General features: G+C 39.2%; 5 long non-coding RNA genes across 8 annotated transcripts, besides 2 other annotated features; 2 read left to right on the forward strand and 3 right to left on the reverse strand.

Moving 5' to 3' along the window:
• The first annotated feature begins 32,788 nt into the window (after positions 1-32,788).
• On the forward strand, positions 32,789-65,806 carry LOC105369928 (uncharacterized). The gene is made up of 3 exons (XR_945250.4): positions 32,789-33,066; positions 34,422-34,493; positions 59,928-65,806. It is a non-coding gene; the product is annotated as an uncharacterized LOC105369928 (long non-coding RNA).
• On the reverse strand, positions 41,742-77,619 carry LOC105369927 (uncharacterized). The gene is made up of 3 exons (XR_945249.3): positions 76,054-77,619; positions 42,403-42,465; positions 41,742-41,830 (listed from the first exon to the last, which is right to left on the reverse strand). It is a non-coding gene; the product is annotated as an uncharacterized LOC105369927 (long non-coding RNA).
• Positions 77,620-77,918: 299 nt separating this feature from the next.
• LOC101928912 (uncharacterized) lies at positions 77,919-105,121 on the reverse strand. Of its 4 annotated transcripts, none has more exons than XR_945252.3 (4): positions 104,997-105,121; positions 100,477-100,574; positions 88,650-88,771; positions 77,919-78,150 (listed from the first exon to the last, which is right to left on the reverse strand). It is a non-coding gene; the product is annotated as an uncharacterized LOC101928912 (long non-coding RNA). The 4 variants fall into 4 exon arrangements; XR_945251.3 differs by lacking the exon at positions 88,650-88,771 and adding an exon at positions 91,332-91,431; XR_246024.4 differs by lacking the exon at positions 88,650-88,771.
• Positions 82,797-83,298: an enhancer, noted in NCBI's record as "NANOG hESC enhancer chr12:97628866-97629367 (GRCh37/hg19 assembly coordinates)". NCBI's record gives its function as "activates a minimal SCP1, AML or CMV promoter by ChIP-STARR-seq in naive H9 embryonic stem cells {active_cell/tissue: H9 hESC(naive)}" and the evidence as "EXISTENCE:reporter gene assay evidence [ECO:0000049][PMID:30033119]".
• Positions 105,122-109,872: 4,751 nt separating the features above from the next.
• Positions 109,873-123,033, reverse strand: LINC02409 (long intergenic non-protein coding RNA 2409). The gene is made up of 6 exons (NR_183610.1): positions 122,787-123,033; positions 122,172-122,422; positions 120,401-120,506; positions 117,911-117,989; positions 115,678-115,823; positions 109,873-111,430 (listed from the first exon to the last, which is right to left on the reverse strand). It is a non-coding gene; the product is annotated as a long intergenic non-protein coding RNA 2409 (long non-coding RNA).
• On the forward strand, positions 117,510-119,265 carry LOC105369930 (uncharacterized). Its single transcript, XR_945255.3, has 3 exons — positions 117,510-117,814; positions 118,445-118,673; positions 119,159-119,265. It is a non-coding gene; the product is annotated as an uncharacterized LOC105369930 (long non-coding RNA).
• Positions 122,656-123,451: an enhancer, noted in NCBI's record as "H3K4me1 hESC enhancer chr12:97668725-97669520 (GRCh37/hg19 assembly coordinates)". NCBI's record gives its function as "activates a minimal SCP1, AML or CMV promoter by ChIP-STARR-seq in primed H9 embryonic stem cells {active_cell/tissue: H9 hESC(primed)}" and the evidence as "EXISTENCE:reporter gene assay evidence [ECO:0000049][PMID:30033119]".

A 144,179-nucleotide genomic window follows, 5' to 3' on the forward strand; every position in this document is an offset into this window, starting at 1 on the left:
TTTACAATTACTCTATTATAAGCTCATTTTCTGGTTCTTAAAGGGATGTAGGGCAGGTTCTTAAAGGGATTTTGGGATATGGGTAACAGAAGAAAAGACACTTGGAGGCAAAAAGAAAAGGTGCTCACTCTAAAGGTAGAGTCATCTAATCAAAAGAGGGTGGGTAGTTGAGATGTGCAGATGAACAGTCCCCTTTAAGATGCATAAGAACCAAAATAAAGAATAGAAGCTTGACATGCCTTGGGAATGTACAGTGACAATGGTGGTTATGCAAGTCATTCTGGTGCATTGGTTGCTTATTAGATTCACTTAAATCTTAGTGGCCTTTTAATCTAGAGCTAATAGAAACACTTACATTTTTATTTTTAAGATGCTTTTTAAAATTAACTTCTTAATTTTTTTGTGTAGACTTTGCTTTTCTTTTATCCCAAATCACATATCTTTATAGAAAACTTGGAAAATGCCATAACATTAAGAAAAATGAATGAAAATCACTAAAACTCATCACCTAAAAATTTTCACTATTAGCATCTTGGCTTATTTCCTTTCTTCTATTGTTTTATTTTGCATCAAAAATTATAAGACAGATTTAGAAGGATTAATGAAATAGTAGCAGCTCCAGGCTAGATGCTTGGAATCTAGACATAAAGATTCAGATATAAAATGTTCTGAGGGCATTTAATGTATGAAAGCAAACCTCGGAAGACAACTGCATTTTCTTATGTTGCATTCTGTCCTGCAAGCAAGACATTATTCTTTCTCAGGATCTGAAAGGTTATTTGAGTGATATTGGCTTAAATCAGAGTCGGGTCAATCTGTCATATGTCCCTGAGTTTTTCCAATCAACAGGTTTTACAATATTATTAATCACATTTTTATGTCATTTTATCAGCTGTAGAGGTCCCGAATAGGGTGCCTATGAGAATATACAGTGTGTCATACATTTTTAATACACTTGATATTAGGCCTTCCACCAAGCTCTTTTCCATTCATATTGGTGTATTCTTATATTAAATCATTTTTAGAATAAGATGAAAGTAAAGCAAAGCAGAATGCTGCTTTTACTTCTCTCCCTCCTGTGCATGTGAACACCATATTTGATTAAATGTTGCCTAAGAGCAGGTCTCCCAGTTATGTTAGCCTTGGACACTCATGGCCCAGTTTCTCAGGGACGTGTGAAGGCCCTGGCTCCCCTTATTTAATGAACAAGATACAGCTCTCATGTTCTTTTCACACGATCTTATACTAATGGAGCTGGGCATGGTGGCATGCACCTGTAATCTCAGCTACTCAAGAGGCTGAGATGGGAGGATCACATGAGCCCAGGAGTTCAAGACCGGGTGGGCAACCTAGAGAGATCCCAACTCAAGAAAAAAAAAGAAAAACATAAAAATAAAAATAATTTTAAAAAATCAGTTCTATACTAATGACCTGTGGTTCCTTTCAGTTTTGAATCACGATTCTTAGGTTCAGTGACCACTTAAATGGAAGATATATATCATAAATATTCAAATTCGGCTGGGTGTGGTGGCTCATGCCTGTAGTCCCAGCACTTTGGGAGGCTGAAGCAGGAGGATCACTTGAGGTCAGGAGTTCAAGACCAGCCTGGCCAACATGGTGAAACCCCGTTTCTACTAAAAATACAAAAATTAGCTTGGGGTGATGGTGTGCATCTGCAGTCCCAGCTACTCGGTAGGCTGAGGCACAGGAATTGTTGAACCCAGGAGGCAGAGGTTACAGTGAACCGAGATTGTGCCACTGCACTCCCGCCTGGGTGACAGGGCGAGACTCTGTCTCAAATAAATAAATAAAAATAAAAAAGTAAATATTCAAATTCAACTACAATAAATTTCTCTGGATGCTAGTGGTGCCTTGAATATCTCAACCTCATTTGTGCCACTTGAATTTTAATGGTCACCTACTCAAATGCTATTCCACTCCCCTTTGTTCTTCGAGGCTCCAATAATTTATCCCTAGTACTACAAAATGTTAAGTTGGAAGTATCCTCAAAGGACGTCGAATCAGAATTCTTAAGCTGTTAGCCTTTACTTTCTTTTCTCTGCAAATTTCTCAGTATATGGCTTCACCCTCATCCACTTGGCCAATCTATAAAGTTCAAAGCCACCTTAGACTTCTTTTCTTCTGTCAGCCCTCTAATGGGCCAGTGGGTGTAAAGTTCTGTCAATCCCATGGCTATAGTGTTTTTAAATCCCTGCCCCCTTTTGTTTTTCAGTCTCACAGCTAGTAACAGTACTTTCTGTTCTAGTGGGAATGAGACCACTCTCAGTCTACATCCGTGTGGCTCAAAAGGGGAGGACCCACCTCACCTCCCACTTTTTAGGTCAAGTCATCCTCAGTCCATGGACTTTGCAGGACCCATGGTAAAGAGTCATTCCTCCTCCACTGAGGGTGCCAAACTGAAGCTGCTTTTAACCACTTTGCCAGCACCTGATTAGAGAATGCCTGAAAGCAGAGCTTAGCATGGCAAGAGGGGATTTCTATAGACATGGTGGGGTGCCTGGATTCTGCTGTACCAGCCTCTAACATGACGGAGTCATTCCAGTTCCTTCGGTCCATTTGAATGAGGTTTCTGTCATTGTAAGCCAGAGTCCTGACCAATACAGAGCCTACTGCATTAGATATGTTCAATTATAGTAGAATTCCTTCCTTGATCCTGTCTCTCCCTCAGCTGCTGTCCTTTCTCTCCTGGCTCTCCTCCTATAGCTCTGGCCCACCATTTTTAGTCTCCTTTTTGTGCATTTGCAAAGTCTGGGATCCTCAGGACTCTCTGCCAGATCTACTTTTTTTTTTTTTTTTCACTCTATACATTTGCCCTGAGTGATCTTATCTGCTTCTATGGCTTTAATCACCATCTAAATATGGACGGTGTTATATTAGTCAATACTCTTTGGGTTTCAACAGACAGAAATCCAACATAAAGAGTCTTAGGTTTAAAAAAAGATAATCTTTTGGTGTGCAGACTGGAGAAGTACAGTGCTTTACTTCCATCAGGTCTCAGTGTGCATCCTTGTACCCAAACATCAGCATCTGGGGTCCACTTCTTCTCGTCATCTCTAGGGCAAAGTCTCTTCAAGTCCACTTAGCAATCCTAGTGAAGAATGAGAGTTTTTTTTCCCCCTCATTCCCTGGAAGAATTCTGATTGGTTCATCCCTGAACCAATCCTTGTGGCTAGAGTGGTTAAGTGTTCTGATTGGCCAGGTCTAGGTCAGATGTTCATTCCTGTGGTAGCAGGAGAAAGGGGATGATGTCAGCTCTATTTGAACTGTATAAAATACATTCTCTTTAGGAAAGAGAGTTAGCTCTGTTATTCAAATACAGACAAGGAAATATTGGGTTGGTAAAGCCTTCAGTGTTCAAAACAACTCCCAAGCTTACGATTTCAGCTTAGATCTCTTTTCCAGGCCAGATTTCTGCCTAACCAATGGCCTCCTTGATACCTCTTCTTGGATGTCTCAGGCTCAGTTTAACTCACCCTTCTTCACAAATCTGCTCTTCCTCCCATGGCCCTTATCTCTGGAAATTTCTCCACTTCCACGAAGTTCTCCAGGTCAGAGATGTGTACCATGCCTGCTTCTTGCTCTCCTTTCCCCCATATCTAAAACCAATTCCTGTCTATCAGGCATCATAAATACTTCATGTGACCACAAAAGAGAGGCCTAGAAAATCACAGGAGCATCAACCTTGTCATGTTGGAACCACTACATGAACACCAGCAGCTGCTTATGTCCTGATTTCTAATTCTATGAGAAAAATAACTATTTGTTTAAGCCATCATCAGACTTTCTCTTACTTGCAGCTAAAAACATTCCTAATTGACATGGTGCCCTTGCTATGTTCTCTAATTTGAACATTATCATTTCATATAATGATATAATAATGTATATCATTTATATATTATTATAATTTATTATGTAATTATCTATCTCCTTAGCTTTTATTGTAAACATTAGTACGTATCTATCTTGATTGCCACTATATCTCCAAAATCGAGCAGAATGCCAAGAACCCAGTAGTAAATGATCAACAAATATCTGTTGAAAGAATGTGTGACTTGTACTAGGCCACATCTTCTCAGTAACCACAGCTCCTTAGCATACTAGAATCAACTTAAGGGAGGAAAGTACAAGTTGACTTATAGAAATTTTGATGAATCTGGAGTTACTATATCAAGCAATGACAGAAACCTATATAAAACTAGCTTCTATTCATGGTTTTGCTCTCAGTTCAAATGGCACCTTCTCAGGAAGGTCTACCCTAAACTTCTCCTTTCTTTGGGATTGGACATTTAATTGCAAAGCAGGTAACATAGATGAGCATGGTGAAATGATATAAGCAAATGAGCATCTTAAGCTATTCTTCCAACACAGACAATGTATTTGTACTGAAACCATGGGACAGTTCATGTTTCTGAATGAAACATGCTCTCTCCTATTTTTCTTGAAATGAGATGCTCTGTTATCTATCTCTAACTTTTTCACTTTTTCTAATTACATAGGTACAAAGACAGTGTTCTCTACTGTAAGAATAAGCAGTGGAAGTACACTGACTGTGGTCATTTACACTTGGCTTCAACATCAGTGACAAACTAGAAATGATGGAGACTATGAAAATTGTTACTAATGCCTCTCATTCAGGGGTTCATTCAATAATCTACTTTGGCTGAAAATGTAGGACCAGTTTTGCCAGATCTAATTTTTCAGTGAAAGGGAACATTTAGGTTTCTATGGGAAATCTCTTCATTTTAAACTTTGGATCTAATTAAAACAAACAATCAAATAAAATACAGCTGTGCTAAACATAGCAGAAGTTTAGCTCTGTCCAAGGCTCATGAGTTTGCAGCCTCCATCCTAAAGGATGAAACACCAGCTGCCATTATTTAATCCTCCACAGAGTGTATGGATGGGCATATGGATGGATGAAATATAAGTTCTTCTGATTTCTTCTCCCTTTAATCTGTCTTCTACATAGTTGCTGGAATGATCTTTATAAAATGCAAATTATATCATGTTGTTTCTAAAAACACCAGCACTTGATTTTTCATTCATTACCTTTAAGTACAAACCTGCTAGCATGGCCTCACCTGACTCTTCATCCTCCATATAACTCACGCTCCATGCGCATTTGCCTAGTCACCACTCCCTTGGATAGATGAGTCTGTTTTAATTTTGTTCTTATAATTCCCTCAGGCTAGAATGCTGTTCTCCTCATCCCTGCCATATTAAATCATGCTTATCCAGCAAGTTCCATATTAGTTGTAACTCCTCTATGAAGCCTTCATGGACGTGTGAGACAGAATTAGTGGCTCCCTCTTCTGTTCCCCAGATCACTTTTTTATATTGCTGGTATAGCATGGGCTCCATTCTAATATAGATCTGTTTTTAACTGTCTTGTTTCTCTAACTATGTTATGAGCCACTTCGATGTAGGGCCTGGGTTTGATTCTCTTCTTAAGTAATCTCCTGTGTCTTATTGCTATTTTGCTTTTTTAAACTTAATTTTTCATGGGCCTGTAAATGCCTTAGCCTCTCAATTAAATTAGAAACTCATTAAGGTAGAGACTGTATGGCTCATAAGACATCATACTCTGCTGTACCTAGAGTACATGTTTAATAAATATCTTTTTAAAATGTCTGAATGATTGCATCAAAGTCAACACCTTTTGGCAAAGAAAATAAAGATATTATGTAAGACCAGCAATGTGCTCTATACTCTCTTTAAATTAATTCTAAGGATCATTAAACTGGGCTTATTGTTCTCAATCAAGGGGAAGTCTAGTCCAATTTTTTTAAGTATAAAATCAGAATTATAGGCTTTGTAAAGAAATTCTATGTCACATTCAAGTACATGAAGTGAAAGTGCTTTTTGAATCAATCCGTCCACCCTACACAGAATTGTTTTATGAGTATATGAAAGTTTGCTGGCTTTCATGCTAAAGCAGAGCAAATTTTACCTTTGTTTGCATTATTCATTTGCTTTACAATGAATACTTTGTCCTGTCTTCTGAGGCAAATATCACTGGGGTATGATTACTTTACTGCAATGATTACTATTACACTGGAGACTTTTAGAAATATCTGTGGAACCCCTGTTGAACCATTCTATGACAGATTCTTGTGTGGATTCATCTTTTTAAAAAGTTGTATATCACGCCTGTAATCCCAGCACTTTGGGAGACCGAGGCAGGCGGATCATGAGGTCAGGAGATCGAGACCATCATGGCCAAAATGGTGAAACCCCATCTCTATTAAAAAAAAAAAAAATTAGCTGGGCATGGTGGCCTGTGCCTGTAGTCCTAGCTACTCAGGAGGCTAGGCAGGAGAATCACTTGAACTAGGGAGTTGGAGGTTGCAGTGAGCCGAAGTAGCGCCACTGCACTCCAGCCTGGTGACAGAGTGAGACTTCGTCTCAAAAAAAAAGTTGTATAGAATACCTATTATTTTCGTTTCTTTGGTTGCAAGTAGCAGAAACAAACTCTGCTCAATTTTTATTAGGTTGCCAGGCAGCTCAGAACCACTAGGCTTAGTAGGGAGTGGGGGTGCATGCCTTTAGTATCCCAACTACTTGGAAGACTGAGGTGGGAAGATTGCTTGATCCCAGGAGATCAAGGCTGCTGTGAGCTATGATTGTGCCACTTTACTCCAGCCTGGGTGACAGAGCAAGACCCCATAGGCTTGATTTTTCCTAGTTCTGGCAAGTTCTGATTATAGGTTATTTTTATGGTTTTTTTTCCCTTTAAAGAAGTGATTTCATGAGACAGTTTTGCCTTAATATCCAGCCTAGCAGGATATCTCATAGTTTCCTTATTTTGAGCATGGTAACCCTGTCTACTTCAGCCCTAACTTTATTCCTTTCCATTTTGTTCTCTATGAGAACAATTAAGTAATATCAGGAAAGAGGACATCTCTACTCTTTTAATAGGCACGATTGCATTCCAGACTGTAAATGAACTTCCATTCAAGATGAGTGGAAGGTCAAATTCAGAGTATTAATGAGAATCATATTTTTTCTTCCTTGGTGACTATTAAAATGACAGATGCCAGTGAAGTGAGCTAGAGGAAACCCACGCAAGACCTTGAATGTTATCATCCATCATTAAATCTCACACATACACGTGTCATCATACATGAGCGTGGTGCAGCCACACTAAGGCCGTGGCTGCTTTTCTGTCCTGTCTGTCACTAGGCTGTCAAATCCCAAGCAAACAAAGAAGGTTCTCTTATTATTGATTCAGTGAGGAACAGCAAGGGAAAGCTGGAGCCAGGTCTTGGTGGATGCATTCCTGAGTTGGGTTCAAGCCAGGTCAAAGGGCAGAAGTCAGGCAGCAAAACAAATTATCCTATGCAGAACATTGGCCTGAAAGGCGATCTGCAGAGGCAGAGCCTGTTTACCCAGATGGTCTTGATCTCTAAATCTTACCTTTCTGTCAACCGTTCTTATGTTTTGTGACAGTTTTAAGGGCTGCTGTTTTACGAGACAGCAGTCAGATCTAGTATTTGAAATTAGAGTGGGAGAAGAAAGGAAATGTGTATTGGGAAAGGCCAAATGAAAGAGTGGAGAGAAAAGAAGAAGAAGGATGGCTGGTTAACATGCCATCGATCCCTTGTCTCAGTTCATTTGTTCATTCATTTAGTCACCCAATTGACCTTTATTGCACACTTGTGTGCCAGATACCATGCTAAATGCTGGGTGGGTTGGTGATCCCCAGGGCTCCCCTCAGATTGGATGATTCACCAGAAGGACTCGAATTCAGAATTCAGAAAAGCTGTTACATGTATGTTAAGGGCTTACTACAGCAGAAGAATACAGATGAAAATCAGCAAATGAAAAAGACACATAGGACAGAGTCCAGGAGAGACCAGCTCAAGCTTCCAGTTGTCCTTTCTCAGTGGAATCACACAGACAGGGCTTAATTCTCCCGGCAATGGTGTGTGACAACATGTGTGAAGTATTACCAATGAGGGAGGCTCACCCAAGCCTTGGTGTCCAGGGATTTTATCGGGGATCAGTTCTGTAGGTGTGGAGAGCCCATATAGCTGACCGTAGATACTCAGTCTCTATCCCTCACATCCTCAGAGGACAAATTAATGCAGAGTGGCCTGGAGCTCAGGACAGCAAAAACAGGCATTCACAAATAGCATTGTTAGCATACACTGTCTGGTAGGGTCTGAGGCCTGGGGTACACAAAGCCACACTTATCAAGCAGGACATGCTAAGAGCTTCTCTCCCAGGCACTGGTTAAGGGCCAGGTCTTCCTCTGGAATGTTTAGGGTTTAAACACTCCAAGCCTGCTGAATGAACACTTTATTACACACTAGGGACAGGGCTCTTTCTCCCAAAGCCTGAAACTCTGACTGTGCAAACAAATACATGTAATGCAACACAACCAGTACTGTATCCTGGTACCTCGACTTGGCTTTATTTCTTCTTCTTCAACAACTTGAGTGTCTACTATGTGCCCATGCCTATTCTAGGTACTGGGGAGAAAGCAGTGTTTCAACCAATTTTTCTGCCCTCAGGGAGCTTCCACTCTAGCTGGGGGAGGTAGATAATAAACATAAATGTTAATAAATATATTATACATCAAATGTTAGGAGGCAAAATAAAGCAAGTAGGGAGGCAGAGAGAGATGGGGACAAGGAGCTTGGTGTTTTTTTTTTTTTTTTTTTTTTTTTTTTTTTTTTTTGAGACGGAGTCTCGCTCTGTCGCCCAGGCTGGAGTGCAGTGGCGGGATCTCGGCTCACTGCAAGCTCCGCCTCCCGGGTTCACGCCATTCTCCTGCCTCAGCCTCCCAAGTAGCTGGGACCACAGGCGCCCGCCACTACGCCCGGCTAATTTTTTGTATTTTTTAGTAGAGACGGGGTTTCACCGTTTTAGCCGGGATGGTCTCGATCTCCTGACCTCGTGATCCGCCCGCCTCGGCCTCCCAAAGTGCTGGGATTACAGGCGTGAGCCACCGCGCCCGGCCGAGCTTGGTGTTTTAAATGAGATAATGAGGGCAGGTCCCACTGATAAGGTGATATTTGAGCAGAGACTAGAGGGAATGAGGGAGGAAATCAAATGGATGTCTTGAGAAAGCATTCCATTCACAGAAACAGTGGGTATAAAGGCCAGAAGCGGGGAGCTTGTCTGGTGCTCAAGGAAGAACAAGAACCCAGTAGGGCTGAAGCAGGGTGAGGAGGGGAGTGAGGAGGGTGTGAGATCATGGAAGGAGTGGGGCTAGATGGTTACTCCAGGACACATGGGGAAGACTTTGGAGGGTCTTGAGGAGTAATATGATCCAAGTTATGTTTTCGAAGGATTTTTCTGGTTTCTGTGAGGAAAATAGACTTTATAGGGCAAGGAGATGAGATGGGAGGCTATTGTAATAATCCTACTCAACTATGTTGGTGGCTCAGACTGGGATTCTGGTGATGGCCGTGGAGTGGTTAGGAGGGGTCACAATCTATATCAATCTCAAAGGTGGAACTGCAGGATTTCCAGATGGAATGGATATGGAATGTGAAGGGAGAAAGAAAGGAGTGTTAAAGCAAACTAAATATGGCCTGAGAAGGACTCCTTGTGGATGAACCGTAATCTAGTTTAACAGGCAGACAAGGTTGGAAACCTAACTTAGGAGTATGTGCCTGTAACAGTAGCTGAGTCTTGGCCAATCCCAGCAGCCATAACTTCAACCACTCATACACTCCTGAGTGTTCAAACAGTGTTCAATTAAGGCAAACGCCAACCTGTAACTAATCTAGCTGCTTCTGTACCTCACTTCTGATTTCTGTACATCATTTCCTTTTTTTTGTCTATAAATTTGTTCTGACCATGAAGCATCCCTGGAATCTCTCTGAATCTGCTGTGATTCTGGGGGCTTGCTGATTCATGAATCGTTTATTGTGCAATTAAACTCCCTTACATTTAATTTGGCTGAAGTTTTTCTTTTAACAGGAGTAATTGATGACTTCACTAAGATAAACCATAGCTTCTCAGTCTCAGTTGCCACACCAAATAGTGTATGCTAACCATGTGATTTATGGCACAGACCTATTTTTGCTGACCTGAGCCCTGGGCCATATTTCATCAATTTGTCCTCTGAGGATGTAGTGGCTGGAGACTGAGTATCTAAGGTTGGTCACATGGGTGCTCCACACATACAGAACTGACCCCCAGAAAAAACCCTGGACACCAAAGCTTGGGTGAGCCTCTCTGATTGGTAATACTTCACACATGTTGTCATACATCATTGCTGGGATATTAAATTAAATATTTTAATTTCTAAGATATTTACCTGGTGCTTCAGGATAAAGCGCTCAAGGATAAAATGTTGTGAATGAACAGATATGTTGTGTTTTATGAATAATAGAATTTCATTTAATTGTTAAAATACTACATGGTGTATGAATTAAATTCCCATGTTATAGATGTCAAATCATGCAGAAGTCAAGGTCTAAGTATGTGAAATTTAGCAGGCATGATTGGTTCAAACCTATGTCTTACTTTTCATGTGTGACATCTTTGTTCTATCAACGCCTATATCTTTAGAATGCTTTTGGCTGCAAGTAACAGAAACCTGACTCAAACTAGCATATGCATTAAAGACATTTCTTACATTATAGAACTACTGCTCCACAGATGGGGCTATGCTGTGGTCTGGATGGTTTTTTTCCCAAAAAATTCGTACACTGAAATCCTCACCCCTAAGGTGATGACATTAGGAGTTGGGACCTTTGTGACGTGATTAGGTCATGGGGCAAAGCCCTCATGAATGGTGTTAGTGTCCTTAAAAAGGAGGATCAGCTGGGGTGGCCCATGCCTGTAATCCCAGTAATTTGGGAGGCCGAGGCAGGCGGAATATGAGGTCAGAAGATTGAGACCATCTTGGCCAACATGGTGAAACCCTGTCTTTACTAAAACACAAAAAATTAGCCAGGTATGGTGGTACATGCTTGTAGCCCCAGCTACTCGGGAGGCTGAGGCAGAGGAATCACTTGAACCCAGGAGTCTGAGATTGCAATGAGCCGAGATGATGTCACTGCACTCCAGCCTGGTGACAGAGTGAGACTCTGTCTCGAAATAAAAAAAGGAGGATCAGGAGAGACCTCTTTCCCCTTTCACCATACGAGGGTACAGCTAAAAGGTGCCACCTATGAACAGGAAGCAGGCCCTTACACGGCAAATTTTCCAGGAACTTGATCTTGGATTCCCCAGCCTCCAGGACTGAAATACGTGTCTGATGTTTATAAGCCACTCCCTATATGGGATTTTGTTATAGCAGCATAGATGAACTAAGACAGGCTTGTTCCAGTCATAGTATGATCAGGGCTCAGAGATAATATTGAAAACCTTGTTCTGTCTGTCCAATCTGGGGTCCTTGCAACTGGCTTCCTAGGAAGGAATTGGCTTCCTCTTTGTGGTTGCAAGGTTGCTGCCAGTGGCAATCTGAGCTTAATTGTTCAAGTAAGAGAGAAACTCATCCTTGAAGTGTGGAACAAAAATCCTTCCCTTCAGTCTGACTGGAGCAGTTTACCTCGCTAGGTAAACTGTCACCAGGCAAAGTAGCATTATCTGATTGGTTTATATTAGTCAGGATCTACCCCTGCATTTGAGGATAAAGTCATTGTCTTCTGATTCAGGCATGGGATAGAGAGTGGGAATAAAGTGGGGGTCTCAAAAAACATGCCTGTAACTTTCTAGAAATGACAAGAAAACCAGTGAGGCTGGAGGGAAATAAATTCGGAGGTAAATATTAGGAGGTGAGGTTAGAGAGTAACAGGGGTTAGATCGTGTAGGATCCTACCATTTGAACAAAATAGGAAGGTCTTGCAGGGCTTTGAGCAGAGGAATGCCATGATCTGCCTTATATTTGAAAAAGATCCCTCTGTTGTGGTGCAAACAAACTGTAGGGGAGTGAGGGGGCTATTAAGAGGCTAACACAGCTATCCAGGTGAGAGGTACTGGGGCTTTCATAAGGGTGATAACAGTGGAGATTGTGAGAAGTGGTTTGATTCTGGACGTATTTTCAATGTAGAGACTACAGAATTTCTGAAAAGATTGGATGTGGAGTGTGAAAGAAAAGCAGGGTTAAAGGTGTCTCTAAGGATGAAATTTGCATGAACTGTAATGGACAAGACTAGAACAAGTTTTGTGGGCCTGGGAGAAGTTCAGTTTTGTTTAGATACACTGAGTTTGACATGTGATTTAGATGCCAAGGTGGAGCATTGAATGGGCAGTCTTGTTCAGGGGAGTTAAGGCTGGCGATATCAATGGGAGAGGTATCAGCATATACATGATTTTTAAATTTTTATTACTTTTAAAGATGGGGTCTTGCTCTATTTCCCAGGCTGAAGTGCAGTGGTGCAATCACAGCTCACTGCAGCCTTAAACTCCTGGGCCCAAGGGATCCTCTTGCCTCAGCCTCCCAAGCAGTGTAGCTGGAACTATGTGTGCACAACACCATGCCCAGCTAATTTTTATTTATTTATTTATTTATTTATTTTTTTGGTAGAGATGGGGTCTTGCCATGTTGCCCAACCTGATCTCAAACTCCTGGGCTCAAGCGATCCTCCTTTCTCAGCCTGCTGAAGTGCTGGGATTATAGGCATGAGCCACTGCACCCAGCCATACATGATGTTTAAATCCATGAGACTGGATGAGATTCCTGGAGAAGTGAGATAGATGAAGAAGAGGGCCAAGGATTGAGCCCTGTGGCACTGTAAATTTTTAAAGATAGGGAAGAGATGAGAAATCAACTGAGATGTGGCCACTGACATAAAAGGGAAGTGAGCAGGATGTGGTATGCTGGAGCCAAGAGCAGAAAGGGCAGTATGGAGCGGGGCATGGTGATCGTGCCACATGCTGCCACGTGGTGGGCTCTGGTCACCTTGAATTGACAAGGTGGAGGAGAGGGGCAAAGGCCTGGTTAGAGTGGTTTACTTTTATTATAGGTATTTTGCTCATATTAACAACCTTTCTTAATTTCAGTACTCTTCTTTAGATATTCAGGTCTCTGAATGTTGCTAACTGCTTATAGCTCTCAACCTCGAAATAATCAGGAAGGATAATTCTACAGACCATTTTTCCCTTTTGTTGGAAGATTTTTCTTTTGGTGACAAATCCTGTATATATATTTTTGTGGTCAATATGGTCTTTGTTATTCAAAATAGCAACAAAGATGATAGATAAATAAAAGGTTGCTAATATTGAGGGCTAAAATATATTGAGAAGTTTGATAAACACATGAACTATATTCCTTTAATACTCATAACTTATGAAGTAGATACAACTATTGTCACCACTTTTGAGATGACGTAACTGGGATTAGAGAGGTCATGTTTCCTACCAAAGTTTTCACAGCTATAGATGGTAAGCTGGCAGAGCTGTGATTTTCATCAGGTCTGTCTTATTTTTATAATTAGTTCTCCTAATATTACAAACTATGGCTTCAATTACAACATTCGGTTTGTATAAAATGTAAAGTGCCTTATACAATTGTGAGCCCTTCAAAAATCCTGGTTGAATTTTATCGAATTGAGTTACATTATTAAGCATATTGAGATACCCAAGCCATGGCTGGCTTGCGGTCCTTTGGCCAGCTACCGATTTTTTCAGCTGATATTCCCCCACCCCACCCCACCCCACCCCACCCCACCCCATCCTTTTTCCCTGCTACACCAGGCAGACACGATTTCAGGTTGCCTGGTTTAAAAGCAATTATACCTCTAGAGAATCTTGTTGCCTCTGATTTCTAAGTGCTGGTTGTTTATAGAATTTCTGCTCAGATCCCTTTAGTTCAAAATGAACATGCCAATGAAACTGAAATGAGAATCTGCACTTCTAAATTGGATTATCTGCTTCCCTGGTGTACCAGTTTGCACCATTCTTCCCTCAGCAAAGTTGCCAGTGATTCTCAGCAGTTCAGTTTTATGGCTTATGCTGGATGGTTGGGACTAGGTGCATCTAGTTAACTTATTAGTTTTGCTGTGTCTTGGGGATGACTGTTGCCACAGTAACAGACCAATAGACTTTCCCTATCTGTTTAAATTGGTTCTACATCTTTTTTTTGAAAGCTGTATTGAGAGCAGGGTAAGATCCAACCATCAGTTCTAAATTGGTATGCTCCAAGGCAAAAATTAAAAAAAAAAAAAAAAAAAAAACCCTAAACTAGGGATGAATCCCTTGCTTCTTTCTCTCTCGCTTTCTTCTTGGGAAACCCTTTTCTGCCTTTCTTAGTAAAATGGAGTTGAAATCAATATGGCTATTTTGATATAATAGCAATTCATAAAACATGTTTCCACTGCTAACTATATTTGGCACTAGCATAATTGACTAATGTCAACAGCACTGGCGGATGAATTAGTATTTATCAGTTAACCGCTACTGCAGAGCTGTGCAGAGGACGTAACAAAACGCAGTATTTTCTTGTTTATTTCTTTTTTCTTTTGTTTTTGTCTTGTTTTGTTTTGTTTTTTGAGGCAGAGTCTCGCTCTCGTTGCCCAGACTGGAGTGCAATGGCGCGATCTCAGCTCACCGCAACCTCCGCCTCCCAGGTTCCAGCGTTTCTCCAGCCTCAGCCTCCTGAGTAGCTGGGATTACAGGCGCCTGCCACCACGCCCCGCTAATTTTTTGTATTTTTAGTAGAGACAGGGTTTCACCATGTTGGCCAGGCTGGTCTCAAACACCTGACCTCAGGTGATCCACCTGCCTTGGCCTCCCAAAGTGCTGGGATTACAGGCGTGAGCCACCGTGCCTGACCAATGCAGTATTTTCATGAACTTGATGAAAAGAGTGGGTGGGTGGCTTAATTTGCCCCTAAATGGAGGATTGGAAGAATTAACAGACTTTCTGGAACACAATGTAACTTTCAGGTAAGTCAGTTAAGACAGGTTTGAGTCTAAATTTAGTCAAGTCACCTTTTAATTTCTAGAAAAATATTTGACTAAAACATTTGTTGAAGAAGCATTTAAAAAGTACAGTTCCAATGAAGAACTACGCATTTATCATTATAGAGTATGAAACAAAGCTTTGCATTCCCAGGATTTTGAAAAAAAATTTAATTGTGAAAAGACAGGGCAGCCTGATGTCAAAGTTGAAGAAACCAAATGTGGGGATAGATATGTGACCCAGGAGCGGAACTGCTGGACCCCCTGGGGGACAAAAAGAAGGACACTGAGGGCCCACGTGCTGTCTTTGTCATCCTCTTGATTGTAACATCCTCTTTAGGGAACAATTTGCCTTCTCTGCCAAGGGAAATAAAAATATGGCAACACATTGGCAGCTGTTAATGAGAATGAAGGGGCCAAATGGGTAAAGTGGAATGCATTATATTTATTTAGCTGGTTTTGGACATTTTTAAAAGATACCATGTACCAAATGCCGCTCATCCTCCCAGACAGAGTAGAAAATGTTTTCACTCCTTAAGGGATTCTTTAAAAATAGGAACTAAGTCTTTCCGCTCACCAGAAAGCTTAGTCTTAACCATGACTCACCCACCTCTGCTTGCTAGCCTATCTCCACCTACACACATGATGAAGCTCTGGGCTCAACCTCAACTGCACATTAGAATCGCCTGGGTAGCTTTTGAAAATCTTGAAGCCCAGTCTGTACAACAGATCAATTAAGCAGAGGCTCCTGCCTTATTTGTTTTTAAATGCCCCAGGTGATTCGTATCAAGGTTTAACATCTCCACAGTGTGGAGACTATGAACCCCTGGTTGCCCAGAAGTGGAGGTCTCTGAAAGCATATTTTATGATGAAAGAAACAAGAAGACAATATTTCCCATGATGATTATGTACAATTTTTATAATCAGGAAAAATATTTTTAACTGAATTAAATGCTGAGTAGAAGAGGTAACCCTGACAAGTCCCAGTTATTAGCACCTAACATTGTGCAAGAGACATGATCGATACTTTTATGTGATATTTATTTAATCTTCATAGCAATTCTATGTGGTAGCTGGATTTATCCACTTGACAGATGAAGAAACAGAGGTTCTGGGATAAATAAATGAGATCACACAGCTGGTGGAGCGAGAGCTATACTTGGAGCTGAGAGGTTCCAAAGCTGTTTCTATCATATTCACTGCTCTTCCCCAAGTCGAACTTTAGAGAAACTTCTGAGCTCTAGGCTTCCTCTATGCATAGTCGTCTGTCAGAGTTGTAAGCAAGGGTGCTATTCCATATTATTTGAAATTGCCTCCATTTCCCTCCTTGTTAGTCCCTCTTCTCTTCTATTTTAGTTTCCTCTCTTATTACCTTCCCACTCTTTGCTTTCCATGCTAAGGCCAATGTCAGAATGTTTAAGTTGTTCATTGCAATAGCTATTTTCTGGTATAATGAATACTTTTTTCAGTCATCGTTTGCATACATTAACTCATAACACAAATTTTACTAAACAGATGGGGAAACTGAGGGAAATCAACCTCATTGTTTTTCTAAAACTTGAAATATTTTCTCCAAGGTAAGATTTTGACCACACATCTCCCATACTGTAAAACTACCGTTACCAAAAGGTGCCTCACTATCAAGGAAAGTGAAAAAGTGAAAGAAAAAAAACAAAACTAGGCATATGCTCTTGATTTCTATCGTTGGCAATTTGTGGGCCCTGGATAAGTGTTTGCTATTTGCATGTGTCTGGGGAAGCACCCTAGGATACTAAGGTAAGACCTAAAATGGCGATTTGAAGAATGATGTGAGATTGAGGTGGATACTTGTGTAAGTGGTGATGAGTAATGTCTTTGTCTGCAAATAGATGATTAGCTGCAACTGAGATTCCTGTTTTCAATATAGCTCATGAGAAGGCCTATTAAAATATCAATAGACTGGTTCCATTTATATAGCATTGTGGCAAATATAATTGGTGAGTTTCTCATGTTGCCACGTTCCTCCTCCCCGTGACTTATTTATGAGTGTTACATAGTAATGAAAAAGATAGGCTGTAATGAACTACTGCTAGGCAGAACATTTTCCAATGTTGCTAAGAGTTTCTTTTCTTTCCAACAAAATTGTTTCTTTTTCTCTCCCCATAATCATTAGTCTGTGTTTTGATGATAAAACAGAATTAGAAAGTTGGCTATTCATAATTAATACCTGTTTACTATACGAAATGGTATTTTTGCTAGAGAAAATAATGGTAGGAAACAGTACAAGGAGCGCTTCGGTTCTGTGACTCTCAATTAGCAAAGCCACATTAGTTACCTGCGGTAGGAGTGTGGTATCTTAAATAGCTGTAATGCGATATGGGACACCATGACAGAGTGTATCTGAATGACATTTCCCGAGATACTCCACACATTGACTGCTTTTCTTGTTTTTTACTTTTTGAAATAAATAAAAGATGGAAACAAAATTGTAATAAATTTTCTGAAACAATAATTATACTAGCTGCAAATTTGTAAAGCCAAACCAAACAAACAGTACAGTTGTCCAATTTGGCAATCCCCAATCCAAAAAAGGACTGATATTATCATTTTGGAACATTGACTATTCATGGTTTCTACCTTGAAAGGAGTCCAAATATTTTTGATGAAAATCAGAGATAATATGTGGCTTGTCTCAAGAATGATAGGTTTGTATCTGTTCCTAGAAATCATTAAGCGTCATCTTCTCTCTGCTATATAACCCCATGTTGTGCTGGAGCCATAGAATTTTCTTCCTGCTACTTTTTATTTGTGGTATTTATGTGTTTTATTGATTATGTGACATAATAAAACATAGCAAGTTGGAGCCGTATGTGCTATATATTTTGTTCAACAGCGATGCAGAATGTTAGGGCTCCACTCTCCACTCGAAACATCTTGCTGGGATATAAATAGATTTATAATGACTACTAGGCTCTGTGCCTGCAAAATACCCTGGTAAGTAGCTCATTATAGAGCTAACATCATTAATAAAATAGCTGAAAAATTTCACAAGTACAGGAATATCTTTTACATCAGTAGCTGTAAGGAAAATACCTAGCGTATGCATAATTTGAGACTCATTTTAAAGCTATAATTTATCATCATTATCTACATATTATAATGGCAAAACAGGTTTAATTGCTTTTGACTGGACTGGCATCATGATGAGGAGAAAAGTTAGTAGCAGATGGCCCCACTGTCAAAACTGCAGTCTCTTAGCCCAAAATAAAGTAACAGACTGAAGAGAACGTTTCTGGTTTCTAGCTCTATCTTATCTTGATAAGTATGAATTAGCATTTTCTGGTATTATAATTGTCTAGAGAAAAGTGGAAATAGTAATTATTTACAGAAGACTAAAATAGCTGTGAAATTCAACTTTAGCAGGTTTAAATTGTCTAACATTTTTGGATTAACAGAAATATTTACTTTTGGTATGACTTAGTGAGTTAAAAAAATATTTCCATTTTAGCTTTACAATATTAAATTGCTGGCATGTGAACACTTTGAATACATCTGTTTTGGAGTTGCATAATATTTGGTTTTTGCTCCTCCTACAAAGTTTTCTGCTCTTTTAGTAATGTCAAAGACAAAAATTATTTTATTTGGAATAACCTGCCTGTATATGAACAAATAATTTGTCCAGAGCTCTTAAAGATGCACAGGACTTATATCTCACTGTGTTCGAAATTTCAGTATTGCTGCCTCAGTTACAACATGGTCTGACCTCCTATATGAAACACAACACAGATGGATAATGTGATTTGCTTTAAAAAAAAAAAATTATACCCCATCCAGTCATAGAGTTCCTCAGCAAATCAAAGAATTTAAAATCAAATAATATAATAAGAATTCAAACTATGAAACTGCAAAAAGTAAGTCTTCTTGTTCATCTTTTAAGTCTTTGGTGGCCCAAGAAGAACACAACTATCAGGTGGTAGATTACACTGTGGCTGGTCAATGCAAGTAAATTAACTGCTTCAGCTGATAGAAAAGAAATGCCAACTATAGCAACTTAAATGAAGGTGACATGCTATCTGCAAAATAATGTGAATTTGAAAGTGCAGTTTAACCCCAAAGTAAAGGAAAGAAAAAAAGAAGAATGAAGCAATCTGCCAGACTAAAATAATGTGCGACAGAGAAATTATTCGGAAATGGAACTGGTTATAGAGATACAGATTTATTATTTGGTTGCTGTCATGATAAATTTGCCTCAGCTATGCCCATACATGTTACAGTATTCATGTCTGAGATGAGTGGAGATGTTGCAAAAGGTTTTGCACAATTGAAAATTCATTCTGAAAATATAATTGGGTAAATATTCTTTCCTAAGAGTGTGTGTGTATATATATATATATATAACCTTTAAATATATATAAATATAGAGAATTTTAAAATCAACATATATATCACACACATACAAATACACATATATTCATATTTTAAAAGAAAATGATCTGTTAGTGAATTGAGGTATCCACATACCATAAGGGATTTCAGACTACAAAATGAATTTCTTATTATCACCTATTGATATAAATGGTTTAGAAAACCATTTCAATGACTATAAAATAGATATTCTGATCTAATACAAAATAGTGACTTTAAGGGCTAGACAGTGTACAGATTGATGTTATTAATGAGTATTGTTCATTGAATTTTATAACACATTTAAGCTAAATAATTCAGTTTAATCTCACCAATGCTTTTGTCTTCACATATAGCAATTTTTGCAATCATATGAAATATTCATCATAAAGTAGGACTTAGCCAAATATTATGAGAAGCAGAAGATCTAGAGGACATGCAAATACTTTTGGTATAGGAGAGGAGTGTAATTTCTCACTTGGGATTCATGAAGCCTCTCAAAGCTTGGAAAGCTATATATTTTTTTGGCATGTTTGGTATGAAGATTCACAGTTTGTTTGGTAGACTTCCATTAACAAATTAAACTACAATCCTTCTTTCTACCAGTCGGTTTTCTCCAAGAAATATTAATGCAGATGGCTCTAGTTTGGACAGCTCCAATGATAGAAGGCTAGTCACTACTCTTTGAAATTCTCTGTTGAATGATTATTGTCATTCAATAGCCAAGTTCGACTTCTAGTCATTTTTAATATTAGAAATTTTTCTGGGGCTGTCTGAGACATCTTTGGCTTCACCATTGTCTCATCTCCTCATGTCTTCCTTCCAATTAGAAAAGTCTCCGAACTCCACTTTCTGCAGCTGACTTCTGTCTCTAACACTGATGCATTTTATATTCCTCCCACCTAAAACACTATATGTTTTCATAAAGCAATATAATGACAAAATATATTTTACATGTGTATGTGCTCTGGCTTCTAGTCACTGGTAGATTCAAACATAGTATTTTTGTGGTGCAAAATACTTGGTTTCTATGTCATTATTATTACTTTCTTCATCACTTCATCCTTATCACGTAAGCTTATTGACAGCTTAATGTGCAGGCGCTATGTCAATGCGCATGATGATATTTGACAGAGCAGCTCAGTGAGGTAGATACTTTTATGATTCCCCACTTTACACATCGGGAAACCAAAGCTTAAAGGGTTAAAGTATCCAAGGCTATGCAATTAATGAAAGTGACTTGAGATTGCAACCCAGATCTCTTACATTTCAGAATTTATGCTTTTAATCACTAAGTTTGTTGTTGTCTCAAGATTTCAGAATTTGTATTTTTTATAAAATAATCATGTATTGTTGGTCCATAAATGGTTTTCAGTGTCATCACTCTGAAGCAATACTTTTATTTTGTTCCTTTTATTTGCAAAATACATGCACATAAAGAATCAGTTCATTTTTACATAGATTCGGTATTTACAAAATGTTAAATGACAGATTTTTCTCCCAAATAGTATCTTTTATATTTAAACTTATCTTAAAAAGATAGAATTGTTTAGATTCCTTGAAATGGCTGGTGTTTGAAAGATGACTGAAAAAGTTAGAAATGTAAAATAAGGCCAATGAAAAGTAAGAATAGTAAGTAACATCCTTTTGTTTTATTAAAATGGGATTGTTTAATGTTTTGAACAAATTAGAAACAATAAAATTAGTATAAAGTAGAAGCTATCAGGGGCAAGGGGAGAAAGTTTTACTATAATATAATCTATATCATCTAATTCCTGTGTGATGATTTATAATATTCTCTTCTAGAAAAGTAAAAAAGAAAAGAAAACACTTGGAACTATGCTGTTGGAAGTGCACATTTCACTACTGCAATGTATCATTATAGCCTATGATAGCAGCTTGCATTATCCTTTAAATATTTATTCTCTTGAATAATTAGATTTAGGATATTTGAATTCATTTGGTGAATACGCTATTAACTTTTTATATATTTTGATAGTATATCAATCGTTCACTTGTCTAGCATCAAGTAAATGAAACTAAATAGTGTAGAAGTTTACAGCAAAATTATTCATTTTTCTGGATCCTGTTGTATACTTACATCTAAAACTGAATACCTATTACAAACTGGGAAAATACAGTTACTGACTTACTTCTGGTGGCTAAAAATTAATTCTATTGTAGCCTTCTATTTTACTTCTCTTTGTAGTTGAAAGTAATGGTTAAAAATAAATGAAGACAATATTACATCAAAACCATTCCAGAGCTCAAAGAGGTTTGGAGGCTGTTACCATGGTGCCCACTGTGGCGGCTCACCAGCCGGGTTTGGCATAGCTGCCTCAACAAAATGGGCCTAACTTTTGTTTTCTACAGAAACAGTGAGACTCCAAAGGCCTGTGTTGACAGGTAATGAGATTTAATTCATAAGAGGGGGGAAAAAAAGGAGAGAAAATATCCATATTCATTGCTTAATCAAATAAAATTCTTTCAGAGGATTCTGGGAATTCTCCCCAGTTGCTTCCAAAGCCTCCCTTTGATAGCTGTAAACAAATTACCTTAAGAATAACTTCTTAATCAGGGAAGAGAAGCGCTGTTCAATACTTGATCTCTCCCTTTGGGTGGTCCCAGCCAGAGAGCAGCCGTCTTCCTCCTGATAGTTTGGCTTCTGAAAAGCCATATAGCATTATGCTGACAGCTGTAGACCCCTTTTTTTGTTAGGATAACAAACACCCTGTGTTGAGGACAGCATCAAGCCAGCTTGCAGTATGCCCAATTAGAGAAGCTAAAATCTCATTTGTTGCACCATGGGAGCCCCCTGAAAGCACACCGTTTTGGCCTCATTACAGTATTTTTAACTTTACAAAAACAATTTCATTATGGAAATTAAAGAAGCTCATTTGGCCCTAGCATGTATGCTGAAGTTAATAAATTCCAGAAGTATTTCAACTACCGCAGCATGTAGTTTTGTCTTCACTTAATCACAGCCAATGTGTAGTTGCTTTTTTAAAAATATAGCGGGTCCATAGAAAATTATCATTTTCATTTGCTGTTTACTGTGTTTTGATTAAAAAGCAAACAAACCTGCAAGAAAAATATTAACTTCAACTGTGTTGGGAGATAATAAATTCCTGAAATTGGTGTCTTTGTGGGTATGTTGATTGCCTGAATGCATAAGTTCTGCATGCTCTGTTTATGTGTAACTCTTCGGAAGGTAACGACAACCCGAAGAATAAAATTGAAATAACATCCTCTATGCACTCAATGCCCATGGAATTCATGTTCAATGTTGAAGACAGTGCTAAAAATTTCCATATTTACTATTATTTGAAAAGGGAGGAATTTTCCTGTTTTGAAGTATGGTCTATGCGTTGCTTAACAATGGCAATACATTATGAGAAATGTGTTGTTAGGTGATTTTGTCGTGGTGCAGACACCATAGGGTATACTTACATGAACCTAGATGGTATAGCCTATTATGCACCTAGGCTATATGATATAGCCTACTGCTCCCAGGCTGCAAACTTGTACAGGATGTTAGTCTACTGAATACCATAGGCAATTGTAACACAGTGGTGAGTATTTGTGTGTCTAAACATATGTAAACATAGAAATGGTACAGTAAAAATACAGTACTATAATATTCTGGGACCACCATTGTATATGTGGTCCGTTAACTGAAATGTCATTACGCAGCACATGCCTGTAATTGGCTTTTGTCTTACCAACGACAAGGAAAAATAATACAGCAGGTAATTAAATGGTGATGGGAGTGTTGGATTTGAAACTCCACACAGCTTTATATAAGCTAATATCCCTGTAACTGCCTGAGTGATGGATATGCTGTGCTGGTCCCCAGCTGCCATAACAGGGGATCCTGAGCTGGGCTATGTGGAACTCAGTTGCTTTCTAAGAGAAGCTGTAGGCCAAAGCACAGCACATCTGTTTTTCCTTTTCTTCTTCAAATGTCAGCATTCTAAAGCAATCTCATCCAGATCAAGTTATAATTAACAAATTGATGACATTAGAAAGATGATCTCCAAAGTTACAATATTGAGACTCAGTAGATCATTAACTAAGATGTGAATACATACTTTTCTTTTCTCCATCCAAAATAAATGATGCATTAAGTTTTAAAAATTTGGGGTGAGTAGAGGGAGAAAACAAGGATCTATTTATAAGCTAGAGAAAACAATTGTCAGAAAACATTGCAATAGTTTGGTTTGGCAAAGAGAACATAATGAGCAATAATTCCACCTTTCTGGCACATGGAACTTAATGTGTTTGTGTGTGTTTTCCTTTACTATTTCTCTCTGTAGTTCATCCAACTCCCTTCCCTCATTCCGTCCCCTTTTTCTTCTTTCCTTCTTCCCTTTCATCTCTCTGTCTTTGTCTGTCTGTCTTCTATCTATCCATATCTGTCTGTCTCTTATCTATCCATCTACCTCTTCTGTCGGTCTATCATCTATCTATCTTCCATATTTATCTTTATTTGTTTATTTATCTTTATCTATTTGTCTATGTGTAACTCAGGACTTGTTAGGACTTCTTCTATATCTATCTGTCTGTCTATGTTCATCTATCTATCTCTATTATCTATCTGTCTGTCTATCTATCTATCTATCCATCTATCTATCTATCTATCTATCTATCTATCTATCTATCTATCTATCTACTCTATCTGGAGAGTAGTTGAGCAGTTACAGATAATGCTTTTTGTAACACAATATCAATCTTGCTGTATTTTATCAGTAATTGCTGTTCATTTAATGCCTCTTCCACAGGGATGTAGAAGAACTCATAGAAGCAACTATGAATCCAGGTAGGATTAGTGTTACTGTTGGATGGTATCTATCTTCCATGAAGATAACTTTGTTGCCTCATGGTGGAAAGTTCTATCTGTGTCTCCAAAAACATTATCAGCAGTTTAAGCTAAATATTCAGGACCATTCTCTCGTCCTCAAAAATAATGAGCAGTAATTTGATATTGTAGAAAAATTACTGGACTTGGAACAAGAAGACCAGAGTTCTGGTCTAGCTATATTGGTTAACTGTTGCTGTATAACATATTAACATATCATACCAAAACTTAGTGGCTTAAAACAATAATAAACATCTATTATCTTACACAGTCTCTGTGGTCAGGAATTCGGGAATGGTTTGTCTGGATGGCTCTGCCTTGAATTAGTTTGCTAGGGCTGCTATAAGAAAGCATAGCAAATGGGGTGGCTAAAACAACAAAAATGTATTGTCTCATAGTTCTTGAAGCTAGATGTTCAAATTTAAGGTGTTAGTAGGGCCGAGATCACTCTAAAACCTATAGGGGAGAGCTTTCTTGCCTCTTTGAACTTCTAGTGGTTGCTGAAAATTTATGGCATTCCAAAGATGCATCACTCTAATCTCTGCCTCCGTTGTCACATGGCATCTTCTCCCTGTGTATCTCTTCCATGTCTTCCCTATAGATGTCTGCTTCTCTGTCCAAATTTCCCCTCTTTATAAAGATAACAGTCATTTTGGATTGGGGCCCACACTAATGACCTCATCTTAACCTAATCACGTCTGTAAAGATGGTATTTTTTTTTTTTTTTTTTTTTTTTTGAGACAGAGTCTCGCTCTGTCACCGAGGCTGCAGTGCAGTGGTGCAATCTCGGCTCACTGCAAGCTCCGCCTCCCAGGTTCAAGCCATTCTCCTGCCTCAGCCTCCTGAGTAGCTGGGACTACAGGTGCCTGCCACCATGCCTGGCTAATTTTTTTTATTTTTAGTAGAGACAGGGTTTCACCATGTTAGCCAGGATGGTCTCAATCTCCTGATCATGAGATCTCATGATCCGCCTGCCTCGGCCTCCCAAAGTGCTGGGATTACAGGCGTGAGCCACCGTGCCCACCCAAAGATGCTATTTCTAAATGAAGTCACATTCACAGGTACCGAGTGTTAGGACTTCAATGTATCACTCAGGGGGTGGGACACAACTTGACCTCTAACAGGACTCTTTCATGAAGTTGCAGTCAAGACGTTGGCTTGACTTCAGTCATCTGAAGCCTTGACTAGGACTAGAAAATCTGCTTTCTTGGTGGCTGATTCACATGACTGGTATGCTGACGCAGATTGTGGCAGGAGGCCTCAGTTATTCCCCATGTGGGCCTCCCTACTGTGACACGTACCATAACTATTATTTATGGCAATGACCTCTGGTGCTTTGATTCTGTACAGGAAGAAAGGTTTCTTTTTTCACCCATCACTAGGTTCATCTCTGAGTCCACAACAAAGGACAGATCAACAAGAGAAAAGCATATAAGTATATTTAATATAGATTTTCTATGACACAGGATCCTTCAGAAAGATCCAAAGAAACAGGGAATCTTGTGTATTTTTTAGGCAAAGTTTGAAGAAGTGGGTAGTTGTGGAGAAGTGTGTTTTTAAAAGGGGGGTGTGATCTAATGGTAGTAAACTGGGGGGAACTTAGCAAGACTTATTTGTTAAGATTCTTCTCTGTGTTCTTGTGTCTTCAGAGATAATATGGTTTGGCTCTGTGTCCCCACCCAAATCTCATCTCAAATTGTAATTTCCACGTGTTGAGGGAGGGAAGTGATTGGATTATGCGGGCAGTTTCCCTCATGCTGTTCTCTTGATAGTGAGTGAATTCTCATGAGATCTGATGGTTTTGTAAATGGTAGTTTTTCCTGTGCTATCACGTGCTCTCTCACCTGCCGCCATGTAAGACATGGCTGCTTCCCCTTCCACTATGACTATAAGTTTCCTGAGGCCTCCCCAGCCATAGGGAACTGCGAATCAATTAAACCTCTTTTTTTAATAAATTAGCCAGTCTCGGGCAGTTTTTTATAGCAGTGTGAGAACAGACTAACACAAGAGATAAGAATGTTCCTTTCCTCTAGATGTAGAAAGGGCACCTTCCAAATGAGGTTTTATGATCTGCTTCAGGGGAGAAGGGCAAAAAGAAGGTGAGAGAGACTTTTCTGCTTCTGCTTCTGCAGCGTTTTCAAATGCCAGGGTGCCATTTTGGGGATTAGCTTCCCCTGAACCCCATCACTTCCACTATCATGACCCCGATTCCTTCTGGAGGATGTTTACATCCTTTCAGTGGTTGTTAGTGATTATGGGCCCCGACTTCCCACTCACTAACTAGGTTGCAAAATCTTTGAAGGCAAAGACCCTGATATTGTCACCACAGCACCTCCAGTTCTAACTGAGCGTTCTACTTATTTGAAAGTTTAATACACATTTGATGAATAAATGTAGGATTGAGAGTTGCTAGTGACTCTCCAGGCACCTCGGTGTCTTCTTGTTGGTGAGGACAGGGGCTGCAAAGCATTTCTAAGGAACAGAGATTTCCTCACTAGCAGGACCAATGCAGACGTAATTCTGCAGAGTAGTCCTGGGGAGGGCTGTGCAATGAAGAAACCAATTTTCAGCTCTCTCTTCTCAGAATGGCGTGACAATCAACTATCTGGGTCAATTTGGTTGAAGAGTTCTCTTATGGAGTGCCATTATCCCATACTTACAAATTTCACATGGCCCTGGATTGGTTTTTAACTGGCTCTTGATATCTTTTTTAATGGCATAACCTATTTACCTGTTTTTCTTTAAACTTATGCATCCTTTTCACAGAGTCTTTCTATGTATCAAAAGATCCTTTGAAGGAGACAAGGATAGTCATCCAGTCCAACTTTGTGACCCAGTGTTTCACTGTGAACATCATTAATTGCAATAATGTTATAAAAGTAACCTTTCTGCAAATAAATCCTCCTCAGGAGTATGTGCTTGGAGTGGTCAACAACCTAATTAATGATATTCCAATTTTTACTTCAAGTAAAGACCTTCTTCATCCTTGCTTTACTTCTAGACCCTGTGCCATTTTGCATTTGTGACTTTAGCAACCCAAAGAAAATGTGTTTCTGACTTCAAATGTGCCTGTTTTCTTGCTTCTCCCTTATTTAATGTATGCTGTTGTTGAAAGGGCAAAATAAGAATTCTAAAATTAATTCTGAAATGCACGCAATTTACACTTTAGATCGTATCAAAATAATTTTTCCCATTTATGCCACATGAATCAGATCTGTTTTATTTTTCTCTCCTACTTACTTGAAGCTTAGGTATTTGCACTGGTGGAGTTGAGGAGTAGCAGTCTGGCCTATGTTTTTGTGGCTGTATGTGTATGGGGGCATGGGGGAATGTGTGCACCCATGTAGAGGGGACTGCCCAAGAGTCATTTCTTATGAGCTGCATTTAAGTAGCAAGCATACTCCTTTAATTTAGATTGTCTCTTCTGTTTCTGGATTTCCAAGGACAGCTGGTGGAGATTTTGGAAGAAGTTATTCAATGCCCCTCCAAGCCATGTCATAGTGTATCCATTAGGAATTAGACTTCCCGCCCCCAGAAAAGCCATGCTCTTGGCGGGAAGAACTGGTCTTTGCAACTCTCATATTGATAACAATGTAAATATTATAATCTTAGAGTATTAGAGGTACACTAGACTTTAAGAGAATTTCCAGTTTTATTGTTTCATTTTATAAATGGGAAAACTGAGGTTGAAAGAGGTTAAGGGATTTATGATAGAAAAATAAAAAATATGGTTGGGAGAGTTGACCTATTTTTTGGACACCGAGGCTAGGCCAGTGTACTTTCTATTATAGCTCTATTTACTTCACTGTTAAAAGACAAAGTCTTTCACTGTCTTTTATTGCAACTCGGCAGTGGAAAAATTAACTCAAAAGGCCCAAGATATACTAAACATCAATAGTCTTGGCCCTGTGAATAGTTCTATTAACTCATTTAGGAGAGGCAGGCTATTGATAAGTGATTTGGCTTCTGCAGCAAGTGTAAATAGCTCCTTCATTGTCTTAGAAGTCAACGTTTCTTTTTAAACATTAGATGTGCCTCCTGAGAGATACAATTATCACTCTTAGATGTTACTGAATAATTTGAAGCTTTGAAGTAAGTTTAAATAAAAATCAAAAGGAGGAACTAATATTGTGCAGTAGACAGTCCACCTGGTATGCCATCTGATTCCCAATAGGAACATTGTTTTATAGATCAAGGGTTTTGTGTTCATTCCATATACACCAATAATCTGAAAAGTGAAGGTTTTTTTTTCCTCTAAACCGAGACTGATTTTTTTTTTTTTTCTTTTGAGATGGAGTTTTGCTCTTGTTGCCCAGGCTGGAGTGCAATGGTGCTATCTCGGCTCACTGCAACCTCCGCCTCCCAGGTTCAAGAGATTCTCCTGCCTCAGCCTCCCAAGTAGCTGGGATTACAGGCATCCGCCACCATGCCCAGCTAATTTTTGTATTTTAGTAGAGGCAGAGTTTCACCATGTTGGCCAGGCTGGTCTTGAATCCTGACCACAGGTGATCCACCTTTCAGCCTCCCAAGTGCTGGGATTACAGGCATGAGCCACCGTACCCAGCCAAGACTGATTCTTAAATAGGGACATTCTCATGATTCTAGATATTTTGAACAAAGTTGTACAAAATATCATACAAAGTGATCATCAGCCAAATGTGGGATTTTGACAAGTCATTTCACTTCCCTAATCTTCCATTTCCACATTTGTAAAACTAGAGTTCTTATCGCCTCTAAAGGAGAGGGAATAAATGTGACTTATTCATTCAGTCATTCCATCAACAAATAACTGAGGCTCTAGGATGCCTTTTATTTCTTGTTCTATATCTCACAAAATTCTCATTGTGTATTGTCTGTTTTCTGCCTGAACCTTACCAACTACCACCAGACTATAAGTTCCCTGAGGGCACGTTCTTTGTCATTCTTATTCACTGATGAATTCTGAATGCCCAAGAGGCTTCCTGTCACATAGTAGAGACTTAATGAATAGCAACCATGTGTGGAAACATGTCTGTAATGAACCTTCAGTGACCCAGCAGAGACAGAAAATCATAGAGATGACATTAATGGCTTTTGGTATGGGCTGTAAAAGGAATATAGTTTGAGGAGGCATAAAGGGGAGGCATTGACTCTAGCTTGGTGGAATTAGGGAAAGGTTCATGGAGAAAGTACTAAGTCTTCGCAAAAACTGGGATAAGTGCTATTCTATTCATTTGTATAAATGAGAAAAGTGAAGCTCCAGATACTTTTAAGACTCAAAGATCTTGGTCAGAAAGTACAGCGGTCCGTTGGTATGCACGGGGTATTGGTATGCACGGGGTATTTGTTCCAGGACCCACTGCAGATACTAAATTCCACAGATGCTCAAGTTCTGAAGTCGGCCTTGCGGAACTCGCAGATACATTAAGTCAGTCCCTCTGGTGTCCACAGGTTCTGCATCCTGCAAATATTGAATTTTCAATCTGTGGTTGGTTGAATCTGTGGATGTGGAATCTGTGGATATGGAGGGTCAGTTGAACTGAATCTGGGCCTTGTATCCAGGAATCTGCATCAAAACCTTTCCCCCCACAGCCCCTGACTTTGCTCTGTCTCTTCTCCAGAAAGTTCACAGGTCAGTCTTTCCTAAGGAAGTGGCCATGAGTTCTGTAAGCTTATGAATCATCTAGACGGAAGAGATTTTACCATGTGGTGTCTCAGCTGATAGAATAGTTCCAAGCTTATTCTCCTTTGTTCTCAGATGGTTTTCCTGAAGGCAGAGTCTGATAGGCACAGTGTTCTTCTATTTCTATTCAAAATTTTCCACGTAATGGCCAATACTATTTCAATTTTTTTTTTCTAAGACAGGATCTCACTCTATAACCCAAGCCGGAGTGCAGTGACATGATCACAGCCCACTGCAGCCTCAACCTACTGAATTCAAGCGATCCTCCCATGTTAGCCTCCCAAGTAGCTGGGACTACAAGAGCTTGCCACCATAACCAGATAATTTTCATACTTTTTGTAGAAACAGGGGTCTCATTATGTTGCCCAGGCTGGTCTTGTACTCCTGAACTCAAGCAATCCTCCTATCTTGGCCTCCCAAAGTGCTGGGATTACAGGCATCAGCCATTGCACCCAGCCTTACTATTTCAGTTTTTTACCTTCAGGTGTATATTGATTGATGGATCCATAAAGTACTCTGTACTTTTTGTCCTCATTTTATGATTACAAAATAAAAGTGTTTAAATTCCGAAAACAAGACAAGTGTTCTCACCCTCCTTCTTTTCAGTTGTACCTTCTGTTTTGATCCCTCATGCTCCAAACATCCTATCAGTGGTTTCAAAAGGTAACTTCAATACCATTGGTTACCAATTTAATGATGGCTTTGCAGTTTTCTACCCACTGGATCAAAATGTTAACCGACCTTTGTCTCTGCCATAAATCCCATCAAAGTGTTTACATCTACCCCAAAATCTCTTTTAAATGCAAATAAACGAGTTCAGCAGAGACACAAATACCACGTGGATCGTTAACTGCAGCCTGCAGACTGTTCTAATCATTAGCTGCAGCTTGCAGAGATTCTTGACAAAAGAGAAAAAAAAAAAAAAAAGAAGAAGAAGGAGAAGAAGAAAAGAAACAAGAAAAAAAGTGTGGAGGGTCTCTTTAATGAGGCTTTCCTTCTCATTTATCAAAGATGGTGTAGCTTTGCCAGCTGGCCTGGTTTGAACATTGGAAAACAGCTAAATCTGAATCACATACAAGCCCTCTCTACCAGGTGAAGTACATGCATTAAGGTGCATGTTTCTTTAATTTATTTATTTTTAAACCATGCTCTTAGGCATCAGCTTAAGGTCTATGACAGAGATGATTAAAGAACACAAAAAAATCTGGCCATTTGAGTAATTACTGAGCAGGCAATATTTTTCTTTCTGATTATTTCTCAAATATTCTCTCAGTCAAGGTTGCTGGGCAAGTATTAGACTGGAATTATAGAGCTGGAAGACCCTTAGAAATCCTCCAATTCAGACCCCTTATTTCATAGGTGGGAATCCTCAGGTACCCATACTGACCTAGTGACTTGACCACTTTCTCACAGATAGTTAAGGGCACTTGTGCAATCAAAAGCAGGCCTTCCTATTCCTGATCAGAATCTTTCTCTACTACTTTTCAATAGTAAGTTAGGCATGGGAAGAATTATGGTATGCTACAGACTGAATGATTGTGTTACCCCAATACTCATATGCTGAAACCCTAACCCCCAGTGTGATGGTACCAAGAGGTGATTAGGTTATAAGGGCAGAGTCCTGATGAATGGGATTAGTATTCTTGTAAAAGAGAGCTGAAAGACCCCTTAACCCTTTCAACATGTAAGGACACAGCTAGAAGGTGCTGTTTATGAGAAAGTGGGCCCTTACCAGATACTTTCTGCCAGTGCCTTGATCTTGGACTTACCAGCCTCTAGAATTATCAGAAATAATTTTGTTGTTTAAAAACTACCCAGTCAGTGGTATTTTGTTATAGTAGCCTGAACACAGACTAAGACATGGTATTTCCTTCTTTGGAAGGTGAAATATACAATACAGTTTTGAATTTCTTTGGGACAGTCTATTCAGGTAGGGATGCACAAAAAGCCCATTCAAATGGACGTAAGTGAGAAAATAGAACTCAGTGGCTCATGTAACTGCAAAATCTATGGCTTAATGTAGACCTGGTTCTCTTTTAATTTTTGGACTCTGATTTTCTCCATTGTGGTTTCATTGATGGCTGCATACAACACCAGGGCAAAATATTTCCACATTCAAATTCAGGGCAAAAAAGAATTCCTCTTTTCCTGAGCAATTTGAATTAGCACTTATTGGCTCAGTTGCGTCACATGTTCATTTGCAAACTTATCATCATAGCTCAGGGAAATGCGATGCTTTCCTTGGTTGGGCCTGAATCACATGCTCTCCCTTGGAGCCAAGAACATGATCAAGTCTAACAAAGGCACTGAGAGTGGGGGAGAAGGTGGTTCACTAGAGGAAGACTGGGGTATATTTACCTGACAAAAGTTGAGTGGATGTGGACAGTACAAGCAACAAATAAAAATTACAAATGGCATTTTATGACAGCCTTCTCAGAAGTCAACATCTTCCTTTCCTTTGTTCATTTGTAAATTTCTTTCAGCTTTAGCCCAACAGAATCATAAATATGCAAAGAATAGTTAAAGTCCTGTGGGAAAGAATATGCTTGAATATGATAATGATCCTTTCATTAAAATGTAAGTCCTTATATTTTAGAAAAAAAATGGAGTGCAATTTAAAGGAATAACCCAAGTTGACTACCGATAGGCTAGAAAACTTGGGGCACCTAGGCAGAGGCCTCTGGAAGACAGGGATTTCTCCAAGCTTGGCTGAGTCTCTCTTTCCTACAGCTCACCCACTGTGTTCCTCAATGAATATTGCCTCAGTGTAGCAGGCTTCTTAGCATTCAATTGCTGCAGAATTTCCTTCTCATTATTCTAATATTCCTACCGCACATAAAAAACAAATCACCACTTACTGATTGAGAAATTTTCAGTCTCTCCTTTCTTTTCTCTCTGGTTGGATAGTTAAAAAGAATTTAAATTTAGTTTGACCTCAGAGAAATTGAGCGGGCTTGACGGGAGTCTTCTTAAGTTTTCAAATCCCTCTTTTGTAGTGTCTTTCAGATTTCCAAGTCTCTTCTGGTGTGCTGAGGTATATTTCAATGTCTTCTCTCCGCTGAGGATGACAGGGAGGACTCACGTAGCCACATTGGCAATGTTCTTTCAGAAGCACTATTTGGGAACCTTGGAGCCTCTGGAAGATGAACACCATACCATCCACAATGTCAGGATGAAAGTAGCTTCACTTCCCTGGGGTTCACGCCGTGGACAGTGCAACCTTCAGATGCAAGGCTGAGCATGATTCATTTAAATCCCACCTGGAACTATTCAAACAGGTGTGTGTCTATGCTGATTAGTTCTCATTTCCACACTTAGAGAGCCCTCTAGAATTGGAATGGGTATAATAGTGGTATTCAGCCCATTCAAATGTCGATTAATTAGCAAGTATTCTGTGCACTTATACTACTATATTCTCGTGTGTTAAGTAAGCTTGTATACACATAATAACCTCCAGCAAAATTGACCTGTGAAGGAGAGGTTGGTTAGAAACTGAATTCCACAGTAGCCACATGTGTCCAAAGTATCCCTTTTTCTGTAAAATCCCTCATTTGGGCACAGCATGAATATATACTTTTACTATTCAGCCAAAAGTGGGAGATTTGCTTGAAGCCTTTGATTAATGCAAATAATTGCTACACTAAAGCAGCTCTGATGCTTGGGAGGCCATTAGCGGTGCACAGCTGCCATCAACTAGGAACAACCTGCGCATACAAAGATGATTCATGGCCCAATTCGGTAGCTTGAGCATACTGAGTGTCCTAGAATTTAGTCCATATAACTCTTAGAGTTGAATAGTGTGTATGTGGGGGAAGGGGAATGCAGGCGTCTGGGAGAAAGTGCCAGCAGAGGTGGTAGAGCAGAATGGGTAAATAAAAGAAGATATCCTCTACAGGGTTGGAAAGGTGTGATACCTTTCTTCACCCACCATAAGGGTTACGACTGACACTCCTATAAAAAAAAAAACACAGGTAATAACAGAAAAGCATAACCACTTTATTTAAACACAGTTTTACATGACACAAAAGGCTTTAGAAATAAAGACCCAAATACCCAGGAAAACTGTCCATTTTTATGCTTAGTTTCAATGTGGAATGCAGCTATGTAGAAATGTGAATGAACAAAAAAAGTATCACCTAATGATAATACACTGGCCAGGACACCAAGCAAGTTCTGCCTGTTCAGATTCTTCTTGGTCTCTCTGTGGCATCCCTTCCTCCCATGCATAGGGCAGGGCCCCTTCTGAAATGAAGGTCATATGCCCTACTATCAGACAGTGTAGGTCACAGAATGTCTTTGTGGCCAGCTCCTACACAGAAAGGTAGGGGAATGTTAGAGTAATGTCTCTAGGGTTTATGTCTGGGTTTTGGAGAGAGGGGTTCTAGCTTCTATGGCTGACATTGGGGAAAAGGAACTCTAGTTTCTATGACCTGCCTTGGTGGAGAAAGGGGAGCAGGAGAAAGGAGGATAGGAGAAGGGCAGAAAGATACTTTCCTTCTGAGGCCTTTTAAATGTCCTTCGATTCAAAGTACTCAGCATGCCCAAACACCACACTTATGTATTGTTTTCTGAGCCCCAACACCTCAATAACAGTTTCTGCTATTTCTCTGGCACTGGGAATTCACTGGAATAGCAAAGGACAACCCAGACCCCTGAGAGGAGAAGGTGATCAAGCAGCACCGGTGACAGCATTCAGCTGATAAATGTGAGTAAAGCCCCAGTACATGGGAGAGGCAGTCTTCCTCTGGGACTCATCTTTTTACTAGGGATTTCTGTACCCCAGAACATGGGCAAGCACCCTGTTTCAAGCCCTACAGCTAACTTGGGAGAAACTGAAAGATGGAGAGAGGGAAAGACACTGGGAAAAGCTACAGGCACTTTTCCCAGCCCTGGCACTGAGAGGAGAACATCATTTTAAATCTGGGCTCATGCAAAGTCAGACAGTGCTTGGTGACCTGGCAGCCACTGCCACAGCAGGCATTTTAGTCTCAGGTCAGAATTTAAAGTGCTTGCTCTGGAATGGGGAAAGGGTTCCCACAGCCAGAATGAAGTATTGAGTGTGGAGAGTGCCCCAGCAGTTGGTGCTAGAATTAGGCTCTCTCCCATCACAGGGTTGGTATTCCTGAGAGAGGAGAAGAGAAAGTAAGCAAACTGGAAAACATATTTGAGGATATAATTTAGGAAAATTTCCTTCATCTTGCTGGAGAGGTCAACATACAGATAAAAAAAAAAATCCAGAGAACTTCTACAAGATGCTATACAAGATGACCATTCCCAACACAATAGTCATCAGACTATCCAAGGTCGACTTGAATGAAAAAATCCTAAAGGTAGCTAGGAATACATCTAACCAGTGAAGTGAAAGGGCTCTGTAAGGAGAAGTACAAAACACTGCTGAAAGAAATCATAGACAATGCAAACAAATGGAAAAGCATTCCATGCTCATGGATTGGAAGAATCAATATCATTAAAATGTCCATACTGCCTACAGAAATCTACAGATTCAATGCTATTCTTATTAAATTATCAACATCATTTTCCACGGAATTAGAAAAAACTATTTTAACATTCATATGGAACTGAAAAAAGAGCCTGAATAGCCAAAGCAATCTTAAGCAAAAAGAACAAAGCCAGAGGCATCACATTACCTGACTTCCAACTACACTACAAGCCTACAGTAACCAAAACAGCATGGTACCATTTCAAAAATAGATACATAGACCAATGGAACAGAATAGCGACTACTGAAATAAAGCCACACACCTGCAATCAACTGATCTTCAATAAAGTCAACAAAAATAAACAATAGGGGAAAGACTCTATTCAATAAATGGTGCTGGGAAAACTGGCTAGCCATATGCAGAAGAATGAAGATGGACTCCTATCTCTGACGATATACAAAAATTAACTCAAGATGGATTAAAGACTTAAATGTAAGACCTCAAACTATAAAAATCCTGGAACAAAACTTGGGAAATACTCTTCTAGACATTGGCCTAGGCAAAAAATTTATGACCAAGTCCTCAAAAGCAGATGTAACCAAAACAAAAATTGACAATTGGGACCTGATTAGACTAGAGAGCTTCTATGCAGCAAAAGAAATGATCAACAGAGTAAACAGACAACCTACAGAATGGGAGAAAATATTTGCAAACTCTGCATCTGACAAAAGACTCATATCCAAAAGCTGTAAGGAACTTAAATAAATAAACTAGAATAAAACAAATAACCCCATTAAAAAGTGGGCAAGGATATGAACAGACATATCTCAAAAGAAGACATACAAGTAGCCAACACACACATGTGAAAAAATGCTCAACATTCTAATCACTAGAGAGATGCATATTGAGACCACCATGAGATACCATCTCACACCACTCAGAATGGCTATTATTAAAAAGTCAAAAAATAATAGTTGTTGGTGAGGTTGCAGAGAAAAGGGAATGCCTATACACTGTTGGTGGGAATGCAAATTAGTTCAGCACCTATGAAAAGCAGATTGGAGACTTCTCAAAGAACTAAAAATAGAATTACCATTGGACCCAGCAATCCTATTACTTGGTAAATACCCAAAGGAAAATAAATCATTCTACCAAAAAGACACCTGTACTTTTATGTTTATCACAGCACTATTCACAATAGTAAAGACACAGAATCAACCCAGGCACCCATCAATGGTAGATTCAATAAATAAAATGTACATGTAATCGTGGAATACTACACAGCTCTAAAATAGAATGAAATATATCCTTTGCAACAACATGATGCAGCTGGAGGCCTTTATCCTATGTGAATTAATGCAGAAATAGTAAACCAAGCACTGCATGTTCTCACTTATAAGTGTGAGCTAAACATTGGGTATACACGGACACAAAGATAGAAACAATAGACACTGGGGATTTCAAAAGTCGGGAGGTAGGGGGCCAGAGGTTGAAAAACTGCCCACTGGGAACTATGTTGACTATTTGGGCAATGGGATCATTAAAAGTCCAAACCTCAGCATCATGCAATATGCCTTTGTAACAAACCTGTATGTATACCTCCTGCATCTAAAATAGGTAAATAAAAATAAATAAAAATTTAAAAATAAAATGTGATGACTAAAAATAAAATAAAGGATTTACTCTGTTTTTAGAACTATAGTTCATCCCTTACTGTTGAGAAAAACCTCTTTTTTACCAAAACATCAGCAACAACCAAAGCAAACACTGTCGCTATACCACACACAGACAGACAAATGTAGAAAAATGATGGCATTAGAAAATCATCATTCTGCAGCCTCCAGTGAAATCCTTGATTTAAACAAGGATCATAAATGGATATGAAAACCATTGAGTGAAAAGTTGTTGGTGTATGGGATATTCAAGTGTTGCCAAAGGATCAAGCCACAGGTTAATTGCTTATTGCAAAGGGAGGACATACTTTTATAATCAGGAGCTGTGGCAAGGGTAATAAACACATATCCTGACTATTGGAACAACCTAACCTTATGTGTCTTCATGGTGATGCAATATGAAGATCCAACATACCCTATAAGTATTCTTGACCCAAATATTTAACCTTAACCTAATCAAGCATTTAGAACTAACTTCCAGTTTACAAGCTCTTCTGTTAGATTTTATTTAGTTAGGTATAAATAGCATTAATGACACCAATGATAGTGCAGATTTCTGGATTTTTATGTCTCTATTACAAGATTTGTTTCTATGCCTTTAGTTTCTGGGTAGGATGAGCTGTGGGGGAATATGTTCTTTAGTAACACTGGTCTGTGTTTTGTTATTCTGTTCGACTGTCATCTTTGAATCCTAAAGAAAGCCTGTTTAGCCTTCACTTTACACTGATCAAGTTTGAAAGAATGTCATAGCTCTTCTCTGAGACCTATTTGAATAAGTATATTTCATATGAAAGAAAGCTTGTTTGTAAAACTAATGCTACATTTGAGCTATTATGCTCCATTTTGAGGTTTGAGTAAGTGCACCGCCTCCTTTTTTTAGTGGGTTTATTACTAAAGTGATTTGGTTTAGGGATCCAATGAGAGGGAAAATATCTTTGACAATATATCCCAGAAAGAAGGCAGACTAGGATTTAGTTTCATATTGTCTCATGGGCCTTGGTGCAAATCTGACACTAAGTTTCTGCCCTAGCAAATATTTGTGAGCACCATGCATTAATTAATTTCTTGCATGTGATCTGTGTGTGTGTGTACTTGTGTGTGTATCCATATGTATCCTCTTCCAAATGCTTCTCCTTACCACTCTCCCACCCCATTTCAGAACTTTCTCCCTCTGTCTCCACAACCCCCCTTCCTCTCTGTGCAGCTTCCCTTCACACAGCTGGACTCCCACTGTCAGTCATTAAATGCTCAAGCATTTGAGAATCTGAGCTCCTGTCTTGGCATGGCTTTTCTGTCACTCAGCTTAGCTAGGGGCTGGACTTCTTGGAGAAAATTGAATCTACTGACAATCCAGAGGAGCATGTTTAGCCCTGTTATAGCTGCCCCGCTGCTTTGATCCCCCCAGCAAAGGAAAAACGATTTAGAGAGGTAGAACCTCTGGGGCAGATGCGCAGAAGTTTTCAAGTGAAACCTAACAGTACCTACAAAAGGAGCACTATGAGGAGGAATCAAGAGGTAATTTTCACTTTAAGAAAACCCCAAACCAAAAAATAAAGACCAGGTTGTTGATATAATTTTATTTAATTACAAGTAGTTATTTGCTTATATTTGCAAAAAAGAAACACTAAAAGATAAACCAAAAACCCCCATCTCTCATTTAACAATTTTGTTTCTGAAAACTCTGTTGCTAAATGAACAGTTATTAAATAAAACATATTTTCCTATTAATATTATCTGGAAAAAAAATTGTGATGCATTCCACCTAACCCAAAATGTCCAAACAATATTTACAGGTAAAAAAAATTATCAATTGAGCAATATATATAGACAAGTTCCTGTAATTAAAAAACAAGTTGAAATAAATACCATTTATATATAAAATATGTAATGTAATGAAGCAAGAGAAGAAAGGTGGATGGGGAGAGGGAGAGGGTCTTTTGAAGGTGGTAGAGAGTCAGGTGGTCAGTTTCTAGGCAAACAACCTTCTGCGACTGCAGTGTATCTTGCTTTCAAGCTGCATGTACAAATGAAGTAAAGGCACATAAAAACCTTTAGGGCAAAATCAAGCCTGAACATGAAAGAGTTTAACACATAGAGATCATACACAACATAATGGAAAGTCATAGAAGATGGAGTCTCTTCACAACTTTGTATGAATGCAAAGAAAAGTGTTTGGGGTTTATTCAAATGAAATGGGCCCAATAGTCCCATAGACAGTTGTGTTTTGGATAAACATAGAAATTGACCCTTCTGGTCTTAAAAAGCTTGAAACCTGTATTTGTTTTATCTGACTTCCTTCCTCAGGAAATGACCTTTAGGCCTCTCACATAAAGTATCAGAGACCTAAAACCAGATTGTGGCACCAAATGCCAGACCCCTCATTCACCATGATTGCTTCCTTGCCCCTCCCAAGTTCCTGCTTTCTTACACATTGTTACATTTCCTGCCTGTTATATAAATCTCTGGTTTTAGTCAGCCAGGGAGATGGATTTGAGACTGAGCTCCCATCTCCTTGGCTGCAGCACCCAATTAAAGCCTTCTTCTTTGGCAATACTTGTTGTCTCAGTGATTGGCTTTCTGTGCAGTGAGCAGAAGGACCTAGACCAAACCCCTGGTGTTTTGGTAACACAAACATTGCACGTAATATAAATTCACTCTACTTAATATACTTTGATTAGAAAGTACTATATTGTGTAAATTAGTGGCTGTGTCTTTGCCTGGAACCATAGTGTCAAGATAGCCTTGAGTTGTTCAAAGGTGGTATAGTATTTCATGATCCTTCATAAAGAAACTCCTTAACTCAATGGCTAGAATGTAGATGTATTCTCACATAACACATAATGACATTTTGATTAAAGACTGGATATAGAATGGTGGTTCCATAAGATGATAATGGAGCTGAAAAATTCTATTGTCTAATGACACCTAGATAATCCTGACCTTGTGTAGACCTAGGCTAATGTGTTTGTGTGTCTTAGTTTTTATCAAAAAAGTTGAAAAGTTAAAAAATTTAAAAACAGAAAAAAGCTTATAGAATAAGGATATAAAGAAAGAAAATAATTTTGAACAGCTATACGGTGTGTTTGTATTTTAAGGTGTCAAAAAGTCAAAAAGTTAATAAAATTGAAACATTTATAAAGTTAAAAAGTTACAATAAGCTAAGGTTAATTTATTATTGAAGAAAGAAAATATTTTAAATAAATATTTTAAATAAATATAGTGTAGCCTAAGTGTACAATGTTTATAGTCTGTAGCAGCATACAGTAATGTTCTAGGCCTTTATGTCCACTCAACACTCACTCACTGACTCACCCAGAACAACTTCCAATCCTGCAAGCTTCATTCATGGAAAGTGCCCTGTACAGGTATACCATTTTTTTTTATCTTTTATACCTTGTTGTGTTTTTACTCTACCTTTTCTATGTTTGGATACACAAATACTTAACATTGTGTTATGATTGCCTATTCAGTGCAGTAACATGTAATACAGGTCTGTAGCCTAGGAGCAATAGGTTATACCATATAGCCTAGGTATGTAGTAAGTAGGCTATAAAATTTAGGTTTGTGTAAGTACATTCTGATGTTCACACAATGACAACATCACCTAATGATGCATTTCTCAGAACATATCCCTGTCGTTAATTGACATGTGACTGTGTGTGTGTGTGTGTCACTCCTGGTAAGAGTATGTTTCTTAGAGTTTGTTCAACCCAAAATTTTTTTTTTTTTTTTTTTTTTTTTTTTTTGAGATGGAGTCTCGCTCTGTCACCCAGGCTGGAGTGCAGTGGTGCGATCTTGGCTCACTGCAAGCTCCGCCTCCCAGGTTCATGCCATTCTCCTGCCTCAGCCTCCCGAGTAGCTGAGACTACAGGCGCCCGCCACCATGCCCGGCTAATTTTTTTGTATTTTCAGTAGAGACAGGGTTTCACTGTGTTAGCCAGGATGGTCTCGATCTCCTGACCTCGTGATCTGCCCGCCTCAGCCTTCCAAAGTGCTGGGATTACAGGCGTGAGCCACCGCGCCCGGCCTGTTCAACCCACTTTTTAATTAACTCTGTAACAGAGAGGAAAAATAATTTTCTCTCTGCCCTCCTAAATTCTTAGTTGAGGCTCTCTGATACAAAAGGCAGATTAACAAGAGGAAAATAAAGGGAAGTTTAATAACATGTATACCCTATATACATGGGAGATACATAGGAAAATCTCAAAGAATAAATTCTCCAAGAGTAACTATAAAGAGTAGATCTCGAAGAGTTGTATTACTTTTCAGGCTTAAATATGATCATCCCTTGAAACAAAGTAAGAAGAGTTTGGGGGAAAGTCCCAGTTATAGGTAGGTGGCCAGGAAAAAACACTGTAAACAAGAGTAAGATTTGTTATGGAGATTTAAACTGATGCTTTTTCCATTGATGGGTTTTTCTAGTGATTTAGTCATCCTTCTCTTCCTGATGGAGAGAGGGAAACACCCTTATAAATGGAGATTTCCTTTATAGTTGTAAATTTCTCTTACAATAGGGTAACTTCTACTCTTCATTTCAGAGTTTTTTTGTGTGTGTCTGCAGTTTCTCTAAATAACCAGCTCAAAATAGTCCTCATTCCAAAGAGGCATATTTTGAGTAGTATAACAGTAAAAGGTTTGTTGCTTGATGCACGTGGCAAGTCAATATGCTGAGATACCAGGCTGCGGCAGAGAAACAGGTTTAATTGCAGAGCCATTGAATGAGGAGATGGGAGGAAACCTCAAATCTGTCTCCCTGGGGAGTTTGGGCTTAGAATTTTTAAGGGTTTTGGAGAGGGCCAAAGTGGGGAGATGGTTATTGGTCAGAGAGAACAAGGTGAAATCATGGGGTAGGGAGATGAAGAAACTGAATTCTCATGCAGTTTGGTTCTTCTTTTGGGGGTCTTCAAACTGGTTGTCATCAGCTGAAACTTAGAATTTGAAAAATATGTTAAGGAATTTTTAAACAAAAGCATATCAGAAATCCTGTCTACAGAAACAATGGGGATGCAAGTGGTCAGCATCTAGTGCTCCATGACTTTTGGTTACAAGGAAGCAGGCCAAAGTGCAGCCTGATAAATGCTTAATTATAACCATATTTCTGTCCAGAATCCTTGTTAACCCTGTGAGGACAGCTTTAGTAGCATATTCTGGTCTCCTAGTCATGTTTTAAAATGGCATTTCTCAACCTTATGCATTCAGAGGATGATCATTTATCATTTCTCTTCATAAGATTAAAATTATATATTCAGAAATATCTCTATCCAGAAATTTATCTCAACCAGAAGGCCCAAGTTTCCTTTACGTTGGTGCACATCAACATGAAGGAAACCAAGAGAGTCCCGTGACCAGACTGTTAAGTTCCCAGGGCAGAGAGTGGATATCAATCATCTGGGCTTCTTCACTGGTTACCTGTGTGCCAAAGATACAGCAGCACTTCCTCCTCCTCTCAGCTTCGTGAATGAATGAATGGGGATAGGCCACGGCTCTTGCACATACTTACACATACTCACATGCCTGGTCTTCTCAGCTTCTTTCATTGCCCTTCACCACCTGGGCCTCCTGTCTGGTGGTGACATAATAAGAAATATATGTTTAGTCTCCCGTTGGAATTTCCTGAGTGATGGGGTGAGAGGAGCATTCTTAGTTATTCATAATAAGTGCTTTCCAACCACACGTGAGTTGATGTTAACACTTGGAGGATGGGAACCAGGTGTCAGAGGAACCAACTGTGTGATTAGGGGTTGAAACTTTCAGCCCCATTTTCCAACCTCCAGGGAGGGGGAAAAAACCTGAAGATTGAGGTCAATAATTTAATCAACTACGTAAAGGACCCTCCATAAAAACCCTAAGCAGTGGGGCTTGGACAGCTTCCAGGTCAGTGAACACAGTGAGGTGCTGGGAGAGTGGCATGCCTAGAGAAGGTGTGGAAACTCTGCACCCCTCCCCCATATGTTGCCTTGTGTATTCTTTCCACTTAGCTGTTCACCTGTATCCTTTGCAATATCCTTTATGTTGTTAAAGTAAGTTTAGCCTAAAGCTGCCTCACATATTTTAAGTTCAGCCTAAAGCTTTCTCTGTACATAGTAAACTGTAACCTAACTGGATGTGTAAACTAACTGTACCACACTCTTGTGCCAATCACTGAGTTTTGGCAAATCAGAGGTGGCCAACTGTTCAAACCAGGTTCAAATAATGCAAACACTGAGCTCTAGCCCATCTGGCTGTTTCTGTAACTCACTTCTATTTTCTATATGTCACTTTCCTTTTTCTGTCTATAAATCTGCTCCATTACATGATGCTGCTAGAGCCTCTCTGAACCTTTTCTGGTTTGGGGGCTGCCCAATTCATGAATAGTTCTTTGCTCAATTAAACTGTGTTAAATTTAATTTGTCTAAGGTTTTTATTTTAACAATAATATATCAGTAAACGTAAGTAAATATTTCCCTGATGCTTGTGAGCAGTTATAGCAAGGTATTGAACATGAGGAAGGGTTATAGGAATCCCTGATTTATAGCCAGTTGGTCAGAAGTACAGGTGACAACCTGGGACTTGTAATTGATTTCTCAAGTGGGGGACAGTCTTTTGGGACTGAGCCTTTAATCTGTGAAGTCTGTACCAACCACAGGTAATTAGTGTCAGAATTGAGTTAAATTGTAGGGCACTTAGTTGGTGTCATTAGAAAATTGGAGAATTGCTTGGTGTGGAAAGCCCACACATTTGGGGTCTGAAGTGTTGTGAGTATAGAAAAACAGTTTTTCCTTTACTGGTGCTATGAGTGGCTTTGCTACTTTCTGCAACTCAGAGCTGGCTGCAGGGAGCAAGAGTAGCTTTGTTTGGAGTTTCTGCTGCATAGAGAAGATTCTGGAAAAAGAAACAAAAATCAGCACTTCCCATTGTCTTTCTAAAACATGAATATCCAACAGACAACTTTTAGATCCAGCCAAATTTCCATCAGACATTTCCAACTCAGCATATCAAAATCTGAATCCATCATCTTCTCCCTTTCTTTCCTATTCTACCATGTTCCCTATCTGGGCAAATGTCATTATCACGTACCTGGCTGCCTTAGCCAGAAACCTGGGAATCATTCTTCCCGAATACTTCCTATCTTCTTAATCTCACTATAATTCAATTTCTGTTGATTCTACATCCTAAGTATCTCTGGTACCCATTTCCAATTTTCTTCCTCCATGTCTATTGTCCTTGTTTAAGGCTACCTCAGAATTACAATAGCCTCTTAAAAGGTCTCCCTGCAGCCTCCTTTATTCTATCTTTCCTTAGTTCATCCATTTACTCATTTATTCAAAAATATTTATCGAGGATCTACTATGTGTAGAAATTATTCCAGCCATGGGGCTTGTAGAATTGAACAAAGACAAAAATTCTTGTCCTCATGGATCTTATTTTCTAGTAGGAGGAGATGATAAAATACATAAATAAGTAATATAGTATATTAGAAAGTGAGGCTGGGCATGGTGGCTCATGCCTAAAATCCCAGCACTTTGGGAGGCTGAAGCAGGAGGATCCATTGAGCCCAAGAGGTCAAGACCAGATTGAGCAACATAGGGAGACCCTGTCTCTATAAAAAAAAAAAGAAAAAAAAAGAAAATGATACATATTCATAAAATAGACAAAACAAGGGAGGAAATACGAGTGCTGGGGGAGGGAGATGAAGTTTTAGATAGGGTGGTTTCACTGCAAATGTGGCATTTTGGCAGGGTGTTGATGAAACCACCTTTGCAAAGATTATGACAGCAAGAGGAGTGTAGCATACCTGACTTCATCTTGCTTCTAGCCTCACAGTCTGGCTGTCTTTGTTCGTTCCTCATTGTAGGCCAAGCTAACCATGGAAGGAATTTAGGTTATACTTTAAAGCAAGAATGATAGTAGTCCCCCCATAAAACTGATCCCTCCTTGTTTGGCAACTGAAACTACCTTTGTAAGGCTGATAAAAGACCACAAGATTAGAGTTAAGGGAGTGGCCTGAACTTGCAAAGATATAGATGTAGCTAAATGATAACCAGCCATTGTCCCCTATTTTGTTTTTCTATAATCCCTTACTGCTCAGGAGTCATATGGCCAGAGATCCTAAGATTTGTGACTTTCCCAATTGCTCATATAGATAACATCACCATTACATTAGGTTGGTGCACAAGTAATTGCAGTTTTTGTCATTAGAAGTAATGGCATCTACCTAATAGAACCTAAGATTGGTCTTTGGAGATGCTTTTCAGACTTTTGCATTCTAACAACTGACTGACTCCACCTGGACCCATTACTGTGGCCCCACTCAAAGGCAGGTCAGCACAAGAGGACTGTTTTCCACACCCCTGTGATTTCATCCCCAACCAATCAACAGCACCCATTCCCTAGACCCATGCCCACCAAATTATTCATAAAAACCTTAGCCTCTGAATTTATTAGGGAGGCTGATTTGAGTAATACCAAACTCCTGTCCTTTTGCTTGGCTGGTCTTGTGTTTACTCTGTTTCTTCACTGCAATACTGCCATGAATTGGCCCTATCTGTGCAGTAGGCAAGATGAACTCACTGGGTGATAACATTTAGAGGACTAAGTAGTGAAACATGCGGGATCTGAGTGACAGGTGTTACAAGAAGGAAGAGCAGGCACAAAGTTCTGGAGGTGGAACTGTGCCTTGCATTTTCTGGTGGTTGGAGAGAAGTGGAACAGGCAAAAGGGGGACAGCAGAACCAGAAGAGGTAAGGGCGTGACTGGGAACCAGATCATGGAGAACTTTGCAATCATAGCAAGTACCTAGGCCTCTGTTTCTCTGATATGTGAAGCCTTTAGAGGTTTTGAGCAGATGTCATTATCTAGGTTACATTTTAACAAGATAAGTCTGGCTGCTATGCTGAGACCGGACTGTAGGAGGATAAAGTCAGAAGAAACAAATGGTTAGGAGGCTGTTACCATAATGTCATCCTCCGACGCAAAATTCTCCAATGATTTCCCAACACAGATAGAATAAAATGAAAACCCTTTTGAATAGCTTTTAAGGTTAGTCATGATTTGGTGCCTTCTGCCATTTTGGCCTCATTTCTTGCTCCTACTGCCACTCGCCTCCCCATCATTCTCTTGTCTGATTGATAGCCTGGGGAATGCTTATTGAGTTTTCAAGTCATGGTTCAATTGCTTCCTCCTCCATGAAGATGTCCCTGTTTTCTCCTATGCTCCCATCTCATATGGAGATGTGAACACTTGTTTCTTTCAATGTTATGTTTTTGGCTCTCTCCCCACTAGAACATGCACTTCCTAAGGTTAAGGACTCTGCTTTGCATCCTGCTACATAGAAATGACAAAAAGAAAAAAGGTTAAATTGATTACTTTACCATGGAATATGTGTTGGCTTTTTTTTTCTGTGCAGTACTGGTTTGGGGGGCAGTGATGGAGGGGAACTATTCAACTTTGACACCATGTGAATTCTTAGAGTCTTTTCCACCTTCCTCTGAAAAAAAATCTAGAAGTCACTGAAGTTCTTTTTTTGGGATGGCAGGGGAAAGAAGGCAAGGTGCAAGGCTTTATTAATGCTGCCTGTATCTGCTAATGTCATCTCCTTTAGTAAACAAAACCAAGAACCAGTTAAACCTGCTGGGTACAGTGGCTCATGCCTGTAATCTCAGCACTTTGGAAGACTGAGGCAGGAAAATCTCTTGAGGCCAGGAGTTCTAGACCAGCCTGGAAACATAGCATGAACTTGCCTCTAAGAAAAATTTTTTTTTTTAAATTAGCCGGACATGGTGGTGAACCTGTAGACCCAGCTACTCAGGAGGCTGAGGTGGAAGGATCACTTGAGCTTGGGAGTTTGAGGTTACAGTGAGCTATGATCACACCACTGCACTCCAGCCTGGGTGACAGAGTTAGACCCTGTTTCTAAAATAAAATTAATTAGTTAACTAAATCCCTTTCTATTGTTCTTTGTAGCAATCCTATACCAGAGTTCTGCCACAAACATGCCAAAAGAAAGAGCAAAAGTGGTTGGGCGTGGTGGCTCACACCTGTAATCCCAGCACTTTTGGAGGCTGAAGCAGGTGGATCATGAGGTCAGGAGTTCAAGACCAGCCTGGCCAAGATGGTGAAACCCTGTCTCTACTAAAAATACAAAAAAATTAGCCAGGCTTGGTGGTGGGTGCCTGTAATCCCAGCTACTTGGGAGGCTGAGGCAGAGAATTGCTTGAACCTGGGAGGTGGAGGTTGCAGTGAGCTGAAATCATGCCACTGTACTCCAGCCTAGGCAACAGAGCAAGACTCCATCAAAAAAAAAAAAAAAGAGCAAAAGTGGAAAAGGTAAAAAGTGACTTTTATCTAGTTGCTACTCTATAATGCCCTGTGGTTATTTACTTATATATTTGCTTTGTTGGGGGAAGGAATTGCCCTGGGCATATAGGTTAGGCATAACCTTAATTTCATGGTTGCCATAAATGTTTATTTTATTCAAATCTCCAAGAATGCTATTTTATAAGGCTTAAGAAATGCATTTCCTCAAAATCTTGCAAAGCATTTTCCCCCAAATATCAGTGCCTAAGCTGTTTCTTCCCAGTTGTTTCTGCATATTTATTTTCTCACTGCAAACCTCTCGGTTGAGACTGGAGTTCGCAGCATCTCTCCACAGTTTCTTCAATAACATTCATTAAGATACTCTTTTGTCTCATAGTGTAGATCATTACTGAAGCTGTTAACTAACACTAGAGTTTCATTGATTCCTGGGGCAGGGCTATGAGACACCTCTGTAATGTGATACATCGCATCTATCCTTTGTTTCGATGTCACCAGCCCTCAGCTTTCAGCCTGTACAGAATGCTAGAGTCCAAATCTAATTCAATTTGAATTCATTTTGCAAGTAAGACTTTATTAGATACTGTATTAAGTGCTTTACCAAAATTGGGTTATGTTACATCTTCGTTTTCTCTCTCTCCTTTATTAACATGCAATTCTCACTCCCTTTTTAAAAAGAAAAAAAAAAAGGCAATTAGGTTTTCCCAGCTTGGTTCAATCTCAAAATCCAGGCTGCTTATTGCCCCTGGTTCCATTATAATCTAAATGCTTACAGATGCTGTCAGCCTCCCTGTCTCGCTTCTCTATGAAATCAGTGCCACATCAGTTTCTATCAAAACTTTACACCTCCTTAGTCCTCAGTTATTTTAGGCTGAAAGTTCCAACTGATTAATGATGCTTGGAGCCGGAAGTTTCCCCAGAGGCGCTGAATAATGTGATTTTCAAAGTGCTTTTCATGAAGTCCTATTTTCCCCAAAGATGCCTTAGGGACCACAAGGGAATGATAAGGTGGACGTCCAAAGAACAAGGTTCCTCATCCCTGTTTTAACAGAGCAATAAATATCGTTTTCATCTGATTTATGTATTAGAGCTCCATGAGGGGCCACTGCTAGTCCACATGGAGCCCTTTGTGCAAGCCAGAAAAAGTCACTCTTCCTCAGGGCAGACAGTCCTTCAACAGGGTTGCTATCGTTTTATGTAACATTTGATTTTGAGAAAGGGACTCTGATAATAAAAATTAAGTTGGAGAACCTCTATCCAAGGCCGGCCTCTTATGTTACCCAAGAAAAAAAGCCAAAATCAGTTAAGATTGACTTTTCACCATTCTACAGTTGAATATTCATATTCAACGTCTTCCACTTGGGTATGTAAATGTTTTTGTTATTTTTAGTGGACAGACACTCCTGACTTGACCATGCATTCATGCTCAAAGATAAATGAGTTCATTCAAAATATTTATTAAGTACTCACAAGTCCACACTCTCATGGAGCCTATATTCTCGAGGAAGAAGATAAGTGATAAAAAGATAACACTGCACATAAATGAAATGCCAGATAGTGGAAAATGCTACAAAGGAAAACAAAGCAGGAAGAGAGCACAAAGAATAAAGGAAGAAGAATTCTATTTTAGATATTCCACACAATAGCAATCTCTGAGAGCGTTAGTCTTCTTGTTGTGATGTTTTCTGTTACAAAGTAAACAAACCAACCAACAAACATAGACCCTCTCCACGTTTAGTATTTACAATACACTTAATAAGTCAATAAATAAATCAAACATACAACAATGTTTTATTCATTTAATAAATTTTACTGAATAGACACTAAGAGGAATACATGTAAACAAATAAAATATGTAATAAAACATATTTCCTGCCTTCAAGGGACTTGAAGTCTAGTGAGAGAATAGGATATACATTAATCTCATGATAATATATTTCATAAATAATTATTCACAGGTCTTTCAGAGCATAATGGCGATAAGAGGCTGGTGGGAAGGGGCAGATAACATTCAACAAACAGTTGTGTGTTTGTATTTGATGAGTGAAGGTGGGTCAGAGATGAGAAGGATTTCAGGAGGAGGCCAGGGAGAGATGGAACAAGCAGAGACATGAAAGCTGGTCTGAAACACAGAGTAGCCTGATGAGACAGAAATGTGGCAGTGTGTGGAAGATAAGACCTTGAATTTCATGCTAAGGAGTTTTGGATTTATTCCATAGGTGATAGGGAAAAGTGGAAGAATGCGATGAGAAAAGTGCGTGGCGATAAAGATTTGCATTGGTTTTGTAGCATATTAGGATTCTCCAGAGAAACAGAATCAATAGGAGATTAGATAGAGACAGAGAGATGGATAGATGATAGATAGATATAGATAGGCAGATATAAATATGTGATATTATATATGAGAGAGAGACAGAGACAGGGAGAGATTTATTTTAAGGCATCGTCTCACACATTGTGGAGGCTGGCAAGTCCAACATATGCAGGGTAGGGCAGAAGGCTGGAGACGCAGGGAAGTGTCCATGTTGCAGCTCGACTCCACAGGCTGTCTGCTGGCACAATTTCCTCTTCCTCAGGAGAGGTCAGTCGTTATTCTCTTAATATACTTCAGTGGATGGAATAAGACCCACCCACATCATGGAAGGAAGATAATCTCCTTTACTCAAAATCTACTGACTTAAATGTTAATCTCAACTAAAAAAAATCTTCATATCAACATCTAGATTAGTGTTTGACCAAATATCTGGATGATGTGGCCTAGCTAAACTGACACATGAAATTAACCATTACAGACATCTTCCCACTATCTTGTCTGTGGCCCTCAATAGATGCTCAGTAAATGATTCCACCACTGGCCTCCTCAGTGGCAGGTTTGTGCAGTGTAAGTTGTGTCCTTAGCCAAGCCATGGGAATGGAGGAGGGCTCTGTTGTATTGCAAGAGAAGGCACAGTGCTGGAGCTTAGTGCTTTCCCCATACTCACATGCTTAGGAATCACGTGGACAGCTTGTTAAAATGCAGATTCCTGTTTGGTAGATCTAAAGTGAGGCCCAAGATGGACATTTTTAACAACCATCCAGGAATGTCAATGCTGCTAGTCCATGGTCCACACTCTGAGCCGAAAGGCAGTAGAATTTCTGAAGCTCTGGTTTCAGCAAGATGGGTGGGAGGTAACTGTATCTCTGTAGAGTGAGAGGTGACCTGAGGGGTAGCCAAAATGGCCTCTAGTGTGTACTTGAAAGCAGTGGACTCCAAAGCTTTTTTGTTCCTTACAGTCACCTAGAGAGCTTCTAAACCACAGATGCTCCACCTCTGGGGAGTGGGACTGAGGGAATTCAAGGCTCAAGACTCCATGTTACTCTTCAGAGTTACAATACTCCCAGGTAATTTTGATGCAGACCTGAGACAACTCTTTGAGAAACACTGGTTTAAATTTTTAAGGCTTAGAAAAACTGCAAGTATGTTTTCTGGAAAAAGTTCTTAAGGCACCTGCAACCACATTTTCTTGGGGGACTAAAATGCTGGAAGGGTAGAAGGCAAATTTTGTTTCATTTAGAGTTTTACTGAGGCTGAGAGGTTACATAGACCTAGGGAATGGTAAGTCTATTACACAGGGAATAATTATATATGGAAAAAGTATTTTTAAATTCCTAATCAAACAAGACATGAATGCCTCTTCTGCTCCATGTTTACCCAGGGGAAGAACAAAGAATGGGCCATATGACCTGTGCATAGATGTAGAAAATCTCTTACTGTATGGCTGTGATATTTAGGATTGGTTGAGCTGTTATATCAAAAATTCCTGGAAGACTATACTTTCAGGGATCATTTCCATAGTTTACTAGAGAAGTTTATCTGAACATGTAGAGCACCAGCTCTCTGGGTCCCCTAGGAAGCCATTTCTGCCTTGTCTCTCAGAGGTCCTTGGGGAGGGCTGCCAGAAGTACTGGGAAAAGGCCACAGGGAGAAGGAAACCTTCAGCTGAATTTTGTAACAATTCCAACCAAACAAGAAGTCTCCTGGCCAGAATTCGGGGGAGGGCATGAAGCCAGTGGGCAGACCCCACAGGTGGGGAAGCATGAAAGCCCTACTTGTTTTTGTAGCTGGGAATCTGGTAGCCTGGGGCAAGTTCTCAGCCCTGCTTGCCCCCTGCCTGGAAACAGACTCAATGCTGCCGTGGGAGGAAGCATGGTAGGAGTGAGATTGGCCTTTCGGGTTGCATGGGAGCTGAGTGAGGCCTGTGATTGCCAGTTTTCCCCCACTTCCCTGACAACCTGCATGACACAGCAGAGGCAGCCATAATCTTCCTAGGAACATAACTCCATTGACCTGGGAACCATACCCCCATCCTCCACAGCAACCACAGCAAGACCCACCCAAGGAGATTCTGAGCTCAGACATGACTAGCCCTGCTCCCACCTGATGGCCCTTCCCTACCCACCCTGGTAGCTGAAGACCAAGGGCACATGCTCTTGGGAGTTCTATGGCTGCACCCACCACGTGATCCCATACTGTCACAGCTGATGCTCTCTTGAAAGCACCACCTCCCAGCAGGCGGCCAACCAGCACAAAAATAGTGTATTAAACAATCAAAATTAAGGACTCTCACACAGTCCATTTCACTCCTCTGCCACCTCCACCAGAGGAGGTGCTGGTACCCACGGCTGAGAGACCCACAGATGATTCACATCACAGGGCTCTGTGGAGACAACCAGCAGTGCCAGCCTGGAGCCTGGTAGACCTGCTAGGTGGCTAGATCAAGAAGAGAGGTAACAATCACTATAGCTCAGCTGTCAGGAAGCCACATCCATAGGAAAAGGGGGAGAATACTACATCAAGGGAACATTCCAGGTGACAAAAGAATCTGAACCACAGCCTTAAGCCCGAGACCTTCTTTCTGACAGAGACTACCCGAATGAGAAGGAACCAGAAAACCAACTTTGGTAATACGAGAAAACAAAGTTTTTTAACACCCCTCAAAAATCACACTAGCTCACCAGCAATGGATCCAAACCAAGAAGAAATCCCTAATTTACCTGAAAAAGAATTCAGAAGGTCAGTTATTAAGCTAATCAAGGAGGCACCAGAGAAAGGTGAAGCCCAATTTAAGGAAATAAAAAAAAATGATACAAGAAATGAGGGGAGAAATCTTCAGCGAAATAGCATAAATAAAAAACAATAAAAACGTCAGGAAACAATGGAGACATTTATAGAAATGCAAAATGCTCTGGAAAGTCTCAGCAATAGACTTGAACGAGCAGAAGAAAGAAATTTAGAGCTTGAAGACAAGGTTTTACAATTAACCCAATACAACAAAGACAAAGAAAAAAGAATAAGAAAATATGAACAAAGCCTCTAAGAAGTCTGGGATTATGTTAAATGACCAAACCTAAGAGTAATCTGCATTCCTGAGGAAGAAGAGAAACAAAAAAGTTTGGAAAACATATTTGGAGGAATAACTGAGGAAAATTTCCTGGACCTTGCTAGAGACCTAGACATCCAACTACAAGAAGCTCAAAGAACATTTTGGAAATTCATTGCAAAAAGAGCACCACCTAGGTACATTGTCATCAGGCTATCTAAAGTTAAGATGAAGAAAAAAAATCAAGAGCTGTGAGGCAAAAGCATCATGTAACCTGTAAAGGAAACCTATCAGATTAACAGCAGATTTCTCAGCACAAACACTACAAGCTAGAAAGGATTGGCGCCCTGTCTTCAGCCTCCTTAAACAAAACAATTATCAGCCAAGAATTTTGTATCCAATGAAACTAAGCTTCATAAATGAAGGAAAGATACAGTCTTTTTCTGACAAACAAATGCTGAGAGAATTTGCCACTACAAAGCCAAGCACTACAAGAACTGCTAAAAGGAGCTCTAAATCTTGAAACAAATCCTGGAAACACATCAAAACAGAACCTCTTTAAAGCATAAATTTCATAGAAGCTATAAAACAAAGTACAAAAAAAAAAGGTATACAGGCAACAAATAGCATGATGAATGAAATAGTACCTCATATCTCATACTAACATTGAATGTAAATGGCCTAAATACTCCACTTAAAAGATACAGAATTGCAAAATGGAGAAGAATTCACCAACAACTATCTGCTGCTTTCAAGAGACTCCCCTAACTTATAAGAACTCACATAAACTTAAGGTAAAGGGATGGAAAAAGACATTCCATGCAAATGGACACCAAAAGCGAGCAGAAGTAGCTATTCTTATATCAGGCAAAACAAACTTTAAAGCAATAGCAGTTAAAAAAAGACAGAGACATTATATAATGATAAAAGGCCCTGTCCAACAGGAAAATATCACAATCCTAAATATATATGCACCAAACACTGGAGCTTCCAAATGTATACAACAATTACTACTAGACCTAAGAAATGCGATAGACAGCAATACAATAATAATAGTGGGGGAGCTCAATATTCCACTGACAGCACTAGACAGGTCATCAAGACAGAGAGTCAACAAAGAAACACTGGATTTAAACTCTACCCTGGAACAAATGGACTTAACAGATATTTACAGAACATTCTACCCAACAATTGCAGAACATATATTCTATTCATCAGCGCATATAACTTTCTCCAAGATACAGCAGATGATAGACCACAAAACGAGCCTCAATAAATTTAAGAAAGTTGAAATTATATCAAGCACTCACTCAGACCACAGTGGAATAAAACTGGAAATCAACTCCAAAAGGAACCTTCAGAACCATGCAAATACATGAAAATTAAATAACCTTCTCCTGAATGATCATTAGGTTAAAGATGAAATCAAGATGGAAATTTAAAAAATTCCTTGAACTAAATGACAATAGTGACACAACCTATCAAAACCTCTGGGATACAGCAAAAGTGGTGCTAAGAGGAATGTTCATAGCCATAAATGCCTACATCAAAAAGTCTGAAAGAGCACAAATAGACAATCAAAGGTCACACCTCAAGGAACTGGAGAAACAAGAACTAACCAAACCCAAACCCAGCAGAAGAAAGGAAATAACCAAGATCAGACCAGAACTAAATTAAATTGAAACAAACAAAGAAACAAACAAAACATATGTAAAAGATAAACAAAAAGCTCGTTCTTTGAAAAGATAAATAAAATTGATAGACCATTAGCAAGATTAATCAAGAAAAGAAGAGAGAAAATCCAAAGAAGCTCAATAAGAAATGAAACGGGAGATATTACAATGGACACCACAGAAATACAAAAACTCATTCAAGGACACTATGAACACCTTTATGTGCATTAACTAGAAAACTTAGAAGAGATGGATAAATTCCTGGAAATATAAAACCCTCCTAGCTTAAATCAGGAATAAGTGGATACCCTGAACAGACCAATAACCAGCAGTGAGATTGAAATGATAATAAAAAAAATTGCCAAAACAAAAAAAAACTCTAGGACTCTGGCTTAATTCTACTGGACATTCAAAAAACAATTGGTACCAATCCTATTGACACTATATTCTACAAGATAGAGAAAGAGGGAATCCTCCCTAAATCATTCTATGAAGCCGGTATCACCCTAATACTAAAACAAGGAAAGGATATAACCAAAAAACAAACAAACAGACAAAAAACTACAGACCAATATCCCTGATGAACACAGATGCAAAAATCCTTAACAAAATACTAGCTAACCAAATTCAACAACATATTAAAAAGAGAATCCACCATGATCAAGTGGATCTCATACCAGGGATGCAGAGATGATTTAACATAAGCAAGTCAATAAATGTGATATATCACATAAAGAAAATTAAAAACAAAAAAACACATGATTATCTCAATAGATGCAGAAAAAGCATTCAACAAAATCTGGCATTCCTTTATGATTAAAAATCTCAGCAAAATTGGCATACAAGGAACATGCCTCAAGGTATTAAAAGCCACCTATGACAAACCCATAGCCAACATAATGCTGAATGGGGAAAAGTTGAAAGCATTCCTTCTGAGAACTGAAATAAGACAAGGATGCCCATCTTACCACCCTCTTCAACGTAGTATTGGAAGTCCTAGCCAGAGCAATCAGACAAAGAAATAAAAGCCATCCAAACTGGCAAAGTGGAAGTCAAATCATACTGTTTGCTGATGATTTGACTGTATACCTAGAAAACCCTAAAGTCTCATCCAAAAGCTCCTAGAACTGATAAAAGAATTCAGCAGTTTCAGGATACAAAATTAATGTACACAAATCAGTAGCTCTCCTATATACCAACAGTGACCAAGCTGAGAATCAAATCAAGACCTCCACCCCTTTTATAGTAGCTACAGAAAAAAAATTAAAATACTTAGTAATATACCTAACCAAGGAGATGAAGAGGAAAACTACACAATACTGCTGAAAGAAATTATAAATGACACAAACAAATGGAAACACTCCCATGCTCATGGATGGGTAGAATCAATATTGTGAAAATGACCATACTGCCAAAAGCAATTTACATATTTAACGCAATTCCTGCCAAAATGCCACCATAATTCTTCACAGAAATAGAAAAAACAATTCTAAAATTCATATGAAAAGAAAAAAGCCCACATAGCAAAATAAGGCTAAGCAAAAAGAACAAATCTGGAGGCATCACATTGCCTGATTTCAAACTATACTATAAGGCCACAGTCACCAAAACAGCATGGTACTGGTATAAAAAGAGGCACATAGACCAATGGAATGGAATAGGGAACCCAGAAATAAACTCAAATACTTACAGCCAACTGATCTTTGAAAAATCAAACAAGAAATAAAATGGGGAAAGGACACCCTACTCAACAAATGGAGCTGGGATAATTGGCAAGCCACATGTAGGAGAATGAAACTGGATCTTCATCTCTCACCTTATACAAAAATCATCTCAAGATGGATCAGGGACTTAAATCTAAGACCTGAACCTATAAAAATTCTAGAAGATAACATTGGAAAAACCCTGGTAGACATTGTCTTAGGCAAGGATTTCATGACCAAGAACCCAAAAGCAAATGCAATAATAACAAAATTAAATAGCTGGGACTTAACTAAAGAGCCTTGCACAGCAAAAGGAAGAGTCAGCAGAGTAAACAGACAACTCAGAGAGTGGGGAAAAATTTTCACACTCTATATATCTGACAAAGAACTAATATCCAGAATCTACAATGAACTCAAACAGACCAACAAGAAAAAAAAACAATCCCATCAAAAAGTGGGCTAAGGACATGAATAGACAATTCTCAAAAGAAGATATACAAATAGCCAACAAACATATGAAAAAATACTCAACATCATTAATGATCAGAGAAATGCAAATCAAAACCACCATGTGATACCACCTTACTCCTGCAAGAATGTCTATAATCAAAAATCAAAAATAGTAGATGTTGGCATGGATGCGGTGAACAGGGAACATTTCTACACTGCTGGTGGGAATGTAAACTAGTACAACCACTATGGAAAACAGTGTGGAGATTCCTTAAAGAACTAGAAGTAGAAGTACCATTTGATCCAGCAATCTCACTACTGGATATCTATCCAGAAGAAAAGAAGTCATTATACGAAAAAGATACTTTCATACACATGTTTATAGCAGCACAATTGGCAATTGTAAAAATGTGGAACCAACACAAATGCCCATCAATCAATGACTGGATAAAGAAACTGTGATATGTGTGTATATATATATATATATGTACACAAACACATACACACACACACACACACACACACACACACACAATGGAATACTACTCAGCCATAAAAAGGAATGAATGAATAGCATTCACAGCAACCTGGATGAGATTGGAGACTATTATTCTAAGTGAAGTAACTCAGGAATGGAAAACCAAACATTACATGTTCTTACTCGTAAGTGGGTGCTAAGCTATGAGGATGCAAAGGCATAAGAATGACACAGTGGACTTTGGGGACTCAGGGAAAAAGGGTGAGAAGGGGTTGAGGAATAAAAGACTACAAACAGAATGCCGTCTATACTGCTCTGGTGATGGGTACAGCAAAATCTCACAAATCACCACTAAAGAATGTATTCATGTAACCAAACACCACCTGTTCCCCAATAACCTACCGAAATAATTTTTTTTTAAAGTGACTGAAATAACAGTCTCTTTACTGAGACCTATTTTCTTCTCTTTCATGTAAAAGAAACCTGCAAGTAAGTCATGGTGTGGTGTAGGTAGTGTAGTGGTTCCAGAAAACTGTTAGCAGTACAGACTTCTTCTGTCCTTAGCATATGTCTCCTTGGTCCAAGATGACTGCTGGAGAACCAGCCATCACTTCCACATCTTTAGTAGCAAGAGGGAGGGAGGATTCAGAAAGGGCATATGTTTTTCCTTTTAAGAAAACTTCCTAGAAGTTGCATGTAGCATTTACTTTTATATTTTAATGTTTATAATTTATTCAAATGGCCAGTTTAGCTGGAGTATGAGAAATGTTTCTTCAAGCCCACCCTGTATCAGAATTCTCAGCTAAAATTCTTGTTCTTTTATGAGAAAAAAGGGAAGACTGAACATTGGGGCCAGACAAAACTCTCTGCCAGAGGAGGTGCTGTGGGTTGATCAGTCCACAGAGGTGCCAGGCTGGTGGGTAGGGGCAAGTAAAGATTGTTAATAGAATGACCTAGGATGGAACAATATAAAAAAGGGAGAGGTTCCACAGTTAATTTTGCAATCATGCTGGCCTTTATTCATGTATTCAAAAAATGCTGGTGGAATTCCTTCTGTGTGCCAAGCTCTGCACTGTTCAGTGATACAACCATGAATGAGATATACTCATGAATGAGATACACTCCTGTCGTTTAGAAAGTTAATTTCTATGGAGAGTTAGTGATCATTTACAGGCTATTACAATGTTTCAATTGCTACATTAGTGCTAAACATAGATGCAGAGATGGCTCATAGGAATGCCATCCAATCTAGTCTTCAGAATCAAGAAAGAGGTCCCAGGAGAGATGAAGGGTGCACTGAGAACTGAAGAGTAGGGCCGAATTATTAGAAGTGTGTGTGTGTATGTCTCTCTGTGTGTGTATCTTTGCCCAAGTGCACATACTGGGGCAGGGTGTGGGGTTGGGGGGGAGTATTTCAGATGCAGAGAAATCTCTTGCACTAGAAAAAGATGCGAAAGGGATCCAATATGGCAAGCTGAAGAGAAAGTTAGCTAGATCCTCAACCGCAGTATACAGGCACATCCAAGCCAAAAGCTAAGCCGGTGAGTGTGTGCACCGACATGCTTGTGTGCTCACTGTGTTTTTTATTGAAAGGCGAGGTTTTGCTAGGAGTCAGGGGAAGAGAAGCAGTTATTTGCAATACCATGTAGCCAATCATATTTTCAACATTCTCTACACAAAATAAAATATTTTGCTGATGATTTTTTTCCACATATAAGGGGTCATGATAGTATGATCGTGACAGTACCATAAGGAATTGGGGAGATAGAGCAAAAACCAAACCTTTAACCCTGTACAGGTTTTCTGCATATGTGCAGAAAGACTGGAGTTATTCTCCTAGGGTTATTTGTTTGAAAAGAGAATTTCACGTTCTAAAGGGCAGAAAGAGCCATTGAAACCAAGGATTCTTTTTCTTTCTTTCTTTCTTTCTTTTTTTTTTGGTAAAGATACCAAATTTGAAAATTTGGCAAAAAGTGCTTAGATGATTGAGGTCTCTCCGATCCACTAGAGTGGCTCTATCACAAATCCTGGGAAACCAGGATGGAACTTTAACATGCTGATAAAACTTATCCACAACCCCAAATATGCTGTCATAATTAAGAAGTTTTTGTTTCTCCTAATGGAGTTTGATGGTCTTAGTTTATCAGCAACCTTTGAATTGAATTAACAACACGAAACTAATTAATCCTGGTATACCCCAGCAATCCACTTAGAAGCGGCATGCAAAACTCAATTAAATCCTCTTGCCTTTTTATGAAGCATGCACACTCAAGTAGCTTGGGTTTACAGCTGAGAATTAGGTAACAAAAAGAAAGAGCTTGTCATGTTTTTCAAACCCAACTTTTGAAATTAGACAATGGGTTTTAGAATTCTCCCCTGATTGGGAAAGTTGGAATCTAAAAGGACAGAACAAAACCTTCCCTGAGCTAATCAACTCTTTCCTCTCTCACCCTTCTTAGATCAGAACAGAAAGATGGTGGTATGCACCTCTGTCTCACTGGCCCTGGTTGGTCACCCGAACCTTATAGTGTGGGCTTGATTTTTGAATGCTTTTTTTTTTTTTTTTTGGCAAACTCTCCTTTTCCTGGCTTCTGGCATGCTCTGTGCTGTCAGTCTTATTGATTAAAACCCTTGGTGGATTTCAAGACCTTCTTGCCCTGTATTGTCACAGATCTACTTAAAATGGATTTTTTCTTTTTGCCAGACCTGCATTCTCAGCCAGTCCAGCAGATGCAAAGCAGGTGGTACTGAGATTTCAAATAGAAGCTGTTTCTAGTTATTGGGGGATAAATGGTGGCATTATAACTTCTTTATTTTTTGTCTCTTTACACTTCTTTTATCTAAAAAAAAATCTTTATACCTCTGAATGTATACAGTTAATTCAAACAAGTAGCATTTATTGACATTACTAAAAGAGTATTTGGCAGGGGTAATAATCTGAGGCTTGGGATATCTGAAACACAATGTGAAAAAAATGTGACAATGCACTACAAAGAAAGAAGTGTGTTGTCGTGTGTACTGCTAGCTGCTTGTCTCACAATTATTTCCCTCTTTCCCCTTCTCAACAGCTCTTGACCCTGGAAAAAATTCATGGAACTTGGTAAATTTGTTTCAACTTTTCTCTCTTCATGTTGGGAACCCATGACATAGGATGTGTCAGTCAAAGCATTTCTTCCCCTGGCTACATTGATTAGTTCATAAGCACACCAGGCTCTAAGAAGGAATGAATCTCAGGACTCTTGCTTGGAGTGCTGGGATAAAGGCCCTCCCTCTTTTTCAAGATGAAATATGCAAAGTGAAGTATGCAGATAGCAGGACCAGAACTTCTGCAGCCATTTTGGCACCAAGAGGGTGGCTTTGTCCCAGGACAAAGCTGACACATGAAAGAGTCCAAAGGCCAGAGGCATGCTGAGAAATTTGTAGAGATATTCATGTTGAACATTGAACCTCTGGGTACAGCTGTAGCTAAAGCTGAAACTATTGCTGGCCTTTTCACTTTGGTGGAACCATACATTTTAAAAATGGTTATGACAGTTAGGGTTGGGTTTTATGTTAACTTAAAATTGAAAATATTGTGACTCTATGAGCTAGCTTTTATTGCATAATAAAGCAATCCCAAACTCAATGGCTTATTAAAAAATAAATAAAATACTTCATTCACATAGTGTGACTGCCTTTGGGTTGGTTGGGGTCAGCTGATCTAGGCTCAGCTTTGCGAGTTGCTCTGCTGATCTTGTCCAGGCTTGTTTATGAGCCCACTGGGGGTCAGCTGGTTTGTTCAGCTGGCTGAGGATAAACTGGGGCTGTGCTTGAGTCTGAGCTGGGTCAAGGGAGCTTATCTGGGGCAGATGAGTCGTACATGTCTCTCATTCCCTGAGGACCAGCAGGTGAACATAGGTATGACTGTTTTCATGACAGGGTAGAGGCACAAGAGGGTTAGCATGGACATGCATGGCCTCTGGGGGCCTGTGCTTGTTCCTGGCACAACATCATTTCTCCTTCATTCTATTGACCGAAGCAAAGCACATGGCCAAACCCAACATCAGGAGGTCAGGAAATATACGTAACCTCTTTGGGGAGGAAGTGAAAAGTCACACGGTAAAGAGCAGGAAAAGAGGGAGGGATGAAAACATGGGACGGATAATATAATCTGCCACACTAACTGATAATGTAATCAAATTCAAGCGCAAACACTTGTTATCTACATAGCTCAATATCGTTAGAACACTGGGTTGTGAAACTATATAGAAAGTTGTTATGCCAGATGTGGCAGCCATTTGAAACCTAGCTTTGGTGAGCTAATCTATATTCACGTTTATGTTTTTTTTTTAAGTGAAGAAGCAAAATTTAACTTTGAATTATGCTTTGGTTTCTGTAAAGCTGATCTCTGTTTAGACATGAATTAATCAGACTCTACATTTAAAATATTTCTCCTCCTTGCATATACTATTGAGTTGATAATTCTAAAAAAACCAACCATTTCTTTGTAAAAATTACGCTTGTGTGTATGTATGGAGCTAACAGTTCCCCTTTATGTATGAACATATTTTACTTATTTCACTGGGAAAAGGTACAGGTATTGAAAGCCTGAAACTTTTCACTTTCCTCATTTGATTTAGGCTTGGATATTCTCTTGAGATTATGAGTAATAACGATAATGGCTAATGCATATGTAGCGCTTAGTATGGGCCAGGCACTGTTCTAAAGTACTCTACATAAACGACTTCATTTAGTCTCACGACAACCTTACTACACATTATTATCATCCTCATTATACAGACAGGGAAACTGAGGTACAGAGTCAGATACCTGGTAAATTTCAGTTCTGGGATTCAGACACAGGCTGGTTTCAGATTTCATGATCTTATATGCTAATATATGTCAAAACTGCCATTTTACTATACCACCCTATGATATTTTTTATTAATATTATTATCTTCCTGGGCTGTGAATTCCTAGAGGCTATTTAGATATGGTTTTATTAATTTTTGTTTCCCCAGTGCGTAGCACAGTGTTGCGTACAAGGTACATAGTCAGTGAAGGTTATTGATACACATTGGGTCCAGAAATACATTTTGCACTATGAAAATAAGTAATTTTTCTAATCTCCAGTTCATTTTTGTTCTTGTTTGCCATGCTACCCTGATATGTGCTTAATCTTGACTCATACATTCTGTGCTATTTTTGAGGGTAAATGCGTTCTTTTCCTTCCTTAAAATCACAGTCCTAAATACCTCAGTGGTGTTAGTCTGCTATTGACACTGACAGTCAACAAAGCTTCAGGATGCAGATTAGAATGAGAAGTTGCTTAAGTGTGGAGTTTCTTTTCTGTTTTATGTAAGGAAATATAGACATCTGTCTAGAAATGAGAATTATTTCATCTAATTAATGAATCATTTCTTGAAAAGAAATTAAGCATCAAATCTCTAACTGTGATTAACTCTTCTAAAACATGTGGTATCAACAGCAGGATGTTCCTTCCTCCAAGAAGACATTCTGGTTTCTAGCAATTAAGTATGATCTCTCCTTTGAACCTCTGTAATGTTTTATTCCTTGACTTTAATTTTGATTATTTGTGCTTTTACAGCATCTCCATTATTGTTTTGGACAAGAACCTAAGTTGTAGCCCATACACATTCCGTACCATGCTATACTAGCAGTCTCAAACATTCACAGAGCTGGGAGGGAACCTAGAAATGGCTCATAGTAAACAGGTCATATGTTTTCGTCTCCTTTAAGTTCAGTAATTAACACAAATATAACACAATAGAGTTGGCTTCATTTCGTTGATACTATATTTGCATGAATGTTGATGGATTAGACCTTGAACCACACAACACTATTAGATTATAAGTTTCTTGAAGGTAAAGTTTATTTCTTACTTATTGACATACCGCCAGAGCCTAATATGGTGGCTGGTGCCTAATAGTTAGCAGTAAAGAGATGGGTGATGGATGGATGGACGGATGGATGGGTGGAAAATTATCAAGGAAGTAAGAGTATAATTTTTATAAGGTATATATTAGTACCCTCTGATCTCAAGGAGATATTTTTTACTCTATATGCTTATGGCAGCTGAAACTCTACTGTTCTCACCCAAATTAGTAACAACAGTCATAACACTGATTATTGAAAATACAAAGCAAAGCAAAAAAAAATTGTTTTCAACCATCCGAACCATAAATTATACTTCCAATTGAATGCAAGAGAAGGCAGGTTCCTTATTTAATCTGACTTTGCTGCCTTTGGTCACAATATTTTTGCAATTTTCTTGAAGGAGATATCACTCTTTTAGCCGTATATTCCAGTGTGCATGTTAAAAGTCATTCCCATTATAGTTACATGCTCACATTTCATTAACGTAAAAATATGACATCTAGATAAACAACAGGTGACAGAGGTAAAAAGAAAAAAAAATTACATTTATTGAACTAATGAGATAATATGGTGATCAGCTGGGCAATTTGATGGCAAAACAAGTGTTTCAAAATATTCTTAGAGTCCTTTGCCACTGAATAATGATGAAATATGTCAATTATAAGACCAGGCCTCCTCTGCATTTAGCTGTCAAAGACTGCATTTTAAAGGGACTGATTTCTAGCTGTTGCTTCCCTTGATTTATGTTCCACAACATTTAAGTAGGTGGTTAGATGAAAGAGTTGGAAGTGTGCCTCGAGCACCTGACTATCATTTTACAGCCTCTTGCATGAACTGTTTTTAAAAACAAGTATCATTATCCTGTGTACCTTCCTGACAAGGACATTTTGACATTTTCCTGATAAATTATTGATAAGTTCATTGAGAGAAGGAAAGAGCTATGCAACTGCTGTTACCTAACTTTAAGCATCCTGTAGATCATTTTTTATGCCAACTATTATTGTATTTCTTTAGATCACTTAAACTGTGAAAATTCTGTCTTTATTATAATTTATATCTAAGGGGATCTTTGATCTTTGTAGGCTTCTGTGGAAAGTATTGATTACCAAGGAGGAATCCAGGGTTTTTAAATCTATGTGAAATTTTTATTTTTCCTTTCATGACTATTTTAGAGAACCCCTGCTCCTCATCCTAGGATAACGATATCAGAGACCTAAAAATGTAATTTTCCTTTTTGATTGCTGAAATCCTGAGATCATTGTTATTCTGTTATTTATATCACAGTTACACATATCATAGTTATAACTGTGACTCTTGCTAGCAACTTCCCTTCTAGGGCCTTCTTTTTTCTCTTGAGCACATTTCAGAATATTTTGGCCGAACTATCCCCATCTCCTTGTAGGAAACCATGTTCTATTCTACATTTTAAATGCGCCCCATGCAGCCTCTATTTCGCTGTGGTAAACTGTAACGTTCCAGATTATTAAGACTGAAGTCACAGATTTGTGTATTTGTTTGTGTATTCCAATTTCCTTGTTTTACTTCCAGGAAGCCGTTGCCTAAACTTGTCCAATATTGTATTTCTAGATCTTTTATTACTGATCTACCTTTTCTTACTTACAAAGATATTCCTTTCTTTTTCTACCAAGATCTTAAGAATTCTAAAAAGATGTGGGAAAAACATAACAAAACCTTCTGGGGATTCAGTGTAGACAGGAATTTGATTTAACAAATAAATGCAACTTTAAACATGATGAATAATGTGGGAAAATAAAAAAAAGATTATTTTCTATGATAAAATTTTGTCCCCCTCCCCTGCCATGTATATGGAAGTGTTATAATAAAACAGAGAAAGTAATCATTTTTTTCTAAATACTGTCATCTTGTTATTGCCATTTTAAGTTGTGGGCTTGTCTGTAACACTGGCAAATAGTCATAAAATATGTTGGATTAGAAAGAGAGTGACAAGAGCCAGTGAAAAGACCTTGGACGCATCAAGGAGAGAAGCTTCTAAAAGCTCTGCTGTTTGCAAAAATAGGCTTTTGTTAAAATGGAAATCTCCAGTCATCTCTAACATAATTGATTGGCAAATACAATGAGTGACCTAGCTGAACCAGAAAGAATTTATACAGTACCAACAACAAAATCCTAGCCTTTTAGCCAAATATGTTTTCTTTTCATTGAAATATGATTGACTCATAATAATGCTAATTATGCCTAATTATCATCTCAATTATTTTACCCTAGCAAGAACATTTCGTCATTGTGGTGCTTATTTGTTATCTAATAATAATTTATATTGTTTCCACTTTTTTCAAAAGAAAAGTTTCACTCATTTAAACATACTACTATGGTTTGGTGAGATAGATAATTATTATTATACTGTATTGGCTTTTATTTGATTGTTGACCTTTGATGAATTAGAATAAACTTCTCTAACCTCTTCTATAATAAGTTCTACCAGGAGACTACTTTAAGTGGCATAATTATAACTGGACCTCTGTGGGAAGGTCACTTGTGGCTTTACTGATTAATTGGGGGAATTGAATTACATTATCTTTTTGTGGGGCGAATGCGGCCAAGGACTTAATACAGAAGCAATAAGAAAAAGTTTAGACTACTACTATAGCCTCAGAGTTGTTTAAAAACAAAACAAAAAACTAAAATTTACAGACCATTAAATGGGAGAATTCCCTTTTAACATTGCAATCATGTCTTCAGCTTGTCAGCCTTTGAACATACCCAGATTTGACGAAGTCAGTTCACCAAACAGCCCGCCTCTTCCATCTGTGGACAGTCCTTCTCCACTTTGAACAGAAATGCTGTAGCTCTTAGTTCTGCCTCTACCTCTTGGGGCCACACAGAATGCATCCAAAACCTCTTCTGCATGACAGGCCTTCAATTTTAATAACGATGCCTTGCATTTGTAGAGAATTTGCTAGTACATTATCACTTTTAATCCTGTCAATTGCCCTGTGAAATAGGCATCGTTATCCTCCATTTCACAGAACATTTTCCTCACAGCCTGTACCTTTCTCCAAACCTGTCTTGCTCAACCTTCCCATCTTGAAATACCCTCCTGTTCTAGCTGCTCTCCTCTGAATTCTTTCTCTTTTTTCTGTTTTTCTTTGGCCTAAAAATGTAGCTCTGAGAACTGGATGGGCTACTTCAGGCCTGATGGTCACCAACAGTGGTTTAAACTATTGTAAAGACATTCTTGTCAGGAGATAAGAGATTACATTCCTGTTTTTGGCAATGCCATCCTATGGTAAATTAACCTGGACTTGTCCTCAACTTTAATGAGTTTTAATCATGCAGATGCTAAATCATCTTCCTAAGTCGCTTTTTCCCATCTCATACTTGTGAAGGTTTTAAAATGTATGTATCATGTGTTTGTAGTGTGTTTTCTATTATTAATTGTTTCTCAAGGGCAGGTGCTTTGTCTGTTTTCTTTACCAATGAATCTGCAGAGTAAAGAGCTTGACACATGGGAGCAGGAAGGAAACACGTATTGGATGAATGAGTGGGTGATCAATCTAGGCTGGCTTAGATGTGATTGATGGTGCATTTCCTGGCTTTTGCTCAGAACTGGGTAGAATGGCTTTGTCTCCAGAGGCCCTGGTCTATACAGGTGGTGAGGTTGTGTTCCACTGAAGGTACCAGGTGTGGAGCACTGGCTTCCAAAGTGGACGATCACCCGGGGTCTGCATGAGATCATTTGACAGTCTCCTGGACCATCCCCTTGACCCTTGGGGGACTCAGATGTCCTTGACCAGCCTGATTATAGGAATGCCGGCTGTTCCCACCTCTGGTGTCTTTCCTTACCCTGCATCATAGAAGGGTCCAGCCAGTCTTCCACCTTGTGAAGGTTTTACTTTTAGAATAGCACCAATTTACTCCTGTGAGATCTGGGGACAATGGTACTGACTACTAGGCAAGGGCGCATGTAACCTGAGTTCAAATTCCTGCTGTACCACTAATTCATTGTCTTTGCATCTCAGTAAGTGGCAACCCCATCCTTCCAGTGGTTCAGCGCAGAACCTTGAAGTCAGCCCTGACTCCTCTCTTTAAATCCCTGCCAGTTTCACCTTCAACCCCTCTAGAAGTTGATCATTTCTCCCCACCTCCATCATCACTTCTAAGGTTCAAGCACCATCAACTCTTGCATGGACTGTTGCCATGGCCCCCTCCTGAGTCTCTTCACTTCTGCTTGTGCCCCACTATGGCCCATTCTCAATACGCCAGCCAGAGAGATCCTTTAAAATCATGTTAGAACATGTTTTTCCTTTGCTTAAAATTTTCCAGCATCTTCTTGTTTAACTCAGTGCAAAAGGTAAAATACTTAACAATGCCTACGGGGCTCCATACAATCCCTTTCTCCCCTCCCCCTCCCATGATTCTCCCCTTGTCTCCCACTATTTCCCCGTGGTTCATTCCATTCTGGCCACCCTGGACATCTTGTGCTCCTCAGACTAAGTAACCTCCCTTTTTAGGTCCTAGCCACTAACTGCCTCCACATGAAACCCTCTTCTACTAGATTTCTGTCTGCCCCATTTCCTCAGTGTTATCAGGTTTCTGGCCAAATGTTCCCTCCTCAGAAGTCCCTTACCTTACCTAGTTATGGAAAATAGCATGCTCAGTTCTCTTTAGCCTACTGCCTTTTCCTCCGTAACACTTGCCACCGCCTGCCGTGTCACTTATTCATTTGGTTTCTTTACTTATTGTGTCTCCCTTTATTAGAACAGAAGCTCCTTATGGCCAAGTCTGATTTGTTTACTGCAGAATCCCAACATCTAGAATAATGCCTGGCACATGGTAGGGACACAACAAAGACTTGTCAAATAAAAGAATTTTTGGAAAACTGCCACATTTCTGACTTTGGTTCCTTGTTTGTGAAGAAAAAAAAAAGTATTTGTATTAGTTTTCTAGAAATTAGTCTCCTAGTAAAGTAACAAAGTGTCACAAACTTGGTAACTTACAACAACAGAAATGTATTCTCTCAGAATGAGTACAAAGTCAAGATGTTGGCAAGGTTGGCTCCTTCAGGAGGCTCCCAGGGAGAATATGGTCCACATCTTTCCTTGCTTCTCAGACTTCTGCCAACACCTCATGTTCCTTGGCTTGTCAATAGATCACTCCAGTCTCTGTCTCATAGGAACTTTACCTTCTCCTCTGTGTCTTATCTCCTTCACTTGTCTTACAGAAACTCCTTTTTTTTTTGAGACAGAGTCTCACTCTGTCACCCAGGCTGGAGTGCAGTGGTGTGATCTTGGCTCACTGCAACCTCCACCTCCTGGGTTCAAGCAATTCTCCTGCCTCAGCCTCCACAGTAGCTGGGATTACAGATGTGTGCCACCATGCCTGGCTAATTTTTGTATTTTTGGTAGAGATGGGGTTTCACCATATTGGCTAGGCTGGTCTCGAATTCCTGACCTCAAGTGATCCGCCTGCCTCAGCCTCCCAAAGTGCTGGGATTACAGGTGTGAGCTACCATGCGTGGCCTTATAGAAACTCTTGTCATTGGATTTAGGGCCCCCTTCATCCAGGATGATCTCATTTTGAGATCCAAAACTTAATGACATCTGCAAAGACCTTTTTTTCTAAATAAAATCACATTCACAGGTTCTGGGTGAACATATCTTTTGGGGGGCACCATTCAACCCACTGTAGTGCTATTGTGAGGACTACACAAAATAAGGTTTGCAGAAGCGTTTCATATAATTTAATGTAGTATTCAGATATGAGCCATTATGCTAAAACACTTCGTCCTCGCCAATCTGGTCGACTGTTTTAACCTATTGAAATATGTTTAAATACAATTTCTAATTTACAGTGTATTCATTGGCCTTCCTAACTCCAGGTCATTAGTAAAATTGCTGAATTTGTGTTCTATGTCTTCATCCCAGACATATTGACACACTGAGTAGAGCAGAGCCATGGAGAAATCAGTGAGCCTGAAGCCAGCTGCTTGTGTAATTGGCATGAATCAGTTAATCATGACCCTTTGGGTGCAAGGGCTTCCTCCAGTTATGAATCTCCCTCAGGTGACTTCCATCTTTCTATATCACTATATTATCTACAGGGATATTATAATATTCTGTTGAATGTCTTATAGAAATATAGATCCAGCTGGCCTATTCTGTTTCATGTATTTATTTGTTGTCTTATTTATCTAGTCATTCAATCAGGCATCACTGAGTGCCTACTAAGTGACAGGCACTGAGGAGTTGGCAGTGAACCAACAAGATGCTGTCTCTACCCTAAGGGAGCTCATTGTCGCTTATATTCTGGTCTAGAAACTTGATTTAGAATTTCTTTTTTTTCTTTGAGACAGAGTCTCACACTGTCGCCCGGGCTGGAGTGCAGTGGTGCAACCTTGGTTCACTGCAACCTCTGCCTCCTGGGTTCAAGTGATTCTCCTGCCTCAGCCTCCTGCGTAGCTGGGATTACAGGACTCTGCCACCATGCCCAGCTAATTTTTTTGTATTTTTAGTAGAGATGGGGTTTCACCATGTTGGCCAGGCTGGTCTTGAACTCCTGACCCCATGATTCGCCTGCCTTGGCCTCCCAAAAGTGCTGGGATTACAGGTGTGAGCCACCGTGCCCGGCCAATTTAGAATTTTAAAAATGTGTGTGCATTGGAGAAGGGGGCTGGAAATGAAGTCAGCCAGTCATGACTTTTTGGTCTTGGCCATCACCGTTCCTTTTCTAGGAACCATCCAGTTAGCGGCTGTGTTCATGAACTCCACTTTTCTCCTATTCTTGCATGATAATTAGAAGTGCATTTGCTGGCCTTCTGTTTCAGGATGTGTGTTTAGGTTTCTATGATTCTTTAGATTCTGTCCGTAGAACTTGAGCAATCCCTTTGGAAATTTCTCTTGGTTCGGTGGGGTAAAATTCATGGAAGACATCAGATCTGAACCCCTTCAGAGAACTCAGATGCCCTTATTATAACACTATTATAAATATTAGTCCTTTTAATGACAACAACCACTACTATAGTTTGTTCCGCAACTCCACTTACTAGTTTTTTAAATCCTCACAATTTCTCTCATGATGAAAGCATTTTACCTTCATTTTGCAGGTCTAGAAGCTGTGGCAGTGAGGGTTTACGTGACTTGCCCAAGGTCACACGGCTCTTTCAAACCCAAGGCTCAAATTCTTTTACCACTAGGCTATGCTGCACCCATTCTTTGCCTTTAATCTCAGAGCTGATGAACTCCCTTAGGCTAGTGTTCTTTCTTGCTGATCTGTACTCCATCTCCCATTTGGTCTGGAAATCCCCTCCTTTTTAATAGCCATGTTCTTCTTTCTCCCAATTATCCATTGAATTAGACCACCAGTTCAAGGCACAAACCTGCTTATTCTTGTCAACTTCAAGTTCTGAACAAAACTGTAAGAGCCTCTTCCGTTATTGCCCATCATTTTTTTTTTTCTCTCAAGCCTCAGTTCCCCTGTGGCTTTGCCTTACTAACACAGTTCTTATGTGGCCAAGCCTCTTTCATCTGCTTAAGAGTCCTTCTTACCATCTTTTGAATATTTCCACTTTAAAACTCAAGCTTCTCAAAGAATTACCCTCTTTAGGTGCTGCTTTTCTTCATGAAGGGATTTATTTGCAATTGTATGTAAGAATTACTTTTTTTTGACAACCTCCCATTTTTAAAAAGTAATCTCTTTTTTAGCACTTTATAGTCTCAGCATCACCAGCCAAAAAGTTTTGCATACATACCATGTGTCAATCACTGTGTTCAGTGCAGAAGTCTAAGAAAGTAGTTCCTCAATCTTAAGGGAGATCTTATGATATAATATGCATGACAGCATGCATGTGAAGTGTCAGATATATAGTTACTCTTTAAGTGGTATAGAATGGGTTGGGGGAATAGCTGTGGGTCAGAGCAATAGAAGACTTCACCAGAATAAAAGGTATTTGAAGGATAATGATAGGATGTATACAATATTGTAAATCTACTTAATTCTTTCTACAACCCAACGAGTTAAGCTCTTAGAGCATTCTCATGTTTTAGATAAGATAATTGAGGCACAGAGAGGCTAAGCAAATTGTCAAAGGACACACAGCTTGTAAGTGGCTAAACTGGGACTTGAACTTTGTGAATATGACTGTAGGTTCCAATTCTTAAACTGCTCAGTTCACCTGGAAAGCTTCTAAGTAAAGAGAGAGAAAGAAAGAAGGCAGATCAGTTGAGGAAATTTCAGGACTTGCTGGGGGCAAAATTGAGAAGAGTTTTGCTGAAGAATCTTTTTTTTTTTTTTGAAATTGCTTTCAATTTTAAAATTTTCTATCTGTCTATCTCTCTCTCTCTCTCTCTCTCTCTCTCTCTCTCTCTATATATATATATATATATATATATATATATATATATTTTTTTTTAAATATAGAGTCAAGGTCTTGCTATGTTGACCAGGTTGGTCTTGAACTCCTGGTCTCAAGTGTTCCTCCCACCTTGGCCTCACTAAAGTGCTGGGATTACAGGCATGAGCCACTGCACCCATCTGGATCTTGACTTTTATTTAGAAGAAAAGGATGAATGTTATGACAGCACAATACCTTAATAATAGAACTGAAAGCCAACTGAACCACAATGTGCTCAGAGGAAATATTACCAGCTTTCACTGAAGCCTAGTTTCAATAGCACGAACAGTGTAAAAAGAAGAGAGAATCATTCTGTGAATTAAAAAAAAACATTGGAGTGGCAAATGACAGCAAGCAGTGTCAATAGATGCTCCTTACAACTAATCAAATACATTCAATGTGAAAAATCTTTAGAGTACATTTTGACATCCTGGACCGTTCCCACACTCAGAGATAGCTGTATTTTTAACAATATTGTCATTGAAAAGGAAGAAGAATGATACACATAACAGGTAAAAATAAAGCCATGTGAAAGGTGTGGAACTTCTCAGAAAAAAAAATGAACTTAGAGAAAATTAAAAGAAATACACATTTGTTCCAGCATTCAATTATTAAATACCTTGAATGCAAAAACAGATGACTTTGAATACCAGTAGGCTATCTTGCCAGCTGGTGGGACCTACCCCTAGTGGGTTGCTCTATGGAGATACTACTCCTCTTGTGATCTGCCACGATTTTTTTATGGAGCATTAAGTCACTTTCTAAAGATTTCTAAATATGAGGATGCTGAGTGGTGTGATTATTAACAACCAAATCTTCCTGTTCACAAGTGTAAGGGTTGCAGTCCTGGGAATCTGGCTAACTTCCAATTGGGTAATTACATATGGAAAACCTTGTTGAATCCCCCTTGGAGTTCTAGTTATGAAAGCCATTTATAGGGTGATTTGTAATTGCACCTGTGGCTGGAAAAATAGTGTAATGCACCAAAAATAAAATAAGCAATAGTCTTCCCTATAAGGATAGAAAGCAAACCACCATGCCTGCTATAGAAAGCTAATGGCTACCTTCTAACCTATAGACTTAAAACAAGGAAAAAAAAGTGAAAATGATTACCAACAGGACCAACATATAATGTAGATGAATCCTTTTATTCTCTTAGTTGTGCAGAATGTAGTTAACTACCAAGTTACAGCAATAGCATCACAGAGCGCTTTGGGGATGACAAAGTGTTTGTTTTTGCCTCATCTTTCCTGAAGATGCTGTTTCTTAGGAGACAAATGAGCTTGAAGCCCTCTTAATTATTTTTTAATAAAATAAAGCAAAAGGCATTTTCTTTTTATAAATTATATTATCATAAGCTTTGCATCTAGTAGATAAGAATGCAAATAACTTTTTTCTTATTAAAAGACGTGATAATCTGCATTTGCATGTTGTGAATCACTGAAAGGCAAAAAAATAATAAATTCAGGTTCCCAGGCACAATATATGACCTACTTAATCAGTGGTTGGAGGTAGGATTTGGCACTTCGTATTTTTCAAATCCCCTTCTGGTAGCTGTGATGTGCAGCTAGGTTCGAGAACATCTGATAAACTCCATTCAGCTTTTATAGAAGTGCTTTCCTAATGAGCTAGATGTTTTTAATTTTTAAAACAATCCTTAGTGGTGACCAGGATAACTTCCCACTCTAAGGAGAACCAGGAGCTCTGGGGATTAGTAGTGGATGCTGGGGGCAAGGACATCTGAAACCATAATCTCTTTTGACGTGGCCTCAAAGTTGGCGATGAAGGTAGACATTTTTTAAAAAATCTGACTAGTGTCTCATTATTATTAGACAAAGATCACCAACCACTGAGGAATTCTTGTTTAAATGCGTTTCACAGTAGCTCCTTGAAAATATGCCAGTCATCTTCAAAAATAATTTCTTTTTAAAAAGAGTAAGTAGGGAATTGCAACATTTTCTGTTAAAGTCTCAAAGGGAAACCAAATAAAAGTTCCTCTATTTCTCTTTCAGAGTGCATTTTTTTTTGTTCTGATATTGATGGGGTATTCATAGAACTGATAAAAGCCACCTAACTTAAATTGACTTTGTTTACGAAAAAAGTTTATTTTTTGTGATGTGGAGAAACTCCAGTGTCTTAGGTTGAACCATGGCCGTCTCAATTCATCAGACCACCTATAACTCAAAAGAGTTGTATTTCTCACACTTCACCAGTTTATTGGCAATGGAAAAGAAAAGTTTATTCATCTTGTTGGATTAGATGATCTCTAAGGTCCTTTCCATCTCTGAAATTCTATTATTATTTTCCATCCCAACAATAGACAAAGTATAGAAATTCATCACATCACTCTGGTGTAATAGAAACTAGTAGGATCCATAAATATTTTAACCCTAAAGTGTTGGTCTTCTTTTGTATTTCACTGGTGAAGCACCTCATACAATTTTTTTTGATCGTTCAAAAGTAGAAATTCATCAGTATTAGTGGTTACAATCAACATAAAGGTGCTGACTGGTTGCCTTAGTCCCTGTTCTGCTGCTTATAACAAATTATCTGAAACTGGGTAATTTATAAAGAAAAATAATTTATTTCTTATAGATATGGAAGGTGAGAAGTCCAAGGTCAAGGGGCCATATCTGGGGACGGACTTCTTGCTGGTGGGGACTCTGTGGAGGCAGCACAAGGCATCATGTGGTGAGAGGCTTGAGTATCCTAAGTCAGGTCTCTCTTCCTCTTCTAGAGCCACAAGTCCCACTCCCAAGTATTACCCACTAATCCATTAAACCATGATTGAATTAATCTATTTATGAGGGCAGAGCCCTCAGGACCCAATTACCTCCAAAGGCCCTACATCTCAATACTGCCACAGTGCGGACTAAATTTCAACATGAGTTTTGAAGGGGACAAATATTCAAACCACAGCAATGGTGATTGTAAATAGTACACTCATTACTGTTCTCTTGGATCTTATTCCTAGCTGATGATGAATAATCTTTAAGATATATAAGATCCTCTAGGATATTAAATTACATGAAACCTATGGAATATTAAATAGTTATGGCTCTGTCTTTGGTGCTCCTATAGTTTTTATACATCTGTTAACATTTATCTCACTATTTTATAATGCTTTCATTATATGTCTATCTCATCTCTTCTTTGAGGGCAAGAACAATTTACATTCCCAGGACCTAGTACAGTGCCTAGCATATTTTCAGTTGATATTTGATTGGATATCACTAGAATATTAAATGAGTTCAACTACTTTCAAATAACTGCTTAATTTTTTGAAATAAAGCTCCTAAGATGAAAAAATTCTTTTGCAAAATCTATGATGGAACTTAGAAGACAAGCCAGAAGAACCTCAGGTACCTAGAAAATGATAGATCAAGAGAAGAAGGCTGGCACATTTACTTATCAGGTTAGCTTTTTCTCACTTCTTTCCCAGTGGCAATTGGTAGATTAATTCAACAATTGTTATATTTTCCTTCAGTTTAGTGTCTTTTAGTGTTCAAGTCAAGTGACACTATATGTACCATCTATTTCATGGGGGAAATTCTCCTTAAGTCAGCATGACTATTTAGATATATAGTGGGTAGCCTTGGAAAAATATTTAACCAGTCTGAACCTCAGTACATTGTTTTGAAGTGAAAAAGTTAAAATATATCAATAATTTTATAATATTATTAATAGAGGAAGACTTTTTTTCTTTAAACACATACTTATGTTAACACTTTATGTAAAAATGATACATACAATGCTGTTTAGCTTGAAGGGGGAATGTATTAGTTAAGATATTAACACTAATACTGTAACAAAAAAACCTTGAATCATAGTAGTATAGAAATACAGTGTAGTTCTTACTCATATAGTCAGTCTATTGTCAAGAGTTAGGGTTGGAATTAGACCTCCCTCCAGATAATCATTCAGAGATCCTGGGAGACAGAGTCTCTGCCACCTTCAACATGGGACCTCCAAGACAGCTCTAACTTTTGACCCCAACTAGAAAATGGGGTGAGAGAGAGGATTACCTAAGTTAGGGTTTTATGACTTAGGTCCAGAAGTGAGTACATCAGTGCCATCATCCCTAACTGCAAGGGAGGCTGAGAAGTGGACTGTATACCCAGCACAAACAAGACATTGGGTTTAGTAGGAAGATAGCTGGGCCTTGCCACAAGGAATGGGGTCTGATGGGGTTTGGCACCCAGGGAGGCTTACCTAGGACTTGGAAGAGCACAGTTTGCAACCCCTGGAGAAGGTGATTCCCCCAAAGCCCCTTCATCTTAAATGTTCGGTAATTGTACCACTTACCATGCCTGACATACAGCAAGAGTTCATTAACTGCTTCAACTCCTTCATGTCGTTGAAAGAAAGTCTTTAATTCTTTTTTTTTTTTTTTTTTTTTTTTTGAGACGGAGTCTCGCTCTGTCGCCCAGGCTGGAGTGCAGTGGCGGGATCTCGGCTCACTGCAAGCTCCGCCTCCCGGGTTCACGCCATTCTCCTGACTCAGCCTCCCAAGTAGCTGGGACTACAGGCGCCCGCCACTACGCCCGGCTAATTTTTTGTATTTTTAGTAGAGACGGGGTTTCACCGTTTTAGCCGGGATGGTCTCGATCTCCTGACCTCGTGATCCGCCCGCCTCGGCCTCCCAAAGTGCTGGGATTACAGGCGTGAGCCACCGCGCCCGGCCGAAAGTCTTTAATTCTTACTGGATCATTTAACTTAGAGCAGCATTACATGAGCCATGTTTTGGCACCTCCCTTCTACTGCTGTGATCCTGCAACATGGTAACACTCCATGTAATTTCAATTGGGCTTCGAATTTGGTTGCATGCACAGAGTATGTGCCTGTGGAACTCTCTTAATTCTGACGTGAACTTGTGCAATGGGCCTAGCTATCTTACATTCAAATTAAGAAGGCCTCTTAAGATATAAATGTAGAATTTGACTCACCTATATCACATAAGGATTGAAATTTATGTGATTCCTGAGATACCAGTTGTTCTTGCCATGTTTGATCACCATTACAAACTATTGGCAAAATCTTCTCATCCTCCCAACGCCTGGCTGTTGTTCCCTAATGGATCAATTATTGCATCACCCCTCCCACCATCCCATCTCTTCACTGTATGTATCACCATCTGTGCTTTCCTTAAGCAGGCTAACCACAATCAGGGTTTTGATTATTCTTTGATAAACTGTTTACTCAATCCACACTGCCTATTTGTGCAGATCAATATTTCCCCATTTGGATGTCTCAGTGTCGTCTCAACTTCAAAGTGTCCATGACCGAAATTATATCCTTCCCCTTTCTCATAACTCTTCCTCTGGAATCTCAGTCTTGGAGGATGGCACCATCATGGACCAGTTCATCCCATTCAGAGGCCGGGGAGCCATGGTCTGTTCTTGCTCTTCTTTGTACTCATTTGAATCAAAATATTCACAAAGTTAGCATAATCTGTCTCTGAAAATTTTTTTGAAATTGTACCCCCTCCCCTTTATTTAAATCACCGTGGGAACCAAACTCCCATCTTCTATTTCCCTTGCCTCTTAACTGGCCTCTCAGCCTCCAGTCTCTCCCCTATCCACTCTGTCCTCTGCGGTGCATCCAATTACCTAACACCTGCTCCCTATGTAAACCCTTTTCATGGCCTGTGAGGCCCTTCATCACCTGGCTCCTGCTAACTGGCTTTATTTACTGTCCCTCTTCCACATGAACAGTTCACTGCAAACTGGGTAGCAGTAGTTTGCTACCTCTCATTCTCTTTACTGTGCTTCTGGTGCCTCTATGCCAGAGGTTCGAAACAATAGTAGATGACGAGTAAACAAGTGGATATGGCTGTGTTCCAATGAAACTTCGCTTACAAAAATAGTCAAGGGCTGGGTTTGAGCCAGGAGCTGTAGTTTGTTGACCCTTGCTCTGTGTCTTTGTATCTGTTGTTCCATCCGCCTGGAATACCCTTCTCCCCCCTCATTGCTCATCTCATTGTCTGCACCCCTACTCCCATTTCGAACTTCTAATTTTTCAAATGTTTGTTTAAGCATATTTTCCTCTTTGAACTGCTTTATTAAAATAATCTAATAATGCTTACTCCCAGATCACATTATACATACAGTCTTTTCTCTCTCTTTTTTTTTTTTTTTTTTTTTGTGGTAATCATAGTCTAGAGAGGCACAGGGAACACTACAGGGTTCCTAGGAGAAACATGGTGTTAGGTGCCTGTGAGCTTATGCTCACACACTTTTGCCAGCTGATCAATGTATAACCCTATTTTGTGTGTATTTCTGACTACAGACAGCTTATTTACTATATATTGTTTACTCATTAGCATTAAACTCACAATCAACAGCACTGTAATTCATGCCTGAAGGAAGCTTATCGAATGCACATATTTTCTTCATCAGATACATCACAGCCCTTCTGTGCTTAAGAACACCAGACAGCACTTCAGCACTATACTTGGGGCCCATTTTAAACATCGAAATCACCAACAAAAACACAAAAATGCAAAAAAAAAAAAAAAAGGCACTAAATAATCTGCAAAAAGGATGCTTGTTTATAGTATGAGAACTGAGACAAGCAGGCAAAGTTCACCTTAGCTGAAAATGTGAGCATCAGGCAACTTTTCAAATTTTCCACTGCTCTGCACACGTCTATGGATGCATTGTGAGTATTAGTTTTGGGTTTACAGATAAAGTTTTGTAAATAGGGGAATTTGCAAACACAGAATTGGTGAATAATGAGAATTGACTATATTGTGTAACAACAAAGTCAACACATTGGACAGCTAGGTCCTTGTCAACTGGTTAATTTGTCTTCTTTTTTATCTCCATGGCCTTTGAGCTTAAATGAAGGTTTTGAATATTCGTATGCATGAATGAATTGAATGAAGTACATATAGCTTAAGATTTTTCAGTGTAGGTTGTATATATTGCAGAAAAAACTTTTTTAAAATGCTTTCTTCAGCATTCGTGAAGTGATTAGTAATTCAACTGCAGTACATGGGGAAGGATGTTGCTTTCTTCTTATTTAACATCTTCATTAATAATCTGCAAAAGGCAGTAAACAATAAATTAATGAAATCTGCAGGTGATACTAAATTAAGAGGTGTTGAAAACACCAGCGAGAGTACTGTTATAGCAGAGAAACACTTAGAAAAGTTAAAAATATGAAGGAAATCAGGAATGATGGAACCAGAAAGATACAAGCTAAAAATCCAGCTGTGAAAATTTTAAATGCCTGGGAAACCTGGACACTAACACTTGTTGTTTTTAGGTTGCCTGTCTGTTCATTTAGCAGGTATTTATTGAGTGCCTACTATGTGCCTGGTTTGGTGCTATGTCCTGGGGATGTCAAAGTGAACAGGACAGTCAAGTTCCCTGACTGATTGAGTCTATGTTCCAGTGGAGGATAGAAAAGAGGACTGAATAATCAAGAATCTCTAAGGTAACTTGGGAGATGAAATTGGAGTTGAAACGTGAAGGATGAGTGGAAGAAAGAGCAAGGGGTAAGACTGCTCAAGAGAGAGCAATCTCAAAGACAAAGGCCTGGAGAAAAAAAAATAGTTGTGTCAGGCACAAGGAGCAGAATAGGAGGATGGCTGGAGCTTAAGGCAGGTGGCCCAGGGGATGGGGATGTCTTGTGACAGGTGAGAGAGCAGGCTGGGGACAGATAATGTGGTGCTCTGAAGGCATCGCAAAGGAATTTGGATTTTATTCTAGGTCCGTGGGAAACCACTGAAGAGTCTGGAGAAGAATAAGAAATATTATTTGGCTTTCATTATTGAATTGAAGTGGGGTGAATATATGTGTTGCAAGGAGTTCAGTTAGGAGTTTGTTGCAGTACTTCTGGCAGGAGAAGTTGGTGGCTTGGACCAAGATCTGGAGAATGAAAGTTATAGAAGGATTGGGACATAGTTTGGGGGTAAAACTGCCAGGACTTGCTAATGGATTGGCTGAGAAAGGTGAAAGGGTGAAAGAATAGTGAGGAATCATGGGTGACTCCTAAGTATTAGGCATATGCATATAAAGACAGGTCAGTTAATAGAACATAAGCAGAATGTCACATCAATGAACCTCAACGCAACTGGCATCTTGTAAGTGCAAAAAAATGGCAGATTCTCTTGGTAGATGTGATGTGAAAACAAAAATACTGTATTCACATGTGAAATAAACATTTATGAGATGTCTACCTAATGCCATATATATCATGTATATGACAACACTGAGGTTTCAAGTATTAAATAAGATAAATCTTTGCCTTAGGCGTGGAGATGGGGTATGTCCAAATCTGACAGACAATGGAGGCCTGCTTGCTAAGGGAAGTGAGCCCTGATTTTAGACTTTGAAGATGAATAAGAGTGTCCTAAGTAGACAAAGGAGGCCAGAGAATTTTAAGCCTAATCACCAATACCAGTATTTTAGTAGCATCTAGTAAGTGGTAAAATATTTCGGACTAATTCTTTCCAGTGGACAGAAACTCAGGAGCACTTTTAAAAATTGAGTTGTAATTTACAGACAGTAAAATTCTCAGATCTTATGACTACAGTTAGATAACTTCTGACAAATGCATACACCTCTGTAACCCACACCCATATTACGATAAACATTTCCACCACTCCAGAAAGATCCCTTAGATCCCTTTCCAGTCAATGCGCCTCCCCACCCAAAGGCAACTATTGTTCTGATTTATTTCATCAATAGATTAGGCTTCCCTGGTCTAAAAAATCATATGAATAAAATTATACCACCTATATACCCTTTGTGTCTTTCTGCTTTTTTTCACTCAGAATAATGTTTCTGAGGTTCATCAATTTTGTAGTACCCATATTGGTGTTTTTTAATAATTAAAATAAAAATAGAGATTGGGGTCTCCCTATGTTGCCCAGGCTGGCTTCAAACTCCTGGGCTCAAGCGATCCTCCTGCCTTGGACTCCCAAAGTGCTGGGGTTACAGGCGTCTGCCACAGTGCCCCGACTGTATTGGTCTTTTGTTCCTTTTTATTCTGGAGTAGTAGTCTGTGGTTTGAATATAATCTCACTTGCTTGTCCATTCTTATGTTGCTGGATTTTGGGTTATTTCAGTTTGAGGCTATGTTGAATAACGCGTCCATGGGCATTTTTGTACAGTCCTTTGTGCGTACATATATTTTTTATTTTTCTTGAGTAAAGACCTAGGAGTGGAATTGCTGGGTGATAGGGTAGGTAGATATTAAACTCTGTAAGAAACTGCCAGGACAATTTCCAAAGTGGTTGTTTACACTTCCACCAGCAATGCATGAGAGCTTCGCTTGTTCCACAAACTCCAATATTTGGGGTGTTCAATAATTTCAATGTAGTTACATTAGTGAATGTGTACTGGTATTTCATTGTGATTTTATTTTGTATTTTCCTGATGGCTAATGATGTTGAGTACTTTTTCATGGGGTCATTGCTCATTCATATATTTTATTTTACAAGGTTACTGTTTAAGACTTTTGCCCATTTTTATTAGGTTATTTATTTTTGCTAGAATTTATGAATGATTTTTGCTTCTGTGGTCATGAGAAGTTGGTCTGCAGTATTTTTTTACTTGTCTTTGTCTAGTTTCGGTGTCATGGTAATGCTGACTTGTGATTTGCTTATTAGTTTTCATAATGTATCCCTTGATGAGTAGAGGTCATTAATTTTGATAATGTCCATTACATATTTTTTAATTTTTTTAAGTTTATGATTAGACTTTTTTGTGTCTGTTTTAGAAATCTTTGCCTATTTCAATGTCACAAAGATATTCACCTATCCCTTTTGGAAGCTTTACATCTTTAGCTTTGATATTCACTCAAGTGTATATTTGTAGATGGTTTAAGGTATGAGTCAGGATTATTTTTTTTCTATATCGACAGGCAGTTTTTCCAGCACCATTTGTTGAAAAGACTGTTTTTTTCCATTGAATTGTTTTATTGCCTTGATTGAAAATCAGTTGAACATGTAATGTTGATCTACTTCTGGATTCTATATTCTGTTCTGTTGATCTATTCAACCATCTGTACCCTCAAATCCCATTGTCTAGATTATCATACCTTTAGAGTTAGTCTTAAAATCCACGAGTGTAAGGCTTTCGACTTTGCTATTCTAAAGGACTGTTTTGACTATGCTAGGTCCTTTGCATTTCCATATAAATTTTAGAATCAGCTGTCAATATCTGCAGAAAAGCCTGCTGGGATTTTAATTGGAGTTGTGTTGAATTTAAACATGTGTCATTTAACAATATTGAGTCTTCTAATCATGAATATCGTAAATCGGTCTTTTATCTTGGTCTTCTTTAATTTTTCTCAGCAATATTTTGTAGTGTCTTGCACTGATTTTGTTAAATTTTTTAAGTGTTTCATGTTGTGTTGATGCTATTGTAATTGGTACTTAAACATTTGTTTTTAATTGCTAGTTACTAATATATATTATATGGCCTTATATCCTGAAACCTTGCTAAATTCACTTATTAATTCTAATTTTTTTTTAAGATTCCTTGGAATTTGCTACATAGTCATGCTAACTGCAAACTGCAAATATATATATTTACTTTTCAGTCTAGATGACTTTTTTGGAAGGGGAGGTTATATTGCCAGTACAATATTGAATAAAAGTTCTGAACTTTACTTTGTTCTTGATAATAGGTTAAAATCATTCAGTGTCTCATTGTTCAATATGATCTTCTTAGTTGTAGATTTTCCGTATATCATCTTTATTCGGTTGTCAGAGGTTTTTTCTATTCCTAATGTATTGATAGTTTTTAACATGAATAGGTGCCAAATTTTATTCAATGTTTCTCTGTATTTCTTTAGGTGATTGTTAGGTGATTGTATGATTTTTTTAATTCTGTCAATGTCGTAAATTATATGGATTCATTTTCTAATCTAAACTAATCTTTTCGAGTGAAAATTTCCCTTTGGCCCTTGCATGTTAAGCTTTTAATTACTTAATTGTAATTAATTTTATGTTAATATTTAATTTATTACTGTATTAAAATTGCTAATATTTTATTTATGATTTTTCCTTTTGTATTCAAGAGGGAAGTTGGTTTGTAGTGTCCTTTTCTTATAATGTCTTTGATTTGGGGTTCAGGAAATGTTGGCCTCAAACTGAGTTAGGATGGGGTCCCTCAAATGGCATTTCTTTTTCCTTAAACGTTTCATAGAATTCACCCAGCGAATTCATCTGGGCTTAGATTTTACTTTGAGAAAATATTTTTAATTACAAATTTGGCTTATTTAATTGGTGTGGGGCTGTATTAGTCTATTCTTTCACTGCTATAAATAAATACTTAGACTGGGTAATGTATAAAGAAAAAAGGTTTAATTGGTTCACAGTTTTGCAGGCTGTATAGGAAGCACAATGCTGGCATCTGCTCAGCTTCTGGGGAGGCCTCAGGAAACTTACAATTACGGTGAAAGGTGAAGAAGTGAGCACCTCACATGACTGGAGCAGGAGGAAGGGGGAGAGGGGGAGGTGCCACACACTTTTAAACAACCAGATCTTTGGAGAACTCACTCACGATCACAAGAACAGCACCAATGGGGAAATCCACCCCCAGGATCCAATCACCTCCCACCAGGCCCTACCTCCAACACTGGGGATTACAATTCAATATGAGATTTGAGCAGAGATACAGACCCAAACCATATCAGGGCTACAGGGCACTTGCTCTTTCCTTAGTAGTTACCCTTTGCCCAGCTCCCTGGAGTCTTCCTGTGCAGATGCACAGCTTTGTATTCAACCAAAGACTCACGGGGCTCCCGATGCGAATTCATAGAACTTCTTCACAGCACTGGTCTAAGTCTCTCCATTACGTTGCCTGGTAAATACAGCTGCCTCAGCAGCTCTGAACTTAGAGATCTGTTTCCGTAGCTGAGCAACACCACTGTGCTGTTATTTGAGCTCCCTCACTCTGCATTACAGAGTGGGAAGTGCCCCCAGGAAGGTATGCTGGTGCTGGTGGGGCTCCTCTTTGTTTTCTTTTGCTCCAGGATTACATACCTGATGCTCAATGCCTGAAAGCCGTTTCTCTCTCTCTCTGTGTCTCTCTCCATCCATCCGTGTGCGCGCGCACACCCACACAGACACAGACATACCCACACACACACAATACTACTAGAATATAAATGTAATATATATATTCTAGTATATATATATTTATATATGTATGTGTATATATATTCATAGTCTAGTATTAAATATGAATGTGCATATATATTCATATTCTAGTATTAAAGTTGTTTATGGTAAGAGGGCTAGCTGGTACCAGCTACTCTATCATGAATGAAAGTGGACATCTTAGGAGCATTTTAGCTGAATGGACTGTAGTAAGGAGTCAAAAATCCCACAGAGACCAGAAAAAGTGTTCACATCAGAGTCTAAAGCCCATTTTCATGAACAAATTGTGCCACCCCAATATCTCCTATTTTCATCCTTATATTTGCTTTAGTATTCTTTAATAAAAATGACAAATGGAATCTGATTGCAGTCCACTTTTTAATGGTACTTTAAATTGTAAATGAGTCATATGTTAATTCTCTTAAAGTATTGCTGAGAACCTATCCAATGTTTTAGATATTTTATTGCTCTTCAGTAAACCTATGTGTTCAAAACTATTTATCAAATAAATAAATAGTAAAAAATTGAATGAGGCAATCAAGGAACATTGAATGGATATTTATTGCTATCAGAGACTTGTTTTTTTTTAGGTGAGATAATGTTATTTTTTAAAAATAGTTCTTCTATTTTAGTATTACATGCCGAAATATTTACAGAAGCTATAAAATGCTTTCTGGGATTTGTTTAAAAATTATCTGGGGACAGAGGAGAAAGTGGTTAAGTATTGAGATAAAACAAGATGGCCGTGAATAATTATAACTGTTTAAGCTATTGCAATTATTAATAACTTTCAAGTTATTGTTACTGGGTGTACACACACATATACCATAAACTTATGGTGCTAGGAAGTATATTCATTGGTAAACAGAGGCTGATATATTCCCTGACCTCTGAGCTTAAATAGCAATAAAGCCATTAATAAGACAGAGACAGTCTGTGACCTCAAGGGTCTTATGTGTTCTTGGAGGTATACTGGCATTGAAAAATAATTGCACAAATAATTTCTTACCATTGCATACGTCCTACAAAGGACAATATATAGGGGGATGAGACTCAGAATGACATGGTTGAGATTAAAGTCAGACTTCATGCCCTGATTAATATCTAAATCTGGAACTGACAAAAAATAGCTTAAATGTTCATCTCTCTCCATGACTTTACTTGAAGTACACTTACATATAATTTTTTGACATATCGCTATTTCTCTTTATGAAAAAAATACATTATGGAGCCATTTAAATGTTCAGAAATAGACCACAATGGATAAGCCAATAACAATAACTTTTCTTAGAAACAAATAATATGATCCTGTTTAATACTCTATTTTATCATGGGAACAGACACTTTATATTTTCCCTAGGGCTGGATTATAGAACCAGAGTTAGCCACAAAATGTCAATTCTCTCTACTCAAGAAAATATCTCAATCTCCAGGAGCCTTCCTAACCTCCTCATTTCAGTCCAGCATTTTAGAATGATTGCATCCGATCTCTAATTGTGTTGGGCAGAAACAAGCACTCCTAAATGTACATGACAGGAGGTAGCAGTGGTGGCAGAGGCTCTTTTCCAAAGCTGTGTGATTGTCTGGAGTACTTCTTTGGGCTACCCAGCCACGGCTGCTCTGATTACTTCCTTCTCCACATTTTTTATCTTGAGTTCTTTTAGCTAAAAGTTAGCTTCATTTTTTTAAAGTCTCTGAACTCTTCTTGATTACTTAAATGAATGTAAGTGGCTTCAGTATCTACAAACTCATTATATGCTGTACCAAATTTATTAATAAATTAACCATAATTCAGCTTGCTTCTGTATAATGGAGTTTTTGCTGGAGGTGCTGTAATTGGAAGAACACCACCAATTGCTTGTTATTTAATCTAGTGATTTATACAGATTTTTTAAATGCATATAATGGGAAACCAATTAGCATTAGTTGGGAGATTTATTTCTCAACTTATTTTTGGACTCAAATAATTAAACACAGCTACCTGAAATAACTGGTAATGAGCTGAAACTAGATGAAACTGTAAGTTATTAATTGACTCATCAACTCATATGACAAAAACTGTTCAGTTAATATTTTTAGGGATTAAACAAATTTCTTTGGGGGAAGAGGATAGACAGTGGTCCTAACCATAGGCAAGAAACTTCAATTTTCTCTTTCAATATAAACTTTGTGAATAGTTTTAAGCTCAAAATATCTAAAATTCAAAAATAGACTTCGATAAGGGTGGCAAATGCTGGAAGCCTGTGCTGTAACAATGCAGGGAGATTTTGTCAAGCCATGCGATTTTATCACAAAAGCCCATGTCTTGCAAAGGAGGGCAGGTTTCCATGTTTGTCTTTTGGTCAGCTCTTTGCATTGTTGATTGATTCCCTGTAATGCTGTTGTCAGTATTTTATCAAAAGTCAGATAGATCCCATGACTGGCATTTTGCCTTTTTAAAACATCCCCTTTGCCATTACAGAGAATTGAAACCTCGAAGCCAGCTGGGAATGGCTAGTAGCCTTTTAATTATTATTTATGAATTCATCAGAAAGAAATATTGACTTCTAATTAAAGCCAGAAAATTACTCCTGGAATAAATTGATAAAGGTCAGTTTCTTTGCAAAGAACTTCTCTGTGTGTCTCTATGTGTCTTATGTTATCACTATTATAAATAAGGCAGCATTCAATCTGTCTGTAAGAATAGGTGAAGATAACTAATTGTTATATTAGTTCTTGCTTTTGGTATTGAATTTCAATTAAACTTTTCTATTGCTTTTGCTCTTCTCGGTATTTTTCTCTTCTGAGGCTGAGAAAAACTGCTCTGTTTTAAAAACAATTAGAATGTACCTTTTTTTCCCTGAGAAAAATAATTTGTGTGGTTTTGGTCTAAGAGAATTAAAATGGTAAAAATACTTTAGAGTCCTACTTCCTAACAAAAGAGAAAGTCTTTCACCGATTATAGAAAGTTCTAGGAAAAGCACTGGTCTATTTTGGATTAGGAAACTCAAAGTAAATCAAAATACTGCAGTAATCAAAAGAAATAATCAAAGAAATAGCCTCATTTGAGATTTTGGCACAGTGAATAGATATTTAAATATTTAACAACTCTTTTTATCTCTACCTGTTCACAAGTCATACACAGGGAGTTGGGATGAAATTTAAAAACTGCCTATTGACTTTGAAATTAAAGTAGGTATTATGCCCAGGTTTTGAATAATTTCCCTTCTGTTTGTCAGTAGGCTCTGCTCTCAGTTTTCCTGGGGTGAAATTAATTGTGTGCCTAAGGCAGTGTTTATTATGTTGTATTGATGCTACATATACTCACTCATATTTTTAGATTATTGATCAAGTTTTGAAATCTATCAACCTTGAAAAAATATCTTGGGGATGATTTCTGGGAGCTTGTTAATCAAATTTAATGAGAAATTAAAAATCAAAATCTTTCTAAATTAAGCATTTTAGAGTAGAGGTTTGCAAATGGGGGTGAGTTTAGCAATGGCTGAAGATGTTTTGGTTGTCACAAATATGGGGGCAGGTGCTACTGACATCTCGTAGGCACAGGATACTACTAAACATCTTACAACCTACAAGGCCACCCTCAACAAGAAAGAGTAATCTACCCTCAAATATTAATAATACAGGAGTCAGGAAACCCTAATTTAGAGAAATATGATAAAGTGTTGTTCAATGATAATGGTGACTCAACACTAAAACTTCACACTGGGAAAAAGAAGTTTAAATAACAATGAGATGCCTTTTTCCCTTAGAGTAACAAAAATGAAAGGAAGTGACAGCATCCAGTCCTGGCTAAGATGGGAGGAAGCAAACATCCTCATTGGTGGAAGTAATCTGGCAATCTTTATTAACCATGTAACTTTCCTTTGACTCAGTGGTCTCCCATTTGAAAACATCAATATAAAAAGATAGAGCTTTTTTGTTGTGTTTTAAAAAATACTGAATGGCTGGGCAGTAGCTCGTGCCTACAATCTCAGCCCCTTTGGGAGACCCAGGCAGGAGGATTGCTCGAGCCCAGGAGTTCGAGACCAGCCTGGGCAGCATAGCAAGGCCCCATCTCTACAAAAACTTTAAAAAATTAGCCGAGTGTGGTAGCACGTGACTGTAGTCCCAGCTACCTGGGAGGCTGAGGTGGGAGAATTGCTTGAGTCCAGGAGGTTGAGGCTGTACTGAGCCGTGATTGTGCCATTGTACTCCAGCATAAGTGATGGAGAAAGACCCAGTCTCTAAAATATATATATGTATATTCCAACACACACACACACACACACACACACACACACACACACCCCTATACATATATATGGGGAACAAACCTCAACTTTAATAAATAGGGGAATGGTTTGTGGGGCTTGTATAATATAGATTATTATGCGTTTATTAAAGTGAGTTTCATCTATATCTAATGACTGTGAAGGATATCTATGATGTTTTACTGGGTGAGAAAAATCAGTTTCACAGTAACATGTATATTTGAAGCTCATTTTTATAAAACAAACAGCAAACATTTCTGTATGTATGTGTGTATACTATTGCATATTTTTAATGAGCATGCAGAAGACAACTTGGCCAGTGTTTGATTTGGTTATCTCATTGGAAGAGAGAAGAATGAAGATCACTGGGAGTTAATCATGAAGTTTTCTCTCTTTTGATTTCCTTTTCCCTTTCCAATTTTACGTTTCTATATTACCTTTGTATGTACAAACAGTGTAACAAAGAAAAGCTTAAGAAAAGTTCTTATCACCCTTCAGCAACTATTTTATGTTTAGTATTATTGTCTTGTGAACCTCATGGAAATTTATACTATGCTTAGTGTAATTACAAGAAGGGTAGTTAGGTTTTATTTTTGGATTTGTTTTTCTCTTTGTTGATGGATAATGCCGAAACTTAAGGTATTGAAAAATGTATATCTCTATCTACTTTTTAATACACTCAGCACATACTTTAGATATAATATACAAAATAGACTTCATATGATAAAAATAGCTGCAATGATGGCATACAAGAAAGGTGCAATCAGACCTGCCGAGCCACTTCCTGGCATGTACTCATGACCATCCACTGAGAACTGCCCAGGGACCTGTTGACGAAAGGGCATTGTTGTTTTCCTTGAAGTCAACCTCAAAGGTTAGGAACCTTTCCTGAATCTTTTATTATGTCTATGCTTCGGATAGTTTTGATACCTCAATAATGTAGAAATTGTTGAAATTTTGAGAATAGTGATGAAATTATTTTCTTATCTTGAAAATTACATGTAAACACTTTGGTGCATAAATTATAGTTAAAATATGCTATGGGCTATTGTTAGCAGAGGAAAAGAACACTGGGAAAACAAGGGTCAGCAGTCTTTTCAGACCTTAATTAGGCTAGTACAGAAACCACAACAGGAAAGTGTTAACTGATCCTCTTATCCTGGCCCCAACCTACCCCGCAAAATCAGCCAGCATTGCTGAGTCCATATTATGTCTCTGATCTTACTGTGCTCAGTTCATACATCTTGATTATTTTAATCTTAATGACAATGAGAATGTGCTATCTTCATCCTTATTCTATATAAGAGAAAAGAGACACAGAGAGGTTAGGCAACTTGCCCAAAGTCACATAATTACCATGGGACAGCCAGAGCCAGAGCTCCAGCCAAGGAAGACTGACTCCAGAAATGGTATAAGTAGAGTGGAAATTTAAGACTATGGAAATTGAAGTGTCTTATTATTTTCTTCCATGCATGATTTTTAAAAACAAACAAAAAAATCAGTACATTCTAATTCGACAAATTCTTAGCTTTAGTAATAGGTTAATTTGGTTAAGAGGACCCTTATGGATTAATTTAAGAATTGGTATCACCTACTATGTTATTAACATTTGATTTTACCTAGAAACTGGTCATAATTTTAAATAATGTTGTTTATTTGGGCCCAGTAAATAAATAATATAATTTTTTCAGCTTCTTCTCTTCTTTCAAATGAGTATGTGCATATGCATATGTTTGTGTAATTGATTTGGAGATTAGTTTATAGGCAATCCAGTCTCCTATAAATAAAAATATTGAAAGTTTAAACCATTTGGGTCATAGACCAGTCTTACTGGCCTGGTGATCTTGTGTCTGTGATAATGAATGCAGTTCTATTACCATTTAATATCTCCTTCAACTGAATTGTGACACCAATACATCACAGAATGTAGGTTATTAGGTGAATAAAAATAAATGGTTTGAGAGTGCTTTCTCACATTTGAGGTTTAATTCTCTCTCTGCTGGGAGTGTTATATTGAGAAGGACATATTTTGCAGATCTTTCAGCCTTTGCAATTTCAGTCTCAATTTCTGTATTTTTCCCCTTTATAATTTCCATGTTCCTATGCAGTTCTTCAGTTGTAATGCCCACCACTAGATTACTGGCTTTGGGGGGTAAATTTTGTGTCTAAGTTTTCTTGTCACTAGTGGGTATTTTTTCCCTTCTCGTTTTATTGCATAGATTTTTCACGTAGCACATAAAGCACATGTCCTAAAGTGAAAACACTGGGTATAGTCCATTTTTAAGAGTCTGACCCTCCCCTTCCCCCTGCTTTTTTGCCCCAAGGAAGAGAAAACTCAAGACATGAAAAATTATAACAACTCATCCACTGGTTTTGATGAACAAACATTTGTACTGACAAAGTGAAAAAATATATAAGTGTGAAGATCTTTGACAAGAAGATTTCTGACAGTTGAGGTTATCTGAGCTGGGAATGAACAAAGAGGTGGGTGAGAGGGTGGGGAGAAAGAGAAGTGGTGGTGTCTCACATTCCTAGAGAGGACTGTGACACAGCCGACTGCTCTAAGGTCAGGCTCCCTAAGGGATAATTCTTCATCATGGCACCTAGCATGATAGAGGATGGGTGGGGTAATATCTGCTATTCCTTCTTCTTCATGCTTTCCTAGAAATAAAATCAAATAATGTAACTACCCTGAGGAAGAATCAACACAACTGAATTAATATATCATGGGGTTCTCTTTAAATGAGGGTGATAATTTTGGGAACAATGTATCCTATTGAACTGGGGTACTTCCCTTTTGTTCATCATAACCATCTCTTAGTTACTAGATATGGTCTTTTGCAGAGAGTGAATAAAGTCAAATAAGATGTGGTCCCTGCCCCCTAGGGGTACGTGATCAATCTATTATGTAGACAAGCATTCCCAGAACTTATCTAGAACAAATCAGATTGAAGTAAGAGCTATTATAAAGTACATGAGTTATGTGAGATTGAAAGAGAATGAGAGATTAATTATAATCAGGGATGAGAAATCTAGGAAGACTTCCTGGAGGAGGTAGTATGTGAGCAGGGCTCTACACAAAGGTTAGGACTTTGGCAGGAAAAAAGTGGGAGATAAGTGGGAGGAACAAAGAAGAATGCAAATTGTGCCACGTGACTACCTCGAGATGGTTGAAGTAGAGGCTATCAGAGAGGCTGTAGTCAGATAAATTAGGGATCCAGTTAAAGGGCTCTTAGCACTACTTTGTAGATAACATGGAACGGCTGAAGATTCTTCAGGAAGGAAGTGACATGGTTGTATTGTGCTTTAGAATATAATTTTGTTTGCTCTCTAGAATAGGGCATTAGAATCCAGATACAGTCTGTTCGCTTTGGAATACAGCAACTACCATTTCTCTTAATTAACCCCTTGGTCAGTAGCCATTTCTTCGTAGCCTCCTTCTTGAACTTCCCTTGCTCTGTTGGTGTCTTCAATGTTTGTTTCCGAGGCTCTGTCCTCAGCCCTCTTCTTTTCACTGTTTTCTCTGGCTCAGTAAATGTATCATAACATGCAATGGCTTCAGCTACTGCAACATGGCTTCAGCTACCAAAATATGCTAATGATTTCCCAAAACACATTTCCATGTCTCTTGTCTTTCAAATGCCCCAAACCAGCATTTCCAGTTTACTTTACATGACCTGGTATTTTCAGCTATGTCCCCAAATGTAACTTTGTATCTTTTTCCCAATACCTGTTCTTCATTTGTGCATCATTGCCATCTACCCAACTGTCCAGTGAAAATGTTGAAATATCCTCAATTTTGTTCCCGTCTATAGCTGACAATTGCATCCAATTAATCACCAGTCATAAATTCTACCTGCTAAATATCTCTGATATCTCTTCTTTCTTCATATCCCCAAAACCATGTCTGCAGTTTAGACCAGTGCTTCTCTGCCTTTAGCATGCCTAGGGATCACCTGGAAAGTTTGTTAAAATGCACATCATGATTTTGTAAGTCTAGGGTGCGGCCTGAGAGCGAGCATGCCTCCCTTCCTTCCTTCCTTCCTTCCTTCCTTCCTTCCTTCCTTCATTTTTTTGTTCCCCCCACCCTAAGAATATACCTTTCTAACAAGCTCCCAGGTGGTGTTGTTACTCGTATTAGTCCATTCTCACACTGCTATAAAGAACTGCCTGAGACTGAGACTGGATAATTTATAAAGAAAAGAGGTCTAATTGACTCAAAGTTCCACATGGCTGGGGAGGCCTCAGGAAATTTACAATCATGGCAGAAGGGGAAACAAGCATGTCTTACATGGCAGCAGGTGAGACAGAGCAAGTGAACAGGGAAGAGCCCCTTATAAAACCATCAGACCTCATGAGAACTCACTCACTATCATGAGAGTAGCATGGGGGAAACTGCCCCTATGATCCAATCACCTCCAACCAGGTCCCGTCCTTGACATGTGGAAATTATGGGAATTAACAATTTGAGATGAGATTTGGCGGGGGGACACAGAGCCAAACCATATCAGCAGTACTGTTCCCAGGATCGTACTTTGAGTTGCAGGGGTTTAGAATAACATACATCTTTTGTCTGGGCTACTGAAGCAGTTTCTAGTCTTTTTGTCTTCTAGATCATTTCTCCACATTGACAGATTCCCTCATTTTAACGGTTTTTTGGTTGTTGTTTTCTAGAGCAGGTGTTGACAAACTTTTTCTGTGAGGGGTCAGTTAATAAATACTTTAAACTTTGTAGGCTTTATGGTCTTTGTAGCAACTGTGCAACACTGCTATTGTAGGGACTAAGGAGCCATAAATGAATGATTTGGATTTTGCCCATTTGTCATAGTTTGCCTATCTCTTGCCCTGATGAGGTTTAAATTTCCTAATGTGACTTACAAGGTCCTTTAATTGGCCCTAACCTAGAATCCAGCCTAATTGTCTGTCTTCCCCATGCAACTGTTCTTTGCATAAAAAACACTCTGTGATGGGTCACACTTCCATGCCTTTGCAGATGCTGTCCCATCTGCCTGGGATGCAACCTCAGAGTTTAAGCTCTAGCTTGACCATCACCTCCAACCTGACAGCTTCCTTAATTGATGGAGTCTCTTTCTCATTCGTGATCTTGAAGTATTCTGTGCATATCATTATTTTGGCACTTGGTGCATTTCAATTACTTGCTTTCATTCTTACTTGAGTCCGAGGCCTCCTTAAGGGAAGAAACATCTTTGCATAATGCATTGCCCAGCACTCAAGAGATGGCCAATATATGTTTTTGAATAAATGATGAGTTCTCAATAACTTAAAGAGCTCATTTAAATCTGGTGCGTGCTTAAGTTTCTTTTGGCAATAGTAACTTTCATCCATTGTTGATGCGAATTTCCATCATTAATCCAGTTCTAGGCAGTGTGGGTTCCGATTTTAAATCTTATGCAAAATGAAACATTGCTTTGTGACACAGCATTATGCATATAGTTGTAAATACAGAACGAGTGGCACTTGACTGCAATGGGATTAATGCAGTCTCTCCATTTGTTTGGCCAATTTGAAGGAGACAAAACACTTCTGCATTCAGCAGCACTACCCCCAAACACTATAACTCTTGGCATTAAAAAAACTGATTATAGAAGCCTTGGCTACTCCATCTTTTTCATCTTTTCCATCTTGGACATTGGATTGAAGGGGAGGAAGCCTCTGAATAAGGTGAAACAAATCACGTCAGAGTGATTGATGGAGGTTGTGCTTGGCACACCCCAGGTGATTGTGTTGGGTGGAAGAGTCATCAATTTGCTCCCCCAAAAGGATGTATGGTGGAGTCATATTTCACAAAATGTGGGGTGACATCTGCTTTCTTGTTTACTGAGAACAATGCCTGCTAGAATGTTCCTCCTCCAGACAGTTGTTCCCAGTTCTGATCTATCAAAGACTTATTTACCTGCTGATGGGAAGTGTTGCTATTTCTTACATTTTCCTTTGAGTTTTCATTTTGATTTTTGACAATTGTATATTCTTCAGAGGCTGAACTATTTTTTTTATTATACATTTTGCAGGTGGCAAAAGAAAATATACACTCTTGGTTACAGGTTTGAAATAGTTTCTAAAGGGCAGGGTCATTTTTCACGTATTGGTATTTTGTGATTCGAGAAAAAGAAGCTGAGTTCTTGTAACATCACAATCGAGAAAGAAATCAGGATGCACTTTGGAATTTTGGTTGGACTTCTGTTACCGCTTGTACGTATTCATAACAGTTTATATTTTTCAAGGTACTTTCATATACATAACTTCCTATGATCATCACAAAAGCCCTGGAATCAGGGAAGCAAGAAAAAAATAAAAGAAAAAAATTTCAGAGAGGAGCGAACCAAACCTCAGATAGGGTAAGACACTCACCTGAGTCTATACAGCTAGTTAGTGGCAGACCTAGGATTGGAATAATGACTCTTTCAATAAAATTCTTACATATACATAAAAGGGAGTCTTTAAAATGGTGTGTCTTTCTGGCCTATGAATTATGGTATATATGGACCATTCAAGAGGCAATAAAGGTTTAAAATCATAGTTGAAAATGCATTTTATTTATGTTATTTTGCCCTCTTTGCTGTTAGGAGAAATTGGGCCAAGAGCAGGTGGAAGTGAGTGATTTGTTGAGGTCATGAAGCAGGTCACTACAGTTACTATGGGGAAGTGACAAGACTCCATGATTTTGTAAGTTCAGCTCAGTCTGTTCATGTTGCCATTGAAGTCTCTTCCTCTTCATCCAGATAATGAAACTGCAGAGGTGACAGTGCGTGTGTGATCACGCGGTGGGTCTATATGTGAACTGTGGTGTCCTCTCCCCCTGCTGTCATTGTTATGTCCTGGAAATGCATCGCCTCTGCTTAGTGAAGGATTCCAGCCTTTGTTAAAAGCACTATAACCCTGAGTTACTGAGAGGCCAGGCTGCACTCAGTACAGTTTCCAGTAGAGGTGAGTTCCTATCAGGTTCCTGATTGTAAGCACTAGCAATTTGGTTTTTGTTTTAAAAAGTTCAGAATAAACACTGGAAATGGTTTTGAAATGTAACTTAATGAGATTTCTGTGGTAGCTAAGCATCAAAATGGGCACAAATCTGAGGTTGGTTTGATTGTAATATTGCCCCTACTCTTGGGGCAATATTAAAAGTACTTTCATATATATAAACAAAATGCAGCTTATGGGTTTTTTAAAAAATAAAAAATTGGGAGGGGCATAATACTGAGAGGAGATAATGTAAAACATCATTTATGAAGTATAGATTTTAATTTTCTCTGCCTTTATGGTTATAGGCATATATGTGTCACCACGTAAATTTTGAGAAGGTATTGAATCGTGTTGGTGTTTATTTCTGGTTGGATTGTTTTTGTCTATGCTATTAATGGGAATGTATTCCAAGTCATAATGGGACTTGGAGGATGAAGACACAGTGCCAACCAGAGAGGCTTATTCTTGAGGACAGCAAGGAAAAGTAAGCCTAGACTAGGTTTGGATGACTTATCCATCCCTGCCCTCACCATTCACCACTATAAAAATAAACCAGTGCACAGGCCATGGTGTTGATGCCCTGAGGGACACTGCAGAGCTAAACAAAGAAACAAAGGCAAGTGGGTCCCAGTGCCAATGGTTCCATTAAGCCACACCTGAAGACAGAATTATCCCTTGTTGGAATAAGCTGTTGGCATAACTTTCCCCTTTTTAAAATTGTTTGGAGATATATTTTATTATTTTGTACTTGCTGACGCCATTGATGACCAGAGTTCTTCCTGTATCTGTCTATAATTGTGAAACTTATTAGGTGGTAAGAAGAGGACATCTTTTTCTTTTTTCAGCTCTCTATTTCTGGTGCAATAGAGAGCACATGGAGGTTGATGACTTGGTTGTTGACAGCTCTTGATGAATACTCTCCCCAAGATGTGATTCATTTCTCTGGGTTAATTTTACAGTTTGCATTTGAGTTAGTCAAGAAAAATAGTATTCTACCAACTGCCATCCGTTTATCTTCTCCTTTTCTCTTAAAAGGAAGCAATTTTTCTCAAGAGGACCTGGTTTCATGCCTCAGGATATTGTAAATTCTTCTGAAAATACTTACCCCCACCCCTCACCCCAACACACTTCCGTCTTCCTCTCTAACAACCCATTCTCTGGCCTTTGTCAAAAACTACCTCTTACAGTAGGTTTGCTTGGCCCTACTTTCTGTAATTCCTCTTTTCTTCTAACTATTTTATATAGCATTGGTATGATAATAACATGTGCCTGTACATTGTTTTACAAATTGGCTTAATTTTTTTGGACTTAATGAAATATCCTTAAGATTGATACCTTTATCTTGTATTTACTTTGTATTTTCCTTTCCTTCCATGCCTGGTAAAATCTTGACCTCAATTCATTAACAGCATTGATCACTTGAAAATGTAAATAAAAGTGTGTTTGTGTAGTGGTTATGAGTGCAGACTCTGGAACGCTCCAGATAGCCTGAGTTCAAATTCTGGCTACTTATTGGCTCTGTGACCCAAGACATATTATTTTACCTCTCTGGGCCTCAGCGTTCTCACCTATAAAATGGGAATAATTTTAGTATCTATATCAGAGGGTCATAATGGGGGTGAAAGAAGTAAAAAGAGCGAAAGTATAAGAGTTCTACCTTATACCAACATATAAGGTAAAACAATGCCTTATACATAATAGTTGCTGAAGAAACATAGGCTATTGTTAATAATGTTCTGTGATTGATTGACTTTCAACGAACTTTAAAGATTGTCAGAGGGTCTTTTAAATTTCTACTTCTTCAGTGATTGTTAACCCTTGAAAAACAGAAACGTTCCAAATAAATTTGAATTCTTCCTGTTTCAAGGACACCGCTTATCTCATATTCTTTACACATTTATGTATATATGGGCATATGCATCTACATACACAAATTGTCTTTGTAGATCAAAGCTAAAAGACAACCATCATATAGACTTTGTTCAGTAAAATAATGGCCATATACCATTCTCATACAAAGAAATGAATTTGGAATGCATAATGTTGAAAGCCAGGGAATGAAAATTACCTATATTTTTGATATTTTATTATGTTTAAAAACTATACTTTACACTTTCATCACTTATTAAGCATATGATTTTATTCTCCCCGACAAAGTATGTGAATAGCAAGTACTATATTTACTGGTTTGTTTTTTTTTTTTTTTTTTTTTTTACCAGTGAAGAAACTGACGGATGAAAAAACTGACATTGGGAGGAACTTGTCTAAGGTCCAATGAAAACAGCTGGCCTGGACAACTCCTATTCACTCTCCTTGTTCACAACCACTTTGTGATTCTTACTTAGTTGGGCATTCTTGTTCACAATGCTTTTGTAGTATGGTTGGCCAAGTTTTCTAACATCTCCACAAAATCTAAACCAATTCGGACAATTCCAGGATTGGGAGTGATTAAAATTTTGAGGGGAAGAGAGGGCTCATCACATAGGAAACGCCTATGAACCAGGCACTGTGTGGGACACACATTGTTTCTAATGGGCACAGTACCCATGTGAGGTAGGCATTATTCCCCCTGTTTTATGAAGAAATGCAGAAACTGCAGTGCAATATTATAAAATAATCTATTCCAGGTTGAACAGCAGAGCTGGGATTTGAACCCAGTATTTTGTCAGTATCAAGCCCACCCCCTTTCTCTTGCACAATTCTGCTTCCAATATTTATAAAAAGGATCATTTAATACCTATTCTCAGCATTCCCATACACTTCTAATGGATTAGGAGAGCTTATGTAAAGAGATTTGGCAGTTGGTAAAATCTGACCCTACCCCATAGAGAAAATATATATATATATATATATATATATATATATATATATATATATATATATATATATATATATATACACACATACCACCACAGAAACTATTTCTACTGCTTTTTAACCTGTATGCTATTTTAAAAATATAGTGGGCAAGAAAAGGAGAAACTTTTCTAATATTCCTTTGAAATCTACATATTCAGCGAATTCTCTTTTAAGTAGAATATGATTAATTTATCCTCTCATTCTGAGGAATTAAAAACCGACATTTCTCTTGCTTATTCAATGCTTGTGAATAACCAACAGCCAGTATGTTAAGGGTGGAAAAAAGTGTGACTATGATCAGCCAGGTTCCTATTAAACAGCAAGGAGCTTACTTGGATCATGGCATTTGCTCTGATGACTTATTTGGGCATGTGTCCCAGTTTTTAAAATCTCTTCTTTATAGTCACTAGTGCAGTCTATTGGTTTAGGAAGCAAACGTGACTCTAAAATTTGCTGTGTGACTGTGAACAAGTCATTTCTAGCCTCTTAGGCCTTGTTTCTGCCTCTGAAATTACACATAATTATGCTCACAAAGGGCTTGGGGGAAGATTCATTAAGGAAATTACCACTTATTTAGAAAATTGCTGCTCAAGTTCATAGAATGTTTCCCCGGTGGGCTTAATGAGCACATGGCCCTCCTCAAGGTGAATGAATCACTTCTGTTTCTCTGGGGAGGGGCTTTTCTTTTCTTCTAACCTCACTTCTTGACTCAGGGTATCCAGGGCTAACAGTTTGGTTTTCTTAGAAAGAACACTGACCTATTTACCCAATCTTTAAAAAGAGCTTTGTGTCTTTAGAGCCATCTGGTTTGTTCTGAATATTTTCTTCCAGTTCATTCTATAGTTATGAACATGGGGGATTTAGAAAATGGCCCCCACAAAGGGGCATTAAGACAAGCCCCCTTGATGTTTCCATAATCAGGAGTGATTATTCACTCTTGTAATTTTCAGATATGATTGATTAGTCACGATAAACACTATTTTGTGCCTAATGGATTTATAAAGGCACATAAGAGTGGCACGCCAGACAGTTCAACAATCTTACCCACTGTTAAGAATTTTATAACCTCCTGTTCTCAAGTCATCAGTGATGACTCGGAACAAAATGCCAAAGACAGCCTGACTTGTTCAGTAATCAGGCGGGTAGTTGAAGATGTCTGGTTAAAATCCTCCTTGCATATTTGACTGTATGAACAAAATGATGAAGTAGACATTGCTATTATATTGGAGCTGATGGATGGAAAGACCAGAACATTTGCAACTTGTCTTTTTTTTTTTTTTTTTTTTTTTTTGCTGTTCACTGATAACTTCAGGCTTCAACCATACTCCATTCCCCATCCTCTTCTTGAAAGAGAAAACACATAAATTATTCTGATTGACTGGGAACATTGGCTGATAGAATATTGTTCTTCTTGTCTATTTCTAGCCCTGCTTGTCCATCACATAATGATCACTGAAATCAAGGACTGGGCTGGCAAACACTGTAAGCAGAGGCTCCTCTGGTGAAGCCTCTGTGTGATAAAAAAAAATTTGCCTTCATCTTTTCATTGATTTGGGAGCCCTCCTGTAGTTGGCTGGAGGCTTTCAGTAGGGACTACAAAACCAAACGCCAGGTGGCTTTGCGCACTCGCAGAGTCAGCTTCTTAGGTATATTTTTCCTAATTTTAGCATTTCTTGTGTTATATAAAATTTATAGGAGGCCATTGGTTTGGACTGAGCTCCTGCACTAGGCCCAACAGACTAAACCAAAATCGAGTTACACATGCTAAGGTTCTATATCATGAAGCTGAAACTAAGTTATTTATCTGATCTTCCAAGAAATCAAGGGTAGGGGGTGGGGGGTGGGGGGTGGGGGGGCCCGCGGAGAGAGAGAAAGAATGAGAATAGCCAAATCCCCAATTCAGTCAGCTTGACAAGGAAGTCTTCTCTACTTTAACCTTTACAGGGAAAACCACTTTGAAACAACCAATCCACTTATTGTTTTTTGTTTCTGCTTTCCTCAGTCCTTCTGTTTCTAAAACCAAACTCCTCTGCTCAGCTTATTATGTTCATTTGTTCTATTTTATAGGTGAGGTTTTGTCCAATTCTGGAATGCAAAAGCCAATTAAGATGTTTAAATTTCTTGTAATGTTGTCTTTTGACACTTGGTATTTCTCTTATATTCCAAACTCAAGCATGAGGAAATATAAGTCCATTTATACATGCATCAAATGAGGGTTTCATTGAGACTTTCTATATGATGATATCTATATGACCCTGTCTATATGATAAATATCTGTATTGATCTAGGGGAAAGAAAAAGATGTGGTTTATGAGAACCACTTCTTTTACTTCACTAAGAAGCAGAGTTACAGAGAGGGGTGTGTGTGTGTGTGTGTGTGTGTGTGTTTGTTGGGAATGGGGGAGGAGGAACAGAGACCAAAGCCTTATAGAGACATTGGCCAGTTTGTCTCTTCATTACAAAAATATTTGTTTTAAGTATTGAAGAAATGATGGTGACAGGGTCTCTGCTGTCATTCTCATTTTATTGAGTTGACAGTGTGAAAAGATAATAAATCTTGAGACCCCCAAATCACTAAGCTAAAGGGAAAAGTCAAGCTGAGAACTGCTTAGGGCAAACTTCCATTCTATTCAGTCATCGCTCTGCTCATTGAGATAAATGCATATGTGACTGCTTCCTTTGGAAAGGCTAATCAGAAACTCAAAAGAATGTCATTGTTTGTCTTTTATCTACCTATGACCTGGAAGCCCCCTCTCCACTTGGAGTTGTCCCCTCTTTCCAGACGGAACCACTGTACATCTTACATATATTGATTGATGTCTCATGTCTCCCTAAAATGTATAAAACCAAGCTATGCCCCTACCACTTTAGGCACATGTTATCAGGACCTCTTGAGTCTGTGTCACAGGCATATCCTTCACTTTGGCAAAATAAACTTGCTAAATTGACTGAGACCTGTCTCATATATTTTGAGTTCACAATAGATAGTTTGGAAAATTCTACTTTAGAAAATTTATTTAGGTTCTTTCAGTGATGTTCCCGTACTTGATAAGTAATGGAGGTTCTTGCAGGTCTTGGATGGCTTTGGGACCAGGGAAGAGGGGAGAAAGAAGTAAAGGCTAATTTATCCTATGCCTCCTGTATGCAAGGACCCTGCCAGGTACCTTCACTGCTGTCATCTGAGGGATTCCACAACTACGCAGGGTAGGTTGGATTCTCCATGTTTTAGTGACAAGACATCCTCAGAGAAGTAATTCAGCTTCTATGAATGAGGAAGAAAAAGAAAGAGTAAGTACCCGCATGGCAAAAGGTATGTCATAATTAACAAGTGCTTCTGGATCTTGGCTGCATGTTAGAATCACATGGAGAAACTTTAAAAATCCTTGATGTCCAACTGCACCCAGACCAATTAATTCAGACTCCGAGGGTGGAGCCCACCGTCAGTAGTTTCTAAAGCTTCCCAGATGATTGCAATTGCAGCTAAAGTTAATAATGACTGAATTAGTAATATTTAAGGTAAATTACAGTGTATATGCTTGCTTCAAGATTCAGAATCAAGGAATGCTAGGGCAGGAAAGAACCCTAAAGTCACTTAATCTAATTGCTTAATTATACAAAGGAAGATACTATAGGTGAGATAAGTAAGGTGACTGACAAAATTCATATAGGTTAATCAGGACCAGAGCTGGGTGTCCTCCTTTAAAGTTGACTTGTTTGACTTCTCAGAAAGGCTCGAATACAAGAACATCCATAGAGTTAATGCAAGCGGTTGCTTTTGGGGCTTTATTACAAATTGCTCTTGAATTTTCTTTTTTACTTGTGGGAACTATTCCTAAACACACCCCTATGTATTAATACCGTATTTTAGTATTTTAGTATCAGTTTTGATAGGATTTTGGGGGGTCGCTGTTGTTATTGTGATCTTTTCCACCCAAACAAAGAATATCCAGAAGGCTATGGCAAGAAAAGTAATTTAAATTTTATCAAGTTTTTGCATAACTGGTGTATCTTTGCTGTCTCAGACAAGGACTAGGGAATCAGAGGTCAACTTGAAGCTCCTCATTTATATGATAATTACCAGTAAGCGGTGGCCACTGATTCATGATACAAATCATTTGTACCTCTGGGACTTGTATGTTTACTGGGCAGGAAGTATGTGATTATGTCGTACTAATTAGTTTCTAGGTGACAGAGAGAATGTAGCACAATTGAGACTAAGTTTGGTAATTTTGTGCTGTTTAGTTTCTTTATTTACTTGTTATGGCGGAGTTTTTAATTTAATTTTTAATCCATAGGCAGTCTCACAGTGAATACACACCTGAATGACTGGATACTAACCTTCATATTATCACTTCCATAGTTTATAACATGCTTTAATATGCTAATCTTATGTAATCTTAACACCAGTCCTCTGAGGCACATATGATTATTATCATAAAACTCCCTTTACATGCTAACAAACTGAAGGCAGAGACATTGCGGTAATACTTGGAGATCCTACAGCTAGAAATGTAGCACCTAACTTGAAATTCACATCTCCTATGATTAATAATGATAAGGAATGGTAATGAACCACCAGAAATGATCACAGTTTAGCTTGATTTTCCTGATTTTCTCAACAACTAAGAAAAAGGCTCTGAAGATAGAAGATAGTGGGAAACTGTTGTTTTAGGGGTGGGAAATATAAATAATGTAGATCTTGGTGGGAGGAGAATAAATTCAGCAAGGTTATGTTTTCACAACAAAGAAAAAGAGCCTTGGTGGAGGAAAAGCTGAATGAAAAACAGTGGAATGTTATTTGTAGTCTGGCAGAAAAGAGGTCTGAGGAAAAGAAGGAGGAGGTGGTAAGAGCAGGCTTTAGAACAAAGCGCCACAAAGAACAATAATAAGGAATAGACAGGGAAGGACAGAAGAAAGTGAAAAATATTAAACAAATGTGGTGAAAAAGGAGTCTGTTGTTAAACCAAGGGAAGATAGGAAATTAGAATTAGATGAATCTTAAGTTTGGTTTTTAGTGATTTTTCAAATGTTCCAGCAGTCCAGAAACACTCATTTAAAGAGTAGACAGAAAGTCGTTATGATCTGAAATGAAACAAGGAGAATGGATAGGAACCACTTCTACCTACAGCATACTATTCACTGCATTTATCTTCCAGGCAAATGCTTCCTGAATATGTATGACAGAGCCTTTCTGACAATAATACAGAGAGTTATATTACCTGAAATATGGAAGAAACACTAGGTAGCATGGAATCCAAAGGCCCTCAGATATGGGTGATGTCAAAAGAATATTATCTCTGAGACAGCATATTTCACTACGTTTATAAAAAGCCTTGGGCAAAATGTAGATATTACAAGAACCGAAAACTATCGTTCCATAGGTGAAGTGTTCCATGATCTGATAGGCAAAATGTTGTTGCCATAGAAGAATAAAATTCACAAACTCTAAGAGCATCAAGTTGGATGTAATGCCTTTGTAAATCTCTAAATACTTTTCTGAAGAACATTTTCATAAATTTGCAGTCAAAAAAGAATTTGGGCCAGAGGTATGCTATGTATTGCTACCTGCCTGCTAGGTCTCTATTAAATAAACTTCCATCATCTTAGGCCCTCAGGTGGCCCATCATGAGAAAATCTGAAATAACTAGTGCATTAGTCATGGCTTTCTGGAGAAACAGAACCAATAGGAAGTGTGTGTGTATATATATTTTATGTGTGTGTGTGTATATATATATATATAAAATATATATTATATATATTTTATATATATACTATATGTATATTATATATATTTTATATATATACTATATGTATATTTTATATATATTTTATATATACTATATGTATATTTTATATATATATTTATATATATAGAGAGAGAAAGAGAGATAGTGACATATATTATATATATAATATATACACAGGGAGAGAGAGAGAGAGAGAGAAAGAAAGAGAGATAGTGAAATATATATATATAATATATATATAATATATACACAGGGAGAGAGAGAAAGAGAGATTTTTTTTGAGGAATTGGCTCATGCAATTATGGAGGCTGGAAGCTCCCACTGCAGGGTGGGCTAGCAGGCTGGAGACTTAGGAAGAGCCAGTGTTGCAATGAAATCTGAGGGCTATCCAATGGCAGAATTCCCTCTTTCTCAGAAGAGGCCAGTCTTTTGTTCTATTCAGGTCTCTACCTGATTAAATGCAGCCCACTCGCATTGTGGCTCATCCAATCCACTTTATTCAAAGTTTACCAGTTGTCATGTAAATCTCACCTAAAACACCCTCAAAGAAATATCCAGAATAATATTTTTATCAAATATCTGGGCACTGTGACCCAGTCAAGCTGACACATAAAATTAACCATCACAACTACACTGGTGAGATTTTTATATTCATTGACTCTTCCACTACCTGAATTCTCTTAGATTAGCTCTATAAGGGGTGTGTGTGAGTGTGCATGCGTGTGTGTGTGTGTGATCACTTTATTCCCAGCAGAAAGAGAGACATTGACAAGATAAATCAAAACTAGAGTTTTGACTTTTTACTGGTGTGTCTGGAAGCCCTAGAATGAATATGTGGGGTAGGACACAACTTTTGACAACAGATTCCAGTAGCTTTGGATGATGTTATCTGTAGAAATTACTATGTAAATATGAAGCATAAAGATGTGCATTTCCATTTCAATGGAACAACCTTCAGGTATGTGTAATTATGGAGAGTTACAAAAGTCAAAAGATGTTCCAAAGAATGAGACTTGACTCAAAAGAAAGGTACGTTATCACCATTGGTTTATGAAGTAATAATAATAATAATGGCTAAGTGCTTTACATGCTTGCTTTTTATCTAATCCTCAAACAGCCATTCTTACAGATGAGGAAACTGAGACACAGAAAAGCTGACTAATTTGCTCAAGGTCAAACATCAGCAAGTGTTGGGAAGGTTTTTGGGTAAGGAGGGACTTTATCAGTGGTGGGTTGCTCTTGAACCCAGTGGCCAAGTCCTCTTAACAGACCTGGTATATGGCCAACCTGCTTTTGCCCAACATCTAGAGAGACTGGTTACTGTTTATATCATTTTTGTAAATCAAGAAAGAACTGCACTGAGATGCTTGTTTGTGAGTGATGACCTACATTTCTTTCTAAGTCCTCCAGCTACAGTTAGGCCCACCATGCTACTTGACCATCATGTTTCTCATCTCTGGCTGGGGGCTTTCTCCATTGCCTCAATGGCTATTTCGAACCTTCACCGTGCTCCTCAAGGCACCTTACCATCCCTGGTCAATCAAGGATAATGATTACACTGACTGCCTCACTGATAATCTAGGGGCCAGTGGACATGCCCTCTCAAAACTTACCTCCTCTTCATCCCAAAATCATCCCCAATTGTACCCATTATCCTTCTTTTCATCCCTTAGTCACCTACGACCTTTACTTCAAGCTGATCAGTTCAGGGCAATCCAGGACGCAGTTAGGAATTTCATATGGAGATGAGAGGAGAAATTCTTAGTGAATACTTTCTGTTATAGCTAATTCTTTATTTTTTAATTTTTATTTTATTTTTTATTTTGTTGATAATAGAAAGGCCTTGGCCTCCCAAAGTGTTGAGATTATGGGGGTGAGCCATAGTGCCCTGCCAAAGTCTTGAACTTTCCAATATAATCTTTTCAAACTTTACCCACCCTATTTTTGAATTTCTTCATTTAAGACTGTTTATCCTATTTTATACTCATCCTTCAGATTTGATGCACAGGTTTTCATTTTATTATAATTTTGGCTTCTTTCCCAATCATAGTGATGACTTGCCTTCCAGAAATTCTTGTTAGAATATCTAGAATAGAATGTTGGCTACATAATAATAGTTAACACTTACTAAATGTTTACCATATGGCAGATACTATTTTAAGTGCTTTACAGGATCCTCCTCATATAAACATACTTAACCTATTTTCTGTCACTAACTCCTTTGAGAATCTGGATCTTCCCCCCAACCCCCAAAAATATTTGCACTCAGAAGCACCCACATACCCTCCATTTTGTTATCTCTTACTGTGAAACAAACCATCGGATGCAAACCCAAAACAACAGCAGTGTTTTGTTTTGCTTTTTCTTAATTTCCCATGATTTTGTGGGTTGACAGGTGATTCTTCTGCTTCATCTGGTTTCAGCGGGAACACTGGGGCAGCTGGAAATTCCAAAATGCCCTCGCTTGTATGGCTGGCAGTTGGAGCTGGCTGTTGGCTCTTGGCCAAGAGCTTCATCTATCTTCCTCATGGGCCTCTCCATGTGGCTGCTTGGACTTCCTAACAGTCTAGTGGTCTCAGAGTAGTTGGAATTTTTACATGGCAGCTGGCTTCCTTCAGTGTATAAAATCTTAAGACTTGAGCCAGAACTGGCACAGAGTCACTTTCTCTGAATTCAGATTCACAGGGAGGAATCTACACAAGGGCATGACTACTGGGAGGCGTGGTTCATTGCAGGCCACCAAAGTTACAGCCTACCAAATACACAGGCAATTTAGTATAATTTCAAGAAGTACACACACCCCATCAATCCATTTAAGGATTTTAAGAAGGATATAAACTTTAGGTTAAAAACTCATGACTGAGGATGAAGCTGGGGGAAACCTTTAGCTCAACAAGCCTTGTGTAGAGAAGAATGGGGACCACCCTCACTGTAAAGGGAATTGCACACACACAAGTACATTGGTGGGACTGTGCATGGCATGTTCCAGGGACAAAGAGAGATCAGTTACCTACAAGACTAGGAATGAGGACTGGAATTGGATTATGTAATATTTTAAGAGGCAGCCTGTGGAGCTTGAACTTCATTCAGTAGGCACTGGGGAGCAATTGCAAGTTTTTTTTTAAAACAGGAGTAACAAATACAAATGCTGAAATAATTCAGGAGAATTACAGGAATTAAGAAATAAGGAGAATGGTGTAGAGGGAATTATGTTAGGGAGCTTTACGAGGTTGTGAAGTTTTAGCTCAGACATCAGTTTTAAAGTCAGGACTAACAAAACCGCCCTAATAAAGAATGAAAGCATAACAATTTACTATAGAAAAGGGTGTTGTAGTGCATCATGCAACAAATATATAACAATATAGGAAGCATTATATACTAGTATCATTTTGTTTGATTGGAGTAACAAAGAGCTCAGTCAGCCTTTATGGCTTTGGTTGATATGAAAACATAATCGAGCAGGGAATTTTTGGAATTACTTTCCACTCAGAGTTAATAGGGTTCTTGAGTATGGCTATAAAGGATAATGAGTCTAGAACTAAGACATTCTCATTTGGGTCTCTAAGAATAAACAAGAAGCCTATAGGGTCAGAGCCACTCCTGAACGTTAGCAGGTTACTTCGCATTAAGAGAGAGTGTAAAAACTACAACAAAAATCCTGGAGGGTGGAAAACCACAGTAGTTGTTCAATTTCTGTTTGCTCTCCCACTTGCCCTAAAATGACAGCTGCAATGGTATTTAGAGGATATATATCAGGGCTTGGGTAGGGGACACGTAAAAGCTCATGTTTATTTCAGGGGTGAATCTGCTTCTTGCTTTCTGAAGCCAACTCTGTTAGTTTTCTTTTGCATTCGGCTTTTGACTCCCTTGGGACCTGGAATGGCTCTGCCAAGTGAAGGGATAAATCATTGCTGATCTGTGCACCTTGACATTGGAGGTTCATTAGGTCTACTGGCCAATATTTGAGGGATTGAACAGGATGGAGCTGGGAGTGCTATCTAGGGGTATGGAATTAATCAAAGTCAATGAGGCCACAGGGATTTCTCAATATCAGTGGCTTCTCAAACTTAAGAAAAAAAAAGTCCATGCTATCTTACCCCCAGAAATGTTCATTTAATTTACCTGGGATGCAGCCTTGGAATGAGAAATTTTAAAAAACCTGACCAGGTGATTCTAATGGGCAGCTGCTACGAAGAGCCACTGCTTGATACCCTTTGCTTGTTAGTATTAGGTTCTTACCTATGGTGCTAACCAGCCATGGTTTTTGATTTTATAAGTATTAAAATCACTTGGGATAAACTGTTCTCAAGCACCTATTAGGAAATGAAGGATGGCAATAATAAGTACTGTATCTGTGACATCCAAAGTTATGGGCATGGGAAATGTAGATAATACTGGAATATTGTTTAGAGGATTTTTAGCTTTCTGCTTTCCTAACAGGTTTCTGTGGTGGATGCCACATAAAAACCAGCCTGGGAAATTCAGTGGCAATAACACTTGATCCAAGAATGAAAGAAAAAGAAGAAACAAACCCCACAGTTGTCTGATTTTATACTTAATGTGCCCTAGTGTTGGTGGAGTTTACATCTTGTCCTCTTGCCCATGCATGATTCAGGGAGTTCCAGCTTCTCTTCTCAGTAGTACATTATCACCTCTGGATTTTCATCCTCTCCTTAGCTGTTTATAATTATCACTTCCTTATTGCAATGCATAGTTTCTGACCTTCAATCTGCTAATTGTGCTTTTAAGCTCTGATTCCATTTTGGCTGTTCTGCACTGAATCTGGCCTTTCACCTCTCAAAATCTGTTTTCAACACCCCTCAGCTAGCATTGTAATCAATCAATTTCTCTCTCTCTCAATCCCCACCCCTTGATAATCCCATTTCATCTCTTCTTTTCTTCCAGCAACATAAATACAGCCTCTCAGGCAAAAGTCACATTCAATAACTTTTTGTTTCTATTTCCTATATTAGGGAACACATTTTTTTTTCTCCTCTCAACAGCAATAGTCTCTATGCTGACATAGCAAGAAGTTTGTTCTCAATATAGGAAGAGCTACAGATAAATGTGTGTGCCTGTATACGTAGACATACTGGGAGAGGCAAAGAGAGAAAGGATTTATCAGCTGAAATATGGACAAAGAGAACAGTCTATGCTGGGCTTGAAAACTATTTGGACAATCTGTCTTGACTTTGGTTGAAAACTTTTTGTATTGAATTGCCCTCTTGGGGTTTGAATCTATTCAAATTGATCTTTTCTATGAGTAGGCACATCATTTTAGAAATGTTTCTGTGAAGATGTGCTGTTTTCATGCTTAGGGAAGCACACTGCATGCTGAGTGAGACCGAAGGAAATGCCAAATTAATTCATTCTTTCTGTGGCAATGTTCTTTTCCCGGGAAAGGACTGCTTTAATAAGGCAGGTGGCTGTGTGTGCCATGGCGTGCCTGCCTCCGTAGGAAGCTTGGTAATCCTCTCCCAGGAAAACACAGCCTTGGTGTTTGTTGTGTGAGGCTCTTGAATGTAATATTAGTTTACAGTCCCACTCCTGGCCATATTATATAAACAGTGGGAGAAAAATGACAATGGAAATTTTGGCAGAGAATGCTTTATTTAAGCCTTTCAAAATGGACATTGTTGCGCATGGCTGTGGGTCTGTTGTCAGCGCCCTGCCTGAATGAGTGAATGGCTGCTGTTTGCAGCCAAAAGCAGGCGACGGTGGGGCCTCTTCAAACCATCAGTGCGACAATGTTATCAAGCGGCTGAGTCCCTGCTTCTCGTCAGTAAGCCATCATTATTCCTCATGAGCCAACTACAGGAGAGGGCCACTGTGACAAATACGCTATTATGTTGCATTTTAATGTGTGCCAATCAGCTTAATTCAAGCTCTGACATTCCTCTCAGGTACTGCTCTTTTCCACCGCAGCTGCCTGCATGCATCCTTCAGTTACAGTTCCGGAAGTTTCTATAAGCGTGAATAGGCACTGTGAGCAGCCACCTCCAAATAAATAAAAAGGAACTCAGCCCGTGGGATGGTTGAGCTTTTCCCAATTAAGCTTCATGATATATTTCAAAGTACTGTAAACATTGGTGGCTGAACAATTCTCACGTTCACTGATATATTTGGAGATCCAATACTGAGACATCTATCCAGTCATAATGAAATTCCATTGTCAGAGTTCGCCAAAGAGTCTATTGGTTTTTGGAGACTTTCAGGTCCTGTGAAGGCTTAATTTTGTTCTTTAGGGAGGGATGTAAAATGTGGTTGTGATATTTGCCATCACTTGACATTTTAGGCTTGGGTTTGGAGCCTCCAGAGATTGGTTATTTCCTCAGGGGCCTCATAACTTAACCTAAGATGGCCACTGCATAGTGGTGTGATCCCTCTGGGTCCCAGCAACCTGCCCTCCTGGGAGAAGATATGTCTGGGTCAGTGATCTTAGCAACATTTCTGTCCAAACCATGACTGTTCTATGGGGGGAATGCAGAAGAATTTCATTAAAATGTCTGAGCCTGATAGTCACTATATTTTTAAAAGTCTGAATGTATACTTCAAAACAAGGCTGTAAGAAACACACAGACTCTGGTAATAGACTCTTATCTTCAGGTAGTGTCACTGATACATCTGGACTTTATAGAGAAATAATTCACCTTGAATTTCCTAAATGAGATAGGACTTCCTTGGGATATTCTAGGCAGTCTTATGTCAAAAGACTTTTAGCTCGTGCTCTACTGGGATGTCCCTTTAGCCCAGGGTTTTCAAATGGCGTGATGAACTACCAAGAAGAGAGAATAATACGGACAACATAGTGAATATTTCTTAAGAATAGCTTTATTGCCAGTCATGGTGGCTCACACCTGTAATCCCAGCACTTTGGGAGGCCGAGGAGGGCGGATCACGAGGTCAGGAGATCGAAACCATCCTGGCTAACACAGTGAAACCCCGTCTCTACTAAAAATACAAAAAATTAGCCAGGCCTGGTGGTGGGTGCCTGTAGTCCCAGCTACTCACGAGGCTGAGGCAGGAGAATGGCGCGAACCCGGGAGGCAGAGCTTGCAGTGAGCCGAGATAGCGCCACTGCAGTCCAGCCTGAGTGAAAGAGCGAGACTCCATCTCAAAAAAAAAAAAAAGCTTTTTTGAAATTAAAGTTATGTTTTTTAATTTTGAAATTATTATTTTTCTGTTGAGGTTGAATTGTTCTTTCTCTATAAAATAATGATGATAGCATACAGTGATTTTTTTTTTTTAGTTTAATGTCCTAGCTTGACAAAATAAACTTTACTGTCTGTGGCAGTATATTCAATCACCTATTCATTCACCTACCTATTTTTGTTTTTGAATTTTCATTTTTCCTGGTTCTTAACATCCACAAGTCTAGCAGCTACTGTTTCACCAAATGAATCATAAATTCTGAAGAGATTTAAAATGTCTACAGGCTCTTTCAACTGCCAAATAAAAACAAAACAAAACAGTGAGCCAATTAGGTAGTAATACAAGATGTAAACCTATAAAAGAGTCAGATTTTTTTTTCTTAATTAGCAATCTCTGTTCACTGGTTTCTCAATTCCTTCAGTCTTCTCTCTTATTAAGTATCTAGCTAATAGATTTTACCAATTAATATGCATCAAATACAATTCTCATACTTAGGCATGAAATGCTCACCATAGTGTTGTATGTAGCTTTAGCAACTCTTACAATATGTGGGCTTTGACAGAGATATCTGACATAGACCTTAAGAAGTGACCAAATTCCAAGCCTATTTTAGATTTTAATCTTTGAATGCTAGGGCCAAGGTTTTAAACAAAGTTACAATGAGTTTTTTTTTTAATGATGGTTGTCTATACTTTTAAACTTCTACCAGATGTCACATAAGACATTTTAAATTTCTCCAGCATTTTTGCATGAGCTTCCATGGTGAGTGAGAGCCCACAATGAACATTTGAATTACAAGGTTAATTCTTTTGACAGTTACATCCTAATGTTAGCTATTGAAAGTCTCATAAAAATACTTCTTTAACATCCTGTGTTTGTTATCCATTGCTGTGTAACAAATAACTACAACGTAGTGGCTGGAGACAATACAAATCATCTCACAGTTTCTTTGGGTCAGAAACTTTGCTGGCTTTGCTAGGTCCTCTGCTTCAGGATCTCTCACAGAGCTGCCATCCAGGCTGTCAGTAAGGGCTGGGTCTCATCTGAAGACTCAACAGGAGAAGGATCTGCTTCCAAGTTCATTTGTTTATTGACAGAACTCCATGTCTTCAGGGCTATGGGACTGAGGGCCTCAGCTCCTAGCTTACTGTTGGCTGAAGGCCACACCAGTATTTTGCCATGTGGGCCTCTTCAAAATGGCCACTCGCTTTCTCAAAGCCTGCAAGGAGAGAAGGCAAAAAAGAGTCAGGAATCAAGACAGAGTTCCAATCATATGCAACATAATGATGGAAGTGACATCCCACCCCAATGCCGTAGTCTGCTGGTTAGAGGCAGATCACCAGTCCTGTCAACATTCAAGGGACTAGGAGTAAACAAAGGCATGGATATCAAAAGGCAGGGATAATTGGGGGCAGCCTTAGAGTCTGTATGCTACACATACCCCTAGACTTTGGGAATTTGAAACCTCAAAGTCAAACTTAGTTCTTCACTTCCATCCCTTCTTAGAGAAAAGAAGCCTTTAAGATCATTTGAGGAAAGGTAGTCTGAAATGGTGAAAGATTGGAATTGTAGAATAGTATAAAGATGTAATTATGCTGCTTATTTTAGAGAATGTCTTAAAACTAATGCAAATAAAATATTATCAAGGAAAGGTCCTATGTGGCTTTCTTTAGTAACTGCATTATATCCATTTATAATCATCATTTTGTTTTCATTCTAGGCAATAATTGAGGAAGCATGTCTTGTGTTTCCAGTACATGATAAATGTGGTAGGGAATGTAAATTAAGATTAAGACAAGGTTTGTTCTCTTAAGAGGTTTATATTTAGAAGCAAGGGTGGCGAGAGAAGTATAAAACATACACAATTGTAACAGGGAACAAAATAAAATTATACAATGAAGTTCTAACTACATTTAATAACACCCTTAACTGGTACAGAAAAGAGAGAGAGAGGGAGCAATGTTGGGTGAAGTTACTAAAAGCCTCAGGGGAAGTAGAACTTGAAAGATGAGTGAGGGTAGGATGAGAAGTGAAAAAGGAAGGAGAATATAAACAAAATAAAAGAAGAGGAAGAGCCTGGAACTCATAGAAAAGACTGAAGAGGCTTCAGTGAAGGGAATGGAGAGCAATAAAAAGTAACATTACAGGCTAGACAGCGCAGTGGCTCGTGCCTGTAATCCCAGCACTTTGGGAGGCCGAGGCAGGCAGATCACTTGAGGTCAGGAGTTCAAAACCAGCCTAGCCAACATGGTGAAACCCTGTCTGTACTAAAAATACAAAAAATTAGCCAGGCGTGGTAGTATGTGTCTGTAGTCCTGGCTACTCGGGAGGCTGATGCAGGAGAATTGCTTGAACCCGGGAGGTGGAGGATGCAGTAAGCTGAGATCACACCACTGCACTCCAGCCTGGGTGACAGAGTGAGACTCTGTCTTGGAAAAAAAAAAAGTAACATTAGATGGATATGGCTTTTGGAGGGTATTGAATGCTGGGCTGAAGATGGTGACTTGATGGGCAATGGAGAACTATTCTCGATTCTTCAGCAAAGGATAAATGTATTTGGGGAAGATCTGTCTGGTGGGTATGTGCATGTTAGATAATAAAAAGAGGGCTTAGAAGAGAGTGGCTTGAGTGACAAAAATCTAGGCTAGGCTGGTACTAGTGGAAATGATACATTGGAAAATATTTATGATGAAGAATCAACAGTGTGGAGAAACTGACTGGATATACTAATAGCAGCAGAGTGTAGGCTCACCCCTTTCTCTCCATTTGAAATGGACAGCAACAAGGTGCCTATTGGTCTAGGTGGGATTCCCATTGATCAGTTGGCTGCACTACCTAGTTGGTATCTCTTGGCTTTAAATATTTAATTCTTGGAATATTTGTTTGTTAATAAAGGCCTCAAAAGTTTAACATCCTCTAAGAGCTGTTGAGATTTTAGGTATTACAAAAGGGGTCAGAAGGGACCTTTATATATCCCTCAAATCAGCCAGATATGTGATCACATGTAGCTGTAACTGTGCCTTCTAAGGTGCTCCACAAGAGCTCCATAATATTTAACAAGTTTTTTGAAAACAAAACAAAAAAACAAAATTGTATGTATGCTGTGAAAAGGTCCATGGTCAAATAAGTTTTGGGTTAAAAATTTAAAAACTCAAGTTCCAATGTTAGTGAACCACCAAGGGGAGTGTGGGAGGAGCTATAATCAAAAGCGTTTTCCAAACTCTTTTACTCTTTTGATGATGAAATCGTGTGTGTGTGTGTGTGTGTGTGTGTGTGTATTATGCATGCACACCATCTTTAGAACTAGCGCCCTCCCCAACACACTTGGGCAAATACCAGTGTTAACAAGTAACACGTTTTCAATAAAGGTCATAGCATATCAGGAACTCATTTTTTTGGCTTGTGGATCATCAGTTTTCTTGTCATAACTTTATTTGGTATTTTATAAAACTGCGTTTCAAAGCTATTTCCTTTTCAGCAGTACCTGTGTCAGACATTGGGCAAGAAAAAAATGAGAAACACAAATCAGCTCTCGTGCTTGATGTTTCTTGTGTTTTAAGAAAAGGGCATAGGAAGGGAATAATCCAAACTAAGGCTTCTACCTGCCTGGGATATCAAGCTGTCCAACTTCCAAAGTATCTTTACTTTCTTCCACCTTCCCATACTCAATGGGCAGACCTGGGATTAAATATTGCTTTGATAATTCTCCACTTGTGGGTTCCTGGATAAGTAACTTAACCTCTCAACTCCTTCTATCTTTCTCTATTTTTTTTCTCTCCATTAATGTATACTTTTCTACTTTGTGAACTTTGCTTTTTAGAAGACAGGTTCCTTAGAAAGAGCAAATAACCCTGTAAGCCCATAATTTGGAATAATTAGCTATTTATAGCCTTACTAAATTTGGATTCCAGATTATGTTATTAGTTCTATGATGCTATCTATGAGAAACCATTATAAGAAGGGGTGGTTGGTAAATAGATTGATGTTAGCCTAAATGGACCTGCTTTAAACATATTTTCATCTGCTTTTGTCATTCAAAATGTACTATTTTGTTTTGCAAGGTCGGTGTCATAGTAAAACATGCTTTTTATGCCTGCATCATGTCATGTTTGTGCTTCATTGCAAGATTTGCAAGGTTTCTAACATGATTTAGGTCATTTAACTTTTTTGTATGTGTCTAGTTACACACACGTACAGAGAGAGAGAGAGAAAGAGACAGAGGAGAAACCACTATTGGTAGAATACCAAAATATTTGTGACTTATGGTTCTAATTTCTGTGCCCTAAGCAAAAACTCAATGAATGCTATATAACAAAATGTATAGCAAAATATTGCTAAAATTAAATTCTCCCTGCAAAACCTACATAATGTGTGTTACCATAGTCATTGGAATTAATTTATTTTCATCATTTGGATGTTCCATAAATCTTTAAAAAAAAAGTAGAGCTCATAAGTTGTGTTCCTATAATAGTTTTTCTTGGCATGTAAGCATTTGGAGGTCATCTACATATATATTGTAGTTAAAACCATGACAAGAATGAAGTGCCCCAAGGAGAGTGTGTACTTGCATGTTGAACATAAGTTCTAGGAATGTAAGTTTTCTGTGACATTCCTAGTTCAAGATTTTTTACTTAGCCAGATTTGTTAATCTCCATGAGAGAGCAAACCTGATACAATGAAATCTGAGCTCAAGAGATGATAGCTTTCATTATCATAATTTATTGAGCACCTTCTATATGAAGGTGATGAGAATGCAACTGAGAACAAAGGCACTAGATACAATAGCACTGGTCTAGGTCAGAGAACAAGACAGGAATGCTGTTTCCTCAAAGACACACACACCAGATTCTTACTCATCTTTAAAATGCTGACTTTCAAGGCATCTAGCTGCCCCAGGAACTAAGGTTGACTCTACAGGGCTATGTCTTGCCATGTTAGAAATTCTTTAATTATAAACCACTGAAAGGACAGTGTACTTTATCCATTTCTTTTTGAGTGCCCTTTCCTCTCCCAGTTCCTCATGATTGTGGAATTAGCTGCTAATGAGAATTAGCTGCCTATTAAAATTCTCTAGTTTAAGGTTTCTCTGTCCATTCCATTCTGAGCCTTTTAATACTGGTTAAGATGCACCTTAACTTTTACATTTCCAACCGATGGAGTTCAAATTCTGTCATTTTATCATACTGCCTGGGTGAAATCTTCACTGACCTCACACCCACCACAGATGGAGCCAGCCACTCTCTCCCCTGTTCTCTGCCTCTATTATACCCCTATCACACAAATGGCATTTCATTGTTTAGATGTTGAACTCACAGAACACAGAAGCTGTACATTAATCATCTCTATGTTGCTATCACCTAGCACAGAGTCTAGATCATAAATATTAGTTGAATTGAACTGAACAGGCACCAAAAAATAACACTGCCACGGATCACAGATAGGAATGCGTTTCTGGTCAGCCTTTACCTTGTCTCCAGGGAACCATATTCACAGCTGGGGAGGAAACCAGGTAAGTGAAGCTGCATTCAAGAAATTCCAGTGAGTGTAGCCATGGCTATTAGAAGAGAGAACATTCTTTTCTTGCTTCTTTTGGTAAACACTTATGAGAAAACCTTAATAGGAAACAATTTCCAAGGGTTCAACAAAGGTAGGACATTTTAAATACATTTAGTGGCTTGTAAATATTTATTTTTAAAGGACATGAAGACAAAAGTGGAATCTGAATGTGTATGCTGAGGAAGAGGAGAATTTGCCATTCTGACAACCTGCTATAGATTATAACAATATTTGAAATATTTTGTTGCTAATTAGCCAATTTGATATTTGGCTGCTGCCTTAGGGATTTTACAATGACCTGTCAACAATTTAACACTAGGCCAATTAGGTAAAGACTTCAGTTTCCTGGAAATGCCTAAGTATGTGATAGAAGGAAACAATGGCATCATACTTAGGTAATTAGAGGTTAACCAATCCCACAGAGGGGATCTGAATAAGCTTCCCAGTGACCGCAGTTCCATGGCTCAGCATGCATTTACATCCTTCCCTATCTTGCTGGGGGTGATGGTGGAAGAAGGAGAGGAGAGGGGAATGGAAGGGGTGGGCTTAGTTCTTTCTGCAAGAAAGAAAGAAGAACTCTTTCTTTCTTCTCCCCCTACCCACTCCCACGGCCACTCATGCTGCCATTCCAAACTGCATGCTGTCCAGTTTCTTCCTTGGCTTCTTAAAAAGTCTACTTGTGCTTGAGTTTAGTAACTTTATCAAAGAGTCAGGGAATGGGATAGGGAATAAATAAAAGGTTCAGTCATAGGGGATGTGTCTTAGTCTGTTCAGAAAACTATAACAAAATGCCATAATCTGGGTTTCTTATAAACAACAAAAACTTATTTCTCACAGCTATGGAGACTGGGAAGTCCAAGAACAAGACACTAATAAATTTAGCATCTGCTAGAGGCTCCTTTCCTAGTTCACAGATGGAGCCTTCTTGCTGCATCCTCAGGTGGTGGCTCTCTGGAACTTCTTTGATAAGGTCACTAATCTCATTCATGAGGGCTCCACCCCCATGATCTAATCACCTACAGAAACCCCATCTCCTAATCCTATCACCTTTGGGGTTAGGATTTCCAAATACAAATTTGGGGGTGACATGAACATTCAGATCATAGCAAAATGTGACTGTCTGCCTTCTTGTTACCACCCCCTACCACTTGTCACCCTCTGTTACATCTCCAGTACCACTAAGTAGTTCCCTTTCCCTCATAAAGAAAAGTTCTATCAACATTCAGAATTCATATCTACTCTAAGGCGGCTCATCAAAGTCTCTTCCCAACAAAGATAAGGGTTTTCTGGAAATGAGTTCTAGAACCAGCAGCTGTATTTTTCCCCATATTGTTATTCCTATAATTTTTTTAAATAAGTTTGTGTTGGTCTACTTTAAAAGTTATACCTTGGATTTTCTTGCACTTGTAGGTGGTTTGGGGTGGGGCTGAGGCAAGGGGAGCCTGGATTACAAAAGTTCTGCAATCAGCATTGCTCTGAGCTCCGTACTACTCATTGAAGTATCTTTTTTTTTTTTTTTTTTTTTTCATATTCTTGACAAACCATTTGTGAGCACCACTGGCTGGTGTGTGTCAGTCAGGGCTCAACCACAGTAGCAGAACCAGTATATATATATATATATATATATATATATATACATACACACATATATATATCTTATATATATTTAATAAATCTCATATATATATTAGGAGATTTATTTTAAGGAATTGGCTCACATGAATGTGGGGGCTGGCTAAGCAATCTGAAATCTGTGAAGCTGAAACTCAACAGGTATGGGCCAAAGCTTTTATCCACAGACAGACTATCTTTTCTTTTTGGGACAAGCTTCAGCCCTGCTTTTTGAGTCTTCCCACTGATTGAATCAGTCCTACCCATAATATACAAACATAAATCCTGAATTTTTTTTAGACTTACCAAATTCAACTGGTTGTGGACTGAATTACATCTGCAAAAGGTCATCACAGAAACAGCTGGATTATCATTTGATTGAGTAACTGGGGGCTATAGCCTAGCCAAGTTAACATATCAAAGTCACTGCAGATGGGTGAGTTGAATAAAATCTTTACCAAAGATGATGCTTAGAATGCATTCCAACAAAAGTTTTAATATTTAATGACAGAAAAGGAAATATTATACATACCTAAAAGCTTCCTCCCTACTGTATTAAACTCTCCACCAAAGGATTTTCTGAAGGAAACACTTGAAGGTATTGATGACAACTGTATAAATAAAAGAGTTATTCTGATTATTATTGAGAGATATAATGCTCATTTTATTTATTACATTTGGAGAGCTCTAAATAAGTTTGTAATTATGGCCTGTAAAAGAAAAAAGTGTTAATTTCCTTTTAAATGGACAACTAAGATTTTTTTATAATATTGAACTCATTAGGCCAAAACATGCATTCATTTTGGGATTATTTAAATGAATTAATTCATTCAACAGATATATAATTGAAACATAGTATACAGAAGACATTGTGCTAGATTCTGGCGATAAAATGGTGAATAAAACCAAGACTGCCCCTCCCTTCAAGAATTTTATGATTTAGTCATGGAAAAAATACATTAATCAAATATTGACACGAAAAAATTATCACAAACTGCGATAATTCGTGATAGTATAGTTGCAATGAGTCTATGTTCAATGATTCTTGATTTTTTCTGTGTGTTAGAAAGCTTACCTGAGGAGCTGGGATTTAAAGAATGAGCAGAAGATACTTGAGTAAAGAAGATGAAGAGATTTCCAGGCAATGAAAGACACTTACCAAGGCCAGGGAGGCTGGAACACAGAAAGTGACAGGGAACGTGGCAAAAGACTATGCTAAAGCAGTTGGCAGGAGCTAGCACTCTGAAAACAACATTAAGAACTCTCTTTGGTCTTTATCCTAAGAGCAACGGAAGGTATTAAAGGATTTTAAGGTTTTGAGCAAAGGAGTGACACAATCAATGGATAGCTGCTAGTAGGACTTTGCAAGATAGTTCTACTTTAGCCACTAAGGCAGGGATAGCAAAAATTCAGCACCCAAGTCAGTGACTCTTTGTGCCTTGTCTGCGGCAGACATCACTAATCAATCATGGTCATTTTTTTTTTTCCCTGACTGAACCAGACTTGACAGTCTCAGAACTTTTCTGACAGCCAATACCTATCTGATCTGGCACTTAAGACAAACTCTGTATCACCACTTTTTTTTTTTTTTTACTTTTCTCAATAAATTACATTGCTTGAAATGCAGTTGCCAGGTAGAATTCAGGACACCCAATTAAATTTTAATTCAAATGAACAAGTATTTTTTTTTAGTATAAGCATATCTCATGTAATATTTGAAACATAAATTAAAAATTATTTGTTGTCTAGGTAAATTCATATTTAACTGGTTATTTTCCAGACCTGGCAACACTAGTTTGGGGAAATTTATTGAACTATCAAAAGTCAAAAAAGCCCACAGCACAGCATCATGATAAAGACGTGTCAGTGTATAAGAAGAACCAAACAACTCACAACAAACAACCTTGATAAAGGTAAAAATAAACTAATAGTAATTTTAAATTCAGAAGGAATAATAGTAGCTATTCAAATCATGACCAACTCGAGAAAATTTCTGATACGATGAAAATAAATTACCCCTCCAGAATTTTGTGGGATGTCCGGTAATCTGCAAGCGCTCATATGCAATAGAAGTTTTTCATCCCTGCCAAGCACCGTGAGGTAGACTTTGTAGAAGAATATTGTATTATATTTCTCAATAAATTCTAGGAGCTTCTTAGTTTTAGTTCGTGAACGCCAAATTTTAGTAACCATTAACAATTGGTTTAGGAATTTACTAGAAAATAAACGTTGGCTGTTTGTATAACCTAAAGCCTACGGATTTATGGATAATTCACCCAAAAGAACCAAAGCAGGGAGTTGCAATTATAGATCAGTCTGAGGGTCATTAAGTGGCCCCATGTAGCCCACACTTTGAAAATTACTCATCCTGGCAGAGATAGTATCTTTTTCCGGCATTTGAATGCTGAACTAGGTGGTAGATATTACAATGTTTTGACGTATAAATTTATGTAAACCTTATGTAACAGAAACAATCATTTAAGCCTTCTAATTTTGTCACCAGGCCTTGGGAAAAATATGGGTTGGTAAAATATTACAAGGCACTTGAACCTATTGGGTCCGAAATATAAAGGCACATTATCTGTTGTATCTCTAATTAATTCTAATATCTCAGTGCCTCGAAGCTGGCTAGAATCAGCATTACCTTTCTTCTGAAAGAATTTATATTACAAGCTTAACTACCATCTTTCTTCATGGGATTTGTCCTGGGTTGACCATATTCATATTATATTCAAGATGGATGTTCTTCTAGCTCCTTTGTGGGCTCGCCCAGATCCTTTTCAATAAGGGTCCTGTAATTAAGGCTGGGAGGTGTGGTTGTTGACTGAGCACTCTGCAGATTGCTCATTAACATGCCATCTGAACAATTTAATCACCTTTTTAATTAATCTAAAATTGGCATGTCCCTTTTCAGGCTACAGTGCAGCTTTTGCAAATGTTGGTCTCTTGGTAGTTCTCAATTTAGCTTATTATTTGAAACCTAAATCTGCCCAGGCTAATAAGCATGACCAATTCCTCTTACCAAAACCATGTAGGAATCTCCATCTGCACTTCACTAAAGGATGAGAGGAACAGATGTCTTTGGGTGGTATTCTTGTTCTTGGCTTTTAAAAGAAGTTCCTCTCAGTCTAGAAATGAAAGAAAATAATTTACAGAGTGACTGAAAGCTTACTTTTTGCTTTCACCTTCTTTTTAAAAAATTATTATTATTTACTTTCAAGTTTGATGCTTTAGAATCTTTATTCTCAATTTGTTGTTCACACTTTGGTGCTAGACATAATTTGAAAAAATTTAATAGTTTTTAATAATTTGATATCGTGTACCTTAGTATTCCTAAAGAAAATGGTATCCTCACGGATTTAAAATCTATTATATTTTGGGCAAGGTTGAGCTTGTACTTATTTATTTACTTATTTAACTTGTAAAGATAGGACTAAGGAACATTTACTCTTTAAAGCTTGAAAAAGATGTGTGCGTGTATGTGTACACGTGTGTGTACGTGAGTGTGTGCGTGTGTGTATATTTCACCTGGCCACAGTCTTCAACACTTGAACAACTTTCCCCAGTACACACAGATTGCCCCTAGTTGTTTCTAGAGACCCAAAAAGGAATGCTTCCCATAGGTCTCCTCTCTGGCCTGTCAGTTGCATTCATTATGCTCTATGCACTTTCTTTTTTTCCACTTTCAGACTTACTTGCTTCTGCCTGAGACAAAAGCTCCCAGCTGCCATTGCTGAGAATCCTAACCATTCATTCTTACAACAAACATTAGTTGAGTACTGATATATGCAGGCACTATGCTAGGAATTCATGAAAATCCAGTGTCTTTGCCTAGCCTGTTATCTCCATACATTTGCCAAAAGGCTTTTCTTGGGGTAGGGTAGTGGAGCTTCAGTCCATACAGGGAGGTAGAATGCCCTCTTTCCAATCTGATGGTCCCCATTGATACCAGAACTTTAAAGCAGGTTGGCACTTGCTGTCACACTCATAAAAATCTCTTAAAAATAGCCCCCACTCCTTGCAAAACAAAGGAAGTTTTGAAATACATGTTTTCCAAGTTATACTCCCTCCATCCAGGGCTCTGAGATTTTAGCATGAGAGTTGCCTCCCTTTAAGCTTTGGGCATCCTCCTGGGCAGCCACCTACGTGAGAAGAAAACTTATCTCAAGAGCATTGCCTGGAAATGGAAGCTTAACCCTGTGATATGGAAGTGGGAGGTCCCATATCAATTAACTTGAATATAAAATATTTTGCATGTGGAAGTGCCAAGTTCTATCAGAGTTTGCCCTGGCCTAGTCACGCACTGTTACATTTCACTTAACAGGATCAGCAATTGAGAAGGTAGCTGTGATGATTTGCTTGGAACCTTCCACCATCTCCCACAGACCTTGAAAAGCAAGTCAGGCGATACCCCAGTGGTATACCCCAATGCAGCACTGGGACCTCCATGTGCTGAAAGAGTGAAATAGCCAACCCAATCCTGGCCCTCTGGTGTTGGCCATTTCACTCTTTCGGCACATGGAGGTCCCAGCCACCATAATGCCCTGGGTTCCTGCTCCCAAGTACAAATGTGGATGCACTTCACAGAAGGTGAATGAAGACCAAGCCCAGCTATTGGTGGACTGGGTGGTGGAGCTTACTGCTACTTAGAAACGGGAGGTTGGAGCCTGATTCCACTTGAACCCTACTGAAGCTTGGATTATCTGTTTTATATTATGTGAGATTATTTTCTTGGTGCTTGAAAACCCTGAAGAAGAAACTGCCACTCTTACAAATATATCAAATGGACTCACAGGCCAACAGATTGCCTGTGTTTCACATCAGCTCCAAGTGAAGAACCACATTTCTTTTAGCCACACTCCACATGCTCATTGCCACTTCCATGCATGTCTCATTAATATGAATGACGGGCTCCATCCCACCATCAGGCTTCTTGTAAAACGTTGCTGTGAAGTGGTTCTCCTTTCCAGTGAATTCCTCTATTCTGTCTGTCAATGGAGAATGAGCCATGTAACTGACAGCAGAAAGTGCTAAAGGGTGTGTTCTGTAAAAAAGATAAATAGAAGAGATCCTTTTGGCATATCTTTTTAATTGGAAGGAAAGGTAGGCTTTTGAGTGACCATATTTGCTAGGTATTTCTAAATATAGCAGCTTTAAAAAGCCAGAGAGGCAACAGGTATATGGAAAAACATATGGGTGTTGAATCTTCAGTACCTAAGATGTGTCCTTGGATGAAATATTTAACCTCTCTAATTCACAGCAGCTCCATCTATAACAATAAGAGCATTGGTATGTTGAAGAATTAATTATGATAAAGTGCATAATTCATAAGAAATATAGTTCTCTTCTTCCTTCATCCTTTAAAGGCTAGAAAGAGAAGGAAAGAAAACCCACTACAAAGGGCTTACCATTGATCTCCATGACTCCTGCACAAGAATTTGTGCATAGAAATGATTTCTAAATTGTGCACGGTGAGAAGATCTGTGCTTTTTCTCCTTCAATCTCTTCCTCACTGCCCCCTCTCAGAAACTTATTGATTAAAGTCTACTTCTTGGCATGGAGGAGGAGACAGGAGGGGCCACACTTGGCAGAATGTCAAGCTGACTTCTGTGCCCCTGTTTTTGTCAGCAGAAGCTCCGCTTGGGCAAGCTCCACTCTGCGGAGTGTTTTTCTGTCATTTTTAAAAGGAGAACAGCAAAGATGCAAATTGCCGAGCCCGCTCCAGGAGACGGGCACACAAAGAGGCAATTCAGGCAGACAAGCGTGCAGGGAGGGCGGGTGGCAGAGGAGCGGGGAGCATGCGGAGGCGGCATGACTCTGGACACTGGCCTGCAGGGAGGGGGGCAGAGGCAGGGCGCATTCTTCAGGTCCTTTCTTCCACTCTTTGTTAGCAGATTTATTGGACTTGTTAAGAACTAAGGAAACCCTGTGAGGCTCGGTGGCCTCTGAGCCTGGGAGGTCGTTCGCAATTCCAGACTCCAGGCATCTTGGGGCTCTTCCCCTCCTAGGATCCCCTGAGAACACTGGAGATGGGCTCCATAGAAATGCAGAGACAAATAACATCTTTGCATAAGGTGGTAGGAATATGACACTGTACATCACACAGGCAGGTGAAAGTCACAGCCTCCTGGTGGCCGAGACAGCCACTCCCCAACCCTGCCATTCCCTCGTCTGTCCCTCCCCACTCCCACCCCAGACTTCTTTTTCAGCTGTTGGTCTCCTCCTGAACGTGGACTGTGCCTCCTGAAAGAAATTCCCACCCAAGCTGCTCGGAGTAAAAACACAATTCTTGTCCTGGCCTGTTTTTCCCCTTCAACTGACCTCAAGTGCATGTCCTCTGGCGGGTGGGTTTTGATTCTGGCAGAGGCAGGGCACTGTGGTGGCTGGAGACCTGGGTCCCAGTCCCAGCCCTAATTGGCATTGTCACTCTGGGATCTCCCTCTCTGGGCCTCAGTTGCCTCTTCTGTAAAATGAGGGGGTTGGGCGAGGGGGGTCTTCAGAGCCCCGTCCTGCTCTTACAGTCTCAAACTCAGTGGCTCTAATTGCCTCATTAGAACACCAGGGAATGCCTTTCTAGTAATTGTCTTCCTGGCTCCTGTCTGACCCACTCCCTACTGGGCGCTGCCTCCAAGGAAACAAAAGCAGCTGCTGTCTCCTCTGGGCTTTCCTCGGCATCCGCGAGCCCTTCTTGACAGCATATGTGCACAGGCATTCTCTGTCTGTCTTCCCTACTTGGTCTGAGGCCTATTTCTGAGGGCCAGGGAGGGCAGGTGGTGCCTCTTTTAAGCCCGACTCCTTTCTTTTCTGATTCTTTTGCTAGCGTAGCTGGCCTGTATCCCAGGTGAGATTAAAGTTTCATTTGTGACTCGCCACCCGACTCCTGGATTTGGTGAGAGTGCTTTACAAGCAACCATGTGTGTTGTGGCTGATCAAAGCGCTCAGAATCCAGGGGAAGGCTGAGATGGCTCCGGAGCAAATGGCAGTGAGTGGATGGAGAAGGTTAATCTCACATAACTGTCTCTGAAGAAATACACATTCAGGGATTCAACAGCTGCCCTTTAGAGATGGCCTCTTTGCTATGAGCCAGGAGATTCCATTTCCTGCATATTAAGAAGCAGGCACAAATAGAGTTGATAATGCAGTTTAAAAATTAGCTAAATGAGCTGTCTCTTATGAAACTCTTAATATGTTTAGGAGTGTGCTGTTCTTCTCAGGAGTCAGGAAACAATTTCTCTGCAGTCATCCAGGCATGCGCAATGCTGGCCAGACAAGAGATCAGACATGTGGAAGGGGCCTGGTAGAAAACTCAGGTCTAGTTAGAAACCAAAGAAATAAAGTCTGGAGGAATCCAGAATATCAGAGGTCTAAACACAGAGACACTGAGTCTAGGGAGACAGCCACAGAGGGAAGGGTCAAGCACAATTGGGGAGGTCTTGGCAGGTGGCAAATAGTGACCAGCAAGGCAGAGACTGTGGCCCCAGCAGACAGGAGACACTATAGTGATCTCTGATCCTGGAGAAGAGCAACTGCTGTCTACCCTTCTCAACTTCCCTGTGGCAGGTGGGTGGTCATGGTTGGTGGGTTTGTATTGAAAGCCAGAGCTTTGTGGGTAATAGCTGCTCCTGATTTATTCAATAGACTTTGTTCAGCCCTGTCATGTGAGGTTGAAGAGCATGGGTTCTGGCATTAGATGGAAGGGTTCAAATCCCACATCTGCCAGTTTACTAGCTGTTACCCTGTTCCTCAGTTTCCTCATCTGGGAATAATAATAGCAACTGCCTCCAATGGTGATTGAGAGGGTTAAAAGTGCCTGGAGTATTCCTAATAGATGGGAAGATTCAATAATTGTCAAATACCATTAATTTATTTGACATTTATTTATTGAGATATGGAATAAGAGCCAGAGGACAGAAAGATTCTTAACATACTTTAGCAGGCCTGAGAATCACCTGGAGGACTTGTTCAAATATGGATTGCTGGGGCCCAGCCCCAGAGTTTCTTATATACTGGATGTGGGATGAGGTCTGTGGAACATACTTTGAGGACCACTGCTGTATATCCTGTACGCAAGACCTGTGCACAAAAGAGGCCATTATTTATTTAACAAACACCTAAGTAGCACGTACCATGTGCCAGACTTTGTACATCTACACAATATATAGTGACAGGAATATTGACTCATTTACTTCTTAGAGCAACCCTCTGAGGCAGTTCCTATTATGCCCACTTGATAGAAGAGAAAACTGAGGCACAGAGAGATAAACAACTTGCCCAAACACTCTCAGGTGGTAAGTGACTGTGTTATAAAAAAAAACTAAGTAAGTGCCACAAGAGATGTAAAGATGCAAACCCTTCGATGGGAAGCACAGAGATTTCAGGGTTTCCAGGCAGTGTCAGTCTCCCGGGGTTTGGATTTGAACAGCTAACCTCTGCACACTGGCTTAGGCCCTAGTCAGAACACCCTGTTGTAGGTTCAGTGAAGGGAGCAGAGACTCTGGAGCCTAAACAGATTAGAGTACCAGTGCTGCCCTGTGTGAGCTGTGTGCCTTAAGCAGGAGGATTCAGCTTTCTGTGCCACATCCTTCAACTAAAAGAAGAAGAAAAAAGATGAAAATAATAACTTTTCACTAAGGGGTTTTGCCAGGAACAAAGTGAGGAAGCTCAGATTAAGTCCTTGAAAGAGAATAGATGCTTATGGAAGGAAGATTAGTCTTTTTCATGTTTTTCTCAACTCACTGGCCCCTCATCTTCTGTGCCATCAATGAAGGCTTTTGGTTGATGGTGATAAGTATTAATTTCACCCAGATTATCTTCTCCTCCACCTGATTTCAGTGTCTCTCTATCAATTTAAAGCATCTTAGGATGTTAGAATTCAAAAATACCTTAGATCATTTATTCCTGTGTATCCAGGTCACCTGGGATAAAAAAAAATTACTATTTTTTTGGCATCCTGTGATAGATTGGATTATTCTTCAAAAATATTCACTCCTTTCTGCTAACTTCCTTGGGAAGAACACACTTCCTCCCTCTAATATTAGCCTAGGCATTGTTTTGGCCAACTGGATGTTAACAGACATAATGTAGTAGAGGCATACAATGAGCTCGTGAATTAAAGCTGGCTCTTTTGCACCTCCGCTGTTGCCATGAGAAGATGTGCCCAATCTAGCATGTTGGTCCCTGCAGTAGGATAAGATACATATGTATTCAAGCTGAGCTACTCCTGCAGAATCCAGCTCTCATCAGACAACTTCCAGCTGACCCCTAGATGTGGTTGAGCCAACCAAGACCAGCAAAGCTATCTGGCCCAGGCAAGGTGAGTGGATGTCTGCAAGTCCACAGACTTCTGACCTAAATACTTGTGGATGTATGTCACTGAGACATTGTGGCTTTCATTAAGGGCTTGATGTTGGCTCCATCCCTAGATATCCTGAGTAACAGGTTGGAAGCCCAGAAATCTGTGTCTCTAAAAGTTCCCCCAGGTGCTTCTAATATTCAGCTAGATTTGGAAACCACTGATCTCATTGAATGCCCTCCTTTTTTAGAGGGAGAATCTTAGCTCCAGAGAATCAAACTGACTTGCCCAAAGTCTACAATACCTGGCAGGGTTAGTATTAGAATCCTTGATTTTTAGATTAGTTCTCTTTCTACTATATCACACTGTTCCCATTAACAAAAATTAACATGGAGGAAGAACTTTTTCATGTTCCCATAACTTAGATACTTTGAGTAGGAGCATTTCAACCCCATACTGACACCAACCCTTTGAAACCCATTGATGAAAGGAAATGCGTGACAGAAAAAGTATATTGACTTTGGTTGTAATTGTATTTACTGTGCCAAACGATTCAGCTCAAGTGAAAATGCCATCACTAGATCATGTGCTTTAGAGGGAATTTAAAGTACAGTATTCTTTTTCAACTTGGGAAAGTTTATGCTATTTCTGGGCAATTATTTCCTGCAGGAATGAAAGTATGTGTTACTCTTTCATCCTCTTCCTCTTGCCGCAGTTTCTCCTCATTAGTGGTCTCCTTCCTCTGGAGCTGCAGTAATACCCTCTAAGTACTGAATCTATTATAGCTGAAGTTCATTTTATAGACCTGACAGAAATACAGATCGGGAAGCTGAAATGTCTATCTCGATTCAGACTCAGATTCAGACTAGTATTTGTTGAGCACCTGCTATGTGCCTAGCTCTATGCAAACTGCTTTCACATACATTATTTTATTAAATGTCCAGGAATTGCAAGGAGTGGGTGGTTATATGCAGACTGTGCGGAAGGAAAAGACAAGAAAAGAGACACCAGTGGCTTGAGGCTGTTATTGCAGACTCCTCTTGTGACATTTCTCTATTTGCCAACACTCTCTTGTTTAATCTCCCCCATCTGTTAAGTAGTGAAAACTCAGCTCTTTCCCATATCAGCCCTCTAGCCTAAACATCACCTTTTCCCACTCTGTTTGCTATCCCAGGGACTACTTAGGTAAATAAAGCCAGACAAGGTGTTAAATATTTCTTGGCTCAACCAGGCAGAAATAGGGACTCTTTCGTAGTCTAAGGCTCTTACTGCTTCCTCTGTGGGTCATTACCCTGTCCTCCCAACTCTTCTTGCTACCTGTTTCTCCCCTGCATAATCTCTCTTACCCAATTCAACTTTAAAAATGCCATACCCCCAGGACCGCAACTCTTGAGGGGAGTCATTCACTGTCCATCCTTTATTAAATTTCCAGACTCCCACCAAACTCCCCCACTGTGCCCTGAACAATGCCTTCCGTCGCTTCTGTCTTATTTTTCTTTCCTGACTGGAACTGTAAACACACACACACACACACGTGTGTGCACACAGCCCCACACACCCACACATGCTATACTAATCTCTGCTTTCATGCCTTTCCTCATGCTTTCTTCCTTACCTCCACATTTAGATGGGTGTGAGCAATAGGGAATGGTGGGGAGCATGACAAACTGGAGATGGCACACGAGGTCTAAAGGGCATGGCCACCTCGAGGCCCTTGTGATTGGACACCGCCATGCCACAGTGTGGTCCAGTCTTGACATATCTTCTGCATTTTTAGATGCTAGAAATCTAGATTTTATATAAACTCTCCAGATTTTTAAGGATGTGGAAGAAAAAACAAAAGCCAATAAAAACTTTGTGCATCAAATAAGACAAATCCTGCTGTGTACCTTTTGCTATTCAAATCCCAAACTTAGAGCCCAGCTTAGGCCTTGTGTCTCCTGAAGCCTTCCTTAATTAACCTGACTGCTGTGCTCTTCCCTAATTCCTCCAAAAAGAGATAGCTGGATGGTTATAAGCACAAGGTCTAGAAGCAGAGCACCTGGAAGCAAAACCACCTACTTGCTGTGTGGCCTTAGGCAAGATAATTAATCTCTCTGAGCTCAATATCCTTATCTCCAAAAGAGTGAATAGCTATAATATCTGTTTCACAGACATGTATTAAAGATTAAAAGGGATTAGGGATATAAAATACTCAGCATGATGTCTGACACATAGTAAGCTCCCCAGTGAAAGTTAGCTATATTTATTTATGTTCTGTAACCATAGGCATCATCACAAAATGGTTAAAAGAGAGGGTTCTAGAGTCTGTATTCCAAGGTTAAAAACCTAGCTTCACCATTTTACAGCTTTTGATTTAGGGCAAGTTATTAACCTGTCTGTGCCTTAGTTATATCATCTGTAAAATGTGGACAGTAAGACCTACTGAGTTATTATGAGGACTAAGTAAATATCTGTAAGTCCTAGAATAGTGTCTGGCACATATTACCTTGTAAGTACTAAAGTAAACAAAATGTATTTGGTTGGTGCAAAAGTTATTGCAGTTTTTGCCTTAAAAATGCTAATTATGACATCATACATTGCTCTGAAATTGCTTCCTGTGTATCAGTTTTGTGTATACCGGTGGCCCATACACTAAAACTTTCAGAGCAAATTTGGCCCTTTGCTTGTTTTCATAAATAAAGTTTTATTGAGACACAGATACACCTATTTATTTAGGTATTGTCTATAGCTGCTTTTGCGCTTCAGTGGTAGAGCAGTGTGACAAAGACTGGCCTGCAAAGCCTAAAAATTTCCTATATGGCCCATAACCGAAAAGGTTTGCTGACCCCTGGTCCATATTACTAGAGTGTGGCTTTTCAGAGGTAGAGATGTGAAATAGTCTGTTTATATTCCTCAAGGTACCTACGAGATGGATGAATAAAAATGAAAATTATAAAATCTTGTAGTTGGTAATAACCTTGAAGTCATTTGGTCAACATTTCTGCCCAAAGCAAGAATATGTTCAGCAGTATCTCTCACAGGTTAATAGGTGTATAGGTTTGCTATTGTCAAACTGGCCAAAACTCAGTGGTTTAAACAATATTCTCATGTGTGAGTTTGGAGGTTGGCTAGGTGGCTCTGGTTCACGCATCTCTTATGCTCTTATTGGGACCTGTGGGCTAATCAAGGCTTTTTCTTCCCATGGAGATGACAGAAATACAAGAGGGCACATCCAGCCATGCAAGCACAATTCAAGCCCAAGCAGAAGTTGCATTATATCTACCAGATTCCAACTGGCCAAAGAAAGTCACATAATTAGGCCCAACTTCAAGAAGCAGGGAAGTAACTATTCACTATGAGGTCATGGCTGAAAGGCAAATGCAGTGTCGGGAAAAGAACTGGGGTCAATTATGCATTCTGCCATGTTAGATCATGGCAGAATGACCTAGTCAATTAGTTCAATCATGGAGGACACCATCTTGGCTTTATTTCTAGCATTTTAGCTGCATCCATGTTTCTTGTAGAGCATAGCAGCATGTTTTCTTGGAGTGTCAGGGACACATCTTAGCTCAAATACTTTTTCTCATCATTTGCTGTACCTGACAGCAACATGTGATAGCTACCATTCATGGAACACCTACTAATTTTCAGGTACTGTACTTGGTGTTTTATATAATATATTGCTTTTAAAGCTTGCAATAAGCCTTCAAGGTAGGTATTATTAATCCTACTTCTACCTGAGAAAAGTGAAAATCAGAGAGGCAAAGTTACTTACCCAAAGTTACACCACTTAAAAGTGACAGAGTCTGAATTCTAAGTCTGTTCAACTCCAAAGCCATCATACCATGTTGTCAATGTCACAGATTGGTGAGGATTTTATAAAGGGAAGGATGGCTGTGTGTGGAATATGGAAAGACAAGCTACAATTTATCAAGGGAAGAGCACTCCAACATCACGTGTTCCCCTCTGTAGTCTCAGAGCTTGAATACCCTACCCTGTGCCCAGTAGATGCTTAATTAAAAGTTCAGACCTCTGAAGGATTACTTCTGTTTTGGAAAATGCCATGCCTCTTGAGTCATTTTCATTCAGCTCAAGTTGCTCTTTTTTTTTTTTTTTTTTTTTTTTTTTTTGAGACAGTCTCACTGTGTCACCCAGGCTGGGGTGCAGTGGTGTGATCTCAGCTCACAGCAACCTCCACCTCCTTGGTTCAAGCGATTCTCCTGCCTTAGCCTCCTGAATAGCTGGGATTACACGTATGCACTGCCACACCCGGTTAATTTTTGTATTTTTAGTAGAGATGGTGTTTCACCATGTTGGCCAGGCTGGTCTCGAACTCCTGGCCTCAAGCGATCTGCCCTCCTCAGCCTCCCAAAATGCTGGGATTACAGGCGTGAGCCACCGTGCCCGGCCGAGTTGCAATTCTGTTCTTTCTAACCTTGTGCCAGTTATCAGTGTATTGTCTGTCAGCTCCAAATTCAGCCTTCTATTCCTCTTTTGACGTCATGGACTGCGGCGCTATTTCTCCTTTTCAGAGAGCATGATGTTAACCTTAGCCAGTAGAGGGCGCTGGAGGGACCCTGCAGGAGGAGGGGGCTTCTGGTTCTGGTGCACATCCTTTTCCTTCTTGATGCTTGCTGATGCATGGCCCATCAGCAGTGGCATGAGGGTGGGAGCAGGGTTTGGGGGTTGGGGGTGCATCTGTAGTTCAGCTCTGTCCCACCCATGTGTGCCCAGAGTGTGCAGTTCATTGGCCACCTTGCAGCCCTGGCCTGGGCCTGGTAACCACCTTGCTGTGGCCCTCCCAATGTAACTTTGTCCTCTTAAGGCTCACGTTGGGATGCCCCACCTACCTCTGTGTGCCTGCCCCCAGCATCAACTCACCTGCTCCCTGGAGGGTTGTGTCCCGCTTACTTCACAACTGTGAGCCAACTCTGGCTCTGGGAACCCAGCAAACTTCTCGACCATTCATGTTCTCTAGTGAGGTCCAATCCTGCAGTGGGTACCCTCCCTCAGCCCTAGAGTACCCTTCAGAGTGCTCCTTACATCTTTGTATTTACTCTCTTATCAGTAGTTTAATAATTTTTATATTAAACTTTCTCTGTTTAAATTACCGTGCAATTACTGTCTCTTAATTAAACCCAGGCTGTTACATACCTTGAGTCTAAACTTCCTCTTTGGTAACTCAGATATTCTGGTTATGTTGTTTTCTCTAGATCTATATACACTATATTTGTTTCCTTTCCTATTAACATGCTATTTGGTGCTTAAGAAGTACTTATTGAGATGACTTGAGATCACATACAGACTGGATAGATGTGTTTGCAAAGCCTTTTTATTTGAAGAGATTATGTGGGTTGTGAACTAGACTGTTGCTTCTCAACATGCAATATGTGCTAAAGGATCCTTTTTAAAATCTAATTTCTAAATTTGTCATAACCAATGGCTTTGTAATCATAATAAAGTGCTAGAAAATGGAATTTTAAAATGACATAGAACAGCAGCTCATTTCTTTTAGTATTAGACTCCACAAACATGTAATTACTCTATCAAACTGCTATAAAAGTTCCTAAATGTTTACCCTCAGTTTCGGTACTTGTGTTGCCGTGGGCTGGTAACACAGTCTGTGGACCACACTTTCAATAGCACTCATCAGGGCTGTTCCACCAATGCCAGGAGTCACACTGTATTCTACTCCCTGATTCTCACATCTAATCCTCTTGTTGCACCTTGCTTGCCTATGAAGGGGTTGCTTTACAACTTCAGGGAGACAGTGACAGGAGTCTCATCCATCCTCCAGTCTGTCCATGCACCTTCTCCATCCAGCACATGCTCCTACTCAGCATTACTTCCATGAGTCCGTCCTAACCTATTGTAATGTGGGTTTCTTTCTCATACCCACAGTCCCTCTTCCATAGATCAGATAGTAGCGGTGGCAATGAAGTGTCCCCGTATTTCCCTGGGCTCCAGGCCACTGAATTCAAAAATAGACACAGGACCACTCTCCCTCCCTGCTCCCCACCCATTATGTTTGCAGCTGATAAGAGCTAGAAGCTGAGGGTTATTTGCATATGTAACTTGTCTTGATAGCATGGATTGCACCTACTGGTAGAGCCAAAAGCCATGTGTCAGAGCTTGAATTCAGCCAATCAGGCAGGAAAATACAAATGAACTAGCTGTGAGGTCCAGCAAAAACACCATAATTGTAGCTTTGAATGTTGAAATAGAGGTGAGCTATAGTTCCTAATCTCTCTGTCCTTTTATTCTGATGTGGGCATAGCATCCTCCTGTCTCTTAATTATTGTCATTATACCAGTCTATCTAAAACTATATTTGTAAAATCCATGGTAATTTCACTGAGTTTATTTTCTCTGGGTTTGCATCCTGCCTTCCCAGCTCAGTTTGTCAGCCAAAGATTTATTCTGTATTCAGTAGAGCTTCCATCCCATTGTTGGTGTTCACTAGATTGTAATAGAAATGCCATGCCACCAAATTGTGAAGAGAAGGTGTATTACATTGATACTGCCCCAATTTTACAGATGCTGCTCAGTGCCAAAGAGCTTTAATAAAATGCCCAAGGTCACAGAGCAAATCCATTGTAGAATCAGGGGTGGAACCAGCTGTTGTGAATTTGGAGCCCACATCTCTTTTCAGGGTCTCAGACTGCCTCTCAGAGCCACAAGAGATACTCTTATCAATGTTGTTTGGTGGGTGTCCAGTTTACTGCAGTCGATACTGCCAAATGAAATCTTCAAATGCCAGAAGTATGCTGTCAGACAGTCTTCACCTTTATGAACTTCAGCGTTATAAGCAGCAGCAGCACAGACACAGCCAGGAAATCTATAGCCACAGTTAATGCTGATTGTTAAAAGTGTGTCTGCTTAGAAGTTGTTTTTGCCTGACAATGATTGATGCTAACATTCATTAAAACAACGGTGACAAAAATAACAAAAACCACAACCCACCTGAAACAAAATCTAAGCTACCAGAAAGGTGGTCCATGGCTTCTATAGGGAACCTGGAAATCATGTCCCAATTAACCCAACTAATCTAATACAAAATGATAGTCATGTTGAATATGCTGTTTCCAAACACTTCTTCCTTCCTCCTTCCTTTTTTCTTCCTCTTTTCCCCAGAATATTATGATGCCTTGCCCCTCACTCTACCCTCCAGTCATTGGTGTTGGGTCAAGGCCTGTTGAAGTAGGAGTATGGAGACCTGGATGAAAAATAATTTAATGTAAATTGAGAGCATGCATTCTAACATTTAAAATATACTAACTACTCAGGGCAAATACTGTGATGGAGTTTTAGCTACCTTCACCCTAATTCTTACACTACTCTTACAAGGCAAATTTTATAGATGAGGAAACCAAATCTCAGAGAAGGTAACTTGCTCATCATCTAGATGGTATGTGATTGGATTTCAAACTTGGGTCTTTCTGGCTCTAAATCTTATCCTTTTTCTGCCCTACTCCTCACCTTCCCTTTAAGAAATGGTAAGTTACATTAACTAGTAGTAGTGGCTTATTTATTTATCTTTAACACCAACTATTGGTGTTTGGTTGGGGTTGCAATAACAATCAATGTGAATTGGCCAAAATGTGAGCAAACCCTGGGTACTGAAAGCAGAAAAAGTTAAAATAGTTAAAAGTCAGTATTCTGACTCTGCTGTATAGGTTTTGTTTTTAGATTACCAGTTGCTAATCATAAAGTCAAAGGAAAATAAGAAAGGAATCCTAACTTTCCTGGCATTTTAAGTCATTTGTTTTTCCATGACTTTAAAGCTTGACTGTTGACATGAGAAGGAATTTGAGCTGGGGATGCTTTCTCGGTGAGATTGAGAAGCTTTTCTTGTTCTGCCTTCATCCCCTGTTCACCCCTCAATTCCATGGTGCATGAAATCCCAAATCCGTTCACTTTTTTACTAAATTAGATGGAGCAAAACAGATTTGGGAATTCATCTTGTTCATGGGCTTAGTGGATATCTTTGTCTGGGGATAATTTAATATAATGTAGAGACAGTAATAATCATAAGGATATCTTGAATATGTTTGATTTCTTTATTTCTATGAGATCATGGCATTACAAAGGCTTACTCGTAGAATACATCAGCACTTAATTCTTTTAGAATCAGTAGGCAGCAGTTAATGACTTCATTTTGCAGATGGCAAGACTGAGGCATATGGCCACATTAAAAGACCTGCCTGGGGAAATGTAGTCAATGATGGGGAACATAAGCCAAGAGCTGGAACTTCTTAATTCTTCATTTGATGTCAACTTAACAATACATTAAACTTGCAGATATCGCTGGCATTCTTTTCATTGCAACCATTTTAATTTCATAACAAATTTCTGGCTGAAATCTATAGAAGTATCATTGAAACAATATTTCTGTGGTGGAATTCTAACAGTGAGTGAGGTATATTCTGCTCCATCAGCAATGAATATGTGAGAAACAATATTCTAAATGAAGCCAAACAGAGCTTTAGCTTCTGTGAGGACACTAGGGAAATATGAGACATGATCCTACCTTAAAAATATTCAGGGTCTGATTTGAGAAAATAATTGCAGTCTCATGAAGTAATCACAGCACAAAGTATGTGGTGCTGACAAAAATAGCAAGAGGGATCAAGGGAACGTAGAGATTGCCTAGGAGATGGAGGGTCCATGGAAACAATAGTTGTTGAATCTTAAAGGGTGGAAACATTTCAGCAAGGACAAAAAGAGAGAAAGGAAGAACATCCCATTCAACATTTGTGTTGTACTTTTTAGTTGGGAAAGTACCTTCATGTTCGTCATGGGACCGATCCCTGTAAGAACTCTGTAGGAGATATGATGATTATTCTGCATTTACTGGTGAGGAGTCTGAAGCTCAGAGAGGTTAAGTAGGTGTTCTAAGATGACACGGCTTGGTGCCAGATTCTTGGAGGGTCATAAAGCCAGGCAGAGAGGAATTCGTGTTCTGCTTAGACCAGGAGTAAAACATGATGACAATGAAATCCAGGAGGGTTGGAGAGATAGCAAACAGAGAGATGAGCCAGGGATCTCCCCCAGCCACCAAAGCACCGTTCTACTTCTGTCATGTATGCATTATACTTGTTTGTTCTAACCTGTCCATTCTGGTCTGTCTGTCCCCTGACTCTGAGCTCCTGGCAGAACTTCACCTTTGATATCAGTCAGGTCCAACATAATGCTCGTCTTACAGGAGGTGCTAATAATATTTTGAATGAATGAATGAAGTAGCCATGGCTTTGATCTTGGCATGGAGTAATGATAATCTGGTGACCACAATGGAATCAGAGCAGTAAAGGTGAACCCAAGGGAACCAGTAAAGAAGTAATAGGATTATAAAGAAGGAGGCCACAGGGACATTTAAAGACCTCCTAATATTCTTTTTCTTAACCTGGGTGGGTAGATACATCGTTATTGTTCATTAAATGGGACCTACACATTCATACATTTTATATTTCAAAAATAAAATGGAAAAAACTGAAAATAGAAAATATAAGTAATATTTGGTGAGAAGTTTGATATGAAAGATAATGGAAAACAAAATAACCTCAAGTTTATTAGTTTGTGTATTAGTCCGTTTTCAGGCTGCTGATAAAGACATACCTGAAACTGGGAAGAAAAAAAGGTTTAATTGGACTTATAGTTCCACATGGCTGGGGAGGCCTCAGAATCATGGCAAGAGGTGAAAGGCACCTCTTACATCACGGCAGCCAAGAGAAAATGAGGAAGATGCAAAAGTGGGAACTCCTGATGAATGCATCAGATCTCATGAGACTTAATCACTATCATGAGAATAGCACGGGAAAGACCGGCTCCTGCTAGGTCCCTCCCACAACACAAAGGAAGGCTCCTTGCTACTTATGCAAATTTCTGCAGCCAGCTGGAATTTCTCCCCAGAAAAATGGGTTTTTCTTTTCTATCAAATAGTCAGGCTGCAAATTTTCCAAACTTTTATGCTCTGCTTCCCTTACAAAACTGAATGCCTTTGACAGTACCCAAGTCACCTCTTGAATGCTTTGCTGCTTAGAAATGTCTTCCACCAGATACCCTAAATCATCTCTCTCAAGTTCAAAGTTCCACAAATCTCTAAGGCAGGGGCAAAATGCCGCCAGTCTCTTTGCTAAAACATAACAAGAGTCACCTTTACTCCAGTTCCCCACAAGTTCCTCATCTTCATCTGAGACCACCTCAGCCTGGACCTTATTGTCCATATCACCGTCAGCATTTTGGGCAAAGCCATTCAACAAGTCTCTAGGAAGTTTCAAACTTTCCCACATTTTTCTGTCTTCTTCTGAGCCCTCCAAATTGTCCCAACCTCTGCCTGTTACCCAGTTCCAAAGTCTCTTCCACATTTTTGGGTATCCATTTAGTAGCACCCCACTCTACTGATACCAATTTACTGTATTAGTCTGTTTTCAATGCTGTTGATAAATACGTACTTGAAACCGGGAACGAAAAGAGGTTTAATTGGACTTATAGTTCCACATTGGCTGGGGAGGCCTCAGAATCATGGCAGGAGGGAAAAGGCACTTCTTCTTCTTCTTTGTTTTTGTTTTTATTTGAGCTGAAGTCCAGCTCTGTTGCCCATGCTGGAGTGCAATGGCACAACCTCGGCTCACTGCAACCTCCGCCTCCTGGGTTCAAGCTATTCTCATGCCTCAGCCTTCTGAGTAGCTGTGACTACAGGTGTGCACCACCACCACGCCTGGCTAATTTTTGTATTTTTAGTAGAGAGGGGATTTCACCATGTTGGCTAGGATGGTCTCAAACTCCTGTCCTCAAGTGATCCGCCATCCTGGGCCTCCCAAAGTGTTGGAATTACAGGCATGAGCCACAGCGCCCAGCCAAGGCACTTCTTACTCGTGACAGCAAGAGAAAATGAGGAAGAAGCAAAACTGGAACCCCCTGATAAACACATCAGGTCTCGTGAGACTTAATCACTATCACAAGATTAGCATGGGAAAGACTGGCCCCCTGATTCAATTACCTCCCCCTGGGTCCCTCCCACAACATGTGGGAGTTCTGGGAGATACCATTCAAGTTGAGATTTGGATGGGGACATGGCCAAACCATATCAGCTTCACACACTTAAAGGATACTGCCCTGCCAGAAATGGGGTACTCGGAGGCAGAGGCAACAAGTTCAGTTTTAGGCATTTTTAGGGGGCTGTGCACCTGCAAGTCAAATGTTGGAGCCACTTCTTCATCCTGGGAATTCTCTTATTCCCTTTGCTTCTAGGCCCCACTCCCTGAGGATTTGACTGTCTTCTTTTAAATATTAGCATCTGCTTGATGTTAGAAGGGTTGCTTCTCTCTCAAGACAGATTTGGTAGTTGAATGATCTTTTTAGACTCTCTCTTCATTAACGTTCCCCCAAATAAACTCATAGATACTTTTATTTAGAAATTTTATTGCTGACATCTGTAGAAGTATAGTTAAGGGTGAGCAAGATAAGTGCTTGAGGAGTTAAATGTTTGCAGAAATCTTACAAAACTGTGAGTAACAGTCCCAAAGTAGAGTTTCTGTCTCCTCTTCCTAGAGAGTTCTCAAAAGTTTCTCTTAGTTGGTCCTGGGAGACTTTCTTAGATTATTCTAAGTGATAGTCTAAGCTCTTCCTATATACAACTAATCCTGGTTATGTGCTTATGATGTGCCAAGCAGTATTCTAAACCCAATACCCATAGTATCTCATTTACACCTCAAAAACCAGCCCTAGAGGTATATACTATTATTATCCCCGTTTTACAGATAAGGATATTGAGGCATAGAAAATGTAAACACTGAGCTCCTAGTAACACAGCTAATTGGTGGCAAAGTTGAGATTTGAGGCCAGGTTGCCTGATTTCAGAGCCTGTGCCTACTTGTCTTTTAGTGTGTATGCTGCTCGGATGTAGCCCAAGAAGGGCTGAGGCAAGAAGCTTCTAGAAGTTTGCTGGAATCTGTGGTTCCTTTCTGAGTCATTCATTACAAGACAGACAACTTGGGCTCAGGTTGTCATTCCTGCCCTTACACATTCCTCTCCTAGGCTGTTGTGCAGCAGTATCAAAGATGCCTCCCTGTCCTCTCCTCTAGCTGGCCCCTAGAAATTCAGCTCTTGCCCCAGGCTCGCTCTCTCTCTTTCATGGAAAATCCCTTCAATATTCAGTTTCCCCAGATTTTTCCCCTGGGTTTTAAAATCATTCTGCATGGGCTTGCAATTATCTCTCCTTTGTCCTTCATTCACTTGTTCATTCAACAAAATGTTCAACAATATATTATGTGCCAGGTAAGATGCTAAGACTCCGGAGAATACATAGATAAATAATTCATCACCCACATCCTCCAAGCTATTCATAGTCTTCAGGATATATAGGCATAAAAACAAATTCAATTCACTGCAGTAAATGCTAGGGAGGAGGTATGTGCAAACAGTGATGGGAACATATTTGGAGGTTAACCATGTTAGGGAGTCAGTGAAAGTTTGCATCAGAGTTTACTTTGGATGGGTGGAACATTTCTGGATTCATCAAGATAAAGGCAGATCATTCCAAAGAGAGAAAAGAGCACATGCATAATATACAATGGCAGATAACAATGAATGTAAAGATTTAACTCAGTGATTCATTTACTCATCCACAAATATTTATTGTATATTTTGTGCAAAGCCTCGTGCTAGGTGTTCATGAGGCCACATAAATGTAGAGCTCCTTGCCCTCATGGAACTTTCTATCAAATAATTATTCTCAGTGAGGGAAGGCACTGCCACCCTAGTAGGTATTTGGAAATGTGAGGGTGGTTGTCACAATAACAATAGGCATTTAGTATCTAGATATTAGGGATGCTAAACATCCTGCAAGAAACTTGGAATTTCCACACATTGAAAACTACCCTTTCCCAAATGCCAAGAGTACCCCTGTTGATGAATGCTGTTGAGGAATGCTGTGAATAGCAGAAATTTCACACACATACATGCACATACAAACATACGCAGACACATATGTGTATACTTGCATGTATACACGTGTACAAATACACATGTATACACATGTACAAATACAGATGTGCCCACAGGATGAACTGGGATTCCCGATTTAGTCAGCCAAGGATAGAGAATGTACCAGAAGCAAATGCAGGAAATCTTGAGTTGGTTTTGGTTTCCCCTTTTTCCACTATAGTGTGTGTTGCTGGAGAGACACAGTTTGCATGGCTATGAACACATTCTCTAGTGGCATAAGTTACCATTCTGTGACACCTGATGACAATAAACTGCCACCTTCCTTTAAAAAAAATTATAAAAATTGGTTCTCCTGGGTCTTGAAGAAATCCCTCAGCTTCTGCAAGGCCACATGCTAATGAAGGAGAAAGCAGAGACAATACCCACATTTCCCTGCAATCTCTCTCTCCCTTGAGCGATTCTGTAACCTGAAAAACCCACTTGCCTGCGCAACCCTAGGAGAAACTAAAAAGGCAGGTTGGGCGAAATTTTGAAACTCCTTGGATTCAGTGCTGAGGATTTCAGACTTTACCTTGAGAGCAATGGGGAGCCACTGAAGGCTTCTAATTAGAGAAGAAATTTTTAAAACTAAAAAGTGGGTATCTTAGAGAAGACTTTTGGAATTTATATTTTTAGAAAAGCGAATCATTCTGGCTGGGTTGAAGAGGCGGGATGAGAGAAAGGGAAAGACTGCAAGTAGGGAGACTAACGAGAAGACTGTTACATTCTTCTGGGCATGAGATGATGAGGGCTTGAATTTTTGTTTAAGCAGTAGTTATGAGAATGGATTTGAAATAAATGTAGGATAAAAGGGAAGTAAACTCAGCTGATGATCAGCAGGTGAGAGAGAGAGAGAGGAGTTGAAGTTTATGGGGAAGTGAAAGTCGTGCCAGGCTCTGTTTATAAATTAATTCAGTTCTCACAACACTAAGATGTACATATTATCCCCATTTGTAGATGAGGAAACAAACTCAATATAATTAAATAACTGACAGTTTAACTCAATAATATGTGTAATGTGCCTCACTTCTGCTAGGTGTTGAGCTTACAAAGATGGGATAAAAAGTGGGGGTCATCCCATATTTATTTCTTATTTTCATTGCTTGGTTCCCGGACTCATATATTCTACTTATTAAAGCCACAGAACTATATAATGGCCATTGATTTAGAATGTTGTATTAGTTCTCTATTGCTGCTGTAAGCAATTATCACAACACAGGTGTGGCTTAGAACACAATTTTATTATATTGCTGTTCTGGAGATGAAAAGTTTGAAATGAGTCTCACTGGGATAAAATCAAGGTGTCAGCAGGGATTTGTTCTTTTCAAGGCACTAGGGAAGATCTATTTCTCTGACTTTCTAGCATCTACAGGCCACCTCTATGTCTTGGCTTATCGCCCCTTCCTCCATCTTCAAAGCCAGCAGTGTAGCATCTTTCAGTCTCTCTCTGACTCCCCTCCCTGCTGTGTCATTCATTTCTTTATTTGCCTCTCCTACCTCTCCCTCCTTCACTCATAAGGACCCTGTGATTACATTGAGCCCACCTGGATAATCCAGAGTGATTTTCCCTTTCCAAAGTCCCTTTTGCCATATAGGGTAAATTATTCATAGGTTCTGTGGATTTGGATATAGACATCTTGGGGGTAGGAAGGTCCTGATTCTGGCTACAAGAGATGTATCCTATGTTCTGGAGAATAGCCCACATCCTTGCAGGATGACATGCTAAGCTGTTTTCTTAGCTGTGCCTTCCAAGGGCCTTTCCATAGCTTTATCAGATTGGCAGCTTCTGGTGGGTGGGATGTAATAGGGAAGTGGATCCCATGGTTTCATGCTGACTGATGAAAGAGGCCAGTTCATGTCAGTTGGCCAAGTTGGTTGTTTGATAAATGCCTTTTACATCATGGATGTTCCCATAGGTCTATTTACATGAATTCTTCCAATAACTTCTTGTCCCTGATTTTCAGATCTTTGTACTTCCCAGGGCCATGATCGACCAGCCAAGCTATTCAAAACTGTCCAAGAGTCTACACATTCTTTTACCTTGAACCATTTCTTAGTCCTCACAAAGCAGACGGCCAGGTATACCATTCAAAGTTTCGTCCGATGAGAGGATTTTCTCTCATTGCTGTTTTTCAGGGCTGCAGAAGTCCATTTTGGTTTGCATTTACACACTGAACCAATTCATTTGGAAACTGAGCTTAGCGTTTTTTGCTCTGTCATCAGCTGAATATAAGGGACCCCACCATGGGATCATAGGTATGAGCTGAGGGGGAGGTGATGGTGCAACAGTGGTGACATGGGGGTCTGGGTCATGTGCTTGTACAGCATACTTGTGCCCTGTGACCCTGCTTGTGCCTCACCGCAGATGTATTATTTCAATCTTATCATGAATTGTTATTGGGCGTGTCCAAACTTATTATTCAGGGTGTGTATGCCAGTGCCAGCTCCTGATGGGGAGTTCTTGCTTCCTGGTCACATGATTCCTATGCTCAGACACTCAGTCTCCAAGGCCTAGGAATTGTTTTCTGGATAGTATATGCTAGCATACTAGGAATTGTTTTCTGAATAGTATATGATATAGTTTGGCTGTGTCTGCATCCAAATCTCACCTTGCATTGTAATAATCCCCATGTGTCAAGGGTGGGGCCAGGTGGAGATAATTGAATCATGGGGGCAATTTCTGCCATACTGTTCTCATGATAGTCAATAATTCTCACGAGATCAGATAGTTTTATAAATGGGGGTTCCCCTGCACAAGCTCTCTCTTGCCTGCTGCTATGTAAGACATGTCTTGCTTCCCCTTCACTTTCTGCCATGATTGTGAGGCCTCTCCAGCCACGTGGAGCTGTGAGTCAATTAAACCTCTTTCCTTTATAAATTACCCAGTCCCAGGTATGTCTTAATTAGCAGCATGAGAAAAAGACTAATACAGTATATAATTATACAATGCAGATGGCATGGCTTTGCTTAAGAATCCTAAGGGGTCTACACTGTAGATCTCTTATTGGGCCTTTTGCCGTATAGCTCCATGTGAAGAGTTTAAGCCAACTAAAAAGTTAGAGGAAATAGTTTCCACAAGACTGTTCTCACTTTTGACACCAACTGGATGTTTGAGGGGTTTCCAAAACTAACCTCAGTTTTGATAATTCAGTAGAGGAACTCACAGAACATGCTGAAAGTGATTACACTCATAGTTATGGTTCATTACAGGGAAAGAATACAGATTAAAATCAGCCAAGGAAAAAAGTACAAAGAGCAGAATCTGGGGAAGTACCAAACGTGGACCTTCTGTTATCCTCACCCTGTGGAGTCAGGACACATTACTTTCCTGGCATTGGTGTGTGACAATGCCCACAGACCATTGCCAATCAAGGAAGCTCACCCAACCTCGATGTTCAGAGTTTTTATTGGGCTCCATTATTTTTGGCATGATTGATTCATCTTAATCTCCAGGCCAACTGATACCATGTGACTCAAAGTCCCTACTCTAATTCACATTGTTCGTCTTCCTGGCATAGCCAGCCTCAACCCTAAAGTGTCATTAGCCCCATCCGAAACCACATTGTTACTGTCTGGCCAGCCCAAAGTCTCCATACGAACAGAGATTATCTCTCAGGAGCCATGGACAAAGGCCAGAGCTTATTTTGTGCAAGGTTAAATTCTTTGTTGCATACTACACATATTGGTTTTTTTTTCCTTTCGCAAATATCTCTATTACCACAGGAACTGGCAGATTGTAAGGCCCAAGACTGTAAGGCAGGACTGCTTCCCCTGCAACCTGGACCTGCTCTGGCAGCTTGCTGTGTCACTTAGTGAATGGACTGGAACAGAATATCCAAGTGTAGAATATGCTGCCTCAGGAGCACAAAGATGTATATGAGATGTTTTGCTCCCTTCCTCATGCTGTAGGCATGAGATGCCTTAATTCTCCCTTTAGTCTGGAGGGAGATGTTCTGGTATGTCCCAGGCTACTGGGCCCCTAAAATCTTCACTAAGGCAGGGGGCCCTTGAATCCTCATGGAGTTACTAATGCCTCTAGTCAACTTGCCACATACTGCTCGTCCTATCTGATTAACAAAATGTCATTGATATAGCCGCCCAATAATGTTGTGAAGAATGTCTAGATGGTCTAGGTCGTTTCATGTGATACCATAACAAAGGGATGGGGAATTTACATAAATCTGAGATAACACCATAAATGTATACTTTTTTTTTTTTGTCCTATGTGAATTCAAATGCATTGATCCAGATGTCCCCATCCTAGGTTTTAGGTTCCATGCCTTCCCAATTAAAGGTCTCTGACTTTGGCATAGCAGACTTGCTGAGGTTAAGAATTTAACCTTCACTGGAGCATTTGTATCCTTATACTTAAGTTCTGGTCTGATTATCAGCTTTTTCTGCCCCCTGGCTTTTTGTGCTGCCAAGTAGGCCTTCTGGCTTTCATAAGTCACCTTAAATTGGAGATAAAACATCCTTAGACCTTCATTGTCTTTCTCCATTGCACTGATGTCACCCAATAGGAGTCACTCAATTCCATAGTCCTT

This window comes from Homo sapiens, chromosome 12, assembly GCF_000001405.40.
Source record: "Homo sapiens chromosome 12, GRCh38.p14 Primary Assembly".
Taxonomy (NCBI): domain Eukaryota; kingdom Metazoa; phylum Chordata; class Mammalia; order Primates; family Hominidae; genus Homo; species Homo sapiens.